The 118,951-nt window shown below is 36.0% G+C and overlaps 2 protein-coding genes and 2 long non-coding RNA genes across 14 annotated transcripts; 2 read left to right on the top strand and 2 right to left on the bottom strand.

The window, feature by feature from the left end:
* The first annotated feature begins 3,186 nt into the window (after nucleotides 1–3,186).
* On the top strand, nucleotides 3,187–13,687 carry LOC112043484 (terpene synthase-like). Its single transcript, XM_024078914.2, has 9 exons — nucleotides 3,187–3,528; nucleotides 4,232–4,386; nucleotides 6,114–6,255; nucleotides 6,891–7,011; nucleotides 7,660–7,799; nucleotides 9,130–9,165; nucleotides 10,254–10,350; nucleotides 10,658–10,785; nucleotides 12,500–13,687. Exons 1-9 carry the CDS (start codon nucleotides 3,493–3,495, stop codon nucleotides 12,593–12,595), a joined length of 951 nt encoding a protein of 316 aa, XP_023934682.2. The 5' UTR covers nucleotides 3,187–3,492; the 3' UTR covers nucleotides 12,596–13,687.
* Nucleotides 13,293–118,132, bottom strand: LOC112043483 (tropomodulin-1). Of its 10 annotated transcripts, none has more exons than XR_002886687.2 (12): nucleotides 71,569–71,836; nucleotides 37,889–38,041; nucleotides 30,521–30,688; nucleotides 28,812–28,935; nucleotides 25,969–26,084; nucleotides 25,058–25,162; nucleotides 24,200–24,451; nucleotides 22,920–23,067; nucleotides 19,460–19,703; nucleotides 17,844–17,900; nucleotides 16,850–16,904; nucleotides 13,293–16,058 (listed from the first exon to the last, which is right to left on the bottom strand). XR_002886687.2 is itself a non-coding variant. In XM_024078908.2 (11 exons), the coding sequence occupies exons 1-10, from the start codon at nucleotides 118,056–118,058 to the stop codon at nucleotides 16,862–16,864; spliced, it is 1,440 nt and encodes a 479-aa protein (XP_023934676.1). In that variant the 5' UTR covers nucleotides 118,059–118,132; the 3' UTR covers nucleotides 13,293–16,058; nucleotides 16,850–16,861. The 10 variants fall into 10 exon arrangements, 5 of the variants coding, with proteins under 5 accessions (XP_023934676.1, XP_023934672.2, XP_023934678.1 ...); XR_008251329.1 differs by lacking the exon at nucleotides 17,844–17,900 and adding an exon at nucleotides 18,740–18,824; XR_002886688.2 differs by having other exon boundaries at nucleotides 19,505–19,703; nucleotides 71,569–71,828.
* LOC128198589 (uncharacterized) lies at nucleotides 39,333–45,186 on the top strand. 2 transcript variants are annotated; one of them, XR_008251332.1, is made up of 2 exons: nucleotides 39,333–39,732; nucleotides 44,983–45,186. It is a non-coding gene; the product is annotated as an uncharacterized LOC128198589 (long non-coding RNA). The 2 variants fall into 2 exon arrangements; XR_008251333.1 differs by lacking the exon at nucleotides 39,333–39,732 and adding an exon at nucleotides 43,143–43,913.
* Nucleotides 57,377–59,050, bottom strand: LOC128198588 (uncharacterized). Its single transcript, XR_008251331.1, has 2 exons — nucleotides 58,598–59,050; nucleotides 57,377–57,795 (listed from the first exon to the last, which is right to left on the bottom strand). It is a non-coding gene; the product is annotated as an uncharacterized LOC128198588 (long non-coding RNA).
* Nucleotides 118,133–118,951: the final 819 nt, after the last annotated feature.

Consider the following 118,951-nt stretch of genomic DNA (forward strand, 5'->3'; position numbering starts at 1 on the left):
TCCTATGCATTTCTCCATTTCAATCCGAAATATTTTCTTGTTTACGCCCCCTGCGCAAAAACATACTAGTTTATAAGAACAACCCTTGAAAATTTTTAATGGGTTATGGATTGTGTTCAATAGAAAAAAAATACGATAGATATCTGCTGAGAGTTTTTGAAGAGTCGGACTTTCTGGCGACTATTCTGGTTGCAGTATAAAATTATGAATTAATTTGTACTTAATATTGCAACGATTACACTAGCTATTAACTATCCAAATACCTTTCATCATTTTGAAAAAAAACTGATGCTCTTACACTACTGGACCGATGTTAACCAAACATAGCTAAAAACCACCGCAAGGAGTTGGTTTTCAACTTTAAAAAAACCTCATCGAAATGGGTCTATCTGTTTAAGAGCTACTATGTCACATACTGACATACATGGACGTCAAACTTATAATCTCTCTTTTTGCATCGAGGGTAAAAGATTATGCAAATATCTGACAGATTAATAAGTTATAAGAGGTTATTGGTTATAGTCTAATAAAAAAAACCAAGTTTTTTAAAAAGATTTTTATCAAGTTTCATTCAATTCATGTAAATAAGTAGATTTATAATCTACTTATTCACATGAATTAATTAAATTGATCTTACTTCGTGGACCTATATTAATTTATGTTTTTATATTATATTTTTGTATAAGTTAATCACCAAATAAGTTGATAGTCGCACTTAAGATCGGCTCGACAAATTTAATTAATCAGGCAAATTGCAAAAATGTGAAAAAAATATTTTTCACATTTTCCTTCAGTCAGAGAGGAGTTTCAAAAAAGAGAGAAAAAACGTTACAATTGCAAGGAAAATTGTGAAACAATACTTTTCCTTTCTCATACAAACTAACAATGAATCTTTATTGCCTTTGGTCACGCTATAACCTGAAAAATACCTTCTTACTTAATAGTCCACCACGCTGGCCCAATGATCGGATTGGTAGACTTCACACGAAAAAAAATAAAAAAATTCTCAGGTAGGTATGTAGGTTTATTTACGATGTTTTTCCTTCACCGTTCGAGACGCGTGATATTTAATTTCTTATTTCTTATTTCTTGGAACCGTGATCACCTATATGACCTCTGTCTTCAATTCGGATGGCTTAGGTTTGAATCCCATCTGGGGCATGCACCTCCATTTTTTTTAAATACATTTAGCTTTGAACGAATACATCAATTTAATATGACTAAAAATATCCTTCACGGTTCGTGTCCCATTTTCTTTGAACGTATTGATGAAATAACATTGACGTCATCACAACTGAGTAGGTACTGTTCACAAAATTAAACTTGTAAAAATATATATTTTAATTAATATTTAGTACCTTTTTCCTGTCTGGTAAAGGCGAGCGCATAAAACATGACAAACCATTCTAATGCGACTTTTATTACTTACAAACTTGTTTTGTTTTGCAAACTATTACAATTACTTTATTCTTCCAAAAAACACTGACCTCAATTCAACAAATACGTCCTGTTTGATGTCTTCGGTCTACTGTCCATGGGGATCGAGTAATACACTGCTTGCTGATGCGGGTTTGCCATTCCTTCACTTTGTAATCCCAACGTCCACAAAGATAGAAGTTAAGTATTAATGTAAATAGCGAAAAGAAGAGGAGATAGGAGATTACCCTGCCATACACCCGCGGTAAATCTTATAATTACATAAATCTAGATATAAAAAAGCTTTGATAGCTGTTATCCAAAACATATCTTAACAATTAAAAACTTAATAACAGAGTTTTTACTTCTCACTTTGAAAACTTAATAATTAATTAAATTAATAATACCTAATTCATCATTATATTATACATATATATATATATATAATTTATGAGGATAATAATAAAGTATTTACAATTTTGTATAAAGGTATTGATTTAACTGTTTTCCTCTTCACAACTTGGAACCGTTGAATCCATAAAAAGGTCACCCACTGTCTGAGTTACCTAAGTTATCTTAAATAACATTGACTAGTTTCTTAAAGTCATTATCATCATTAACAACCCATATTCGGCTAACTGTTGAGCACGAGTCTCCTTTCAGAATGAGGGAAGCCTTAGTCCACCAATCCAGACCGGATTCTAGGTACGAATCCGGTCTGGATTGGTGGACTCGTGAGACACCTTCCGGTTCTCAAATTTACTTACGAATTTTACTTACGAAATAATTTTATTTACGAATGATTAAATATAATCATCAGAGCAGTTATGGCTTCAAATAAAATCATGTTTTAGCAGTGCTGACGCAAATTGGACAAGAACGAGTCTCCTCTCAGAATGAGAGGGGTTAGGCCAATAGTCCACCATGCTGACCCAATGCGGATTGGCAGACTTCACACACGCAGAGAATTAAGAAGTTCTCTGGTTTGCAGGTTTCCTCACGATGTTTTTTTTAGGAACTATACGAACCTATACCTTAGGAATAATACTATATTTTTCAGAAAAATGTTGGCAACCCTACCCGCGTGAAACCCTCTGTCCCTTCTACGAGTAACTTCAAAGAATTCCGACACGCACTATTATCGTCATATTTGAACAAAGTTATTCACCTATAGTGACAAATTATTTACCTCAACCTTCCCCATGAATCACTCTATGTGTTGGTAAAAACCGCATGAAAATCCGTTTAGTAGTTTAGATAGAGACAGACCGACAGAGAACTGTTTTTAATAATACTAGCACACGCTGCTCGGTTTCATCCGCGTAGTTCCCGTTCCCGTGAGAATACGGGGATAAAATATAGCCTAGCAAATAAAATGGCTTTCTCGTGGCAAAAGAATTTTTAAAATCAGTTCAGTAGATCCAGAGATTACCCTTACAATACTACAAACTTAACCTCTTTATTATAGATACTATAAACCTAAAGAGTTTGTTTGTTTGTTTAAACGCGCTAATCTCAGGAACTACCGGTCCGATTTAGAAAATTCTTTCAGTGATAGGTAGCCCATTTATCGAGGAAGGATATATATTATTCCCGTATTCTTACGGGAACGAGAACCACGCGGATGATACCGCGCGACGCCAACTAGTTAGTTTATATGTATAAATTAATTAACGATAAGAGACTTGTCACTGTGACCTACACAGGTTTTCATATTATTTGTAACAACTGACAACCGTTTCAAGGTTTGAATCATCACAGTTAATTTAGTTAATATTTATTAGCCGGGTAGGCAACTCGTCAACAGCTTTTACCCTAATATTTAATTAATTGTTGAATTTAAAACACAAACTATTATTTTTTTTTTAATCTACAAAACAAGTTCAGTACTTTGTTCAATCAAATACATATTAATAATTATTATATTATTTATTTCATTTAATTTAACGGTAAGACGCACTCGAATGTCTCTCTTTCTGGTGAAAAGGTGTATAAAACAGAATTACAACCGCAATATCGTAATAATTGTCTAGACAGTACAGCGTGTGAACGTGAAAATTTTTAGTAAAAAATAAAATGACAGAGGAACACAGTAACTTTTATATGGAAAAAGTAAGTAATACATTTATTTCTTGTTAGGTACAATTTATTGTATTTATATGAATCCCTTGAGCCAGCACTGAAAAACACAATTGAAAAAAAAAAATTGCGAAGCTAAAGTGGCAATGGCCGGGGAACATAGTACGAAGAGCCAATGGCGGTTGGGGTCCCAAGAAGCTGGAATGGCGGCCTCTGGAGGTCAACCCCGACCAGGAGGACTGACGACATCAAGTGAATCGCAACGATTTGCTGGATGCAAGCAATTATATGCTAGTCGCACATCTGATTAAATGTCGGAATAATAAGAATATACAATTGATCCCTGTTGAGAAACTCTGCTGCTCTGCTCACCGACATAGCTCAACGAGTTGCGAAGCTGAAGTGGCAATGGGCGGGGCACATAGTTCGAAAAGCCGATGGACGTTGGGGTTCCAAAGTGCTGAAATGGCGACCCCGCACTAATAAGCGCAGTGTTGGCCGACCCCCAACAGGTGGACTGACGACATCAAGCGAGTCGCAGGAATTCGCTGGAAGCATGTGGCTCAGTATCATGATGTTTGGAACTACAAAAGGCCTATGTCCTGCAGTGGACGTCCATCGGCTGAGATTATGATGACGATGATGATCCAGTAGCCGTATGAATTGAAAAAATAAATTCGTACGGGTTCTGTATGTATAATCCGTCCTATATTTATATGTATTGATTTATCATCAGGAACTCCTGTCTCCATACCACCACATCCAGCAAGTGAAGGGAAAGCAGATGCGCATCAAGATCATCCTCGCCTTCAACCACTGGCTGCAGGTGCCGGAAGACAAGCTTCAATATTCTCTTGAGGTGTTCAATCTGCTTCACAATGGAGGATTGTTGTAAGTATTCTGTTGTGAAATAAGGTTGCTGAATATAGAATGGATTTAGAGAACGTAGATGGGGTGGCGAATAGACGTAGACAACACCCCGCAGTTTCATCCGCGCAGTTCCCATTCCTGAGGGAATATAGGGATAAAATATAGCCTGTGACACTTTTGAATAACGTGGCTATCTAGTGGTAAAAGAATTTTTGAAATCGGTTGAGTAGATCCAGAGATTACCCCCTATTTATTTTGTATATATTTTTATATTCGTTTCTACAAGCTCGATTATCTGTTTAAATCCAAACCGAGTCATCGGATAAATCAACTATACGAATGCTTAGAATTCTGTGCCGTTTTCCCTAAATAAGGGGAACCTTGAATAAACTGGTAACATCCAGCGACATTAACGTTTTTTTGTAACTCTATGAAACTTTTTGCCTTTTTAAAAGGCGTTACAACCATCTCGAGCTTCAAATTAACGAGAGTCGACTGTATTTCTTGTATGATTGTTAAAATAATTTTTTATTACCAAGAAGAGCGAGGATCTTGAAATACATGTTTTAAAACATACATCAGGTTACCCCAGTACAATAATAATGACCTATTTTAATAAAGCGATTAATCGACGCCTCCCGTGACCAGAAGGCTGGCCTATATTTAGGTCAGAGAGTCAGTATTGCCCAATGATATTTTATACTAGAGATGATGGGGCACTAACGCATCAAAACTAAGGCGGACGATAAAATTATCATTGGTATTGCCTTACAGCGTGGTACATATGTTTTCTGTGCACCTAGAACATCGATTCGGACCAATTCTACGACTCTTAAGTCTTTAGATATACATAATTTAAATTTAAGTAGGTATATTTCCTTTTTTTATTTTTATAATATTATATAGTTAATATAATTTCTTTAGATGGTTAATATAGGTACGTCATTTTAATATTATTTTAAAATAAAATTGTTTTAATGTATGTTTGAAAAGGTGAAATAAAAATATTTGAGAAAATGTTAAATGTTAACAATAAATAATGGAAATGATGACAGTTGTTGAAATTGTATATAAATTAATAAAATAAATAAATAAAATAAAAATAAAAAAAAAAAATAAAAATAAAAATAAAAATAAAAAAGCCTTTATTCTAGTATCCATTTACAATTTTAACTTACAATCTAACATTAATAAAAAAGAAATAATACACTAGATACAAGTCGCCTGTACGGCGTAGGCCTCCCCCAAATCTTTCCATATTTTCCTGTTTCGGGCTGTACGCATCCAGGCCGTGCCACTCGTTTGTGAGAAGACGTCTCTCCATCTCCTTTTCTGACGACCTCTTTTTCTTTTTTCGCCCCTTGGTACCCATTCCGTCACCCTTTTGGTCCATCTATCGTTCTGCAGTCTACAAATATGCCCAGCCCATTTCCACTTTAAGGATCGGATCCTTTTTATTATATCCTATATATATATAAATTAAGAGTATGTTAATGGTAAAGCAATTTTGTAAAAGTAACAGGGTATCTGCGATCATTACTTTCAGAGCTACAGGGATTTAAAGGGTCAGATTTGCGGCGCTGCCGCGGATCTCTGAAAAACGCCCCATACGAACGGTACGAATTAATGACGTCGTGATCGTTAGATTTGTATGGGCGTTCAAACAAAATTACTAATATTTTTGTTATTTGTGCGTTTATGTTAATACTACTTACTACTACAGCGACGTCGTTATTTTCATGTTCTAGGATCGACGATATTCAAGACGACTCAGTAGTCCGCCGTGGGATGCCAGCGGCTCACTGTGTATATGGTCTGCCGCTGACAATCAACGCATCTCTTCATGTCTTTCTTTTGGCGATGGACAAACTATATCACATGAACCCGAAGGTAAGAAATTAAATAATTAAAGTCTCTGAACGAAAAGCATGGCCTAAAATAGGACTAAAAGGGTTTTGTAAAACGACGTTGAATGGAAATATTGGTAGGGAAATGCCAAGGCGAACGTTCCTGGACTTATTCCAGGACATTCTTAATAAAGGCTAGGTCCTCCACAAAACTGACGAACTTGTATAAAGGGATTATCTAATTAAAATGTAAGATGACAGCAAGATATTTATGCAAGGTCTAGGTTTGAGTTTGATTAATTATATCTACGGGAATGAGACGTATTATATCTATCTAATTATGTATTAATGTATCTTTTGAACATTATCATCCAAATAATATTGTGAGACATTGAAATTAAACAAACAATCCTTACCATTTTCTTTATGGCACTATTAGTAAAATGGAGAATCTATACTAATAATATAAAACTGTCGAGTTTGTTTATTTGTTTGATTGAACGCGCTAATCTCAGGAACTACTGGTCCGATTTGAAAAATTCTTTCAGTGTTAGATAGCCCATTTATCGAGGAAGGCTATAGGCTATTATCTCCGATTTCCTACGGGAACGGGAACCACGCGGGTGAAACCGCGCAGAGTCAGCTAGTATAATATAATATTATTTTTTTCTCATTTAGGCAGGTAAAATATGTTCAGAGCACTATCTAGACGTGATTCGTGGCCAAGGTCTAGAACTGTATTGGCGGGATAAATTCGTATGCCCGACTGAAGAAGAATATGAAGATATGGTCCATAGAAGTGAGTACTTGATTAACTGCCTTACTTTGGTATTTTCTATCTCTCTCAAATAGATAAAGCAGTCGCATTTTCGAATAACCTAATATGACCTTGAAGTTGAAGGACCCTACATGGTCAGGACTCCTAATATGGCTGCTACCTCCCCATATATGAGCGGTCGGTCTATGGAGCTTCATACCAAATTTTAAGATATTAAAAGATTGAAATTTAACTTTGTTTCTTCGAAAAGAAAAACTTTGTTTCTACTGAAAAGAGACCTTAAGTAGATGTTTCGGTTTCGGACGAAACTGAGGCTGAAACTGAAATTCGGTGTCAGTTTCGGTCAGGCAGTATCAATTTGTAATGTGAAATACTCATTTTAAGTATAGTAAGTTCAAATCCGGTCAGGGACTTTTCAATTATGTGCATTTTAAGAAATTAAGTATCACGTGTCTCAAACGTCGAAGAAAAAATACCGTGAGGAAACCTGCATGCCTGAAAATTATATTAATTCTCTGCGTGTGTGAAGTCTGCCAATCCACATTTGGCCAGCGTGGTGGACTAAGGCCTAACCCCTCTCATTCTGAGAGGAGACTCATGCTCAACAGTGAGCCGAATATATGTTGCCAATATATGCTATTAAAATAATAATTGATATTAATTTTGCAGAGACTGGTGCCGCATTTTTAATGGTGGTTCGAACGCTCCAACTGTTTAGTGAAAACAAAACGGATTATGCGGAGTTTATCAGAATACTTGGAAAGTATTACCAGATTAGAGACGACTATTGCAATCTCACACAACAGGAGGTCAGTTTTGTTAGAGCCAGCAACAGCCAGACCTTCGTAATTTTTTTTGACGGCCTCCGTGGCGCAGTGGCATGCGCGGTGGCTTTACATAACGGATGTCCTGGGTTCGATCCCCGGCTGGGCCGATTGAGGTTTTCTTAAATGGTCCAGGCTAATTACCACCCTACCGGCAAAGACGTACCGCCAATCGATTTAGCGTTTTGGTACGATGTCGTGCAGAAACCGTAAGGGGTGTGGATTTTCATCCTCCTCCTAACAAGTTAGCCCGATTTCATCTTAGATTGCATTATCACTTACCATCAGGTGAGATTATAGTCAAGGGCTAACTTTTAAAGAGAAAAAAAAGAAAGTTATAAAAACTGAAAGTTTGTCAGCTCATGCTCCTACTACAGATGAGTACCAACTAACTATTGAGTTTGAACCGTAGTGGCTTTGGGAGATAGCAGTTTTCAAGGATCCAGACCCCCAACCATCATCATCATTATCAACCCTTATTCGACTCACTGCTGAGCTCGAGTCTTCTCTCAGAATGAGAAGCGTTAGGCCAATAGTCATAGTAGGTAGTATTTGCTTTATCAAGACCGGATGTAGGTAATCTATATACATATATAAGGAAACAAACTTAGAATTAAACGCGTTCAATGTCTGCTAATAGATTAATAAATAACTTACTATTGAGGATAATTACTTCTTTAATTACCTACTTATTTAATTACTTCTTCTTGTTAATTGTTTTATCAATTTTATACAAAGTATAAAGGTAACATCCTAGTTATGCATAGTATTAGGTACCTACATTGATTATGAGTCCGATGTAAGTATGTCGATATTAATTAAATAAAAGTTAAGAGTTCCATATAAAATTTAATAATTTATAATATGTGTGTTTTTTTAAATTTTTTAAAAGTAAAAAAAGCTGTCGTCCAATTCGTGACGTCACAATATGTATAAGTACTCAGAGGCACTATTATCCGCAAACTTTATTATGACCCGACTACCTATACTAAAGTGGGTGGATGTGCCTCTGTTTATATTAAACATCAATGATCAAACTAATTATTAAATCTAATATTTTGTCAAACGCTCTGTTTGTAAGGGATTTGTTATAGTGACGTCATGTAACAGATGTAATGTTTTTTCTTTGGGGTAAAGTGAAGGAACATTGAAATTAACAATGAAAATGCCTGTGTTTTGACTGTTTTATTATGTTCAATTTGATCTAACTAAATACAATAATATTTAAATTACTAGTAACTACCTAACCTAAGCTTATTATAAAAATAGAACTTAAATTAGTCTACCTCCTTAATCATAAATTTTAATTTTTCAGGCATTAGAAGAATGGCCAAACGCTGAAGACACCGATGTAAGTGGTTTGTATTATTTTATTAGCCATTAGCGGACGATTAATTTCATTCTAGTCGCATAGTAAACAACAAAAGTTATTTTAACGGATAATACCTATATTATATTGTCTACAATCCGCATTTGGCCAGCGTGGTAGCTAAGGCCTACTCCCTCTCATTCTGAGAGGAGACTTGTGCTCAACAGTGTGCCGAATATGGGTTGTTAATGATGACGATGATGATGATGATGATTGTCTACATGTCGAGTTCAGGAAGTTTAAAAACCATATACCTATAGGTAGGTACATAAATATATGTAGGTATAATGTAAGTAAGTAAGAGCCGTGATAGCCCAGTGGAAATGACCTCTGCCTCCGATTCCGGAGGGTGTGGCTTCGAATCCGGTCCGGGGCATGCACCTCCTTTCTTTTTCCACAACTTTTCAGTTGTGTGCATTTTAAGAAATTAAATATCACGTGTCTCAATCGGTGAAGGAAAACATCGTGAGGAAAACCTACATACCAGAGAATTATCTTAATTCTCGCGTGTGTGAAGTCTGCCAATCCGCATTGGGCCAGCGTGGTGGACTATTGGCCTAACCCCTCTCATTCTGAGAGGAGACTCGAGCTCAGCAGTGAGCCGAATATGGGTTGATGACGATAATGTAAGTAAACACAAAATTGTGCATGTGTGCGCTCAGTGGATTAGCTAAATTCGTGTCACTTCAAATCACTTATCGAGGTGATTTTGTAGGCAGGTAACGTATCTAATAGTATAAAATCGTTGGACGCTACAAACTATTAACAAAGTTTTTTTTTATTTTTTTATTCTTTACAAGTTAGCCCTTGACTACAATCTCACCTAATGGTAAGTGATGATGCAATCTAAGATGGAGGCGGGCTAACTTGTTAGGAGGAGGATGAAAACACACACCCCTTTCGGTATCTACACGACATCGTACTGGAACGCTAAATCGCTTGGCGATACGTCTTTGTCGGTAGGGTGGTAACTAGCCACGGCCGAAGCCTCCCACCAGCCAAAGTAATCTGTATCACCTGTATTCTGTACCTACCTAATTAGTTAATTACCTACTTAATATTTGTCGAAGGCAAAGGAGGCGTGTTTCTGCGAAGATCTCACAGAAGGCAAGTTCAGCTTACCAATCATCCATTCCCTCAAAACGAAAGAAGGAGGACAAATATTGAGTAAGTAGTACCTAATCATCATTATCACATATTTACTTCCTACTTCCTACTAATATTATAAACGCGAAAGTTTGTATGGCTGTTTGGATGTAGGTATGTTTGGATATTTGTTACTCTTTAAGATTACTACTGAAGCGATTTGGATTTGGAATGGAAATGGATTTTACTCTGGATTAACACATAGGATACTTTTCATCCCATGAAAAATTCATGGTTTCCGCTATATATGTGTAATACCAAGCGGACGAAGTCGCAGGCGTCTGCTAGTAACAAAGTAACAAATAAATGAGTTGTCTGTTTGTTAAAGGTATTCTACGGCAAAGGACTCGCGATGACGAAGTGAAGCGACGCTGCGTATCGCTGCTGGAGAAGGCCGGCAGTTTGGAATACACGCGCCAAGTGCTAAGGGACCTTGACCGCGCGGCAAGGGCAGAGGTAAACTTTGTAATAATGTAGTTTCATAAAACCGGCCAAGTGAGAGCCGGACTAGCATACGAAAGGTTTTGTAGCATTTAAATCTATGCTTATACTAGCGGACCCGCTCAAGGTTCGCTTTGACTTATGATGCACTTCTTCCTTATCCCTACCCTACCCTGCTTCTACCCTACTCCTACCCTACCCCTACATTACCTCTACCGTACCTCAACCCTAGTCATACCCTACTTTTACCCTACCCCTAGGATTCCTCATAGATACCGAAAAAGCACAAAAAATTTCATCAAAATCGGTCAAGCCGTTTCGGAGGAGTATGGCAACAAAAACTGTGACACGAGAATTTTATATATTAGATTATAAAGCTGAAGAGTTTGTTTGTTTGTTTGAACGCGCTAATCTCAGGAGCTACTGGTCCGATTTTCAGTGTTAGATAGCCCATTTATCGAGGAAGGCTATAGGTTATTCCCGTATTCCTACGGGAACGGGAACCGCGCGGATGAAACCTCGTGGCGTCAGTTAGTACCTATATAAAAGGTTTTTATATAGGTAATGCTCTATACATTACACTCGTCAAGAATTAATATCGAATACCATTTGAAATACAAATATGAAGGGCAGGGAGATAGTTTATAGTTAGTAGACGTCCGCTTAGGACGGATTTTGCGAGAGGACTGGATTAAAATGGTCTAAGAATAAGAACGATGAAGTCGTTCACTTTTATTTACAAAAATGGCAAAAAAATCGTTTATTATGTGGAAGTAAATTAATAAACCCCTTTAAATATTTATTTTATTCCTATTTTTCGAGTATTTGTTGTTATAGTTGCAAAAGAAATAAACAATCTGTGAAATTTTAAACTATCGTGTCTGGTGACAAACGGAAAACGGACGGACGGACGGATATAACGGAATCATAAGTCTTAGTAATAGAGACCCTAACCATTTGGGTGCGGAACTCTAAAAAATACGACCTTTTGTCGCTGACGCACATTGTGACCTTATTGAGTCAATTTTTGAATTTATTACTTATTTATTGAAATTCATCGAAAATATTTTATTTCCAATACGCAATGCCCTCAATCCCTCGGACAAGAGAATGACACATTTTCACAATTAAAAATTAACACTTACCAGCACTATCTGCCAACTTGTTTCTAAATCGACAAAAGTTCGTAATTTCTCGCCCCACCATTGAAAAAATTTAGATATGTCATTCATCATTCATCATGGTCACCCGATGGTCGCCCACTGCAAGACATTGGCTTGTAAGGATTTCCAAACATCAGTATCCAATGGCATCCTGCAACCATATTGATATACCTAGTCGGTCCAACAACACTGCGATTTGTGTATTTATCAATGAATCATCATCATCATCATCATCATCATCATCATCATCATCATCATCATCATCATCATCATCATCATCATCATCGTCGTCATAATTAATTATGACTCGACCCTGATGCGCCTGCATCCACCGACTCTCGCGACTCTCTTGTCGTCAGTCCACCTGGTGAGGGGTCGACCAAATCATTGCCAATCAATACCTACCTCATCATCATCATCATCATCATTAGCAGCCAATGGACGTCCACTGTTGGACGTCTCCCTGCAACCCTGATGTCCTTGGTCCACTTGGGGTCGACCAGCACTGCGCTTTCCAGTGCGGTGCTTTTGAATACCTAAGTACTTACACTTTATTGTTTTTACAGTTATCTCGCCTCAACGGAAACCCGCTCATGGAAGCAGTTCTCAACGATCTCTTAAGTTGGCAAGATCAAAAGAAATCTCGCGAATGCAGCGGGTAGACTAAAAATCAGTGACGTCACGGACTGGAATAATATCATGCATGGGCCCAAGGTTCGAACAGTCCAGACAAGACAGTCGAGAGGTCGTGAAACGAGAAGATTTAAGTTTAAAAAAAAACGTGACGATTTTTCTGGGACCCCATCCAATGAATTCGGTATTTCTCTCAGATGTTATAGTTATGTTAATGCTGAAAATTATAAACAATTGTATCAGTTTGCATTTCTTCGAATGTTTTATGTAAGTAGGTTTTAGACGTGTTATTTTCAATTAAGTATGTATTTATGCCTATGTTTTAGTTTAGTCCATATTATTTTTTTAATTAATATTTATTTATTAACATTTTATATTTAAATAGTGGGAATACACCAAAGAACGCCAACAAAGTAGTTTTTATTGAACTAACTATTCTGAAGTATACCTATCTTAATATCTAAGAATTTTCATTTAATAATTTATCATAAAAGCTTTCGCCTTTATAATATTATTTTATTTTTATTCTTTACAAGTTAGCCCTTGACTACAATCTCACCTGATGGTAAGTGATGATGCAGTCTAAGATGGAAGCGGATGTGTTAGGAGGAGGATGAAAATTCACACTCCTATCCTTTAATATTAGTGTGATTCTGATTACCTCGATGAGTAATGCTAAATCGATTATAATGAAACTGCTTCCCGTAACAAAATAAAACAAATAACGAAATTTAAAAGTGCTTTATTCATTTTTTTGTCACAAACTACATAACTGCGACTCTACCAGTAGTCAAGGTTTTCGTTGGACCAAAATGCTCCCATACATAATAAAATTATTTTGACATAAATAAAATCTATTATTACTAAAAAAGAATTATAATTTATATTAATTTTAAATTTCATTACTACAAAGAAAAAATACATTAAAATCTAAAAAAAACATATACAAATAATCTCTCTTAAATTGAAACTATAATAAAAAAAAGACAAGCAATATTTTCATTTTCTTTCAATGGAAAAAACATAATGTTTTATCACAATGTTATGGACTCTAGCACTCCCAGTAGATTTTCTATCAAATATACATAAAGTTACAATTTAAAAGTAAGCAAATTTTTTTTTCAAGAAAGCAAAAGGTTACCTTTATGCTAGAAAAATATACTAGAGGCACAATTATCCACCCACTTTAGTATACTCAAGTCATATTAAAGAAGCCGGATAATTGTGCCTCTGAGTATATTTAGACTCCAATACAAGAACCCCAAGGTGTATTTTTTACCATGTCATGTCATGAATGTCATTTTTTTACATCCAATGTGTATTTAAAAATATTTCACAACGAAAAGGTAAAATTTTTTCGTAACACACATAGATGCAATTTTACAATATTGGGCGAAATTTTATCTTCAATTGGTAATAAAAGCACGAATTTAGCATAATTATAGCATACAGAACTAAACCTAGTGCTTTGTCGAAAATGTTAAACGTAATATCCATTGACACAAAACATGACTTCTCTTCTGTACTGGTAACAAATTGGCAGTATTTTGAGATTATTGCATCTCAATTTTTTTTCAACTATACTTATCTAAGTGAAAATGAGTTTAGTGTTGTCCGAATCATTATTTAATGTCAGTTTTCTTACCGATTCAAATACCGATATCGATATTGTCTGCGATATACATCACTAATCATATATTGTGGACAGCTATAAACAATATAATTTTATGGATAATTTTGAGTGATTAATAATGAATTTTATAGCACCATATAGCACACTATTAGAAATTCATCAAATATTAAACAATAATTATATGACAAAGGCTCTGTTTTTTACAACAGATATAAATTTATTAAAAAGAAAAAAATATATAAAGATACTTAATATCATAGTATAGATATTTAATTATATAATAAATAAATTTAAATATAGAGGAGCCTGTTTTGCATTAATGGAATGTGCAGTCTAAACATAATTATAGGTATTAAAATTTATTTATGATTTAAATTAATACGATTCCATTAGCACACTAAAATTAGAATTAATATTATATAAACGTACGAATCAATCAGATATAAAGCAAGACTTATGATTTTATTCGCGTTATTCAAAAATTTAAAACACCGTCTCTTTAGCAACTAGTGATGGGCCTGCCATCGAGTTGCGATTCGATACCGATTTTTACGATAATTCCGGTAAAATAAAATCATAATTCTTGTTTGCGCACATTATTCGTTCTTCAAGCATACGTAATTTTCCGTCAATATCGTATCTTTGAAAATGTGTAGTCAATAAGAGAAAGGTCATTTAAAATGTCATACTAATGTAGTTAATATCAATTATATATTTATAAATTTCGTTAAAATTTATTTATTTAAACACCCATAAAGCAACGCTTACAACACGAATTTTTTACAATACGCTTATGCAGTTAATAGAACCAGCTGTATACAGAGAAGATATCAAAGATCACTTAAAGTATGAATTTACACCTTTACTGCTTACGCTTAAGTAAAAAAAATGCTGTATACGCAGAAGTAGTCAGCGACAAAATAGTTTTGCATCACACGGTTTTTAGGAGCGTTATCAGACGGACTACATTTGAGCAGTTGATATATTTATAACGTCTAACTAATCCCGTTGTGGTTGATTTCCATCATAAATTCCATGTATTTCGTGTGCGCAAACCTGGGAACTCAGATTTTACCTAGCTCTTGAAATGAGAACACAGAAATCACCGAATGCATTTAAATACAACCATACATAGGAGCGAATCGCTGAGCTATCTGACAACATGCGTACTGCACATCACATTACGACAATTAACTACCGTACATCACTACGAGAGGTTGAGCTTACTGAAATACTGATACACGTTGGATCAACTACAGCATTCACTATTCGGTTGATATCTTGCTTTCGAGCAAATCAACTATATTGAGTCACGACCATACTCTAGTCAGTAAGCTCAGCTGCATAGTTGAGCTTACTGTCTACATGTCTGCAGGTTATAAAGTAGAGTGAGTACACAGTCAAGTTGACCCACTTGGCACGCATGTTGATCGAATACTCCTACATAGTACATAGAAATAATTTGATCGCACATAACCAGATAACAAATACTTAATAAGCTCACCTGTTAAAAGCAGTTGAGCTTAGTGAAATACCGATTCAAACGTGCCGATCATTCCGTTACAGCATTCAGTTTAGCTTCTTTGCACGCGTGCTGTTTTAATCCTCATAAAATCCGTAATATATACAGACAGATATCGCACATAATCAGATAACACAAAAATAGTTGATAACCTCAACTGCACGTATGCAGTCCGTACGATACCGCCCCTGAAGATGCAACTACAAGCAATGGTAAGGCTACACAATAACAAAGAGCGTGACGGGTGACGTGGTGGGGCGTGGAGGCGGTCAGGGGATCCATCCCGCCACGTAGCTGGGGCTGCGCGTGCACACGGTTATGCGCCGGATTCGCCCACCTGAGGATTTCACGCACATCAACTAATCAACTAATATTGAAATTAACTTCAACGTGACTAAATTTCTTCAATAACAAATTTAAAAAAAAAAAAACAGAAATATAATATAAAAATTCTTGTTTGTGCTACAGTTACACCCCAAGAAAAAAATTTTAGTAGTCGAGTACCTAATATTAAAAGATCCTTAATTTTCTCTATTGAAAACTAAAACAATATCAACTACGCCAGAGAGTAAAATGGTGGTGTTTGATGTAAAAATAATTTAAGTACAACCTCGAAGACGTCATACGTCCATATTTTAACCTGGTCAGGTAACTCTCTGTACTTTAATTTTGAATATTAATATTGTCGAAAACCCTTAAGAACCAAGATTGCGAGGAATGTGTCTTTAAATGTGCAGTTATGTTTGTTGTGTAGGTGTTGCAGTAGTTTTATTAGAGTCGTTAAAGTTACGGTATTGGTATGCATACATTGGAATTAACTAAGTACCTACTCGGTATTGGAATTAAAACTAAGGGATCAAACAACAAAATAATTAAGGATAATTTTCAAATTCCGTATGCCACTGTTCGTATTTGCTCAAATGAACGATTTAAAGGTAATATAAAAACCGAAAAACCGAGCTGTTCTTTGTAAGGTAAGGTAAGGTAAGGTTTTATCCTAGCGTGCCCTACAAGGCAGTATTGTATTATGTAATAATTATATCAGATAAACCTGATGTTTCACAGTCATCAACTAATCATAAAAAAACGTCCAATATATCTCTTGGACTATACTTAAGTGATACTCACCGCGTATGTCGTTTAGTGATCTAAGCGCCGCTCTGGCTCCGGCGTTGCTGGCGTACTGTAATGCACACACACGCCGTGTAAATTGCTTATTTACACACATACATGAAATCGTAAACGATATTCGCTTTAATTTAACCCCAAGATACAGATTTTAGCCCCCATTCATTCACTTTCAAAACAAATTGTGTCTAACAATTGGTCCTTCGAGCCAGATAATAATTTTCAATTTAATTACATCAAATACAACTGAATTTTGCGCAAATGCTGAAGAGAATATCGTTTACAATTTTAGGGGTTCACATAGTAGAACTAATTGGAAACACATCATAAAATTAAACACACTGGAACTATTACAATGTTATTATGATACAAAAAAATAGTCAAGTCATAGAGGTTTTTAATATCATGCTCACGCGTATTGCCTTTGTAGACGACATTTCTTTAGTTATTAACAGTAAATAAATTATGAAAATTAATTTTCGAATATATTCACGTTATAGCCAAAGTAAAATAGACCTAAATTACTTTGATTTATAGTCAGAAATCGCGCAATAAGCGATTCTTTTAGAACTTCTTTGCACTCAACTCGGTGGTACAGAAATTACGACTTTAAAATAAAGGTATTTAAGTCTATTTTAATTTAACATGGCATGATACTGGAAAAAACATTTACCTAATTTCGTATATCGAGTACAAAGGCACATTAGTGCATTCATAGACTTCCATTCTTTGCATTCAGTTAGTTCGCACACTCATGCGTGAACGTTAGTGAAATATTCATACACAGAACAATAATTTATTGAAGTACAATTTAAAATGCACAGATGGAACAACTATTAGATAGTACGTCTATCCGTTTGGAACTCCTTCGGCTTATCGAAGGCCTATGAAGCGCTGTGGATTAGGAAAGCCTTATGACAGCTGTAAAAATCGTCACTTAACGAATAACACAGTTCATTTGGCCTCGACATTCGCGCTAACAGAATTGAATTACCGGTTTTTTCAACGATGAATCTATATTTTATCATTTGTTTCTACACTCCCCGTTCTTCTAAAAATCAAATTGTCATCTGTTAGAAAATAGCCTCTAATGGTAGAAAAAAAACAAAGTGTTTTGAGTGTATTAAAGAATTAGGACAGTAAAATTTTGAAAAAATCAATAATGTTAAAGAAATTATTAACTACAAGAGTTTAATCAAAACAAGTGTAATATCTGAGAACGTATCTCTGTTATAGCAGATGCAGTTTTATACAAAGTTCCAATTAAAAATAGGTATACAGAAAATTATGTTTGTAAGATAATAAAAATGCACCTGTATATGCAAGGCGTTGTTATGACAGCAATTTTATCGAAATCCTCATTTACTGAAGATAGACTAAATTGGTCTAAAAAGTCATCATGTGCCTAAGATTAATGAATGTATTTTTAACATTAAAAATATATCTTCAGAGTTATAGTAATTCTTGTTTACTTTATACGGCTAGATTTTTATCATATTTATTTATTAACAAATGTTATTAAATCTAAACATTTATATAAAGTTTAAATATATTATTTATATAAAGTTTATAACTTTCAAAATAGTTGTGATGATTTTTTAGACAAAAGACTCGATCTTTAACTGCATAAGCTGACGCTATTAGTATTTTAGTCGAGTACGAACAATTTTTGTATTTACCGCCCAAAAATTGATCATACTCCACTAAAATACTACGGTAGCCGTACAGGGCTTACAATCGCTATCAAAACAACAACCTATTTAGTACAATATTATATTGTGTAAGTGATGAAACTCAATCGACACTGTAAAAAAAGTAATAAGCTTTATTTGAAGCGAAGTTTTGTTATACGCTGCCGTGCCAACTGGTGGATCCCATCAAGGGCCTGACCTTTATAGTAATTACTGACTACGAGCCCCCTTTCGCAGGTTGTTAAAGAATCTGAACTGAAGTCGCAGCGTTAGGTCTTTCCGTACTGTAAGGAACAAAATACTGTGACCACGGGAACAAGTGCAATGTCACACAACGATCATATCCTGTCAGTGACAAAACGGACAAACGTGAAATTGAACAATCGCTCTGTCGTTTCTCAAATTAAGGAACGGACAGAGACAATCCATTGAATAAGATGGTAATAATTGTAGCATACTTATTTTGCTTGTTTAAAAATTAGTGCAATTTCTAAAAGTAAAATAATAATTGTAATTATTAAATATTGATTTTTTTATTTTATTTTATGAACACTTTAGTAATTTTCGGAAAGTAGACGGGCTATTACTATACTATTATATACACACCTTGATAAATAAATAAAAGGAATATTTTATTTTTTTGTTTCTCCGTTATACAGTAGGGAGGGGACTAACCAATCGGAATTTCGAATCGAATCGAATCGAAAATCGGTATAAGGCAGAATTTATTCAACATATTTTGTTTATGACAATAAAATTAATTCTTAAAACTTCTTTCTAATTTTTCAATAATAAAATAAATAACTATTTACCATAGTGTAATATTGTTGGAATAAATTGTTCAATTTCACGCACACTGTTGTAACACGTAAACTGATAGGGGGGGTCACGCGTGCTCTGTATGTGTGAGAGTACTCACGAGTGCGGCTCAGGATGAATGTCGGGGGGTTGCGCCCGCACGAACCTGTCCGTCCCATTCGGTACGTCCAGTACCGGCTCACATATAGGCTTATCGTTAATCCTCCTCTCACAAGTGGGCGTTGTCGTCTCGGCGCTAGGCGGCGTCAGGTTAAAGAAGCTACTGTCGACCCCCACGGCGGGAGGTCGGCCGCGAGGCAACCTCAAGCTTAGAGACGTGGTAGCCCGCTTTTGCAAACGGCAATCTGACAATATCGATATCGTTTTATCGACAACGTCCCCACCCCTACACACACGAACTATGGATGTATTTTACAATGGAGTGGAACAGAAACACGACCGGACTTTACAGTAGTCGCGTATGATGTGTAACATCTGACATCTCTCTTTGGTAACACAATAAGGTTAGGTTTCACTACCTTCAGATATGTATCGAATAGCTTAATAACAAGTTTTGTCTTTGTAATTAGACAAAGTGACAAAACTTACGTTTAAACCTATCGTTAACACTTGCATTTGCAAACAGGACAATTTTCCTGTGTATTAATAAATAAAAAGTCTACAAACAATTTTAATAACAGATGTTATTCTAACTAATAAAATATGCTGTGATTTATTTCCTTAAATCCATAAAGAAATTCAAATTCAATAATCTTAAATACTCCACCAAATTCCAATATAATTTATTTATTACATTTTTTTGTCTCTTTTCAGCCAATCACTTCCTAATATGCAGGAAAGAGAGGACAGGTGTTACACATCAAAAATATTAGCAATACTTTGCAAAAGCATTTCTAATATCTAATATTCCATTTATACCTAAAGGTACCGCAATAAATGGTCACCGAACTTACGTATTTCGTTCGTCGATGGGTTGACAGGGATATCGATTTTCATGAAGGTGATAAATAATAATCGATTGCAATCGATTTTATAATTAATGCCGGGACGCTCAGAGATTGCGTTTCTGACAGGTCGTGATCGAATATATTTGAACTGGCGTACAAGGTTGTTGAACTGCACTGTTTCAAGATTATGTCAACTGTTTGTCTTTGTAGTAGTGAGACAAAAACGAGGCATATAAGATAGTTGACTCAAATCAAATTTAATATAGACAATCCAAAATATGACGATATTAATTAATAAAAGTTAAGGATTTCTTATAAAACTTAATTTAAAAAACATGTATTTTTTCAATTTTTCCAAACGTCAAAAACCATGTCGTCCATTTTGTTACGTTATGACGTCACAATGTTACTTGATGTACTAAACGTCAAACTAATTGTTAACCAATATTTTTGTCCAACGCTCCGTTTGTAAGGGATATGTTATAGTGACGTCATGAAACAGTTGAAATATAGACCATCATGACCGACAGGCGTTTTGGCAGGTATTGCCAAAAACATATTTGAAAACTAAAATTTTCCAGTAATCATGTCTCAAAAAAATATGATTTTTTTTTCAATCTAGTAGGACGAACTATTTATTAACATTTAAAAAAGTGTCAACTAGCCTATTGTAATTGAATATATTTGTCTCATTCGACCAGTCATAAACGCATTCTCTGAGCGTCCGGACATTAGTGTTAGTAAGCGAGGATGTGTTTGTTGCGTAGCATTATCTACTTGTTTCTATGGTTATTGTCTATGGTACGTCGTATTGAATGAGTTTTACTGTGTGTGAAGTCCTTTGCGCCTCTCTCCTCCCCAATGTATTGACAATGTGGCTGTTGATGGCATATATAACTTTTAATGTTGGTTTTATGGCATGACATGGGCGAAGCATCGTGAATTACATAAATAAATAAGAATAAAATAATAATTGATACACATGGTTGGAAAAATAGTGAGCAGTTATAACTAAAATTAAATAAATAAACACAATTTATTATGTCAATAAACAAATAAACCTGTCTAGTCTGAAGTCATTCTGATCTGTAATTAAACTTCCACAGAAACTAGATTTTGACTTATTATAGTCCAACGAATTGACAATTTAATTGTGATTTTATAGAATAAGAAATCAATAAAATAATTACATAACATTACAAACTACTAATTTAATATACAATAAAAAAATAAACAATCTTAATATCCAAATTGCCGAAATTTTGTGATGTTTAGAGCTTTTAAACACTTTTTAGCAAAACACAGACGAGAAACTTGCACGGCTGTGCAATTATTATTTGGACTATACAATTTGAGAATTTTATACTAATCTTTAATAATCATTTCATAATAATAAGTAAAAACAAAAGGACAAAAAAGGGTATTTTGCCACTAGTACATACTATCCAAACTTTGAACCAGATAATCCAAAGTCTTTAAAGTGATCATTCAATCAACTAATAATAATTGATTTAATAATATTTTATTTAGATAGGTTGAGCAACTAGTTGTATAACTAGGCAACTTCGTTCGTAACACTCCTGATGGTACGCGCGGGCGTGTAGCGGTGAATGAAATACCTACGACTGATGCACCTCACTTCCCGCACGCACGATTTCACACCCGTGCAGTCTTTCCACCCGTCGCCCGCATATCATGGGAGTTTTTTTTATTATTATCTACTCGTATTCGGCTCACTGCTGAGCTCGAGTCTCCTCTCAGAATGAGAGGGGTTAGGCCAATACTCCACCACGCTGGTCCAATGCGGATTGGCGTTTGAGACACGTGACATTTAACTTCTTAAAATGCACACAACTGAATAGTTGGAGGTGCATGCCCAGACCGGATTCGAACCCACACCCTCCGGAATCGGAGGCAGGAGTCATATCCACTGGGCTATCACGGTTCTCTCCAATTAAGTAACCAATAGATATACAAGTTGAAGACTTAAGTAACGTGTCCCACGATTCACACATCGACTGATCGGACGACCAGTCGACGTACAGTCTCTCCAATTAAGTAACCAATAGATATACAAGTTGAAGACGTAAGGTGTCCCAAGATTCGCACATCAACTGATCGTGCGACCAGTCGTCGGACCTAACCTTACGATTAATCAATGCATACAAGTTGAAGACGTAACGTGTCCCACGATTCGCACATCGCCTGTGAGGCGACCAGTCGACAGACTAATCCGTTCGAGTAAGCAATGCATATACAAGTTGAACAGATAAAGTGACCTGCGTATCGCTCATCGACTGATCGGGCGACCTGTCGACGAACAGACGGGTCGATCGAGTAACCAATGCATATACAGGTTAAAGACGTAAAGTGTCCCACGATTCGCACATCAACCGATCGGGCGACCTGTTGACAGTATAATCCATTCGAGTAACCAATGCATATACAAGTTGAAGACGTAAAGTGACCTGCGAATCGCACATCGACTGATCGGACGACCTGTCGACAGACAGTCGTTGCTATCGAGTAACCAATAGATATACAAGTTGAAGACGTAATGTGTCCCACGATCCGCACATCGATTGGTCGCGCGACCAGTCGTGCAATACTCACTTCTGTCGATGTTGCGCTGCAGGTGCGAGGCGACGCGATGGCGCGCGTCGCTGTACTCGAGGTGGAGGCCCAGCCGCAGCAGCGTGGGGTTCTGTTCCACCAGCCGCGTGATCTCCATCTCGGTTTTGTTGCCCAGCACTTGCGACCGCTGTTTTAAAAAAAAAAAGCACATTAAAGATCATTAGAATCAGTGAACAGTGACACTGTTTACTGTATCCACGGCCGTGACTTCGATTCCATTTCCAACAACTGGAAACCATTTTTTAACTGTATTTCGTTTTATTTTATTAGTGATATAATTATTTTTGTTTGACTTATTTTATGTGTTCTGTTCTTCCATCCTAAGGGTCGGACAGAATGTGGGTACTGATGTACTCACAACAAATTTTATCTGAGTCAGGTCCATTTTTTTGGCACAACATATTTTCTATATATATAATATACTAGCGGACGCCCGCGACTTCGTCCGCGTGAAACTCGATGTAAACTTTCAAGTACTCCTACCCTACCCCTACCCTACCCTTACCCTACCCCTACCCCTAACTATCCCCTACCCTACCATTTCCTGAATTTTCTTCTGAATTTGCTATAAACCTCACAGAGCCCGAGACCTATCCAACGAATGCAAAACTGTGGAAATCGGTTCGTGCGTTCTGGAGTTATAGCGTCAGGAAGGAAAACCCGACTTATTTTTATATAATAAATATATATATGTATTAGTTTTAAGTTATTATTACGATGTAAATGTATTAGTTTTACGTTATTATGTAGTTATGTGTTGTGTAAACAAATAAATGTGCGAGGAACACGAATACTTTCTAGTTGTGGCCTTGTTTTCCAGTGGCTGCATGTGTTTATACATAACACATACACCTATAACACAGGCTGGCTATGGCTTACTTTTGTTTACTTCAGAGCTTGGTGAGCAAGGTTTTAACTAATTGTACCATTTCAGTTACGTTGATATAGTTCAAAGTCAAAGTCAAAATTCATTTATTTCAAATAGGCTTAGTTTACAAGCTCTTTCGAAACGAAAATCGAGTTCGAATATACAATAAATGTAGCGTGTCGTTGACTTCTAATTCTAAATAAAGGTATAAATAAATAAGGTATAAATTTGACAAATACAGGCCATCGTTTGACAAATATCATCGAACGTTTGCTTCAAAAGTTAACCCAAGTTTATATTTACCTGGTTGGAAGTGCTGCAACATTTGACAAACATGGGCCAATATTTGACAAATGTTTGCCTTAAAAGCAACCTCAAGTCAAGTTATTACCTGGTTGGAAGCGCGGAACTCCTCAACAGTGTTGGTGGTGAGCAGGGCTTTGACCAGCTGCACCACTCCAGCGGGGCTGATGAAGTTGGTCTCCACGTTGACCACGCGCAGCGTGCTGTTGGCCTCCAACGCGTCGGCCAGCAGCTGCGCGGTGCGGTCGTTGAGACCGACGTTGACGAGGGACAACACTTCCAGGTGAGTGTTGGTTTTCAACCCCTCGAAAAGCTTCTCGATTTTCTCGTCACTTATGTTCTGGAATTGAATGGTTGATGCATACATTTTGCGGCTGAAAATCAGGTCTTTTTACATGGAGTAAAAAGTAACACACTTACACAATGTTTTTTTTTTATATTTATAACAGACAATAATTATAATTATGGCCTGCCTAACTTGGGATACCTGCAACGAGGTATATCGTAAAGAGAAGAGATTTTATCAACCCGGTGTTCACTTTCTTTAGAATGAAAGAGAGAACAATATTTTTGATGCTGCTGCTATTGGTTGACAGTCTTTTCTCTTAAGGAGATTTCTCGTGGCACGCATCCTAGGCCTACTGATGGTTATGACATTATATACCTATGAACAGTGGTTTGCAGGGCACGCAAGGAACAGGTTTACAAAGTACTACTGTCAATTATGCTGAGGCGTAAAGTACTGACTGTAACACAGCAATGCTGCTTGGTGATTGGACTTCCCCAGGCAAGCTGTCACAAAAAGCTGTACTACTGCTAAAATTTTTGTACATTTGATTTTTTTAATGCTATAAAAGCTGAAAATCTTTGTAATATGATAATTTTTTACCAGGAATTCTCCAATGGGTATCCCATGAATTTGAATGATAATAATCATAAAGTTTACCTTAATGTTATTCCAATTGAGATCAAGGAAGGACTGGTCGTTGTCTTTCACCCTGCTGATGGTCTGCTCCGGGTCTGTGTCATTAGGGGGGTCCATGGGGTAGATCTGGAACAAACAAAGATAAAAGCGCTTGGAGGCCATTGGATCAGTTTTCACCTTCACACAGGAAATAAAACTATAAGAAATTGTAATTGTTATCAATTGTAAATTATAATACTGTATGACTTTTCAAAAGAGCAACTGTTGAGTTTCTTGCCGGTATCTTCTCAGCATTATTATTATTATTATTATCATCTTCTCAGCAGAACCTGCCTTCCGAACCGGTGGTAGAATCTTTACAAATAGTCAACTGACGTGTCAAAAGTGCTTGTAAACTGAGCCTACTTGAAATAAATGATTTTTGATTTTGATTTTGATTTTAACAAATTATGGAGTTCTTTAAAAGTTTATCAGTTATCGAAGACGGTTTTCTTTTTTTTTTCAAGCTTTTGAACATCTAAATTGGATTAATAATGCAAATATAGTTTGTCATTTATACTCAAAATGCGCAATCGACCCTAAAAAGCAAGCGAGGGAACCAAATTTTCACTTCATTCGAAAAGCTAGTCATTATCGCGTACAGGGATACTATAGTCTGGAAAGTTCGTTATTTAGTATTTTATATTTTCTTAATTGGCTCAAGTCTGGTTTGGTCAGCATCAGCCGTGGCTAGTTATTATCAGTTCCTTTTTAGCCTTTTTCTCAGAGAACTGCCAACAGGCCAAATTACGTTTTTCGTGAAAACGCACGCGCACACCATTTTGCTTGCTTGTAGGTTCGAGGCACAATATCACTCATGCCGAATCTCTCTCACTGAATCGACCCCTTGAGGTCAGTCAGAGAAATTCACGCAATATATTCCATGGACTTACCTTGGGTTTGGTAGCCTTTGTGATACCGTCCCATCCTAATCCAACAGGCTGTCCCTTGTTTAGCAACGACGCGTGGTACTGGTCCTGGTTCATCATGGAGTGGAAGCCGAGAATTGCTGGAACACAACACAATGGAATTTGAGAAAGAGTTCGGAGGAAATTCTCACGTCATCCCTAAAGACAACACGGTAAAAAACCTAACCAAATGAACTAGCAAAAAATTAAGGATTGTGAATCCGTAATATTTTTGTGATTGTGGATAGTTTATATACTGTAGATGTGGATGCAAGAGGAATACCAACAAAATATATCTTGCCTGCTTTACAAACGCAAACACTTCGAAAACTAACAAAATGCATGGGAATGACAGATCCGATCGACAACTTTATACTTCGAAAACTAACAAAATGCATGGGAATGACAGATCCGATCGACAACTTTATCGATTCTGTATGTCATACCCATATTTTTTTTAATTTTTCGAAGTGTTAGCGTTTGTAGAAAGAGAATCTGCAAACACACATGGCTACAGGCTCTGCTTAAAGACTGTGGCCACACTAACACTGGAGCAAGTTCTATATTAGAATGGGTATCCAGAGCAGTTCCAGTAGGATCTTCCCAAAGACTAGACAGGTAGAACAACACAAAGAGAGAAGGGGAGTGTTGACATGTCAGATACACAATACAAAGATTTGAGACGAATAACTTAGCAATCTGTGGATTCACCATGAGGGTGCCAGGTCCATCGCATAGCAAAGAGGAAAACTCCGAGCAAAGTCCAGGACTTGTAATTAATCGACGTAGGGTTAAGAAATTCCTTGACAATCTATTAACATTCCCCTTCTCCGCTCGTGTTGTTCTCCCTGCCTAGCCATCTTTGGTAAGATCCTATTAGAGCAGCTTTGAATACCCTTTCTAATATAGAACTTGTTGCAGTTTTAAAGAGGCCAAGGTCTTTAAGCAAGTTATAGAGAGATTTTACTGGTAATCCTCTCGCACCTACTTCTAAGGCGTACAATATTATTTATTCACTTTTATATTCCATATTATTTATTCACTTTTATATTCCATATTATTTATTCACTTTTATACTGTGGTCCTTCGGAATGTTAGTCTCCCATGGCACAGTAAACTCTACAAGTACTTTTCGTTTTGTATGGACAAAAGGAAATTTTGGTTATTTTGTTGGACTGTTGTGTAAAATATTAAAATGTTGTTCATTAATTTTGCAGATTCTTTGCCCCTACAAACATGTTTTCAGGAATTGAGTAGAACAATCTCAAAGAAATCATAATAAAATTTATAAAAATATTATTACTGGTATAATAAGCGTTTTTATGACGTTACAAGTGTTATAAAATTCGTTCTTTTGTTAAAAACGTTTCTCAGGAATTCTCGACAATTTGGCGGCAATCCAGTGCTGTGTAATTGATGGTCTAGTCTTGACAATCATTTAAGATATCATCTGTCTTTTGGACTTTTGGCTTATTTATAAGTGTAAAACAGTGAAAATTTGGATTTTATTCCAGTAAAACAGGTTTCCAGTAAAGGTTGTGAAGCACTTGGATTTAGGTTTATTGATTATAAAAATCGGACATCTAGTTTAACTTGAAAATCATTCAGAGGTTAGCTAATAAATGCTACCTAACTTTAGGTCAAGTGCTTTAAAATAATAAGTAATATTTTATGCCTAATTATAGAAATTTTCATGTTAAACAATACAAAATACAAATAAGGAATACAATGCAAATGATATATGCGGAAAAACCGTTTCTTCATCGATGTAGGAAGCAAACTCAGTGAATACAAAAAAACATTACAGATGGAATAAATTACATGGGTGCAATCAATTAGAAAATGAAAGCTGCACACCTACATCCATCGCGAATAATAAATTCATTATTCCTGTAAGGCATCTCACACACAAGGCGACTATTTTGACGACCAGTGACCGCAACGACCATGTTAACTGAACTCAGACTAATTAGATAACGACCTAGACATTACTTTTCTGTCGAAGTATATGATCAACGATCTAATACGTTTATAAAAACTGTATAAAAGTTGTAATCGTGTTCTTCGGTTAAAGAGCTCCGTAAAAATATTTATTTTTGTAGTTGAATGGCGTTAAAAACGGGCAAGAACTTCTAGTTTAGTACAAGAGTTATATCAAATCTAAGCTCGTTTTACTCAGAAAATGACAGACAGAATATTGTTTGTGAATTTAGATGCGATACTAATCCATATGTAATTAATCATTGTTTGAGAATTTGGATGCGATATTAATCCATATGTAATTAGTCTGAGATTTTAACTGAAGAAACCATATGAACATTGCACACTTAGCTGCACGACTAGTCGCTACGACTAAGCTACGCGCGAATATCGTATACGATTTCGTATCTCAGTCGCAATATTGTTAAATGGTAAAAAAAATAAAACCCTGGCTAAGTTTTATGTGGGCTATTCTCGGTCCAAGGCGCGTTTGGAACCTTCGTAACGTTAATTTTAAGTTTTCGAATAATTATCACCATTATCTATATTATAAGATAATGGTAATAACAAACGTTTCAAAAGTACTTGTAAACTATCCTAATTGATATAAATGAATTTCAAGTTCGACTATGTATATTAAAAAATTAACCCTTGTGTAATTTTCCAATTCATGGTACAACTAAATTGAATTGAAGATAGAGATTTTTGTATATCAATATAAAACAAAAACCGTCTAAATTCATCTAACATATACTTCGTTATTTTAGTAGGTCTTGATGTCAGCTATTGCCTTGTCGAGTATGTCGTGCTATTTACGGGACACCCTGTATAGAGTATAATAATCTCACCAGCAAGATCAATGATCTCTTCCTGTGTGGCAGCGGTGAGGGCCGTCTCATATTCGTCGCCGAGGTCGATGGTGATCTGTTCATCCGCCTCTCGGATTTTCTCCGGCGGCGGCGGAGGGATCCACTGGAAAATATTAAGTTTTTTTATTAATTTTATTGAGTGAAAACTAATTTATTTATTTATTTTATTGATATACTAACAATGATAACAAAAAAGATTAATAATAATCGATACATAGGCAAACATAAAAATTTCTAGTGCTAAACGAAGCCATCTTTTAATGATATATACAGCATTGTTGTTTGTTGTCCGGTAAAACTTAAAACACTTAAAAACTAAACTACACTAATGAAAGACGTGATAGCCCAGTGAATATGACCGCTGTCTTCGATGGCCGTAGGTTGGAATCCGCTCCGGGACATGCACCTCCAACTGTTCAGTAATGTGCATTTTAAGAAATTAAATATCACGTGTCTCAAAATAGAGAAGGAAAAACACCGTGAGGAAACCTGCATACTAGAGAATTTCTTAATTCTGTATGTGTGTGAAGTCTGCCAATGCCGAATGTCTGTCAGACTAAAGCCTAACCCTTCTATTTCTGAGATTGACTCGTGCTCAAAGTAAGCCGAATGCCGAGTGCCCAGAAGTTTTCTTCATAAACAATTCATGTTTATGAAGAAAACTTCTGGGCACGTAAATGACACGTTGGACATCTTTGGGATAGACAAAAAAAGCACCGAATTCGCGTCACGTGTTTCGTTCAGCCATGGTTAGTTACCACGTTCCGATAAGATGTCGTCTTTGACGGCCTCCGTGGCGCAGTGGTATGCGCGGTGGATTTAATGACGGAGGTCCTGGGTTCGATCCCCGGCTGGGCCGATTGAGGTTTTCTTAATTGGTGCAGGTCTAGCTGGTGGGAGGCTTCGGCCGTGGCTAGTTACCACCCTACCGACAAAGACGTACCGCCAAGCAATTTAGCGTTTCGGTACGATGTCGTGTAGAAACCGAAAGGAGTGTGGATTTTCATCCTCCTCCTAACAAGTTAGCCCGCTTCCATCTTAGATTACATCATCACTTACCATCAGGTGAGATTGTAGTCAAGGGCTAACTTGTAAAGAATAAAAAAAAAAAAGTGTAGAAACCGAAAGGGGTGTGGATTTTCGGCCTGTTTCTTTCAAGTTAGTTCGCTTCCATCTTACATTGCATCATGAAACCCTCTCCACATTTTCTAAGAATCCAAGAAGACAAAATAAAATTCATTACATAAAACATTCATCAGCGCAATTTAACAAAAATATCTTACAAATGGCTCCTAAAATTTATAACAACTTGCCATAACACCTGGCTGACAGAAGCATCAGCAAACCTACACTTAAAAAAAACTTGAAAAGTGTCTAATACAAAAATGTGACTACTCCAAAGAAGAGTACTTAGCTGATACTTCAAAAAAATAGTTTTAATTATATTTCTTTTAAACTTAATGTCATTTAATTTTAACTTATATAATTTTAATTTTACTAATTAAACATTTGTATACCTATTAATGGTGAAACATTGTTACATAAGAACATCTTTGTATAACTAAATTTATTGTTTCTTGCAAATAAACGATTCTGAATCTGATTCTGATCATCACTTATCATCAGGTGAGATTGTAGTCAAGGGCTAACTTGTAGAGAATAAAAAAAAATATATTTAATGAAGGTACCTTTTTCCCCCGTACTACTCCTGCTACGTAAGGTTTGACCTCTGGCCGGTCTGGTGTTTCTAATGCCTGCTTGTTGATGTGTTCTATGAGTTTCTTCCGGTTCAGAGGTCCAGTGGGGTCCTTTTCGCACGCATAGTTATTCCTTTGTGAGGGAGGGAGAAAGTTGTCCTGTAAGCAGAGAGACATGAATAGGTTAATTATTTGAAGATGATCTTGATACAATAATTAATTTTTGCTTCTTAAATCTTTATGATAACATTTTGTAGCAAAATAAAAACTTTGTAGAGAGAAAATTTTCATGATAATAAAATGGAAGTTCATTGAACATAAGCATTCAATAATAAGATTATAAAAACATTGCTACAACTTCATGTAAATCAATATTTACATAATTCAATATGCACACAATACATTACATAATCTATACTTATAATAAATCTGTACAGAGGTCAATTCTGTACATGAAATATATTTCCAAAATAACTATCAGGGGGTGATTAGTGATCGACACTGATGCCAAAAATGCAATCAGTAAATTTTTTGTCTGTCTGTCTGTCTTTCTTTCTGTCTGTCTGTCTGTATGTTCGTTATAGAAACAAAAACTACTCGACGGATTTTAACGAAACTAGGTACATTTATTCTACATACTCCTGGGCAGGATATAGTTTACTTTTCATCACTCTAAGATCAATAGGAGCTGAGCAGTGAAGGGAAATGTTGGTTAAACGGGAGAAATTACTCCATTTTTACAGCATTTCTACTGAAGGGCTGGATTAAAGAGGTCTAAGGGCGGACGAAGTCGCGGGCGTCCGCTAGTACATAATAATAATACATGGCATGACATAATATCAATATATCACATTTATATGAGGATGCTCTCATTTTGCTTGAATTAGTTAGATTTTCGCGGTATTAATAAAATCATTGATTTGAATCATTGTTCATACTGAACTTCCGCAAAACAACGCCTGTCTCTATTCATTTAACCCATTATAATTGTATAAAAGAAACTTGCTAAACATTTACCTACACAAAAGTAGCTAGGTACAAAGGTATTATGTGTCATTGACCTACTTGAGCGAGATAAAAACTTTAATAGCTTATTGTTGTGCAAATAATGTCTATTGACTATTTTATTTACTACAAATTGCTGTGTGAAGCAAGATATTTTTTTATTACAACATACAGTCAAAGATAAATAAAATAAATAACATTTACTTTCACGCAGAGAAACTACAATATCTCTGGATAATATAATATGATATAGTCACTAGTACATAATATTTATATGTATACTAATATGGTTTTGAGACAATATCAAGTGTGATACAGCAGGGTTTCTCAAAGTTTCAGCTCCACGAACCCCTGTTAAAATTTCCAAGCGACAGCGAACCCCTTGCTAAATAATGGACCCCCGACCTAAAGAAAAAAGTTAATTTGACTGTTGAAGAAAGTAAGGTTTTTATTTGAATAAAAGGTAGCACATAAAGTAATTGTCGCAAATGGATTCAATGTTAGAAGTAATTTTGGACAATTTTAACCTTAATTCTGACTTGGTATCAGTTACTTAAATCTTGTCGCGAACCCCCTGCCGTCGAATGGCGAACCCCTAGGGATTCGCATACCCCACTTTGAGAAACCTTGTGATATAATCAATAAGTAATTAAAATAATTAGGTACACCTAAATAAGAGAGTCAAGTCAAGTGACTGATTAAATAAGTTGCAATTAATACCTACAATTTATATAGTACAATAAGGTTTTATCACACAAGTACTATAAGTATTTAGATTATGAGTATGTTGTCGGACTTACACCTAATTGTTTTAGTTATCAGATATTTATCTAAGAGTATGTTTTGAAATGATAAAATAGTGATATATTTCTGCTACTGGAATGTGTAGTGTTTAAATTTTAGATAATACATACACTCTCTGGTGCATATAGTGAGACTTGCTTAATAACCAAGAAGTCTGAGGTTCAATTCATTAAGATATACTACATATCTTAATGAATTGAACCTCAGACTTCTTAGTTCTGCACATATATCTGTCTATCTATCTATGTTATGAATCGATTAAATACTTGTATTAAAAAAAACCAACAACAACAATTTTTTTTTTTCGAATCAATATTCGATATCTATACTAATACTAGCGGACGCCCGCGACTGCGTCCGCGTGGAACTCCATGTAAACTTTCAACTACTCCTACCCAACTCTACCCCTACCCTACCCTACCCCTACCCCTACCCCTACCCCTACCCTACCCCTACCTTTTCCTGCTATAAACCTCACAGAGCCCGAGACCTTTCCAACGAATGCAAAACAGTGGAAATCGGTTCGTGCTTTTTTATATTATGCGGAGTTATAGCGTCAGGAAGGAAAACCCTACTTATTTTTATATAGTAGAAAATTATAAAGAGGAAAACTTCGTTTGTATGTTTGTTTGTTTGTTTGTAACGAATAGGCTCAAAAACTACTGGACCGATTTTAAAAATTCTTTCATCATTCGAAAGCTACATTATCCACAAGTAACATAGGCTAAATTTTATTTTGCAAAAAAATAGGGTTCCGTAAGATATTTGAATTTTTCGGACACAAGCTAGTGCATAATAAATTCAAGGGCTCATCAAGAGGATTTCAATATGGTATATGGCCATAGTAAAAAATGTACAATTAGAAAAACGTTATTTATTAATCGCTATACAAAATTTTGTTAAGAGCAGGTTATGCAGTTTAGGCAGGTTAGGTAGGGTTTTCTAATTATTTTATTTGAGATGTTTATTACAAGCCTCCACCTCTATAGGCTAGCATATACCTTAGGACATAGCTTATAGATAGCATGCTTTATCACTTAAAATCATGTGAGATGGCAATCATAGTGTTTTTTAGATAGCATGGTGCGGGTGACAATTCGTTTCGCTCTTGAAAGTCGACAAGTTTCGCGCTAATAGTACGCATTATGAACGTAATAAGCCAACTGTCACCGTACCCGTGCTATTTGAAAAACCCTTTAACTTACAGTTTGATCAAATATGTGTTTTTAATTAAGTAAAAAAAAATCTTGCCCAATCAAAGTGCCCCAAATAGTATATCGAGTAAAAAACGTTTGTTACTCTGATTAGCGAGTATAGTGCAGTTTATAGAGCATATCACTTTAAGCTTGTTATGCATAACGGCTCTAAAACTAGCACTACTTCGCAACCAATTGACATAATAGGAAACTTCGACAAATGCTGTTAAATAGGGAAGTTGACTCATATCAAATTTAATATTTAAACAATATTATTTTGTGTGCAGTAGATATAATAAGGGTTCGAAATGTATAGATAACAATTAATAAATGTTAAGAATTTCATAGAAAACTCAATTTAAAATTATGCATTTATTGAATTTTTCCAAACGTCAAAAACGCTGTCGTCCATTTTGTGACGTCACGATGTTACTTGATGTCACTAAAGAAATAAACGCCAAACTATTTTTTTAAAACTAAAAAAAATAACTAATAATTTTGGCAAACAGTCCCTTTGGTTAAGGTTTAGTGTTAACGTGACATCATGAAACAGTTAAAATATAGACCGACAATATAACGGCCAGCAGTTTTGGCTCCTCTTGTCAGAAAAATTTATGTAATATTATTTTTTTCAATTTAGTAGAATCCTAATGAACCATTTATGACCCTTATAAAAAAGTGTCAACTAATCCTATTTGGAAAAGAGACACATTCGGCATCATTGGCATTCGGGAGCGGCCATATTGGATTAGGAATGTCGTCACTTGACAACAATTCCTTTGAACCAAAACAATCACCTAATTTCTTATGTCACATGAATTGAAAGATGAAAACAACTCAACACAAAATAGAATTTTATAACTTTCATCTGTCTGTTAGTCCAGGCTAATCTCTGGAACGCCTTAATGGGACTTTTACTTGAATAAAAGGGTTATTGATCAACATAGACCATTTTTTATTCTGGAAAAATCCATGTTTCATGTGAGATTTGTAAAAACTGAATTGTAGGTAAAGTTACAATTGACTGCTAGTAGTACTATTCGTAAATTACATCTCAATTAATTAGAAAGAAATGTTCTAAAATACTGTTACAAGATTTACCCCATATTAACAGAATGCATGTATCAGTTTGCTGTGACTATTCAAGGTCATTACAATGATCGTGACTTCTTGGCATTAGCAAGGCTAGGTACTAACAACAATTGGTTCACACATTATAATAAATTTAACCTTCAAACTCATAATTAGTAGTCATGCTAAAATTATTTTCTTGTCCAGTGGATAAAATCTTATTTCATTATATTTTATTAAAATTAAAATAGTAGCTTTGTAGATGTTATACAGTCAAACAGTAGTCGTTTCACATTTTATAACAAACAAGTAAATAGGGTTAGGCCCACCCAATAATGCTTGGACCAACCATAATAGCTTGCTTGAATTTAAAAAAAAAATTGAATCTGTAACAGTCCATATCAAATGATAAGAGGCAGGGAGATGTAAACGCAATAACTACCTACAAACCAAAAATTGGCAGTATTTCTTTGAAATAATAAAACCTTTACAGCTACACTCCGGACTCAAACTTACAACCTCTTGACCTAAAACCCCATAGGCTGACAACTGAACTAAAGAAAATAGAGCAGTAGAGTGAATTGGATTTTATGTTAGGGCAAAGAATACATTAAAGTAATGGTTAAAGTATGCACTAAGCATAACAGTACTAAAATAATATGCAATCCTAAAAAATTATACCTTGTTCATAGTCTAATCATGAAAACCTTAGGGGTAGGCAATTTATGCATTAAGGATAGCACACAATTTGACCATCAGAGAAATCAGTACAATTTGTATGTATAGTTCTAGCCCTAGCTAAAAATGTTAAGCATGCAAATACTGACATGGATAGAACCCAAAACTCTATAGCATATGTCATCCTATAACTGAGGATGTTAAATATATGTAGTAGAATCACATAAATAATAAATAAGGAAATACACAATGACAATAATGATAGTAAGGTTTTCCCCTTCATCCTGTTTATTCCATAAATAAATTCTATGTAACTAACAACTTCATTGGTGTAGCTCTGACTATGCACAATAATTGTCCTATTTGTACTTAATTACATGAAACATAGAACAGACAAGCAGATACCCACAAATTAGTTTGCATAGAATTAATGTTTATGAATATCAGTGGCGAAGAATGGAATTTAGAAGAAGGTAAATCCCAAAGAAAAGGATATTGATACAGCATAGTACTAGCTACGGTTTCTCATATATCCAGATACAGTACAACAATGAATGAACAAATAGATTTTTAAAGGTAACCCGGCGAGAATTGGCTTGTATGAACTTTTCGCCGCTGATGAATAAATAAACTGTCCTGTCCTGTCTCATTATATGCTTTTTATAAAGATTGTGTTTATAATGACTTTTAAATATTATGATTTTACAAAGTACAGTCAACTTAAGTTTAAATTACATAGACCAAAGGGAGGTCTTAGTTTCTGTAGCTATTTTTAAGTGTAACTATATTATAGGTGTACTGCCTGAAACTTGCCAGAATAAATCATAGAAAATCACAATCAAAGTGTTTCAGTTGTTCCCGAGATTAGTGTGCACAAAGCCAAATAGACAAAAATTTCAAAAACTATATTTTTAATAAACCAACCAAAAACTAAGGTAAACACAGGTTAGTTACCTACAAGGTGTCAAATTGAGGTTGATGATGATGATGAATGACATTTTAGGCCTACTGGTATAGAATAAGCTACTCCCAGATATGTATTGGCTTTCCAACCAATATGTCACATTTACAACATAATGCAACATACAAATCTATACTAATATTATAAAGCTGAAGAGTTCATTTGTCTGTTTGATTGAACGCGCTAATCTCAGGAACTACTGGTCCGATTTAAAAAATATTATCCCCATATTCCTACGGGAACGGGAACCACGCGGGTGAAACCGCGCGGCGTCAGCTAGTACAACATAATTTACAACATAAAAAGTCAGTTATGTAGATATGCTAAAAAACATTGTTTTTATTTTGTTTATCAGATTTATTCCAAACATTATTTTTTTATGAGAAAATCTAAGACTGTAGACAGCAATTGATATAGTGATGATAACTAATCTTAATTGATTTTAAATAAACTGGATTTTTGAAATTACCTAGAGGGTAAACCTTGGTTGGGCTTGGTAACATAGGTAACTGATTACAATGTCACTCTGCTCAGGAATGTTGTTGCTGTCAAAACCGACCATTCTCTGTCTAATATAAACTATAGATGAACCTAAGCTTTTCTCAAGTTTAACCATTTCAATATTAAATAGTTCAAAGATGAATATTTGGGCATTCCATGGATTCACTGTGCGGGTACCGGGTGCGTGGTAGAGAGAAAAACTCCCAGCAAAGTCCTGAACTTGTGACTACAGGATGTAGGATGTATTCCTTGACAATCGATCAACACTGCCCGTTCTCTGCTTGTGTTATTCTCCCTGCCTAGCCAAATTTGGTAAGATCCTTTTAAAGCAGCTTTGGATACTCGGTCTAATATAGAACTAGCTGCCTTCTAGACTGGCCAAGGTTTAAACAACTCATAAAGAGATTTTTCTGGTAATCCTCTCGTACCTATGGCGTACCGACTAACTACATAGCCATTTTAAGTTATTTCATTTGTTAGGTCAAAATATTTATTCACTTTTATTGTGTGGTCCTTCGGAATATTAGTCTCCCACGGCACATTAAGCTCTACAAGTACTATTTGCTTAGTTTTTAAGTGAGACAAATATCTTAGCAACCATCATGAACCTGACTGGCAACCAAACCCACACAACAATTCTACTTAGCAGCAGAAAACAAGGTTGATCTTCTGTGACGAGGCTGTCACAAGGTCACTTTTTTATGTAAAGAATATCTGCCATAATTATCTGACTAATTTAAATATGACTAATTTACCCATTCCCCTCCAACTAGTCAGGATTGTTTTAGGAGTAAGTACGAAAATCGTCTAGAGGGCGGAGATTGAACCATGACCTCTTGGTGATGAATCCAGCCAATTTACCCTTAAGCTATTCAGGGTTACTACTATTATCTCTCTACTTCTATTCTGTACAAATACTTTCTCTACTGCTACTACTGCACCTACTGTAAAAACTGCACCTTAATTGGTCCACAGAAGGACAGCTCAATGTCCTGGTGGGAAAAATACTAAGTGGAGACCCTTTTAGCATCACATCAAACTAGTTGTACAACATGTTTTAAATAATGTTTATTCTTTCTCTGTGATTTGTATATAGATAAATTTACTCCTTTATTTCTAAAAAAAAGCTTATTGTCTACTTACATCTGGATCCACCTCCTTGGCGAGCATGGTAAGCTCCTCCTGTGATAACTTTGCCAGCAATTCGTCGACGTCGACTTCATCGTAAGCAGACAACTCGCGTCCATACAACTTTGCCGGCGTCGTCATCGTCGTCGTCTTCGTCGTCGACGACGTCTGCAACACACAACACACAACAGTTGGTCACTTGGCAAAATAATACCACGCTATGGCTATGACGATGATCAAGTCTCCGCTTACGGAGGTTATAGATCAATAACCATACAGCCTGGTGATTTGGATGAGATTTCTTTAGTTTGTAACTAAATTAGGATTATGTGGCACTGATATAACTTATAATACTGCTTTATCGCTACGTTTTTTATGGGTGATCAGATAAAACACAAGTTACACCACACCCATGGAAGCTACTTTTATGAATTATGATCGATAACACAGCTACGTTGAACACATAATAGTAAGTAAGATTTGTTATTTAAGTTATTGGCACTAAAACGCAATATCATGTGAAACAATAGTTATTAACACTTTCGTACTTTTTGTGAGATGACAAAATAAAGTAGATTCCAAAAGTATTTGGAATTCAATCCAAACAAGCTTTCACAGCGAATGACAGATACGAACTGATGGAAAAATCAAGTTGCATGAAAGAGAGGCAGAGCGCCTGATAAAAACGTGTGCGAAAAAGAGAAGTATATGGCTAGGGAAGGGCAATCAAATAATGAAAAGAAACATTTACCTACGTCAATACCGGTTTCTTATCAAGTTTCCAATTAAATAAAAGATGAAGTTAAAAGTGACAAACTGTTTTAAAGTAGCTCATAAAAGTACAAAAAAAACTACGATAATTTGCAGTTTCACTGGTTTTACTTAGTAAGTGACTTTTAAGCATTATTTTTTCAGTTAGTAATTTATTTTAAAAATGTGAACAGAGTCGTAAAATATTTTTTTAAGGTACCTACCCCTACATCTAAAATGGGGATAATTTTTATTTTGATCATTTATCTCATAGTGTCGTTGGATAGGTCTTTCAAAGATGCGTGAGGTCTTTTAACACTGTTTTTGTAAAATAGGTTTATGAGCTAATTTGTTAGAGTCAATAGGGATGATGACAGTTTTTTAAATTGTATATAAATTAAGAGTATACTAATAGTAAAGCAATTTTGTAAAAGTAACAGGGTATCTGCGATCATTACTTTCGGAGCTACAGGGATTTAAAGAGTCAGATTTGCGGCGCTGCCGCGGATCCCTGAAAAACGCCCCATACAAAATGGCTCGAAAAAATGACGTCATAGGCATGTAATGGTCGTTAGATTTGTATGCGCGTTCAAACAAAATTACTAATATCTTTGTTGTTTGTGCGTTTATCTTTATAGTTCATATATTAATAAATGTCACATTTAATGTAAGGAAGCTAAAACTGTATGAATTTTCATCTAATTACGATAAAAAAATTTTAGTAGTTTTTGAAATTTTATAATCTCATTTATTTTGCAAATATCCAGACAATCTTTGCTTTTTATATATAAATTAGTTAACATTGACCCTATTTACCCGAATGTATCATAAAAATCAATATATTCAAACCTAGTCATCATCCCCATTGTCCCCCTCCGCCGTCTATCAGCTAAATGATTATCTATATTATCTATGTCAAAATTTACTAGAAGGAAAGGAAAATTATAACATCTATGTACCAATTAATTGTCAGTGAAAGAGTTATCTAGTCGACCAATTTTAAAAACAATACTCAGAGCGTGAAAATTGCATACACATTTCATTGTCAATAAAATAGATAAAGTTGTCAGTAAAGTAACTCAGAGCCTGTTATAACTAGAATGGCATCGGTATGTATATTAACTACGTCTATAAAATGGTAAAAAGTAATTTTTTAAATTAACGTTAGTAGGGTTCCTTCCCTACATGCAAAATGAGGATGATATATTTATCGTCTATCCCATAATGTGGGGTATCGTTATCGTTATTTTTGTTCATTCAACAAAGATTCAAAGTGCTAATTTAATCTACGGAACTCATCACCGCGCGTGGCCTGACACGCACTTGGCCGGTTTTTATTATCTTTGCATCAATACTCTCAATACCTATGACCTATCTCAAAACGTTTTTTATGCAATCTAAACTAAGTTGAGTCTTGCATGGCATAACGTTTGTAGTATGAACTTAAACAACAAAATCCATACTACTATTATAAATGCAATAGTGTGTGTCTATCTGTTTATCTGTTACTTTTCACAGCTAAAAAGCTAAACAGATATTAATGAAACTTTATACAATATAATAAATTCGACCTTGGAGCAGAACATGGGCTACTTTTTATCCTAAAAAAAACAATTGTTGCAAGATTCGTAAAAACGAAATTTCACGCGTTCAGAATCGTCGGTGACCGGTATTTATTAACAATGCTCTTCTGTGTACTCTTCACTCCTTTAATAGGTACCTACTCACATTGAAAAGATGAAGATTACGTAATAACCTCTTTCATGCCTCGCCTTCCTATAGTATGCGCATTATCATCTGAGTCGTCCGGTCATAAAAGTCAAAAAAGATAGGAATGTGCAGCGCGCCTACCTGCGCACCCTAATTATCGATAAACGGCTACCTGCGCACGTGCTAATGATGAGTCAATAATGATTTGGACGATTCTGATTGGTCGGTTTCTAATGTAATTGCATTGCGTATTTTTTTTGCTATAAATGTGTTTACTGCAATTAAATAAATACATTCATGTGTTACTCGTTGCGCACTATGGATACTAATATATAATAAATTTGGCAGAAGACGAAGATTCTGATGATGAAGACTCAGATGAAGATTAATTTTATTTAGTTAATAATTATATAATATGAAATATGTATTATATTAAATCAAATATTGTTAATTTTTTTAATTTTGTGAACAAGATACGATAATAAACTTTACTTATCGATAATATGTCTTTCATTGTTACACCCTTCACTAGACGGCTCCATAAGACCCATAAGTGCAAGCGAGATAGATATAGAGAAATGATTTATGGCCCTAAGACTCAGTTGTTAAATAGGCTGCTGCTATTGAACTTAACAAGTCGCAATTTATTTAGGAAGTTACCCACATTGTTGATATGTACTTTTTTATTGTTGATTGTTTAACTTTGACTTATGTATAAACAGTACCTTAAAGTTACGTATCTAAAATAATAATAATAATCATCATCATCATATCAGCCGATGGATGTCCACTGCATGACATAGGTAGGGACTTCCAAACAGCACGATCCGTATGATAAAAAATAAAAGATTTTCTTTTATATTTAGATTTTCTTTATTAATAGGTCAATGATAATTTTACAGTATAAATATCGTTATAATAGCTATCTATCTTTAATCTTACTAATTATAAACGGAAAAGTACGTATACCGAAAATTTTCTTAGAAGTCTAATCACCAAAACAAACCCGTCTTGTCACTAAAATCACATATTTCACTTACGTTATACGTAATTTCTAAAGAACAAAGTGTCTAAATCCTTTATTATACGCGTACAGTACGAATTACACCAAAAACTACACCGAATTTACGATTTATTCACATTTATTTTCTGAAAAACAAAATCACAACGAGATTAATTTGCACAGCTTAACTACGATTACGGCAATTTGACATTTCGTAACGCTAGATTGTCTATGAAAAGCAAGGATGGGTAAATAACATCGAGCGTTAACTTATCGATAAATGATAATTAATGATTCTTTAATAATTGATATGTTGTTAGTTTAAAGATGGGAAAATGAAATATTTTATAATCATTTTATTTTAAAAAATAGTTTTTTAATAAAAATGTTATACAATACATATGCTCACGTTATTCTATAGCGTAAAAGATATCTTACGAATAGTAGCATTATTCAAACACTGGTATGGATAACATTATCTCAATACGATTTTTAATAAAAATCGTCAAATCAAGATTTTAACAAAAACTAGCAATGTAAATTTAATTTGCAAAATGCGCGCGATCAGCTGTTTTCCAAGAGGTCAAATAGGCAGGTCACGACTAATAGGTATCTATCTATACAAAGTCACAAACAAACTGCGCGACGTTGTATTGCCGACCGCCGCCGGTGCCGAAGAAAATAATTGCTATCTCTCTCTAACCTAAGCCGCGTGGCGTGGTTAATAGGTATTTTCAAAATATTGAAACTTTAGGTCCTTTCGCTAGACGCTACGCTATTTTTTCTTTAGTTCGTGTTCGGCGGTCTGTTGACAAACAAACCAAAATTCAAAAACCTTTGTGTATGTTCTATGTTATGTTAGTAGTGATTTTCTGTAACGAATACTCATACAATTGTGTCGTTTGTATTGTGTGTGTTTGTGTGTGTTGACTGAGAAGTCTTGAAATGCTTAGATCAAATCAATTCAGTACTCATGAATATTGTACCTACTATGACGACAGAACGTCTCGTAAACGAGAAACAACCTGAAGTAAGTTAATTACCTGTACCTAGTTAAAAACTTGTAAAGTATAAAAAATAGGTATTAGATAGGTAAGTGTAGCCAGCCGATTTGCTGTCGATGCGTACGTACCTACTCGTACGTACACAGTAGATTGCGGAGCGTTGTTATCGCATTGTTCGCTGTACATTGCGTGCTCAAAATTTTCAAAATCTGAATTTTCTCATTTCCCACGTAATTGTTATTTAAAATATCGTTGTGGAAACTAAATTTAACCTCTTCACGCAGTTTTCGGTATCATGTCCCTTACACCCAGTATGTACGTGGATACGTGCACACTTTTTTGAAGTATAAGCAAATCTTGGACGTTAGTACGTCCCCAAAAGATTAAAGAAAGAGACGGCCGCGTGGCGCAGTGGGTAGTGACCCTGCTTTTTGCATCCACGGCTGTGGGTTCGATTCCCACAACTGGAAAATATTTGTGTGATGAACATGAGTGTATATAAGTATTTATATGTAGTATATAATTGTATATTAATACTATAATATCAACTATCTTAGCACCCATAACACAAGCTACTCTGTATGCTTACTTTGGGGCTAGATAGTGATGTGTATTGTTTAAGTATATTTATAATAATAATAAAAAAAGATTACCCCATTTCTTAACCACGCGTACCCATAGGCATAAACCGTGCACCGTTCACCGTTTGTGACACGTGATATTTAATTTCTTAAAATGCATACAACCGACAAACGTTACTATACGTTCCCTTTTAAGATAACGTTGTATAGTAACGGATGTTTTAGTTTAGGTATTTCAGTTATAACGATACCTACTTGATATCGTTCCGATGCCCGCCGTTAACTTCTCAACCCTACTGATTGTCTTTGATTCATAGTCGGCCATTATTGTTGTGTAAAAAAGTCATCTAAGTAAATTTCGAGTTTACGTATGGACGTTTGTTACCTTTTCACGTAAAAAGTACAGAACTACTTTTAACTCTGAAAAACGCATGGTTCCTGCGGAAATTGTGGAAAACTAAATATCACGCGGATGTCGTCCTCTAATTCTTTAATAATAAATTATATCATCCCTTAAATAATAAATTATAAAATTACCACATGGATGTGGAACTGTCACAATGTTGAAGTTTATTGAACACACCTTGCTTATCAATAGTAACCTGCATTCATCACTTAAAGCCAAAAATTAAATAAAATGTCTCTCACTCATTCTCTAAGGTTTTTCGCGTTGCCGTGGCCGTACGGGTCTATATATTACTCTCCTATAGGGATCCTTGTGATCTGTGGTATTTAATAGTTTATATTACTTGCTGGTACTGTAGCTTTTCAGTGATGGTTTTCAATTATTTTTTAAATACGGCTTAGACGTAAAACCGTAACAAACAAACAAACTCACATTCTTTTTTATAATAATGGGCAGGATGTATGTATAATTGAATACGAATTTGTGTGTGGGTGTAATATATCTACCTACGTACGTCTACCTATTTAATTGAAGTTTCTCATATTAGCATAACCTGATGCAAAGTGACGTCTAAATTTAGCACTATGTAAGTATTTAGCAAGTTAGCAAGTCAGCTTCATAATAGTGAAAGTTGAAGTGATATCATCGACTCAATTAATGCCTGATTTTTAGTTACCATTTTGTAGGTAGGTAATATTTTTTTTACGTATGTATATGTTATATGCATAATTATTATTAATTATTTGTAAATTTAATACCTGTTAAAATTTGCCTGTTATTTTATACCTGTTAATAATTAAATGCAATGCAACTTGGCAAAAAAAAAATTGTTTATATGGATTTCTATGTCTTTTATGCCTACTGCTTGGTATTACTAGTACTTATCTGATTTTGTACTATTAGGAACCTTATAATTTAGGTGTTATAATCACTTATCTAGAAAATAAATGTACAGCATGCTTGACGTTGTAGGTTGATGTTATATACGTTAAAAGTAAGGTAAGTGTGTCATAATATTTTAAATACTTGTTATGTTATGTTATTTTTTTTTTAATATTTACCTATTATTATTTTTTTTTAATCTAAATTTTATGTTATTGTTTATTTTCTTAGCGTAATTATTTTTACCCTCAACTTTTGTTTTTAAAAGATTTTCTCTCCTATGATTGATTCGATTAGCGATTGTTCTTATTCCTATTGACGGTTGACCACGCTATGCTAGTCAAATCTCTGGCGAACCGCCAGCCTGCTATAATTGGTGGTCGGCACACCAGAGACAACGGTATTCTTAGCTGCACTCTCGGCCACTGGCCTTCCGAACGACATAAATGTGAATCCGGAACACAAAAAAAAACAATGTTTTTATTGTCGCGTGATATTATTATTATGCACTTGACCTTTAAATAAGGGATGTGCCTTGCGTTTTACCGATTCGCATGATAGAGTTCAACGACCTCTTTGTCGATTTTTAAGATATCGATGTCAACAGCTGATTGATGTCAATTATTTTACTCGTGTCAATTATTGTCTTAATTTTAAAATTCTTTGTATTTCGCGCTTTGATTAAAAATTTATAGAAATAATGCTACCTTACGGTCCGCCAGTGCTGGTCTCACCTGTAATTAGAGGCTTAAGATTTTCCCTATTATTTGCAGGAATAATGTATGGACGAATGAAGCAGAAAGCTTATTCCGTTTTAGAAGACTCGTGGAGAGAAGAGGAAGCTGTGAGGAAGATAAAGAGAGATAAGGAGATGACTTTATTGAAACAGAAGATAGCTAAAGAGGAAGCCGAAACAGTCAAATTACTCGAAACTGGGGAACTTTTTAAATAAAGTATTATTGATATTATTGGTGTGATTATTGTTTTAATTACTTACTTAATAGGTAGGTTTTGTTTGCGTCTAATTTCATAGAAATGTTATTTTCTTCAAGCAAGAGTACCTAAATTAGTTTCAAATTAGGTATCTAGGTAGGTATCTATTGTCAGCTTTTGGTTTGTTCAAATTTTACGGTCTTTTAAAATTTTCCGCAATTTGGTAGGTAGGCACATTTATATTGCTTTACTTCGAACACGCGTTAAAGCAAGCGTCTATAGATTCCCTGTAAACTGCATAAGTAATGCTATTCGGTCCACCTAGAGACGGGTCGACCAACACTTTCCGCTGCGAGATCGCCCGCCCAGAGAGTCGTGATAGCCCAGTGCATATGACCTCTGCCACCGATTCCGGACGGTGTGGGTTCGAATCCGGTCCGGGGTATGCACCTCCAACTTTTCAGTTGTGTGCATTTTAAGAAATTAATAATCACGTGTCTCAAACGGTGAAGGAAAACATCGTGAGGAAACCTGCATACCAGAGAATTTTCTTAATTCTCCGGTGAAGTCTGCCAATTCGCATTGGGTCAGCGTGGTGGCCTATGGCCTAACTCCTCTCATTCCCAGAAGAGACTCGAGCTATGCAGTGAGCCGAATATGGGCTGATAACGAACATCACCCCTTAGCCCAAAGTAAGTATATACCTACTCTATGTTATGAGTAGGTACTAATATAGCGGATTTTATCAAGTAGGTAGGTATATTTAAAAACATCATGATAAAGGTAGCCCTTAGCCCAAAGTAAGTATATACCTACTTACCTACCCTGTGATATGAGTAGGTATAGCGGATTTTATCATAGCAAGTATATTTAAAAACAACATAATAAAGGTACCTAGACACTGAAAAAAACACGTAAATCTATGGAAAAAACATTGAAGCTCATCAAACTTTCCAGTTGTGGAAATTTAACCCGCGAAAGGTGCAAGAAAATGGACCACCCACAATATTTCGTGCGTTCACTATCAATGTTGAAGGGTTATTAGCATTATTGTCATGTTTGGAGTTAGAGCGCGTTCACTTTCGAATGGACGCCGCGAAAGCCGCAAAAAGCGTTTTCTCCACACCATAATGTAATGTCGCCAGCACAATTACAATCAGCTGTTTACGATTATAAATTCACATGGTAAACTTTCAAAGTCAACGTCTTTCGTATATGTATATTCAGTGAAAACAATAGAAAGAAAGAAAAATATTTTTATGTGGTTATTAAAACTTAAAACTAAGAAAAAGAAAAGCGCACTGACCAAATAAAGGACTCCCACTCAACGTAATGCTGCAGCTAGCTGCAGCCCTGGTTTTCAGTGGAAGCCTTTTAAAAGGGTGACATCACGGGCGCAAACAACAGTTATTAAAAATAAACAACAACAAAAAACTACTTAAAAGAAAGAATTGACTACAAAAATATAAAATATACCTGAATAAACAATGCCTAAGAATAATAAAATCATTACAAGCCTGAGAAAACCTAAAAGCTATAAAACATAACTACCTACAATACATATAACTACCCCATGCAATAACTACATTTGGTTTATTTTCTTCATTATTATCCTTACACTACATTATTCGTACAACTTATAGTAATACTAGCGGACGTCTGCGACTTCGTTTGCGTGGTATTCACTTTTCACAAATCCCGCGAGAACCATGGATTTTTCCGGGATGAAAAGTAGCTTATGTGTTAATCCAGGCTATTTTCGATGTTCGTTTTAAACTTCAACCAAATCGGTTAAGTAGTTGGGGCGTTAAAGAGTAACAAACAGCCATACAAACTTTTGCGTTTTTATTATTAGTAGGAAGTAGGATACTTACTACTAATACAAAAGTCTGTCTGCTCAAGAATTGCTCAATCTAAAGGCACAGTGTTCATTTTACGTGTCATAATGTATGTATACCAATACTTACTGTGAGGTGGTCTTAATTAGGCAGCTACAGTCAAGTTACAGCGATTACTAAACTCTACATTCCTAAACCAGTAAATAAACCTAATTAAACAAGCCGGCCAAAAATGGCATTTTCTAACTATTCAGGTTTGTACTATTTAATTTCATCAGTGGTTTCACAAGATAACTTTTTGCGCGAAACTCTATTAGGTAGGTAGGACCTAATTGAGCTTCTAAATTTAGTCGAGCTTCGCCTAAAAATGTTTTATATTATTTTTTTTCCCAGTTCCAGAGGTTCAAGTTTGTTGCATCATTAATAACCCCTATTCGGGTCACTGCTGAGCTCGAGTCTCCTCTTAGAATGAGTGGGGTAGCCTAATAGTCCACCACACTGGCGCTATGCGGAGGCAGCATTCACACACGCAGAGAATTGGGAAAATTCTCTGGAATGCAGGTTTCCTCAAGATGTTTTTCCTTCACCGTTTAAGACACGTGATATTTAATTTCTTAAGATGCACATAACTGAAAAGTTGGAGGTGCATGCCCCAGACCAGATTCGAACCCACACCCTCAGGAAACAGAGGCAGAGGTCATATTCACTGAGCTATCACAGCTCTATCATTCGATCTATCACAACGGGAAAAAGTCTATTATTACGAAAAATGGACTCAAGACAATATACTTACCCTATACCCTAGATTCATTAATATAGAACCTGTATGAATAATTTATTTCTTAAATTAATAGTCAGTTTTGTTACGGTTAGGGTCCCTACTCCCTACTCTTTAGTTTTGTACTTCTTATGATTTAACCTATCTATGTTTTTATTTACGAAAGTGCTAAATGGTGCCTAATTTACAAGCACACATTTTACGATTTTTTTTTTTATAAATATACTTACACATCACTATCTAGCCCCAAAATAAGCATACAGAGTAGCTTGTGTTATGGGTGCTAAGATGGTCGATATTATAATATTAATATACAATTATATACTACATATAAATACTTATATAATGTATAAATACACAAAGACACTGGAAAACACTCATGCTCATCACACAAATATTTTCCAGTTGTGGGAATCGTACCCACGGCCGTGGATGCAGAAAGTAGGGTCACTACCCACTACGCCACGCGGCCGTCAACAATGATGATGTACAAATAACAATAAACATTACATTATTATGTACTACATTAGTAAAAACGGTCAGCGTAACCTTTGACCTCGCTCACTCTAGTACAGAGATTCCATTCCTATGACACATATGGTTGCCGGCATGTGATGTGGTCGTAATAATTCTGACACGCCTATTTTAAGGAATATATGTAGGTCATCTAACATCATCAGGCCTTCGTTCTGCTAATCCTCACTCAAGAACATCTCGCTTCATTCATCATCATTATTATTATAAGCCGATGGACGTCCACAGCTGGACACAGGCCTCATTCCAGCATCTTGGGACCGAACGTCCATCGGCTCTTCGAACTATGTAGTCTGTCCATTGCTTCTTCAGCTTCGCGACTCGCTGAGCTATGTCAGTGACTTTGGTTTGTCTGCGGATCTCCTCATTTCTAATTCGATCACGCAGAGATACACCTAACTTAGCTCGTTTCATTCCAGCTGAGTAAGTCTATGTCTTATTATAACACGTTTTTCTGATTAGGTAATTGCCCTAGTCTGCTTACACACAGCTTAGAATCTCAGAAGCATCGCCTTGTAGGGCAGAGATGAGACGCAGAAGAGATGGGTGGAACGACTCTTTAGGGGCGTCTCCTCTGAGACTCGGATATTGGCTCAGAGGGACGTTCGGGAAAGATGTTTCATGAAATATCAATGCTAGATAGAGAGGTTTATGTATTAGATCTGGGCAATTGCATAGAAGGTGCAGAGGTGTTTTACTTCTTGGCAGAGTGCACAGATCTCACAAGACTAAAAGTTAAACATTTGTATATTAAATCCACATTGTCAGAAAAGTGCCCGCACTTAGATGTGAGATTTATTTCTGGTTAGCCCATCACTTACATCTCTTGTGGATTGCGCTATCTATTTAAACGAATCTATACTAATATTATAAAGCTGAAGAGTGTGTTTGTTTGTTTGCTTGAACGCGCTAATCTCAGAAACTACTAGTCCGATTTAAAATTCTTTCAGTGTTAGATAGCCCATTTATCAAGGAAGGCTATAGGCTATAAATTATCCCTTTTTTCCTACAGGAACGGGAACCATGCGGATGAAACCGCGCGGTATCAGCTAGTGTATCTATATTACCCAACTAGCGTATACCGGCACAGTTAGACTGTTGTCAGTCAATTAAATTCGCAAGTATGTATGAATGTTGACCCGGTCACGCTCAGCGAGTGCAACGATCATCGATTACGCAGTTACGGTAACGCGCCGGGCACGTAACGGTCAATGCAATATTTTATTTATTGAAGTAAAACTTCATTACGCACGTTTGAGTAAAGGTAGTCTTCCGATCATGGCGACCGCGACCTGCGACCGCGCGACCCACTGCTTAGTATGAATTTATATGGTGCACTAAACAAAGCCCGAGACCGCGTCGCGCGACCACTTTTGTTTAGCACTCCATATAAATTCATACAGCAGTGGGCCGTGCGACCCTGTCACGGTCGCAGGTCGCGGTCGCCAAAATCGGAATGCTACCATAGGATATAAAAAGTGTAACCAGGCGAGGCAAACGGACGTTGAGAGGGAGTTATAGGTGACAGACGACAAAACGAGAGACAGACACAGGAAATTAGCCCGCATTCGCACGAGAGTTTTTTTAACGGACGTTAAAAATGACGACTGCACCTGCAGTCGACTGCAGTCAATGGTAGTCGACTGCAGTCGTCGGTAGCAGTTGCTGCTCGTGTAAATGAACCCTAGTGTCGAAACAATACAATTCGCCTGAGAGTTATCATACAAAGCATGGTAGGATAATATTCCACTTTTATATAAAACAGTTAAACGTGGACAACGTCTTTTTTTTTATTCTTTTACAAGTTAGCCCTTGACTACAATCTTACCTGTTGGTAAGTGATGATGCCGTCTAAGATGGAAGCGGGCTAACTTGTTAGGAGGAGGATGAAAATCCACACCCCTTTCGGTTTCTACACGGCATCGTACCGGAACGCTAAATCGCTTGGCGTTACGTCTTTGCTGGTAGGGTGGTAACTAGCCACGGCCGAAGCCTCCCACCAGCCAGACCTGGACAAATTAAGAAAATCTCAATCTGCCCAGCCGGGGATCGAACCCAGGACCTCCGTTTTGTAAATCCACCGCGCATACCATTACGCCACGGAGGCCGTCAAAAGTCGCGGGCGTTTGCTTGTTTATAAAAAAATATACATACAGCCGAACGTAGAACCTCCTCCTTTTTGGAAGTCGGTTAAAAATTGAGAACTTGTTACTAAGCGACGCGTCTTCGTGAGAACTTTTTTCTTGACCCAAAGTGTCTCGAGTAACCGGTCCCCACAGAATGAAAGTTTTTATTGCGGCAAAAACTCGCAGTTCACTTCCTTTACCTAATGCGTGGAAAAGAGGGTAATGTCGGCGGCGGCTTGTTGTTTTATTTACATCTTTTACTCGGCCATTTCATGATAAATTGACGGTGAATGACTACACAGTATGCAACAAGGAAGTTAACAGAAATGTCCCAAACATAGTATGCAAGAAGTTAACAGAAAATAGAAATGCCTCAAACATACGGGAAATCATCTTATACCTACCTTTATCATTCCTTAAATTGAATGATACTTGCTAGAACACGTTCCACTTCAAACCGTCTACCTCTTTAGTTAGAACGGAATGAATAAAAAATTCAGGAAAGAATACAGAATAAAGATGATCCAGAATGAGTCTTTACTAGCAGCGTGGTGAAGCTGGTGAAACCCATCAAAAATCAAAACAAGTGTCACGTGTTGCCTATACAAACTCTTTTCATAATTGTATTTCAAAATTTAACATTAACAACATTTACGTTAGTTAATATAATAATCAATAATTACCAATATGAATGTATGTATATTAATATTATAATATCAACTATCTTAGCACCTATAACACAAGCTACTCTGTATGCTTACTTTGGGGCTAGATAGTGATGTGTATTGTTTGAGTATATAAAGTACATATAGTTAAGTATATAAAGTATAAGTAAGTAAGTATAATAAAAAAAATAGTCCATCTTATTTCTTTAGTTTTTGTGATCAGTTTAAAATATTTAAACCATATTTAATAAATTTTTAGTAAGCGTAGCTTGGATCATTTTGGATCGTGTCGCGATGCAAGAACCAGCTAATGACTAAGGGCCCCGTATGCGTTCGAAACTTGTCGGGCATACTCCGACCTAATATCACGCGAGTTTTAGCCGTGTTTCATAATCAATTAATAAGCGTAGCTTGTGTTATGGGTACCTACTAAGATAGCAGATTTTATAATATAAATCTATATACTACATATAAATACTAATATAATACATAAACACACACCAGACACTGGAGGACACCCATGCTCATAACACAAATATTTTCCAGTTGTGGGAATCGAACCCACGGCCTTGGATACAGAAAGCCTCTCATAAAAACTTTCACCTTTCATAAAAAAAAAACTAAATTGAAATCGCTTCATCCGTTCGTGAGCTATGGTGCCACAGAGTGACAGACAGACATACAGACAGATAGACACGTCAAACTTATAACACATCTCAACATCTTGTACTTATTTAGACTAACTAAACTAGTTGTAGAAACCGATAGGGGTGTGGATTTTCATCCTCCTCCTAACAAGTTAGCCCGCTTCCATCTTAGATTGCATCATCACTTACCGTCAGGTGTGTTTGTAATCAAGGGCTAATTTGTAAAGAATAAAAAAAAAGACATGCATTTCTTAGATTTCTTAAGTTTAAGAAAAAAAATGCTTTGAAAAATCTATAAAAGGAGTTTATTACTGCTGCAGTTGGCAGTAACTACTTAAAAAGCCATTAAATTATGCAGAATTGTCGGTTATGTATTGTATTACCTAAATGATTTTTATTGGTTTACATAATCGAAACATAAGGTAATGAGCCATTTCAATAATTTATAAATGTGAAAGTTTTCTTTGCTCAGACTAACTATATAAGGACTTACCTCGCAAGACGGCACTTTTCTGTTAACTATATATATGATCAACGATCTAATGCGATTATAAAAACCGTCTCTATAGAATCTGTTAAAGAGCTCCGTAAAAATACCCTTTTGCATAGTTGAATGGTGTAAAAAACGTAAAAAAACTTCTAGTTTAGTAGTACAAATTTATAGATAAAGTGCATTTTAAGAAATTAAATATCACGTGTCTCAGACAGTGAATGAAGGAAAAACATCGTAATGAAACCGGCATACCGGGTTTTCTTAATTCTCTGCGTATGTGTAATTCTGCCCATCCGCATTGGGCCAGCGTGGTGGACTATTGGCCTAACCCCTCTCATTCTAAGAGGAGAATCATGCTCAGCAGTAAGCCGAATATAGGTTGATATTGATAATGTTAATTAATATGTACAATGCTTTAGCAATGGAAATTATATTCTGATACACGCAACTAATGGAACAAAAACGTATCACGAATAGAATCGAACAAAAAAATGTTTCCCGTTATCCGGAAAAACTAAGCTAATCGATTACGTACCATTTCGCAGTATAATCGATAACAACAGAGCTGACTCGATACATCGGCATCACTAATCGATTTTTTCCATAATTTAATGCTACGCGCAAATTCCATTAATTATATTATAATGAAATTTATTTATATATTTAAATAAATAAAATGCAATCGGAACTCTGGCGTAATAGTTCGCGCAGTTGTCTGAAATCGTGAGATTTTAGAATTTAAACTATCGTGAGTGTTAATCACATGATCATTTAATAAGGATGAATTAATCTTCACATATTTTTAACTTGTTTGTTTGTTTATCTAATAACTATTTTGTACATGTAAAGAAAGAAAATTTACGCGATACAAAGAATATACTAAAAAGGTAGGTAAATAAAATATAGTAATTATATAATGATTTATTTATTTTGCTATCATCCGCGAAAATTCGGCGAACCCATGCGACAACGTCACCCAGGTCCGACAAAATACTCTCTACGTACGTTTCACCCCGAAACCGGAGCATCCTCAGGAGATGTTGACTCTACAACGTGCAATTGCAAAGAAACACTTTGCAAAATAAATAAATCATTATATAATCATGATGAACTTCCGCAAAGTAACGCCTGCTTCTATCCAATATTTAAAATATAGTAACTAAAATAAAAATAAGACTTAAATTTATTTTTCAATCATAGTTTATTTTTTTTATTATTACTATTATTTACACTAACTATATTTACTGCCTAAACTAATTATAAAAATAAAATTATATATACCTAATACCTATATACAAATATGTAATTCTCTTTTTGAAAGTGAACCATTGAATCTTTGGTATTCAAGTCTTGACCGTACATTCACATTTTAAAGGACTTTCACAAAAAAGCAAGATTGATATCCTTTTTAGTAGGTTCAAAATGTTAATTATTTTTTGGAGATTATCATCAAAACTACAAATTGTATCAGATTTTACATTGCAGCCAATGATAATTTTATTCTATAGATCGGTTACGTCCGTACATAATTATCGCAAAAAATGATCCGAATAATACTACGGCTACAACACTGAGCGCACACATGCACAATTATGTCTTTATTCCACTCAGCGTTACCAACTCTCCAAAATATTTATCCCTAAAGTTTGTGTCAAAAACCCCTAAAATCGCCTTAATTATTGAGTTGTCCCCCTAAAAAATATAAATCCATAATAATTTAGAAATAATATGCTGTAATATGTTTCAAAAGTCTATATTTAATACAGACTAAATATTATGTTTTTATCTGAAGATTCAGATTTTTTGAAATCATACAATGTTGACAATGAATAACTTTAAAAATTTTTTTATACGATGATAATTGCCGCCAGTTGCATCAGAGTGGTTGTAGAATAATGTATTATATGTCGTTATAAGTCGCTAGGTCAAGAAAGAAATATTCAAATTATCATCAATTTAAAAATATTGAAGAGTCAAAAAATCCCTGAAAATACCCCTAAAAATTTCAGACCCCTAACAAAATCCCATTTCACTTATTTGCCCACTCTGGGGGGAAAACCCCCAAGTTGGGAACCCTGATTCCACTATATATTTATGAATATATTATAGTTTTTACACTTCCTGAACACAGAACTCAACTTTGTAGACAATATTTAGGTATTATTTGTTTAAATAACGTTCGCTGTTGTCATATACGTTGTGTTTATAAACTAAATTGTATCCCCTTATCCTTACGGGAACGGGAACTACACGGGTAAAACCGCGAGGTGTCGGCTAGTACAAAATAGAGAGGTATGTATAGCTTAATAAACCTCAGGTTATTCATGATAAACAAACTTGCAACTGCGTCATAGAGAGATTTAACCGTACATTACCAGACATTGTTGCAAAGTAAATAGCGATTTCAGATTTATTACCAAAATGTCATTGAGGGTATATTTACATTTCTATTTACAGGGCCCCTAAAACTTTGAGGTAGGACCAGTATTGCGTATTAACAAAGTTGCATTTACCTACTGCGAAATTACTAATCATCAGTCTTTTAAATGGTGCAGTGTCCTCTTTCACTAAAAAAGAGGAGGTTTGGAGTCAAGACCTTTTTATTCTCTTTGCTTTCTTTTAAAAGCGGGCCTTTCAGTACACGAAAACTAACTACCTATTTATTTCTTAAGTCACATGATTTCGTGTTTATTAATTTTATTTATTGGTATCTGATCAAAATTACTAACCATTGTGTTTGTCATTGGATCTCTGGAAATTCGATTAAAATTGATTTGATGTTAATTATATTAGGTGGCTAATAGAACAAATTTAGAGAATAGGCCAGCAAAAATGCAGCAATGCTTGATAGTAGATGGCGTTAGCACTTCCCCGGACTAACTCTATATGCATAAACTGATGCACTGAGTACCATATTCATTATGAACCTGTGTATTAGAGGAGGAATTTTCTGTTTTGTACAATTTTTATCTATAGAGCCTAGCCTAGCTAAAAACCTTGTGCACACCATTGATCACAAATAACTAAACTATAATATAATACCGCAAAAACTACTAGGTGGCTAGTTACCGACAAAGTCGTACCGTCAAGCGATTTAGTGTTTTGGTACGATGTCGTGTAGAAACTGAAAGGGGTGTGGATTTTCATCCTCCTCCTAACAAGTTAGGTAATTAAATTGCATCATCACTTACCATCATGTGAGTTCAAGTAATCATGTAAGTATTCAAGGACTAACTTGTAAAAAAAGTAGGTAAACAGAATTTGTTTTTTTTAAAGAAAGAAAGAAAGAAAGAAAGAAAAAACATTTATTTAAAAAATTGTGCCATACACCACAATGCCTAACTAAGCACTATTGTTGTGTCTGATGCTTCAACCACCTGATCAATTGAAAATCAAAACTAAAGTAGTTGAAGCATCAAAATCCACTTCGTCATGTTTGGCACAACCTTGAAAAAAGGTAACAGCTCAGCATTGTGCCGCATAAACCAAGCAAAGTACTTGGCCAAGCGGCGCTGATTTTCAGCTGCTACCTCGATCCAGGTGACACCACGGAAATACATAGCCACAGTGACAATATGTTATATTATTACCTTTTAATTAAAAACAAACAACCTTGAATTAATATGCTAAATAATAGGACTACGCTAAACAAATAAAAGTTTTAAAGTTTTTAGTTTTTTGTAACAATGACTGTAGCTTTTGTAAGTTTATACAACCCAAACAAATAGCATCGAGCAGTTTAAGTTGTCAGAGGCAATAACGTTTGGGACAAATGTATTTTTAAGCATTTTCTTGTGGAAGTCTCCTTGACAATGCGAGCGGAAGTCCATTGTCATTCACACGTTTGTACTGTTGACGTAACACTGGCGACTTTGATAATATGTAGATTGTTTTAACCTGGCGCCTACACATATTCACATTCTTCGCTTGTATAGTGTCTAGAAGTGACGTCACACTGGGAATTACCCTGGAATTCATAGTCGTGAAGTGAACAATCCCCCACAAACCAATATTCAGTATTCACCCAGGGGCTGACTATTGAATTATCCTTCATTGCATTTCATAAACAAACTACTGGAGAGCCCCTAGGTGACTGGAGTTTCAAGCAAATGTTGTCTATGATTTTACATTAGATCTTTGAAAATTCTGTGACACAACCACAGAGAGACGTATTTTGTTAATTCTTTGACATTTTACAAAATAATTGAGTTTCTAATATTTTCATTTACTTTTTGTTTTTATTTATCGTAGTAAAATTTAATATGTTCAAGTGTACAATAGATCAGTTTTATCAAAAAGTTTCTTTCTCACAAGAAGGAGTTGTTAGAAAAATATTGAAGTTATGTGGACGAACATGATCATATACAAAATTATCAGCCGATGGACGTCCACTGCAAAGATTACAATGTATTTGGTCCACTGCTGGACATAGCCGTCTTGCATGGACTTTCAAACACAACGGTCTCGAGGGGCCAGCGTCCAGCGGCTCCCTGCAACCCGCTTGATGCCCTCGGTCCACCTAGTGGGGGTTCGACCAACACTGCGATTTCATCGGCTCTTCGAACTATGTGGCCTGCCCATTGCCACTTCAGCTTCACGACTCGCTGTGCTACCTATGTCAGTGACTTTGGTTTGTCTGCGGATCTCCTCATTTGTGAAACGATCACGCAGAGAAATCCCAAGCATACTATTTACTATATAAGTAGTTTGATATTTCATGATTTTGTAATGTGGAATCCTACTTGAAATAAAAAAAAATATTGTAAGAGGAAATTTGTTTATTTTACTCAAAACCACCTATAATTACCTGAAATAATTACAAGTAGGTACTATTATGCTGTATTTTTTTACAATTTATAGTAAGTGCAGTAAATAAATATAAGTGTAGCTTATCCTTAGGAATAGTGGTAAAATTGCATTTCACAAAGCTTTAGATCACATAATATTATATATTTAGGAGGTAGGCTTGGCCCGGTAATGGGCTGATAATAATGAACCACACAGTACTTATTGCAATTCTAAAATCAAACCTATATCCTTTTAATACAAAGTTTAATTAATAACAACAATAAATACATAATTTATCATACATATAACTTATTGTTATTATTGTATATTTTTATAGGGCCAGACTTAAATGAAAAATGCAGAAGTAAACATTTAATAATTATCTTTATTAAAGATGTGAATCAATAAATTTCATTCAATTAAGATTTGTATACATTTTCTATTGTTATGGACTTCAGAGTGAGTGACCACCTTACAACATACTGCACTCACTCCTACTACCTCTATATTAAATGCTGCTGACTTTTCAAGGTATGTGGGTCTTCCAATTACTGTGATCTGAAAACTCGGATTTTCAAGGACCAAAGTATTCTCAGTATTCTTGGTAAAACAGTATTCTCAGAGCTCATCACAGCTATTCCCTGCCATGATAGCCGGTTTCTTTAAATCTGTGCATAGGGTCCTCCGGGGTTGTTTATATGTATACCTATGCGTGCCATCAATACAGCTTGACTTGTGGCATTTCTGTTATTTCATAGAATGCTTGATGGAATGCACATACAGTCTGAAAATAAACATTATGTTAGTTACATTTATGTAGGTTATAGGTATATTTCCTAAATCAAAACTAGATAGGTGTACCTAACATTTATATAGGTTAGATTACAAACAAACTAATTAAATTCTTCATCATGAGTATGTTAAGCATGAGTCTCCTCTCAGAATGAGAGGGATAAGGTCCACCACTCTGGCCCAATGTGAATTGGCAGACTTCACACATGTAGAGACAATGTTTTTCCTTCACCGTATGAGACATGTGATATACATTTAAATTCATAAAATGCACATAACTGAAATGATTTGGAGGTGCATGTTTCAGACAGCATTTGAACCTACACCCTCCGAATAGAAGGCAGAGGTCATATCAACTGGGCTATATGGATTTTGACCTACTCCTAATTTATCTATACTAATATTATAAACAGGAAAAATTTGTTTGTTTGTTTTGAATAGGATCTGTAACTACTGAACTGATTTGAAAGATTCTATCACTGTTGGGAACCTACACCATCATAATCAAAGGCAGGGGTCATACCCACTGGGCTAATTGGTTTTATATCTACTCCTAATTTATCTTTACTAATAATAGAAACAGGAAAGATTTGTTTGTTTGTATGTTTTGAATAGGCTCTGGAACTACTGAACCAATTTAAAAAATTCTTTCACTGTTGGGAAGCTACACTATTCCCGAGCTCTATAGGCTATATTTTATCCCCATATTCTTACGGAAATGGGAACCACACAGGGTGAAACCGCGCGGCGTCTTCATGAACAAAAAATTATTGATAATGAACAAAGGTACGTACCTGATAACATCCCGTTTCATAGAATCGAAGTGCTGCTAGAATGTATAATACTAGCGGTATTGGTATTCCTCTCTTGGTCTTCTGTGTTCATTCTTCATCAAACAAAGGCATATTATGCCTAATATGAGAATCTTTCGTACATTTCATATCGCCATAGTATTATACTGGGTTTACGCAATTGCGAATATATATCTTGGGCACTGATATAACTCGCTGTTTATAACTTCACTTATAACGATCCGAACGTCCACTTTCTAATAAATAAATCACGAATAACAACAAAAAAAATGCCAGGGGATGGTTTGGCTGACAAATATCGGTAATTCAGCAGTCAGCCGCCAGCTCCTGTCAAATGAGGGGTTTCTTTTGTCTATGAAACGCGTAGGGGTTGAATTCGACACATAGCGGCTGAATAATCCCCTTAGGGGCCCCCTACTACGACTATGAATTCCACCGTTACATCTTGCGTGTATCTATACATACACATGTTCATACGCACAATATAGTAGAAAATCCGAATTAAAAACGACCTTCACCCATGTGTTTATAGGATGAAAAGTTTTTGGAGTTTACAACTTAAGAAACGATTTTTCGCCGCACGCATGTGGCGCACGCCGCGGCCTGCTGCTCCTCGGTTGCGCACCTTTATTGACACGTACATAGTGTATGCTGCGGGGCAACATACACCCTATTCAGACAGTTTATCTGAAAGAATAAACTCCATTCGTGCGTCGGAGCTGACACACACTTTTTTATATCTCTAGAGTAGAACCAAGAACCAAATGAACAACGAATTCGAGTCCGGTCTCAAAAAAGATCGAATCATAAGAGGTCGAAGAGGATTAACCCTACGTGTATAAATGTAGGGAAGTTAACTGAAGCGTAGTTTCTTATCATCAGGTTAAACTTAAAGTTACAGTTAAGCGCATACTTATAATTGAATTCGGAACCCTAAAACTAAATACTGATGAAAATAGAATTTGGACAAATTGCATGTCAATTGACAATCAGATCAAGGTTTAAATAATAGGCAAAGTAGTAAAAATGGAGATAAACGAAACATTATAATTGATCACGCATAATAACAACAGGGCAGAGTAAAGATGTAAAGCTGAAGAAAGACAAATCGTATTTACAAAAGAGTCTCAATGTATTATAATTCACAAGCTTTCGACACGGCTCACTCTAAAATTTAAAAATACATTGTCCGTAAACTTAAAACGATATTGTTTAAATTTTTCCCAAAGCGCAAACGCATGTTACAAAATCATCGAAGAAATGTTGGCTGATACAAGCATGTTTGGAGGAAAACAGCTAGATAATGAAAAGTCGAGACTAGTCAGGTAGTAAATTACAAGACAAAGAAAATTTCAGTTTCGCAATAAAAAGCTAAGAAACTTGTTTGATTTTGTTATAAAGTTTCATATAAATCCATCACAATGGTGATACAGAATTAACTAATAAAAAGTGGACATTCCGAACCGACCGCGGTCGCTTCCAAGGCCGAGTCCACCCACTGGACACAATAATAAATATTTTGACTCATTTCCTAGCCGAATGTAGGTCTAGGCATAGGTAGATAATTCATAACTTCAACATCAAAGAAAGTAAAGACAGTTTTGGCGAAATACGAGCTACTGTCAGATTAGACAAAGTACTGTTGATTGCTGGCAGTAAATTTTCTCGAGTTTCCACGGATGATGTAAAGTTAGAAATTGGTGATATTTATCTTACGTAATCAGCATACGAAAATGCTTTATTGGCTCGCATTAGGTATGTAAGAGAAAATTATTTACGATTTGCTCGCTTTTTTTTTGACATGACTAAAGTGTTTCATTTGTGTTTGGTTTGAAAGCTGATGTGATCGACATGGTTCTTACAAATAGGTATCTAATATAATATTTACATGATGAAGATCCGATGTGGTGGCTCAGTTTTGTGATGTTTGGAAGTCCCTACAAAAGGCCTATGTCCTGCAGTGGACGTCCATCGGCTGATATGATGATGATGATTGTAATGTATGCTAGGTTAACATTTGTAGGTAGTCACATAAATTATGTCATCTTTCGGTGTGTGATTAAATGGTGAAGATCCGATAAACCAAACCGAAGATATAAGCTATGTTCTGTTAGTTATGATGAATGAACTGAATGATCGTCTACTGTTATTCTAAAATATCTAGATTTCAAAATGTTGAATTTTAACTCATAAACGAGATCTATCAAAATTATAGATTTTTTCCAAGTTATTAAGAAAATAATTATTTATTTATTTATTTATTTATACACATGAAATATGCCCAGAGAAACATTACAGTTTCCCAATTCGTTTCTCGAGCAAACAGAAATAATAGTTACAACAATAAATCTAAAATTACAAAATGAATATTAAACAATCAAAATAATTTAAAAATAATAAATTCAATTCAAATTAAAAATTAAGAATAAATTAACATTAACCAAGTCAAATAAATTAAAATAAACAAATCAAATAAATTAATAACAATAATCAAGAATTAGAATACACAAAAGTCAAAAAACAAAATTAAAAATATCCTAAACATAAAATCTATTCTAGTAACAATTTAATTTTATTTACAAGCTGATAAACAGGTGTGTGAAAAATGTCTAATTCTAAATTTCTACTAGTGAGATCATTGAGCAGGCGCAGCGCTTGAGCCAGCGGCGCATGCTGGCTCACTTTAGTTCTGCCACACGGCACCGCAAACAACTGGCGACGTCGGCAACTTACATACTTGTCGGGAACATGTAAATCTATTGACCCTAATATAACAGAGTTACTTTTTTCACCTCTCATTAAATTTATTATGTACTGTAGCAGTGCTACTTTACGTCTTATCTCAAGTTTATTGTACCCTGTCATACCCAGAAGAAAGACGCTTGGATAAATAGTAGGATAACCCACTGAGTACCCATATTGTTTCCTATAAAGCCAACGGACGAACTTTTTTTGAATCTTCTCTATCATATCTATGTATTTGTACTCAAACGGACTCCAAATGATGGCATTACATTCGAGTTTACTTCGCACATACGCATTATACAGCGTCTTTATTATAGCAATTGAGTTAAAATGCTGTGATTGTCGGAGTACAAACCCAAGAGTTTTATAGGCTTTACCACAAATATCCTGTATGTGACTGCGAAATGATAAGTCTTCAGACATACTTGTCCCTAGATCCCTAATTGCAGTCACACGCAAAATATTTGTGTCACCTAACTTGTAATTTCCAACAATCGGTGCTACCTTTCGACTAAACGTAATTACTGCGCATTTATCAATATTAAAATATAATTTATTTTGATTACACCATTGCAACACATTGTCTATGTCGTCCTGGAGAAATTGAACATCTGAAGCGCGTTCCACCTTAAGAAAGACTTTTAAATCATCTGCAAACAGTAGACACCTAGCGCGGGTTATAACATTCGGCAGATCGTTGATCAAAATTAAAAATTCCAACGGGCCTAGGTTACTTCCTTGACTCACACCAGAATGAGTGAAATATGGTTCCGAACAATGTCCCTCATACTGTACGTACTGTCTCCGATTTCTCAAGTAGCTGGAAAAGAACTTAAGTAATGACGGTGTAAATCCAACCGATGCAAACTTACTAAGAAGCACGTCATTATCAACTGCATCAAACGCTTTTTGGAAATCAAAGTAAGTTGCATCAACCTGCGAACTACCATCCACTGCTCCAGTCACATAAGTCCAGAAAGACAATAAATTAGTACAAGTTGAGCGACCTGCACGGAACCCATGTTGTGCATCAGCAAGTTGATACTCAAACTGCCTCCTAATTCGACTCTCCAATATCGATTCAAATAACTTTCCGAATACTGACAGTACTGCAACAGGTCTAAAGTTATTGACTTCGACACTGTTGGTTTTTTTGGGAACAGGCACTACTCTAGATGTTTTCCAAACGTCTGGATAGAAAGAATTTCCAAAACAGACATCGAAAATGTAATGCAATGGGAACAACAATACACTTCTACAATCCCTTACTAGATATGGCGGAATGGCATCCGGGCCAGCAGAAAATTTCGGCTTTAATTTATTTAACGCCAATCTTACATCACTAATACTAATAAAATCTATGTGTATACGTTCACTACCCCCACCACTTGCCTTTACTGCCTCTTCTACGCACAGGCGTGGAGGTGTCTGCGCATATACAGATTTAAAATATTTCGCAAACAGTTCTGCACACTATTATGTTCCTTAGCCACGTCATTAACTATTCTGGTTTGTATTAATGTAGTATTTTATTATGTCTTTTGTTTTAAACTATTATTATACACTTTTGGTAATAATTATAATGAAATCCTAATAAATATGACCAAAAATAATCTGAAAAACTGTTTTCTTTGCTTTTTTGCTTCCAAAAAAAGTTCTAGTATTTTGTTATTGTAGATCCATAACTAACTCGTATCTAATAATCTTTGTTGTTGAATCTACTTTGGGCTACGGAGCGTTAGATCTCAAACATTACTTCCTTGTTTTCATGTACATTTTGCAAGAAGGAAGTTTATTGAAAGTGCTACCTTATAATTAGGCCAAAAAGCGTCAACAAACTAAAAACTACTACGTAGTAAGGTACTGTTTGCAAACTTTACGATCGCTCTCAGACTTCCGTTGTTAATACCGTTTATTATCTTCATAAAATTAGGAATTAATTATTACGATTTTGGCAGTCGTGAGCAAAATTTATAAAGAGAATCATAATTCTAAAAATATTCTTTTCCCTTATCAAGAAAAGAGGTGGGATAACATTATGATAGGCTGTCATAGTGAGGCTCTGGGTTCTATCACTATTTTCAATTTCAACTACTTCCAACTTTGGGTTCTAAACACAGTCACAGGGGCTTAGACTGATTATACGGATAGAGTCTTGCCCACTACAGCTATTAAAAGGTTAATAATGACGCTGTACTACTATAGTAATACATATTTTATCATTATCCTTATTTTTGCAAGCTTAAACATTGTAGTAAATATAAGAACAAATTCCATTCTCATATTTTTCATGTTTTCTTAATTCGTATCTTTGTTTTTACGACAAAAACGAAAGTTTTATTCCCGTCATACTCATAAACAAATTACTTACTGTGGGTTTAGGATGTACTCGGCGGATTATTGAGTGTTGAGACGAGTGACTCATATAGTTTGACGCACTGAGGCGTCATGATCATCGTTTAACAAAGATATCGTGTTTTTCAGACTTTTCTTGTCTTTTGTGTTGACGCATCATGTTAGCTTCTTTAACTAACTCTCTTTTAATCTTGAATGCATTAATGGCATAATTTCATTTTCACCTTCATTACTGAAGTCATTGTTGTTACTTTTATTGCGTTGTTCATAATTTCCCTCAATCATGAAATCAGACCTCAAAACTAATTCTTGTAAGAGGGAGGTATTTGAGGGACTTCACCTGGTTCGAGTGATTAATTGATTTTCCGCGACGTATTTTGCTATCATCTTGTCTATAAATGTTTTTTTTAAATTATTGTTAAAGTGTATCATTTAATTGATATTCCTGTTGAAATCCACGGTAAAGGATAATTTGAAGGTACAATCAATTGGTTTTAGAATAGAAACAAGCAAAGTAGATTTTTGTAGTCTATCAACAAAATAGATTGTAATTATGTTTATTGCATTTTGTAACAAAACTAGAAACTTGCATAAAATTAGATTAGATAACAGTCGTAAAATGTTATGAGTTGTAATTCAGCCTATTAAAAAGCATCAAGCTTGATTTTTAAAACGTTTTTTTCGTTAGAAACATTGAAATATACCTCAATGGTAACACGCTCATTACAAGCTTCGATGATGTCATTCACTCGACCACTCTCTTTTATTACTATGATGATAAACAAAACGTAAAGATGACCTTTTCGAAAATGAATCATTTCGTAGACACAATCCGCGCCTTTTCTATTTTCGCACAACCTTGTTTTATTTGGTGCTATTTATAACCGTGGCTTTTATTTGATTTCCAAAAATGTACGTATCCCGCGGGGCGGAGCGGGACGATCTATTTTAGATGCGAATGCGGTAGGTTCAACAAAGTCGCAACTGAAATTAAATCTGCCAACCGATTCTCGACTTTAATCATTCACCTTTAGGATTCCTTTTCACTTTGTTTACATCTAATTATATTGGTGATGCAGCCATTGTTTTTCTCGTAGTAACTGTTAATGCTATTGAACTGTTGTCGATGAGATGTTGTCTAGGCAATTTGTTTATTACCTTAGAGCAATAAATCCAAGCGCTATATTTTTGGCCGATGTCGACATTCTTGCTTTTTTGCCAGTCAGGTTTTTTCATTCAGTCTCGACAAAAGTGTAACAGTTAAAACTTTTCTGTTTGCCGAATATTTTAGTTTCATTAATTTAATAGTTTTATCACAATAATTAGTAACTATAAGAACTGTTTCATCATCATTGACGTCGATTTAACGTTAATTATATAAGTAGGTACGTAAATACGCGCCTTCATATCTCATTCATTTAAATACTCAATCAATCATTCAACGGAAACATACTACTTGCCCATCATGTCGGAACTCTTCCATTCTAAGGTTTCGATCTTTAAAACACGATTATGAATTGACGTTCTTCAGAACGCAAAGACACACATAAATCATAAAATTCAATATTTTGGCTCAAACATTAAACATTGAGTTTGGTTTGGTTGTCGCGAGCAATTAGCACATTCGTCACCTGTCATCGAGAGCTATGGTAACATTCGTGGAAAATACAATTTCATTCACACAACAGTAAGCCGTAACCTATGGGCACAGACGTCAGAATTGCATGAAGAATATAAGCCAAGATTGCTGTGTTAAAGATCGTAAACAGGGAACTACGAAGTATACTGATATGTTACAAAGACAGTTATAGTCCTTAGTGGAGAGTTAGTGAAAGATATTTGGCGTAAAGAGGTAGAGGATAACCGTTTGTTTTGTAAGATCAGTTACTGAGACGGTAATTACTATGATTATTGTATTGTGGTGATTGTTACGACTTTCAGTAAGATTAAGATTTCAGTAAGATGCTTGGAAGAAATCTGCCCAGCTACATTATGGCTCTATTCTCTAATGTTACAGCGCTGTGACATCATTCGTTTCCATGGCATGGCAACTCCATTGTTAGTTACCATGGCAACCCGCCATCCGTACTACCGCCGATACGAGTTGAACAAACAGTCAAAGTTGACATTTTAAAGTTCTTGTAAAATAAGATGCACCTCCAACTATTTTTCAGGTATGTGCATTTTGAGAACTTAAATGTGCCTAAAAAAACCTGCATTCCTGAGATTTTTCTTATTTCTTTACGTGTGTGAAGTCTGGCAATCCGCATTGGGCCAGCGTAAGGACTATTAGTCAAACTCCTCTCATTCTGAGAGGAGTTTAGTTCTCAATAGTGAGCCGTGTTAATAATGAATCATAAATAAACGTATTTCTAATTAAAATAAACATCCAAAACGTTTATCTATTTTCCCTAGAAGCGGAGACTGATTGTGTTTCCACTGAAACATTGATCTATCAATCGGCCTTTTCTGTTGAATTATTTGTAATGTAATCTAACATTGATTTCTTCACCACCATCATCATCATGATCATGATCATCACCATCATAATCATCATCATCATCATTATCATCATCATCATCATCATCTACATCATCAACAACCTGTATTTCTTCACTACTATTTAGAAAGCCATACCCTCTTATTTTCTTATCTAGCAAGTTTCCACTAACTGCATAATAGTGTGATACCGGTTGAACGAACCATTGGATCTCTTTGAATGTAGTAAATTAGTCTACCTGATTGATTGCAGGCACCTTTGAACTTGCGGAACACAGACGTTTGTCAGACAATCGTGCAAGTGGGCTAGCGTTTGCTAATGGCAGAATGTCCGGGGTATTTCTAGCGTTTCCACAAATATAAACACTGGCGTTTGAGGGCGCCGGTGCGTCGACCCCAATGGATATTGGGGAGTGCAAGCTTTCACTGCTTTTTGTTACAATATGTATATGTAGGACATGAAGTTACAAATTTTTCTTTGCATCTATTTTTGCGACTGGTGTTAGAAGCAAGACAGCTTCAGTATTTACTAGGTACAGAGGTCTTTCGGTTGAATCCCAAATAAAATTTTTTGTCACAGTTGTTTTGGAAATGATTTCGCTTGTCATTTTGCACTATATCCTTTGATTCCACAGAATTATTTTTTAGCAAAACTATTGAAAACTTGGTCCATAGTTCATCACCATCATCATTATTTCAGCCGATGGACGTCCACTGCAGACAATGCAGGACTTTCAAACATCACGATCCTGAGCCGCCTGCATCCAGCGAATCTTTCCGACTCGCGTGATGTCATCAGTCCACCTGGTCGGCCTCTCAGAGTCGGCGTCTAGAGGGTCGCTTTCAAGTGCGGTAGTTAATAGTTCATATACTGTTCCAATAGTATGATATTTTGCAAAAATATACAAATGAAGGTTTGTGATATCTTATTGATACCAATTACTACTTACTACTCATATCAAAAAACTTCTTTATCACAAAGCAATGATATAATGTTGATGATGTTTTTAGCTTCAATAAGTACTTAATAAGTTTTGTACAGTAAGACAATATTATGGCTGCGGCCTATGCGTCTAAGAAGAAGCCTACAAAAAACTCGGATCGAATTTCTGATACCGAAGCCAACTTGATTCTAATCGATAACAAAATTGTATTTCTAAATAGTTGATCTACTGGTAGTTGCCACATTGTTCAAGGAAATGTTATGTAAAGTGGAACAACGAATCTAATAAATCATAACATTGTGTTTACAACGCACCACATCAAAATGTTTTAGAACAGCAGCTACAGCTTTCTATATTCGTTGATGTGTTATGGGATTAATCGAATGTTGAATACAGAGATCAACAAGTACACAATAAACTAAAAGTACTTGTACATATAGCTGAACATAGAACCTCCTCCTTTTTGGAAGTCGGTTAAAAAACAAAAGCTCGCCTCTATTATCCTACAAAGAGAGGCTTTGTTTAAAAGCGAAGGTTGGTCCGTCTACCTATGCCTATATTATTGAGCCGGATCTAATGACGAATCGATTGAAAAGAACTGCTAGTGTCTCAAATTAATTTATTTAAATTCATTTTACTGTCTTAAACTCGTATTAACTTATATTATTTACATATAATTACCGGCACATGAGCTTAACACCAACTCTCAAGTTGGTGGATACAATATGGTGGCACTTCGTATGGCGTTCCTTGCATGCCCTGCGAAGTTTTTTCTTTGTATAAATGATAGCACACCGCGCGGCTTCACCCGCGTGGTTCCCGTTCCTTACCGGTGATAAAATATAAAGCCTATAGCACTTGGGGAGAGTAGCTTCCCAACAGCGAAATAATTTTTCAAATCGATTCAGTTGTTTCAGGGCCTATTTAATGTAAACAAATCTTTCCTACTTGTCAATCAATTATTTTCTCTAACACTATTATTCTAACATCATTATTAAACTAACCAACAAGCTAATAATCTTGTGTTTATACCAGAATCAAAGGGCTAAACTCTATTATCCTTGATTCAGATGTTTTGTAGTTTATTCGAAGAACTGCTGCAGTGTTGGTAACATTTCATAACATCCTTTGTAAATTTTACCCGTTTATATCGGTGGATTTGTTTAGTAAATAATTTTGATTTTAGAAGGCATAATAGTTATTACTGATCTAGCAACCATTGCTTTAGGAATGAAGTGTTTTAAAATTATTACCACTTATATAAGTTCTCAGAGGAGAATCAGTTTCGCGGCTTTTGACTATAGCTTGGCAACTTCGTTCATAACTCCTCCGATGGTCCGCGCGGGCCAGGGGGTGTAGCGATGAATGAAAAATCTACGACTGATGCATCTCACATCCCCGCACACCCGCGCAGTCTTTTCCCCCGTCGCCCGCATATCATGGGAGTGTCATTAACGAACTTGTCAGACTTAAAATATGCAGCCAATTTGAAAACTAGACCAGGTGCTGTAAGGTATTGAGTGTGCATAATTCGAGAACCGCATTGTGTTTACAGTTTTGAACCACAAGAGCATGATTATGATTCTGTATGTTACCAAGAGGTTGGTTGGTCCATTTTGACTAACACTACAAATTACTAAATAATAATATTATGTTTAGTAGTCTTTGCACACTGAACTTGTTTTATTTCTTGACTTCTTAAAACTTGAATGCATTTTGGTGTCTTATTTGTTTGGTTGTCTTTTATTTTATTAAATGAGAAGTTAGCACTTGACTGCAATCTCTCTTATGGTGTGATTTCGTTGTAATATGCGCCTATAACAAGTTTTATTAGAATTTAAACTTATTTCTATGGGATGCCAAAAATAAAATGTCACTAACAACGCAGTTGCCATGGAAATGAGCGATGTCACATCTCTGTAATTTTACAGAATGCAGAGGCAGATGTAAAGTTGTTTGTAACGTTTTCAAACCTAAACCATAAACCAATTTAACAATTTCACTAACCGATGGAAAGCTACACTATCAATTAGTAAAGCAGGCTGTATTTTATTCCCATCTATAGCAACAGGAACTGGGCAGATCAAACCCGTAACATCCGCTAGTAATAATAATTCGTATTAAATTCAAGGTAGGTATACAATAATAATCGAAAAGATTATGTCTATAAAGACTTGTGAGAAACATCATGAATGTTTAAGTAAGAACACAAGGCGTTGAAAACAAAGATTGAATGCACAATAAAGTTTTTCTGCAAGTTTGCCTTCTAGCAATTCCCCAAGCTCAAGGCGCAAGCATTGTTTGCGTTAACAAAAGACCATTTAGGTATATCCAAGCAAATTACTTTTGCATAAATGTGTGCTCATCGCTGATATCGCTTGCGGAATTCTGCTATATTTCCAAGGATTACCTGCCTGCTTGGCCTATTCACTAACTTTTAGTAACTTTTGGAGGATATTTTTAGGAATTCTTAAATAACGTGATTTCGTATTCACTCCTAACTTCATTGATGATTCATTTACTCCTAACTGATCAAAGTTTGTGTGTTTGACATTGTGACTTTCATTAACAATGGCCTTTACGGAATACGAAAAATGCTGTTGTTATTGATTTCATTAATATCAGGTGGCTAATAGAACAAAGTTAGTGAATATGCCAGGTCACCTATCTAATAGTAACTAACTATGTAAAATTCATTTTGTTTTTTTAATTTAGTTCGCCTTCATGTGATAAGAGTATGGAAACAGAGAACTACCTTGACAAATAAAATACCTCTTACCTTATGTAATTTAAAACTCTATACCAAAAGACCAGACAACCAAAACTGTTATGTGAAATAACTAAATAACAAAGAACATTAAAATTTTGATACAAAAGTAGCGGCTAATAAATAATATGCAGCTAATTTGAAAACAATGAAATTGAACAACTTCATATTATACGACAAAGCCAATATTGCTGTTCCAATCAATCATAATCAAGTCACGATTTTAAAATCTCACGATGTGCACTCATCACGTTTCATTGTAAAGGTAAACGACAGTCAAGTGCATGACTATGAATTTACCGACTTGTACAAAAAGTGACAATCGAAGATGGAAAGCTTTTTGAAGAGGTATGGATAGATTAAACAAAAAGAGAAATCGTAAACACCTGACAATTATCTGCATCGTAATAATAGCACAATTACGTGTGTATTTGTTTGTGTTTACTTTTCTCACAGATTAGCTAATCTCTGAAGCGCAAAACTGTTATGTTTAAATAAAATCCAACTGTTTTAATTATCGTCTCACGGTACATTTACATTTGCATGTGGCGTTAAGTGAAATTATTAAAATTTTGCCAAAATTCATATATGTACGAATAACAAGTTCTATAGTTAGGTAGTTCCTCATCTTATTCAAGAAGTTTGGCGTGCAGCAGGAGACATTATGTTATTCTTTTTCACAGGTGATATTGTTGTTTATTTCCAGAAATGTCAATTGAGTTTAGTTTTGTGTACATTTGTATTAGCAACAGTGTCTTTTCTAAATGCAATTTTCGAATAAATTGAAAGTACTTTGTTGCTTTTGATCTAAAATTTACTCTAACATAAAGAACGTCAAACGAGCAATTTGTATACCGCAGAGAACTTTTCCGCTTTTGAAGAAAAGGTCACTTGACGTCATTTACTCATCTGTTTCGAACACCTCAGCAGTTAAAATAAAATGATAGATATTACTACCGACACTAAAATGTTTGAACAAGCACATTAAATCTACGGAATAAGATTGCATTTGTATTGACGACCAACGAGCCAGCGTGACTAACTTTCAAAGGCAAGATTTTGTGTCATTTAAAAGTTAAAATCATTCTACACTTGTCACTGTCACAACAAGAAAATACAACATTTTAAGAGCTCTGCAAAACAATTAATAGCAAAGTGCTGATATTACATTAGTAAAATAAGACGAATTTCGTGAAACAGTTGGAAACCACCCATGAATTAGAAAATATTGTATACGAGCAGACTCAGCATTTTAAATTAGAAATATGGTATTTTTAGAGTTGCCGAGCCGGTGCGTCAGTTGATTTATAAAAGAGTTGCCGTTGACATCCACGTATTGCCTTCACCTTGACAGGGCACTGGTTTGTATCACTTGCATTGGCGTTGCCCGTGACATCCAACCGGTCGGCTAGTCCAAAATAAACACCATAACAATGATTCCGGCACCTAAATTAGTATGTTCGATGTTAACGCTTGGAAGCGATACAGGATTCTCAAAGATCAAAGCCAGGTAGAGTGAAAATTATCGCCGGAATTCAGAGCGCAGTGCTAAATAAACGTTGGTGGCAAAAATATACCTGAACTAGTCACGATCAAGGGCGCATAACCTGGATACGTTCATGAATCTAAGAGCTCAAACTTACAGGTTCAGTAGGCACATTTTTTCTGGTTTTCCTTGTGGTCGTTGTGGTGACTGTTTCCACAGTTTCGACCGTCTCTTCGATGTCTTCGTCGTCATCATTGTTGCCACTCCAGCCTTCGAAAAACTCCGTCATCTTTAGATGATCCTCAGACCACTTATATCACTAAAATAAGCCAGGATTGCCACACACTCACAGCACACAGAGTACACTAATGACACTTGAGTTCATTTTTCAAATTGCGTTTTCGTTATGTTCATTTAGGGGGTCGAGCTTTGCATCCATGTCCGGTAGAATCCGGTAAATATTCGCCAATGATCGATCAGGTTCGCACTTAACACGATAGCACTAAGGAGACGGCCACAGTGGATCTTGTTCAGAAACCTACTGGAAAACTGAAATAACCGCGGCGAACAAAAAGCACCAGCCAAAACATTTCACATGCACGATTATTATTAGTTGGACGATCTAGCCGAAAGAGCGAAGTGTCGCTGTGGCCTCTATGATACAATCAGATTGTTACTTTATTACTGTCCTACTCTGAAATGCCTTTGTATCTCTTCCCCTGTCGCAAAATATTATAGAAAAGTAATAAACGAGGATTCGCCAGAAAATCCTGGTTTATTACTTCTTTACAATATTATGCGACATAAATTACTTTTTATTGATGTCACTTTAATGTTGTCACTATAAACTGCTTTTTATTGTCGTCACTTTGATGTTATTGAAATTTTCCTTGCTGGGATATATTACATAACATCATCATCTCAGTCAATGGCTTCTCCACTGTTGAAATTAGGTGTTTCGGAAAGTACACGGTCATTTTTCGCTTTCTTAATTGTATCGGTTTATCTAAATGAGGAAACAATGTCAAACTGTTTATGGACAACTAGGTTATTAGATGAACGAGTTATGTAATATTGTTTGAAAAAATTCTGTCACATCTTACATACAAGTTTATTAATGAGAATATTTAGCATGAATAGCTTATTTTTTTAGGTATACTACTGATTTCTCAGTTACGTGACCATCTAAGCAGTTACTAGCTAGACTATTTATACAGTGTGAGGGAGAGCTTTCATTTATTGCTGTATGTATAGGAAAAATACACAATACTTTTGTGAATTTACTTACACTATAACCTATTGATGAACTTTACAAGAGAACAACAATTCTTATGTATTTTTGATAAAATAATAAAGGATTTTGTTGTCTATGTAATGTACCTTTGATAACATCTTCAGCTATGTTAGTTTTGATCAACTTTACAAGAAGTCTAAAATCAACCCTTACTTTTTCTCATTTTTTTTTGATTTCTGATGGTTTTTCTATTGGATATGAAGAGAACAATAATGATCTCTATCTTTTAGCTGATATTACTTATCTCCACTTAAATTAGTATCAATCAACTTTACAAGAGGCTAAAAATCATCTATTACGACATTTTTATTTTATTTTTGATGGCTTTTATAATGAATATAAAGAGAATTTATAATGTTCTCTATCTTTTCGCTTATATTATTTCCTTCTATCCTAAGTTGTTTATCTGTTTGTTTATGGACGTCCTTGTTTTTTGGTTTCTTGAAAACGCCTCTGGTCCTATGTTGTATGCGACCGTCCAAAAGTAGCGTCGGCGTAGGAGTCGACAGCTTCCCCACTTAATATAAATACGCGGCTCTTCTAATACTCCGCGATAAATCTGTACCACATTCGCCCATGGGGTTATGCGATTAACAAATTTACTGGCTCATCGATAAAGTCCTTTATCGAATGCAGCCGGCTATTTAAATTACAAGATTTCCTAGTAACGGTTCAGCGAATCACGAAATTGCATCTTGTTAACTTTGTGGTAGAGCGGAAAATATTACTGGTACGCTCTATGTGGGTCATATCTGCCATATTTTGGCATTTTTAATAACGATTAAACAGTGATCCGTTTAAAATCCTATTTTATGTATTACTAGCGACCTGCCCTGGCTTCGCACGGGTGCTTTATTGTACATACTAACAGTATGGTTAGTCTATTCTACAGGAAGATATCCTTTAGTACATAGATACCCCGCCAAAGGAATCCGGGACAGAACGTATGGCTCGGCAGCAACTATGCCTCTGGTTTTTCAATCTCTTAAATAAATTTTCTGTACTATATAATATGTATGTACTTTTTATATTTATAGACCTTTCTCTTGAATTACTCTATCTATTGCTAAAACTGCTTATAATCCATTGAATATTTTAAAAGATCTAAGCGAACATTCAGAAACAAAAGCTACTTCATTTTAAACTATTACTATGTGTTGACCCGGCAAACATTTGCTTTCATAGGAAAACATTAAAATTGCGATTAAAAATTTTCTATCATAACAATAACACTAAAATTGCGATTAAAAAATAGGGGGTGGTAATTGAAAGTTTTCTTTTTTTACAATTTTCTTTACAAAAGAATACTGAATGCCACGAGGGGTAATTAAGAAAACCTCAACGGTAATTCATTTTGTGTAGGTACATCAGGCTGTATAGGTATTACATCGTTATAGAAATTTCTAAATATTTTTTTCAAGTCTAAACCCAAGGTCTTCAGTAAAAAAATCAACCCACACCAAATTAATGCAAACTCACGCGTCATTTCAGAAGTGTCATCCAGTTTCCAAGCTGACGTCATCCAAGGTGACTTACCTGTAATCATAATTAAGATTATAGCGGATGGAGAATATAGTGAAGTGTCGTGGGCAGAAGACATAACGGTTACATTTCCTTTACATCGCAAGGTTTTAGCAGTGTTATCACATCACATCACACTAATATATAAATGCGAAAGTTTGTGTGTGTGTAAGTGTGTATGTTTATTCCTTTGTGGAGAGACTACTGAAGCGATTTGGCTGAGATTTGGATGGAAATAGATTTTACTCTGGCTACTTATAATTCCGGAAAAATCCACGGTTCCCGAGGGATTTGTCAAAAATTTAATTCCACGTGGACTAAGTCGCGGAAATCCGCTAGTGTGATATGAATACGAGCAGTGATAGCTCAGTCGATACGACCTCTGCCTCCGATTCCGGGTGTGGGTTCAAATTCGGTCCAGGGCATGCACCCTCAACTTTTCACTTGTGTGCATTTTAAGGAATTAAATATCACGTGTCTCAAACGGCGAAGGAAAAACATCGTGAGAAAACCTGCATACCTGGGAATTTTCTTAATACTCTACGTGTGTGAAGTCTGCCAATCTGCATTTGGCCAGTGGTAACGCCTAACCCCCCTCATTTTGAGGAGACTCGTGCTTAACAGTGAGCCAAATATGGGGTGTTAATGATGATGAAAAATTTAAATAATCAATCAGTAGGTACCAGTGTCGAAGGATGAAATTTTGACGTAGGTAATATAAGAAAATTCGTACCGTTTGATAGAAACTCACACACACAAAGACATCTATACATATATATTCATTACAATACTAAATGAATTTGTTTTATAAAAGTTAACCCGACAGGAATCGGCCTGTATGAACTCTTCGCCGCTGGTACCTAGTTCTTACTGGGTTCTGTGTATAGATACTATAATGATTGTATTGTAGAAACAGATAGAAAATCAGCAGTATACTGGGTCACATCAATATTAACAAGATGTGCTCCATTGAAAGTCGTACACATTTCTATTGATTTCCCAACATTATTTGCATTCACAGCGTTTTTTAATGTTTTATTTATGCGACACACTTATAGATTTTAATAAATTAATATTTAATACGTATTGTGATCATTGTTACATCACAGATAGTTTTGAAGCGTCCAAAATGGCCGGACTCACACCAAGAGGTCGTATACCTGCCCCTGTAGCTAAGATGCACGTCGATTCTCTTTCTACGATTACAAACGCTTCGAAAACTAGATAAATGTATGAATATGCGAATTTTTGTATCCTTTTTTATTGTGCTGATAAGTCGAAGAACCAATCATTTCACAATTATTTTCAAAAACTGATAATTTGATAAATGCAACGCGAGTTATTATTTTGAGATTTTTTTATTCTTTACAAGTTAGCCCTTGACTACAATCTCACCTGATCGTAAGTGATGATACAATCTAAGTTGGAAGCGGGCTAACTTGTTAGGAGGAGGATGAAAATCCACACCCCTTTTACCTAGGTTTCTACACGACATCGTATCGGAACGCTAAATAGCTTGGCGGTACGTCTTTGTCGGTAGGGTGGTAACTAGCCACGGCCGAAGCCTCCCACCAGCCAGACCTGGACCAAATTAAGAAAATCTCAATCGGCCCAACCGGGGATCGAATCTGTAATGTATTGTAGGTAGTTCAATAATAAATGTATGCAAGCAACTCAATAAAGTCAGTCTGAGTTCAACCGCCATTGTGTTTTACTTGATAATTACAAGTGGCGCAGTCTATTGGAAATATCGTCGAAAATACTGATTATGTCGTGTGTTAAATTAAATAAAAGTGATTTTTATGATGTAGTGGAGTCGGATTCACATGTACGACTTGTGGAACAATGTATTTGTTTAAAAGTTGGTGCGTTGCGAGCAGCCACGTTGGCGGGACAAGTCGATGGCATGACATACTTATGTGGTTGCGACTCGAGTTTATCAAAGCATTTTGAATGCATTACATACTACAAACACAAAGTCTCTCGGCAGTACAGATTTCGACAGCGGCGACGAGTAAAGATTTATAAAGACTTAAGTTCAGGCCCTGTCGCGGAATCTACGCAAAACAACAAGATGGCGGTGGAGCTGGCGTGTGTTAGTACCTGTGAAACGCCGGGCTCATCTGACTCAAGACTCAGGCAAGTGGAATGCTGTCTCCATCGCGGGGCAGCTGCAGTTGTATCTGCGGGCAACGCGCGAGTGCGGAAGTCCACTTGCAGGACATGTTACATAGGACTCGGGCAGGGCGAAGACGGACTGAACCGTGCGGCAGGCACCACGGGCAGCGTGCGATTGCAGTTGTCTGCTTGCCTGAGGTGTAACAAAAGACTCCGGCAGGGCGAAGAAGGACTGCATCGCGGCGCAGCTGTGGTGGTTACCACGGGCAAGTGTACGAGTGCAGTGCTCTGTCGAAGGTGTAATAAAGGACTCCGGCGGGGCGAAGAAGGACTGCATCGCAGTGCAGCTGTGGTAGTCACCACGGGCAAGCACGCGAGGTCAGCAGTCTGCTGGTCGGAAGTGTAACCATGAACTACGGCAGGGCGAAGACAGACTGCATCGCAGCGCAGCTGTGGTGGTCACCACGGGCAAGCGCGCGAGGGCAGTTGTCTGCTTGTCGGAGAAGTGATGGTGTAGATAGTATTGCAAATGTATAAAGCGAAAAGAGTCGCTAGTGTTAAAAAGCGAAAAGAGTCGTTAATGTAAAAAGCAAAAAGTGTTGCAAAGGTGAAAAGCGAAAAGTATTTCAAATGTAAAAAGTGAAAAATGTTTCAAATATAAAAAGCGAAAAGTGTTTCAAATGTAAAAAGCGAAAAGTGTTTCAAATGTAAAAAGCGAAAAATGATTCAAATGTAAAAAGCGAAAAGTGTTTTAAATGTAAAAAGCGAAAAATGTAGTGAAAATAGAAAAAGTGTACCTACTATTGAGCTAATTGAAATTGAATTTAATAATGTTTTTGTGTATTACAAGACAAGTTAACTATGTAAGGAGATAATTATGTTGTTAAAATGATGTACCCGAAGCACCACATTTAAAGCAAGGTAAATAAGGAAGATCCTTACATTTAAGGTACAGTGTTAGTAATAATTTATTTGTTTACTTGCTAATTCTAAAAATGACTGTAAGTATAAGTCTATAATACGTAATAGGGTTATACAACATAATATAAGGAATGCTCATTGCCTACCTGAGGAATTATGTCAATCGAAATTAAAAATTAAATTAAATAATCATAGATAATTTAGAAATTGTGTTTAGAATTAGCAACAAGGATGACTTAATTATGAATAATTATATATTAAACTGGCATGGCTGTGAGAGTATACTAAGCTTAATTTATTGTGATTCTGTATCTACAAGTATGATACTTATTATTGGAAAAACGATGAGAAAGTACATATAGATAATATTATTAATGATTGGTTGCTTGGAACCGTTATCCACAGCATGAGATGACTATCCTGTGAAGTTATTATGTTGGTTATTAAAATACTAACAAAAATAATTGGTATATGTATGTTCCTATGTGTATAGCCTCTTAGCCATGTGTATAGTTCATAATTTATATCAAAGGATAATGATATTCCAAGTAGATAGATATTATAAGGCCACAGTAATTATGTGGTTTTACACAAATACTGACCTAAGTACCATATGAATCTAATATCCTTCCTTCCCTGGCTAATAGCTGTGTAAACCTAAGATCCCAAACAGATAAGATACCAGATCAGATAAGTACCTGCTCCTATATTGTTTAGAAATTGATTGATTTGGGCTGTGTGGGATATCTATAGGGGTGAGGTACCCATAGTCGTGAAGATTGTTAGATACTTAGGTTGGTACGTTAAAAATGGGAACAAAATAGGCTACTTGGTAGGTACACGAATAGTTTTATGATGGTCTAATGATGTAAAAATGAATAGCTATTTTATGGCTTTATCAACGATATGATATGTATGATATATCAACGTAGATATATAGGTACAAAATGATTGCAATTATTCTTATAGAAAACTCAAACTTACATGACATGTGATCTCAAATGTTAAAATATGGGGTGATATGTACATGTTACTAAGTATGTATTCTGCACTAATTAACTATATGTGCATAGCAAAATTTTATAAGTTGAAGATATACTTTTAATCACTAGGTATCAACATACATAGGATATTGGGATTACGGAGAATCTTACTGGTTGTAATACTAACTATTTAAATTACTGTAAAGCAGAAAACTGGGTAGGTATATGTATGTAACTGTTTAAGTGAACAGTAGGGATATATACGAGTACATATGCATAGGTTGATATGTGTAGAACCTGGGGATTGTTTGTAATAAAGGATAGGTAATAAATGTAAAAGCAAAAAAAAATAGTGAGTTTTGTAAAAGATTATGTACTTACCTACCTACCAGCGAGTATGGTATATAAACAAACGTAATGTATGTATATTTATAAAGGAAGGTGTAATGGCTATGTATAAATTGGTTGAGTCGCATGTCAAAGGATGTCAAAGATAAAGTCTAAAACGTTAGAGAAATTAAAGTTTGTATTTAAAACTGAAATTATCAAAATAGTATAAAAGTACCTACATAATATAGGTGTTTGAAAAATTTAAAAGTAATTCTTAATAAGTATTTTTTAAATAACTTTATTACTGTCTTCAGTGTAAGTTTACAGTTAAGTTAGAAACATATGTGTAGGTACTGAATCGATTTTAATGTTATTTATCAGTTTACTTTATCAGTAAGTAGGTTTAGATTTGGATAGGCAGTGTTTTTAATATCTTGTGCAGATACAAGTCTAGTGTCAAGTGTAGAAATTGTACTTTTTTGTTTTTTGTGTGTACATTCAGAGGTAACTGACCATTGACTAAACAAATAATAATAATAAAAAAAAAACAATATACCTTTAAATAGGTATTCCAAACGTGTAGATATTGAAATGTAGTCAGTGGCAAGTATCAAGTAATGTGGGTACTAAATTGCTTTGGCTTTCCATTTCTGAATAATTGTGTAAACAATTAACTGGTACCAATAATAATAATTAGTTATATGATAAGGTATAGATTCCATTATATGGGTATTTATTTGGTGCTTAGTTATATTTGGATTATGAAATTATTCAAGTAATGGTAAAATGCCATTTACTAAGTAGTTAGTAGGTACACACATCAGTTCAGTAGTAAGATACTTTATACTTAAATTGATAACAAATGAATACCCGTACTTAAAATAATATTATATCCAATTGGTTAAAATTTCTGTTCTGGCTATATTTTACGTACCTATATGTCAATATATTCTAATTATAAGTTGTATACCGATTTAAGTACCTACTAATAACTTACCTACCTTTTTTTTTTCTTAGAGGGGAAGTGTAATGTATTGTAGGTAGTTCAATAATAAATGTATGCAAGCAACTCAATAAAGTCAGTCTGAGTTCAACCGCCATTGTGTTTTACTTGATAATTACAGAATCCAGGACCTCCGATTTGTAAATCCACCGCGCATACCTCTGCGCCACGGAGGCCGCCAAATTGGTAAAAATGTAGCTGCTGCTGGAACCAGCATGATTTCAAAAGTGGGCTATGAGAAAAATGTTTGGGAACCTCTGATTATAGTGATACTGTGATGTTGAAACTGTTGATTACCACTTACAGACAGATAAATATTATACTAAGTACTGTCATTGATCAAATCAAATTATATTTAATGCGAATTCATATTACAACCAGATTGATGTAGATGGACAATGATAACTTTTCGTTGTAGATGGTACTGTCGGATATGCTAGTGAAATATAAACAAAACACAATAATTATCATCATCATCATCATTATCAACCCATATTCGGCTCACTGCTGAGCTCGCGTCTCCTCTCAGGATGAGAGGGGTTAGGCCAATAGTCCACCACGCTGGCCCAATGCGGATTGGCAGACTTCACACACGCAGAGAATTAAGAAAATTCCCTGGTATACAGGTTTCCTCACGATGTTTTCCTTCACCGTTTGAGACACGTGATATTAAATTTTATATTTACATATTTTGTTGAATTTTGAGAATTGGTAAAATTTTAGCTGCTGCTGGAACCAGTTGATTATGAGAAAAATGTTTGGAAACCTCTGATTATAGTGATACTGTGATGTTGAAACTGTTGTTTACCACTTACAGACAGATAAATATTATACTAAGTACTGTCTTGATCAATGATCAAATTATATTTAATGCAAATTCATATTACAATCAGATTGATGTAGATGAATAACGATAATTTTTCGTTGTAGATGGTGCTGTCGGATATGCTAGTGAAATATAAACAAAACACAATAATATTTCTTTCAAATTACCTGTTCTACAAATGTAGCACCACATTAAAATCATATTCAATTGAGGAAACATAGTTATAGGGCTGCGCCAGTAATATACCAAATGACATTGGGTGCCTAAAATAACACATTCCGCTTTATATTATATAGCTGGCTGGCATTAGTACGGTTGCCGTTTCTTTTCTGTAAATAAATAGTGAAAACCGGACAAGTGTCAGGCGGATTCGCCCACAGAGGGTCCCGTACAAATCATTCTTCGTCATAATTCGAAAACTAATCATCATAAAAACAATTAAAATTTAATCAAGCTTGTACCAATGAAGCATTTTCAAACGACACTGTTAGTGACTCAATTCAAAATTTAGACTTGATTTACGTAATTAAATGTATTAGCTTCTGTATTCCTTAAACTTGAAGTATAAAATGGTATTTGGTATTCACTAAATTTCATAGTTCTAGTTTATTCGTAAGGTATTCGTAATAAAGTTTGATTTTTTTACAGCTTCTACTACCAATATAGTTTTAATTCCAACTCGATCTACGGATTCCCGGGATAAAGACTATTGACTCTTGATAAACAGATACACAGACAACGACGTGATCCTTTAATCAGTGTTTGGTTTGTTTTTTTTTAAGATTATTGATCATAATTTGAGACACGGGACCCTAAAACAAAGTTCGTCACTGTCATTTCCTTCGGCTGTAAGGGACGTAATTATTTGGAAAGGCTTTTAAAAACAAAACATCTGAATGTTATTATTTTTAATTAAAAGTTTTTGAAGTTAGGCCAATTTTTTCGAGATTGCTATGCGTTGATAAAGGCCTGCGCACACGCAGCGAATGCGTGCGTAAGTATTGACGTATATCGCAAAACAACATCAATGTCGGTACGGTTTTTTTTTTAATTCTTTTAGGTCTAGTACTAGTGATTTAAACAAAAAGCCGATTAAATTCAGCTGTTTGTAGCTTAAAAAAGTTAAAAAAAAATCGTTGTTCTAATTATGTACCTGTGTTCAAACAGGAAAAGCTTTTGTTCAAAAAACAGGAAATAGACGGCGTGTTCGCAGCTCGCTAATTAAGAAATTTAGTTTTAGTGTGGAAGGAACTATGCTCCTTTATTTATAATCAATGGTTAGTAGCTGTAATTCAGATTTTTACTTGGTTAAATAATCGTAACTGAAATACTTTTTGGAACAATACGATTTACTAAAGTATCAAGTCAAATCGCAGCTACAGTACATCCACACAATAATTAATTTGCTTATTTTGTTTTCTTTTTTAGTCTTAATATTAATAACAAAAAATAAAACAGCATGCACGCAGTTGACCAACAAACTACGTTCTATCTAATTAAGAAAATTAATTTTACTTTGAGAGTGACTATCGTTGTTTATTTATACTCAGTATTTATTGTTATTCAGAATGTTACTGTTATTTCTCTAATATTTATATGGATGAAAATGAAACACTGTATACGTGATTAGTCTATAATCCGGACTGCCACATGACGGCGCGGGCGCAGCCGCGTCAAGCCGATTAAAATACTACCCACATAATAACATCCCTCCACCAATAGTTTACAATTACACAAATTAAAAAATAATTATCAGAAATATTTTCTGTAGTCTAAATGTATAGGCTTGCGAGCCCGCTTGGATCTGGGGGTTCTAGCATCCGGTGAATGGACGGCTGTATGAGTCGGAGATGTCGAAGTGCTTGGGTCTGGGTTTGTTTCTTGATTTGGTCTCATATGCGGTATCTCTGGACTCTGGTTAGTAATCTCACTACCACAGGTTGCCGGTTCTACTACTGCCGTCCGAGTCTGAGAACCTGTACCCACATAATAACAGTTACATAGTTAAATAATGCTCGTTGAGCATACGTATGCTTGTAAAACACGGGGACAGCGCCATTTAAAAAGCAAAAGCTTTTGTCCAAGAAACAGGAAATAGACGGCATGTTTGCAGTTCGCCAAGAAACTACGTTCTATCTAATTAAGAAGAAAATTAATTTTAGTGTCACGGGACCGTTTATCAAAATGTATCACGCCTCGACTATTTGCGACAAATAGGAAGTAAATCAAATATATTATATGGGTGCAGTGTGTTATGGTTTAGCAATAGTACAGTACGGACATCTTGAAAATCGCTTTCATTTAGCGTCAAGCGCAATAAATAGTCGAAATTATTGTAAATAAAAACTTTAAAATTATAATTTACAAGTTTTTTAATGTATAAAGTATAAATATTAGTTAGTTAGTATAATATTACTTTTAATATTCATACACCTGTCAAGGTAGAAAGTATGTATGTCTATAGCTTGTTCTGTAAACCTTCTGTACTTTCTCATGAATAAATGAATTATTATTACTGGTACTGGTAGGGTACTGTTTAAGTAAATAAATAAATAAATAAATAAATAAATAAATAAATAAATTATTATTATTAAAAAATATTCTTTGCTAAACTCCGCCTTCTAAAATGCACTTAACTACAGACACAAAATATACAAAATTTGCGCCGAGTTCAAATAGATCCACAGAAAGATAGCCGTGAGAAATCTACTTCAATAACTGTTATATTCGTTTTACGCCTTTCAAGGACGAGGTACGAATATGTAAGGCTGCCAGTTGCATGCTAGTAAGTGTTACTTGGTTTATAGGCGATGGATTCTCACTTACACAAGACCAGGCCCTATTTTTGGTGCATCAATCCATATTAAAGGCGAAATTAAATTTGTTTGTTTATTACGTTTTTGTGGCTAAACTACTAAACGGAGTTTAAAAATTCTTTCCCAACTGAAAACTATATTATCAGCGAGTGACATAGGTTATAATTTATTCCTTTTATTTTCTTGGGAACTCGAACTACGCGGACAATACTGCGGCTCGTCCGTTAGAGATTCCTATTAAAAATATTGTTCTGTTGTTTAAAGGCGTGACCGATCTGTATGATTGCTAAATTGTTGTAGCTCATACGTAGCAAGCGTTTCGTTCTCCCGGAGGACGGTAGGCGAGTGCGGGCTGCGGACAGCGGAGTGCTGGCTCGTGACTCACAAAACTTGCTAGTTGTTTTCCTTATTGTGAATCTAAAAATACCTAATTTTATAAACATCTGCGGTTCCCAACATCAGTTATGATCATCGGACTTTGCACGTCTGGTGGTACACATGACTTCTCTCAAGCTTCAGTCCCCTTTATACCCTTCATTATCATCATCAGCCTATTTTTTGGGACCTTCTTGTAGGTTCGAGGAGATTTTGACTTGGACTTATCACGCTGCTCCAATGCCGGCTTGATAACGATTAATGTTAGAAGTTAATGAAAATTAACGGTCCCTGTTCCCTGGTCCACTTGGCTAAGTGGCACGTCGATTCTCTTTCTACGATCGCAAACGCTTCGAAAACTAAGAATTGAAAACTATGTATGGGAATGACATTCGCTATCGACAGGTCACGTGATCGAGATCTATCATGGCGTTGTCAATGTCTGTACACGGGTTCGTTGGCGTTTACGTTATTTTTGGGGTTGTAACAACTAATAAGTATCATTAACTTCCCAATTTCGAACTATTTTCTGTTTTTGTTTTAATACTTTCATAGCCTGACCTAGTGATTGATAATCAAACTTCTATTGATCCTTGTTTATTTTTTGAAGTGATAATTTTTTGTGGAAACGCCACTATGTCTGCTTTCCCTTACTCTCACGCCTACGGCAGCAGGTTTAAGTTTTTTAACTTACAAGAATTACTTTTAAAACAAAGTTTGTTTAAAGTCAAGATCAAATTGTGTACCTATCAATTTAGCATATTTTTAAATTTAAAATGGCATAAACTCCAAATAAACAAATCTTTGTTTACTCTCACGTGGCATGGCCGTGAGAAACAGCGTTGCAACTGCGTTTAACTTTTACTTCGGCAGTTTGGCAGCCAACGTTGTGTTATGATCGATATGAGTTGGCTGATCCGTTGTCGGCGCGACGTTTATGATCACAGATTAATTGACATAAGGGAGTAATAAACCGGAGCTATCATTGCTTTGTTACCGGTGATGTATTGTGTTTTCATCTCGTGAAATTTCTTTCGCGTTTGACCTAGTTGCAACATAATTAAAAGATGCTTCATCGATGCATGATTGTAATAATTAGCGATTAGAACGAAACTGTGTAATGGCCAGATCATCATTTCATAAAAGCTGTAAGTTTGTCAGCCCATGATAATACTAAAGGTAAATAGGGTATGTCACTTTGTAGTTTGGATCATGATAGGTTTAGGCAATAGCGGATCAAAAATTAACGTCCAGATCCAGACCCTCAATCTTCCAAATATAAATTGGGATCATAATGAAGTAATAAAGTCCCCAGTAGCCAGACCATTGCTTGGCAATTGCGTAAACTCCAAATAAACACATCTTTGTTTATTCTCACGTGGCCGTACCTAAATAGGGTATGCAACTTTGGAGTTTAGATCATAGTAGGATTAGGAAATAGCGGAACAAAAATTAACGTTCAGACCTTCAAGTCTCAATCTTACAAAAGAAATTGGGATCATAAATAAGTAATTATGTCCCCTGTAACCAAACCATTGCTTGGCAATTGCGTAAACTCCAAATAAACAAATCTTTGTTTACTCTCACGTGGCATGGCCGTGAGAAACATCGTTGCAACTGCGTTCAACTTTTACTTCGGCAGTTTGGCAGCCAACGTTGTGTTATGATCGATATGAGTTGGCTGATCCGTTGTCGGCGCGACGTTTATGATCACAGCGATTAATTGACATAAGGGAGTAATAAACCGGAGCTATCATTGCTTTGTTACCGGTGATGTATTGTGTTTTCATCTCGTAAAATTTCTTTCGCGTTTGACCTAGTTGCAACATAATTAAAAGAAGCTTGATCGATGCATGATGGTACTGATCAGCGATTAGAACGAAACTGTGTAATAACCAGATCATCATTTCATAAAAGCTGTAAGTTTGACAGCCCATGATAAATAGGGTATTAATTTAGGGGCTAAAGGTAAATAGGATGTGTAACTTTGTAGTTTGGATCATGATAGGTTTAGGCAATAGCGGATCAAAAATTAACGTCCAGATCCAGACCCTCAATCTTCCAAATATAAATTGGGATCGTAATGAAGTAATAAAGTCCCCAGTAGGCAGACCATTGCTTGGCAATTGCGTAAACTCCAAATAAACACATCTTTGTTTACTCTCACGTGGCCGTAGCTAAATAGGGTATGCAACTTTGTTTAGATCATAGTAGGATTAGGAAATAGCGGAACAAAAATTAACGTTCAGACCTTCAAGTCTCAATCTTACAAAAGAAATTGGGATCATAAATAAGTAATTATGTCCCCTGTAACCAAACCATTGCTTGGCAATTGCGTAAACTCCAAATAAACAAATCTTTGTTTACTCTCACGTGGCATGGCCGTGAGAGTAAATGATCGATATGAGTTGGCTGATCAGTTGTCGGCGCGACGTTTATGATCACAGAGATTAATTGACATAAGGGAGTAATAAACCGGAGCTATCATTGCTTTGTTACAGGTGATGAATTGTGTTTTCATCTCGTAAAATATCTTTCGCGTTTGACCTAGTTGGGACATAATTGAAAGATACGTGATCGATGCATTAGATTCAGTGTGTTAACCTTTAGAATTCTCCCAGGTACTATCTGATGTTTCGAATCCGGTCCGGGGCATGTAACTACCTCGAGCTTAGCCGAATATAGGTTGATAATTACCACTCGTTATTAATAGTGAAGATTATTACGAAAGTCTGTTATGGTTAATAATTGTCAGCTGCTGATAGGTACCATAGAGTGACTATAATGTAGCTAAGGAGAGTGTGTGGTAGGTTTAGTAAATAGCGTGTCACATTAAGGTCAGACCCACAATCTTCCAAATATGATTACTTTGATGATGACGATGATGATATTATCATGTCCCCAGCTGCCATTTCTGGTTAAACTTTAATTTCTTACGATCTTTTTTCGAAGGGTTACCTATTGTATCTTTGGACGAGTGAGGGTCTAGACTCTGGAACTCTAAAACCCGCCGCCACAGTCCTCACTCCATAGTCGCTTGGGTAGGTACTCCAAGCGATTAACAAATTAGTTTTATAGAGACATGATATTTATTAACGTTAGGTATATAACACCAATAAATTTTCACTTATAACCCAGTCACCTAAATGACCATGAAATTATGAACCAAGTTACCTTTTACGAAAACTGAGACAACATTGACAAATTATTTGCATAAATATATGGCGGGAGATGTTCTGCTTTTTGTATACAAATTAACAAAAAAATGTATTAAATCCGCAAAGGCGAATAAATCTTCGAAATGACCTCTACAACCATACTAGCAGATTTGCCAGAAACTCTATTTGTCTTCAACTAGCAGACCCGGAGCTTCGCTTTGTCTTGGACTTACTTCTTCCCTACCCCTACTCTACCCGTACCCTACTCTAACCTACCCTTACACTACAACTAAAAAGTAATGTACCGTCACATGTTATCGTGTCAGCAATTCAAATTAAGTAATAAAGATTATTATTGGCACTTTGAATTTATTAAATTAATGTAAATTTTAAACAGTGCGTGTTGCTAATGATGCCAAAGGTTCGGAGACTTGGTCGCTAACTATGGGCCTCATAAAAAGGCTCAGAGTCACACAGCGGGCGACGGAATGAGCTATGGAGTATCCCTGCGTGATCGAATCAGAAATGAGGAGATCTGCAGAAAAAATATAGTCACCGACATAGCTCAACGATTCCCGAAGCTGAAAGCACATAGTTCGAAGAACCGATGGACGTTGGGGTCCCAAGGTGCTGGAATGACCGCCCCCCCCCCACACAGGTGGACTGACGATATCAAGCGAGTCGCAGGGATTCGCTGGATGCATACGGCTCAAGATCGTGATGTTTGGAAGTCTCTACAAATGACCTATGTCCTGCAACTCCTGCAGTGGACTTTCAGTGACTGAAATATGATGATGATGATGATGATGATGATGAATAATTTCTTGCTTAATTTTTTAATATTGTCCCTGTGGCAACTAAAATGACAATAATGCGAACCTATATGCAAACTACCGTTACCAATTGAGCTTTAGTCTGACTAACCGTGTAAAAACAACAACTTTTTGCAATTTCAAAGTGTAGGTGTACAAAGAACATCGTCATGGCGTTTGGCGGTAAATAGTATCGCGACAGCTGTGCGAGTGACGTAGGCAGCACGTGCGAACAAACTGGGTTAATACGGGTGGCGCCATCTATCCGACGGGCAATGAACTAGCACCTGCGGGTTCATATCGAAGTTTTATGTTGTTCTAATTTTAGCGATTAGTTAATATACTGCGACATCTACAATGGTATTTATTGTAACTTTTGCAAGTATTTTGCAACTAAAAGACGCTAATTAAATATTATTGATATATTTATTTATAAAGTTGTTTGTTTTTTTTTATAAAGTGTAACAACAACAAAAATGTTTGAAATTATTGCAATAAAACGGTGTGTAAACTGTAGGTATAGTGTATAGTTTTGTGTGTTCGAGTTTTTGATTGTTATTTTTAAAATGTAATACAAATCATTTTTATATTACCTACTAATCCTTATTCATAATCATTATAGCACAGGTACAGAGTGAATATTTGTTATGTTTAAAAGATAATATGCCCAATATTTTTTTAGTAAAATAAAACAAAAAAAAAAACATTCAACGCATTTTTATATTGCCTAATGCCACACCCACTTATAATTTTAGGCTATTCGATAGAGATATTGTTCATGATTTTAGCCTACTTAAAATTACATATTGGTCACATAATAATATACAAATTGATCGTGATTAACTAATATGCTTCTTGGAAATTAATTAAAATAAATAATACGATGCAATTCACGTTGTATAGTCAACATCTCCTGAGGATGCTCCGGTTTCGGGGTGAAACGTACGTAGAGAGTATTTTGTCGGACCTGGGTGACGTTGTCGAATGGGTTAGTCGACATTTCGCGGATAATAGCAAAATAAATAATTTATTATATATTTAAATACGATGCACTTTTTAATAAATACTGGTATGATATACTGACTGGGTATAGAAAGAGGACTTTTTAGAGTTGGGCCACTTTCGCTGGCGGCATCGCGACTGATGTGTCGCAAACCCTTATAAATCAACGTGCCATCCCGTGCCAATAACCTTTCGCATCCCATCAATTACATCACTGACACGCCCAAAATCGTATTGACTATCTTAATGTCGTAACTCGCATAATTAAAATTCACACGTGACTATGAACAGAGAATAATTAATTTATTGCACGACTCTGCGAAAGAAGTGTAGCATACATAGCTTGGCAACTTCGTTCATAACACTCCCGAACTCGCGCGGATCGTGAGGGGGGTAGTGATGAATGAAAAAACGACGACTGATGCACACACTTCCCCGCACGCAGAATTTCACACCCGCGCAGTCTTTCTCTCATTATTTGAATGGTAGATACACCAGGATACATGATAACCCTGCAGATGGAATCTCAGACCAATTACCTTGTATTGCACTCAATTTCTATAACAAAATTGTCTGTCGTCTTTTGCAGGGGATGAGGTAAACTCACACATTCAAAATATTCAACACCACTAAATATATCCTGACTCCTTACACTACTACACAACTGTTCGAACAACTGTTGCCTTCAGGCACCGAGCCTGAAGACAAAATAATTGTTTGAACAGTGCGTGTTGCCAGTGATGACCTATGGTTCCGAGACTTGGTAAACGCTAACTATGGGCGTCCTAAGAAAGCTCAGAGTCACACAGCGTGGGATGGAAGCTATGCTCATGGTATCTCTGCGTGATCGAATAAAAATGAGGAGATGCGTAGAAGAACCAAAGTCACCGACATAGCTCAACGTATCGCGAAGCTGAAGTGGTTGTGGCTTGCGGTCCCAAGGTGCTGGAATGGCGACTCCACACTAGAAAGCGCAGTGTTTCGACCCCCCACCGAGGGACTGACGACTTCAAGCGAGTCGCAGGGATTCGCTAGATGCAGGCGGTTCAGGATCGTGATGTTTGAAAGTCTTTACAAAAGACCTTTGTCCTGGAGTGGACGTCCATAGGCTGATATGATGATTATGATGACACACAATTAAAATTCAATTGTAAGTGTAATGTTAACATAATGATACATCGACTCTATAGATGCAGTTTATTTAGAGACGTTAGATCGTGATCATATACTCGTACTTTTGATAGAGGGGTAACGACAAGCGAGGCAGGTCTTATGGTAATTAGTCTGAGGATGGAATTCACGTGCTTTCCCAGCACGGAGATGATCCACCTATGTCAAATGGATATTTCAACAGACATTTCAAAATAGTTTCGATTCGCGTTTGTTTATTTGACGTAAACAGATTTTAACAGATTTCTAGAGCGATTTACGTACTTTTTTGGGATTAAAAAGTATAGCAATCCGTCGCACGAATCGGGGTTGACAATCCTTTACAGGCTTAACGAGTTTCGAGGCTCGGCCAATTCTGGTCGGCAACAAGTTCGCAATTTTTACGAGCTCACTCGCGATGGCGGGTTCTTTTTAGAGATTTATCGCCATCTTTACTGCCAGTGCAGTAAAAACGAATTTACGCAGAATTCGTCGTGATGCCTCAATGTTCTGGTTTCGATTCGCGACTAACAAAATAATAATAATAATAATTAATCGATTTGGTGAACGCCATGCTTATTGTTAAACAGTTGGAAATACTTTTAGAACTGTTATAGTAATTAATCTATACTAATATTATAAAGCTGAAGAGTTTGTTTGTTTGTTTGATTGAACGCGCTATTCTCTGGAACTACTGGTCCGATTTGAAAAATTTTTTCAGTGTTAGATAGCCCATTTATCGAGGAAGGCTATAAATTATCCCTGTATTCCTATGAGAACGGGCTCCACGCGGGTGAAACCGCGCGGAGTCAGCTATTTTCTTTATAAATGTATGACTAAATTCAATTGAAAATTTGCATTTAATATTGCATTACAAGACCTTCTTCATGTAAGATTAACTTGCATTTGTCCTGTTGTATGTTGTTATATAATACAATCTCTACTCTGTATTGCATAAATGCAATTAAGTTGACTAGTCTATAGTCAACCTGGTGTCTGTACTTAGAACCAGGGGCGTAGCTATCAATGATACGGGGCCCTCGGTCTACAGGGGGCTCTTAGATCTCAAAGCAAAAATTAGTAATTCTTTACCCTTAATTACTACCCCAACTAGCTTTGATACCTTCAAGGCACGCTGCACCATTGCTTAGAACTTAGAAATGTAATATGGTATCAGAGTTCATTAAGCTTTTTTGAATTAAATTTTTTGACGGCCTCCGTGGCAAAACGGAGGTCCTGGGTTTGAACCCTGGCTGGGCCGATAGAAGTTCTCTTAGTCAAAGTCAAAGTCAAAATTAATTTATTTCAAATAGGCTTAGTTTACAAGCTCTTTCGAAACGCCAGGATAATATTAAACTTAAGATAATGGTGATAATAATTATTCGAAAACTTAAAATTAAAGTTACGAGGGTTCCAAACGCGCCTTGGTCCGAGAAGAGCCCACAAAAAACTCAGCCAGGTTTATCCTTTTTTAGTTTAATTAGTCGTGGTCTGGCTGGTGGGACGTTTCAGTCGTGACTAGTTACCACCCTAAAGGGAAAGACGTACCGCCAAGCGATTTAGCGTTCCGGTAAGATGTTGTGTGGAAACCGAAAGCAGTGTGGAGTGATTCTAGCCCGCTTCCATCTTATATTAAAACATCACTTACCATCAGGTGAAATTGTTATCAAGGGCTAACTTGTAAAGAATAAAAAAAAACTCTTGCCTGTGTTTCAGCTTGAACATTGTCATAATCCATTACGTAAATAGTAAAACTTTTACAAACATTCAGAAAAGTATGGAAATCGTTGCTGGGCAGCTGGAGTAATAATAAATAAAAGCTTCAGGAAAATTGCGTGCTTTAGTTAAATTATGAGCCAGTTTGCCCACTTTCTGCTCAATAACTTGTGTTTATCCCTTTTTATTGTTATTGCGTTTTATTTTTATTCTTTTTGGAGTGTTTTACATTATCCTTATGGTTTTATGGAACTTAAAGTAACTTTTAACTATCGGAAACTGGTCTCTTTAACGTAGATTTCATTATTATCATTCCATATTCAGCTCACTGCTGAGCTCGGATCTCCTCTCAAGAGTTAGACCAATAGTCCAATGCGGATTGGCAGACTTAACACATGAAGAGTATTAAGAAAATTCTGTGGTATGCAAGTATCCTCATGGTGTTTTGTGAATAAGTGCACTTGGGTTTACAATTAAAAAATTACAAGAGGAGGTACCTATTACTATTTCACTTGATATATTTTAGGGGAGACCGGGGATGAAAGTCACATTTATTTTCTTTTGCATTTTTGGTACTGTTTGTTTCAATGATTTTAAAAATAAGCTTTTTTTGAAGATAAAAATGTTTTATAGAAACACAAATTCTTAATATCCGATAATAATTTTCTTAATAAAATAATAAACTTCTAATCATCTCAAAATTCTGGTAACAAAAATATAATTATAGTTAGTCATTAATCTTTTTAGACGAATTACTTTAAAATTAAAATTACTTAATGAGAGAAAATGATTAATAATAATTACTTACTTACTTACTTAACAAATAAGGACAACCCTTTAACAACTTCCCATCCTTCTAAAGACTCTATTAAAAATTATTATGGAATAAAATGTTTGCACAGTGTCTTGCTAACAGGCGTCCACTGATCTGCATCGTACGCATTGGACGCATCGCATCAAACGGATTTTAGTATTGTTTGTATAGAATGTCATACAAGTGCGTCCACTGACCCGCATCGTATGTATCGCATCGAACGGATTTCGTTTGATGCGATGCGTCCGATACGACGATGCGGATCAGTGGACGCCTACCATAAGTCGTTACTGAAGATATGATTTAGGTGTGAAACGTACGTAGAGGATTTTCTGTCGGATCTGGGTGATGTCCCATGCGCATGCAATCGTCATTTTCAGTGATGGATAGCAAATTAGATCAATTAATGACTAAATCAATTTTTTTTTATTCTTTACAAGTTAGTTATAAGTGATAGTAAGTGATGATGCAATCTAAGATAGAAGCGGGTTAACTTGTTAAGAGGAGGTTGAAAGCCACACCCCTTTCGGTTTCTACACGACATCGTACCGGAACGCTAAATCAGTTGGCGGTACATCTTTGTCGGTAGGGTGGTAACTAGCCCTGGCCTAAGCCCAGTCAGTCTGAACCAATTAAGAAACTCCTCAATCGGCCCAGCCGGGAATCGAACCCAGGACCTCAGTCTTGTAAATCCACCGCGCATCCGCTGTGCCACGGAGGCCGTCAAAAAATAAATTTGATTTAGTTTACAACAAATAAAGTCTGTCAGATATAAATAGGTTAAAACATTGTATATGTCGAAACATTGTAGATCTAGATTTCTAATTAATTTTGTAATCCGCGATGTAGTTACGCTTAACTAGTCGTAAATAATATAATTAGTATGCCCTGTCGCATTATGCAATGACCACAGAAATAGATGGACCGATTTTATAAATAGGTCTTGATAGTTATAAGTTTCGTCATTGGAGCATTTCATCAGCTCGATTTATGGGTCATTAAGTCATTTATGTCTGACGTGTGAATGACAAATGAAAGATTTTTAATGTTGGGTCTGTCAATCTCTTTGAATCATGAAATTCGTGCGTAAATCCACAAATAAGAGAACTAGAGAATTAAATTATAGGTGCATAGACAGAAAATAAATAAAATTGATCTTTATCTCCATGGTGTCGTCATAAATTCATCATATTTTTTTTAAATGTTGTATAATACTTAATTGTTAAGTTTCCTTATCCTTCTTGTGACGTCCTTTATTTTTAACCGATTTCCAAAAAGGAGGAGGTTCTACGTTCGGCTGTATGTATGTTTTTTTTTTTCGCACGTGTTCATATAATTATTTTGTTTATACTGTCTGATCTTCATAATATATTTAGCACGCTCCTCTTCATTGCTGTCTGTAAGGAAACTTATGTGGAAATGGACAGGCCATTAAGAGGAACTGAGAAATGGAATAAAAAATATTGTATATTGGTATCCAAGAAACGGCAAAAGGAATCGAGGCAGACAGTTCCGAAAATGGGAGGACGAGATAAAGGTTAGCAGGGGAGGCGTAGGCAAGGAAGGCGTTGAACCCACCCGAATGGAAAAAATGAAGGAGGCCTTTGTCAAAATTGGGCTAAATAAAGTAGCTAAATGAAAGAAGAAGAAAGAAATGAAATTATTATTATTAATACTTTATTCGTATTTAAAGAAAAATCTATACTAATATATAAAGCGGAATAGTTTGTTTGTTTGATTGAACACGCTAAACGCGACAGGAACTACTGGTCCGATTTGAAAAATTATTTCAGTGTTATATAGCGCATTTATCGAGGTAGGCTATAAGGTATATATTATCCCCGTTTTCTTACGGGAACGGGAACCACGCGGATAAAACCGCGCGGCGTCAGCTAGTAATTAATAAAAAAGATGATAGGTAGGGGAGACCGGGGCTGGATGTTACAGGGGTAGGTTGTTACAGTGGCAATTGCCGCGAAACAGAGAGCACAATAGTGACGTTAGAAAGAGACAAATACTCTCGCCGCCGTCGGCTAGCGTGCCGCGAGAGCCAGGAACGCCAGCATTTTTGTGAGAAGAGCACGCGCATGCCTCCATTAAAATTGCAGGTTAGTAAAATTTTACACTTTTAGTAAAATCGGTTTACAAGCTATGTTCGATAGTGTAAGAGATACCCTTGTTGTGAATTTTACTCCCTAATACTTATGTTTTGCAATGAACCTGCGTTTTTACAGCTATATTTATTGATGTTTTCACTGCGTAACCTTAAATGGTCAGTTGGGGCTAAAAGTTACATTTGCTCGGGGCAGGTTGTGACATGCCCCGTAGTTCTTGTTGCCAACTAACATAAATTGTGTTATGCTTTTTTATAGGATGAGGACGTATGTACGAAATACTGAGCAGGGAAAAATATCTACAGACATTTCCGAACAAGCGGCAGCTTTGGATTATTATTATTCGTATCTGTTAAAACTGCGGATTTGTAAGGTTTGCATATGAATTAAAAACTCGCAAATCAGCAGTTTTAACAGATACGCCAGAGGAAAATGCTTTGGCACTGGAATAGAGTAAAAGAAGTAAATCCAAGAAAGGAAAGTCAGTCAAGGGGGGAAATCTACAGGAAAGAAGATGGGACAGGAAAATCATCGTTTCATTTGAGATTATTATGTTTTCTTTGATAGACTGCTTTCTAGATGTATGTTATGTTATTTCAATTAAGAAAAGTAACTAACTATGATGATTGTTCCTAATAAAAACTCATATAAAACGTTTGTTTTTTATTGTAACAACTTGCCCCATGTAATGTAACAACCAGCCCCAAGCACGGGGTTGAATGTTACACGGTTTTTTTTCCACAAATCACACATTTATGTCATTACTATTAGTCTACAATATAACTTTTATTTTAAATAATGATCCTGGATAGTTATTTTATCAAACAAGCCTATACTCGGCTAAAACAATCAAACCAATTAAAAAATATGACAGTTTGTAAAAAAAATGTCACAACCAGCCCCGGTCTCCCCTAGTCTAGAAAACTGACGATGAAAGTTGTTAGATTTCGATTATTCTATGGATGTTTATTACTCAATCATGGCTCAACGGCTGAACGAATCTGGATGAAATTTGGCACAAATATAGATTATAATCTGGTGAAACACATAGGCTACTTTTTACCCCAAAGAAGACGGATCTACGCGGGTAAAACCACGGTCACAACTAGTGTCTACTTCTACAACAAAGATCTTTGTCATTATTCGCAGTCACCAGTACCGGGAAACTGTGACGTCATAAACACGTATAGCAATTTTACACCCGACCTACATGCGTGCCCGGGGAAGTGACTCACGCCGGTCACTGTACCTTCAAGTCACACTCATATAGATGAGGGATTGCTTCCGAAATTCATATGTATCTAAAAACAAAGCTTTTTGTGTGCATCTATGCTTGTAAGCACTATTTTCAAATGAATAATCATCAGCATTATCAAACCATATTCGATCGAGCTCGAGTCTCCTCTTAGAATGAGAGGGGTTAGGCCAATAGTCCACCACGCTGGCCCAATGCGGATTGGCAGACTTTACACACGCAGACAATTAAGAAAAATCACTGGTAGGCAGGTTTCCTCACGATGTTTTCCTTCACCGTTTGAGACACGTGATATTTAACTTCTTAAAATGCACACAACTGAAAAGTTGGAGGTGCATGCCCAGGACGAGCTATGTTAGGAGTTTCTCTAATCGAATCGGAAATGAGAAGATTCGCAGAAGAACCAAAATCACCGACATAGCTCAACGAGTTGGGAAGCTGAAGTTGCAATGTTATAGGCAACGAGGCACATATTTCGAAGAGCCGATGGACGTAGGGGTACCTAGGTGCTGGAATGGCGACCCCGCACTACAAAGCGCAGTGTTGGTAGACCCCCCACCAGGTGGACTGGCGACATCAAGCGAGTCGCAGGGATTCGCTGGATGCAGGCGGCTTAGTATCGCCCTACAAAAGGCCTATGTCCTGCAGTGGACGTCGATGATGATGATGATGATGATGAACACACACAATGTCATGCGTATGAGAATGGCGCAAAATAGCGAACAAGGTCAAGGACAACAAAGGAATGAAAACTCATCCGCTGTCTTGCAGTACGATGGTAGAAATGGGGTTTACTGACGATTTCTCGGAAGAAAGAATATCTTATATCACAATATTTCATGGCTCAACTCAAACCCAGGAACTTGTGATCCGTAGCAACCTAACCACTGGACACCGAGGTAATTTTATTCGATAGATAGGTACTATAAACATATTCCAGTAACCTCTACAGGTCGTTGACCTAGTTTTATTTCGCTATAGCTAATAATACGCGATGATTTAAAGCGATGTCTACGTTTTAATTGAGAGATTTAAAATGTAGAAAGCTTTTATTATCGTCACTGGGCGTAAAAACATGGCATGCGTAATTTAGCAAATTTCAAGACGGAGATATGCTTTTTTCATGATGATGTATGTCTGTCTGTAAGGCTTCGGATACACTCAGTACCGTCTTCAGCTAGGCATCGTGCACACGCACATTTTTTGGGCCAATGATTTTATACTATTAGATGTGTTACTAACGAGTCGAAACTGAGGCGAATAAAGGTGGCTAATGGTCTTAATTTAATTTATTAGTATAATAAACAACGAAAGCTATTTAAACAAATAATATCTAAATATTGAGTTGTGTGTTCAGGAAGTGTATAAAGTATATATTATGTATACCTAAATATATAATGTAAACAGAAAGTAAACGCAAAATCGTGCATGTGTGAAATCTGTGGAGTAAATTCGGATCACTTTTAAGCTTTTTGCGGTGAATTTGTAGGCACGTATTACAACATTACAAAATCGATGGTTAAATACGTTTGTTTTGTACATTAATTTTCAACATCTCCACGGTTAAGGGCCGGATTAAACACCTTAAGGTTCGAATATCTAAAACTTAGGGATTTCTGCGATGTCTAGCGGTCCTATGTTCCAACAAGATTCAAGGGTGAAGGAGGAGCTAATTCAAAGAGTTCCTGATCATATTTTCTATTAGAAGCAAATAGTATTTATAGTTTGATCGCGTTAAAGGAAGTGTGATCTTCGTCACCTGTGTCATTGACCTCCGAGTCAGTCGACTGTCAAATTAGTGTTATTTTGAAACCTGCGACACTTGTGATTTCAGCTTGGGCTTACCGTGTTTTCTTTAGGGAAATTAAGGGCAACTAAAATAGATGACTAGCTGACGCGGCGCGGTTTTACCCGCGTGGTTCCCGTTTCCGTAGGAATACGGGGATAATATATAGCCTATAGCCTTCCTCGGTAAATGGGCTATCTAACACTGAAAGAACTTTGCAAATCGGACCAGTACTTACTGAGATTAGCGCAAATGAAACAAACAAACTCTTCAGCTTTATAATATTTTCAGCTCTATACTAATAGGTTAATGGTAAAATAATAAATGTAGACCATTAATATTATAATCCAGGATCCGTAAAAAAAAAATTTAAACGGATTACTATCAAGTTAATTTTACGTGAGTCGTTTCATCTTTTAAAACTTTAAAAAGACGTAGGTACGTACGATTCACTTGATTAGCAGTATCAATAAATAAATTAATTAAACAAATAAAAAAACCCGACTGCATAAAGTATAAAAAAACTGAGAAGAAAAAAACAAGCTCAGTCCAGAAGTGTAGAAAGCAATTAGAAAACAGTCGGGACCTATTAAATAATGTAGAAGAAAATCATTCTATCCAATATTTAAGGTCCCGACTGTTTTCTAATTGCTTTCTACACTTCTGGACTGCGCTTGTTTTTTTCTTCTCAGTTTTTTTTATACTATATGCAGTCGGGTTTTTTTATTTGTTTAATTAATTTATTTATTTCACACTTTTTAGTTACGATAGATGGTTAATTTCGTCTCACAGTCGTATTGTTATTTTTTTTAGTTTCACCTATCTAAGAACACTTGGGTTATTGAAACAAATCTAACGATATCCTAATTACGTAAATCCGTTCAGTGGTTTGGAAGATATGAGGTAATAAAGAATATTACACACATGCATACATACATATACATACATACATACATACATACATATACATACATACATACATACATACATATATACATACATACATACATACATACAAGATACGCCCGAAAAACATAACCCTTCTTGCAGTCGGGTAAAAATAATACAAGAAACTTGAATTCAACTTCTTTTGATTGTTGTTGGTTCAATATTTATGAAAATCCTTTTTTAAGGATCAGCCTGGCTGTCCAACGCGTAAATGCAGTTAGTATTTTTGCCACCATTCCTTTAATTTGTTAAGTTAAGCCGGAGATACCTCAACAGTACTTTTAACTCACCACTTAAATAGACTTTTACACCATAGCTTATATTTAGATTGAATGATCATTTAATTTTAGTTTTTTTTTTTAATATAAAACATAGTTATTGTTTCTTTTATGTGTACTTATTATAAAGTATATACAGATCACACTTTATGTTTGTATATTTGAAACCTATAAACCTAATAACAAAGTAGTATTATTACTTTAAGAAGCCCATGAAAATCTATTATCCTGTCCTAAACTAATTAATACATGAATATCTGTTTCACTACAGCTTCTACACGTTGGTAATAGTACCTGTAGTGGATATTTTGCCAAGAGGATTAACCGTAGATTAAATCTACTTTGATCTGATTAGTTAATTATCTTAATTACTGGTTGACGGGACGTTAAGTGGTTTCTCTTGCCTCGGCTGTTTGGTTTCAATGTTAGGTATATTTAACATTATTTGCAATACATAGTTATTTGATAGTATTTTTTATCAACAGTAAAAAAATCATCTGGTTAGTAACAACTTTTGATAATAAACTACCCTCCTCCCAACTTGTATCAATAACGAGGTTATTAAAAGTTGTTACTAACCAGCTGTTTTTTTACTGTTACTTAATTAATAGATATACAACAACCACAATGTCCTACAAATTGCGTGGTTATCTCGATCCGATGCTCAGAAATTTTTATTTCCTGGCAACTCAGCTACCAGAATCAAGAATATTCGTAAATAAAAAAAATTATCGTCTCATCGAAATGAAACTCATGAAAAGCTACCTAGATAGTAATTAGTTTAAAAAATTTTTTACGGATCCTGGATTATAATATTAATGGTCTACATTTATTATTTTACCATTAATCTATACTAATATTATAAAGCTGAAGCAATTATGCAATGCCTAAATAAAAAATATTACCGTGCAATGATGCAAGTGTAACAAAGACATTGTGACGTCACAGTCTCATACAAAAATGAAAAATGATCACGCGAGCAGAAATAGCTCGCTGCGACACCGCGCCAATGTCGAGGTGATTGTGGAGTGCTTTGTCTGCGGAGCTTTGGAAGCTTCTCATTCGGGATTCATCATTACCAGCTTCGTGGCGCAATGGTATACGCAGTGGATTTACAAGACGGGTGTCCTGGGTTCGAACTCCGACTGGGAATGAGGGTTTCTTAATTTTCTTTTTTTTAAGTATATGAGCATCATCATTATCAACCCATATTCCGTTCACTGCGGAGCTTGAGTCTTCTCCCAGAATGAGAGAGGTTAGGCCAATAGTCCACCATGCTGGCCCCATGCGGATTGGCAGACTTCACACACGCAGAGAATTAAGAAAATTCTCTGGTATGCAGGTTTCCTCACGATGTTTTTCCTTCACCGTTTGAGACACGTGATATGTAACTGAAAAGTTGGAGGTGCAGGACCCGATTCAAACCCACACCCTTCGAAATCGGAGGCAGAGGTCATATCTGGGCTATCACAGCTCACACACAAATCATTATGAGTACTAAATTATGTCACACACAAATTATTGTGACGTAAAAATGACGTGACATCTCGCTATCATACCGACATTGAATGACATTGAAGAAAAAAAATATATCGAGTCAAAGAACCTATTAACAATTTAGAATGTGGTGATGACATAAATCTCGCGGGTATTTAGCATTTATGCGTGGATTACGACGCGTACTGTATCCGCCTGTACCCTGAACAAAAAAGGGCTCCCTTTTTTTCATTTCTCGTCAAATAATATAAATTTATCTATTTAAAAGTATACACAAACACGAGTCATACACGAGCACGAGTCTCCTCTCCGAATGAGAGGAAACTCGCGCTCAACAGTAAGCCGAATATGGGTTGTTAATGATGATGATTAAACAGTAAAAGAACACAAGAAAACGAAACAACGTAAATGTAATGAAGTAATGAAAGAAATTTAATTTATTCAAATCTAAAAGTTACAGACAGCATGCCTTAGAAAAATGCCTAACGTAACCAAACCTTTAGAAAAATGGAACGGTGAAAGGAAATTTTCAAGATAAGGTCTCGTTGTAAAAACGCTTTTCCGTAGAAACATGTAGAGCTACAGACAACCGGTAACTCGCGACTTTTTCCGAGTAAGATTCAGTTTTTCACAAATCACGCGGGCATCATTGATTTTTTCATGATTTTTCAAGAGACTGGTTTGACTTTCAAAGAAATATCGTCAGTGGACATGAACGATGATTGCCCACTAGCTAAGGCCGGTCGTCAAGAACTTGGTAGAACGGATCAAAAGGATAGATTACCAGAATACCAGCGCTGCAGCAAACACTATAGCATTATGCTGAGGCAGCAACCTTTTTAGCTGATGTAATATTGTAATAAGTATATATAAGTTAGATTAATAACAATTAGAAGAGACCGCACACCAGGGAACCAAGCTTTGCAAAGTCACCATTCAAGGTGTGTGGTCTCTTTCTAAAAATTTTTGTTTAATTTTAATCTAGTCTTATGTTTTTGTGTTTTTTTTCCCTTTTTTATATTAAGGTAAATTGTTTGTGTACTCAGTTAAATAAATCATTTATTATTATTATTAGATAAATTTCGCTGATTGTAGATCTAGACGCCCAAAAAACATCCTGCACGATCCTGACGATGACATAACGATCAACAATGCTTCCCAGGCAACACAAATACAAGCTACACAGCGTCTTCGCCGGCGAAGACGAGGTCCCGAAACCCGGACTGATACTCTCAGGCCAAAACACCCTTCCCGTACGGCCATCTAAGTCGAGGTCCGAGTCTCGGAGGAGACGCCCTTAGAGAGTCGTTCCGCCCATCTACTCTGCTTCGACCTTCGGGCCCCATCAGACGATGCTTCTGCACTCTCCCAAACCCCTCGGTGACGCCGCTGAGGTTCCATTAACGAGCCTTCGGCACTTACACAGTCAAGATAGAATTTTCGGAACAGGTAGGTCATGTAAATAAAGGGACGTCTTGCAACTTTGTCCACGTCTAGATTAGTCCACGTTACGCATTAGACAGAACACAGACTAGACCTCTGGCTAGCCTTACATGGAGCCATTAAAATGGCTTGTCAAACTGATGAAGGCATAATACCTAGAGTAAGTACCTAAGTAAAACCTCAATAGCTCAGTAGTAAATGGATCAGACTCCTCACTCACCGAGAGGTGGTGGTTCTGTCCCCACTCGCTGAACTATTGTCCTACTCACTCCTAACCGTATCTATTTCGACTAGTTGGAGGAGAACAGGAATATTGGTAATAATTAAAAGATATAGCCAAAATTTTATAGTCTCCCTCCATATGGACCCTCCTCAATACCGGCAAAGACGTACCGCCAAGCGATTTAGCGTTTCGGTACGATGCCGTGTAGAAACCGAAAGGGGTGTGGATTTTAATCCTCCTCCTAACAAGTTAGCCTGCTTCCATCTTAGACTGCATCATCACTTACCATCAGGTGAGATTGTAGCCAAGGGCTAACTTGTAAAGAATAAAAAAAAAGTCTTTTTTTTATACAGTACACCGGTTAATCAAACCACATTTGCGTTTTTTTTTTGCTTCAGAAGAGGTCAGTGGTCATACTAAAATATACACTAAACCATAATGTTATTAGGGGCATCGTAGGCGATGTGTGGAATTTTTGTATGACGGAAGTCGAGATTTATTTCTAGAGTAATGTATGTAATTAACCTTACATCTGTGGTTCTCGGAGTTCGGCTGAGATAAATAATAATAAAAAGCAGATATGATTTGCTATTTGTAAAGATAGAACATGACGGATGCTAGTAGAACTAGCAGATGACGATCTCTCTGAAGCAGTTGGTAATGATGTGGTTGTCGATCAGCTGCGTGCACAAGGTTTTTAGCTAGGGTATACATTAAACGTACAAATTGTACAGAATGGAAAATCCCTTCTACAATACATGGTCATATTGATTACTCAGGGTAGGCAGGTCATTATAGCATCTATAAAGTTAAAAAAAAAAGTTAAAATTTATTTATTTCAATTAGGCTTAGTTTACAAGCACTTTTGAACGGTCAGGAATATGTCATAATTTATTTTAATCTAATGGTGGTAATAATAGTCGAAAACTTAAAATTGAAATTACGAGGGTTCTAAACGCGCCTTAATCCATCGTTCATCCAGTACACGTCACTGTTGTCAATAAAAATATCTTGGGTTCTATTCTTTTTAATAAAGGATTTCTAGTTACCAGCCTACATCCTCGTGTCTTCGACCGCGTGAAATTCAGTGTTGCATTTCCCCCACAAAATGCAAATAGCCGAAAAACATTAAACGCATCATGAAATGCAAGCCTGTAATAATAAAACTTTCATGTCCTACCTTTAAAGAACAAAGTCTCACATTTCAATGCCCTGTTTTATTAGGTAAAACCAAGTAAAACCGCATTATAAAAATGCTCCTCCAACTTTTCAGTTATGTGCATTTTAAGAAATTAAATATCACGTGTCTCAAACGGTGAAGGAAAAACATCGTGAGGAAACCTGCATACCAGAGAATTTTCTTAATTTTCTGCGTGTGTGAAGTCTGCCAATCGTGGTGGACTAATGGCCTAACCCCTCTCATTCTGACAGGAGATTTGAAGTCAGCAGTGAGCCGAAAATGGGTTGATGATGATGATGATGATTATAAAAGCTTAATTCTACAGTGTTCTAAATTTAGTTGATTTGTGAGTTCACATAATATTATCATTAACAGCCGATGGACTGCTGGACTGGTTAGCATACCCACTCTTAATTTTTAAACAATTTAAACATCATCCCTATTACGTCAAAATAAACTTCAAGCCAGTAGTTTAGTTGCTAAACTTAAAATTTGGCAACTAAGGAGATGAATCTTTATGTTATTTCTAAGAAAATACAAAAAATACGCTTTATACTTTAACGACTTAGGGTCATATCCTTTATTACTTGCTACCTCCCAAAGCAATCATCCAAATTCCATAGTTCTAGAAAACACCGTTAAAGATCAATCTCTCTCTAGCGAGTCTCTAACGAAGGGCTGCCACAAGTCTGACCACGTGTCTGAAGATTGGGGACATGTATATTGTATGTTACCTTTCCCATAGAAAACATAAACTAATTACGGTTTACAATTTAGACAAGTGAAGATTTAACCCTTGAAACCTTTCAAAGTCACCGCGATCCAAAGTTCCTTGTTAAAGTACAATACCTATGGTACGAGCATATAGACTTGATAACAGCCTTCCTAAAATAACTATCTCTTATTCTATAAAGTTAATGACAAACACACCTCTAACTTTTCCGTTGTGTGCATTTTAAGAAAAAAATATCACGTGTCTCAAACTTTAAAGGAAAACATCGTGAGGAAATCTACGTACCAGAGAATAATCTTAATTCTCTGCGTGTGTGAAGTCTGCCAATCCGCATTGGGCCAGCGTGGTGGACTATTGGCCTAACCCCTGCCATTCTGAGAGGAGATTCAAGCTCAGCAGTGAGCCGAATATGGGTTGATAACAATCGTCCCAGGATACGAGTTAGGACCATATAAGGCCATGCGCGCCGCAGTCTCGCCGCGAATCAGCGGGTAGCTGCAGAACAAGTGTCCGGGAAGGATGCCAAATGTGCGATTTCGGCTAATTGACGAGCGGTTACATCCCGTTTGATCGCACTCCAGCCGGCTATTCACTCGCGAATAAAACACTCGCCAGATTTATCTCATTCGCTATAACTACATTGTTGCCAGACAATGCTACGGATACAAAACATTTAACATTACAAACAAATTATACTAATGCCAGCGGACGCCCGCGACTTCGTCCGCCTTTAGACCTCTATAATTCAGCCCTATCAAAATCCGTTTTTAATGGATACCTACTAACTATAAACTACCTCCCTGCCAAATTTCAGCTTTGTACTTAAAGCGGTTTTCGAGATTTCGAGAGATTCGTGATATAATAAAATTCTCTATCGCTATCGCTTTCGATATCGTTATCTCTATCGCTATCGCTATCGCATCCCATCCCATCCCATATCTACTATATTCTATTCTATTCCATTATCGCTATCGCTATCACACTTTCCATTCAAACTTTCAACCCCTATTTCACCCCCTTCTCATTTTTATTTAGGGATAAAAAGTAGCCTATGTTCTGCGCCAAGGTATCATTTATAAAAATTCCAAATTTTATTATAATCGGTTCAGCCGTTTAAGTTAAACGGCTGAACCGATCGTAATGAAATTTGGTATTATGATAAATGGGACCTTGAAGCAGAACGTAGGCAACTTATCCCTAAAATAAAAAGAGAAGGTGGTGAAATAGTGGTTTAACGTTTGTATAGAAAGTCGATAGCGACAGCGATAATAGAATAGAAAACCAAAACCCCGTTTTAAGTTTAGATTTTAAAATTTCTTAAATCACATTATATTTCTTAATTTTTTTTTTCAGGATTTTTTTTTAATATATAAATGCGAAAGGTCATCACGAAAAACCGCTTGGTGTACAAAGCTGAATATACTATACAATAAACAGGCAATAACGGAATTTGCAAAGAAGATCCCTCTATATATTTCTCGGTTGATTTTAGAAGGCAAAATGCACCTGGGAGATAGAGAAGGAAAAGGATGGACGATGTCACTGGCACCATCATGCCCAAAAGAATGTCTCAACAATGCTACTCATAAAAATGTGTATGTTTAAACAATTAAGATTTGTATTTGTAAAAGTGTATTTCACATGACCGGAAGGGTTTTCTCCATCTGACCGCTAAACTAAAATTTTAACCTGATGGTTAAAGGATAATAGAAATGATAGATTATGTAGATGTTGTTTCCTCAAATTGTTGGTCTTACAAATGCTTTTAACAAAATCCTTTAAAGCAGTTGTAAAAACTATATTGACAACATTTGAAAATTAATCAGCAGATTTTTGCTGTTATTAAATGGTATTTATGAAGTTCCTTCACCAAAGTTTTAGTGGTGCATTCGTAAATTACTTTAAAATGAGTGAAATAAACTAAATCGGCCTATTTTCGTATAATAAACTGAATTTTAAAGGATAATGTTTGTTTCAAAAATTTGAATCAGTTGCAAAACGTCATAATTGCCTGTACCTATATGCATTTTTAACCGACTTCAAAAAGGAGGAGGTTCTCAATTCGGTCGGTATTTTTTTTTTTTTTTTTTATGTATGTACATCGATTACTCAAAGACGCCTGGACCGATTTCAAAAATTCTTTTTTTGTTTGAAACGGTATAGTCCCCATTTGGTCCCATTGCCATCATGTCAAGATCTGATGATGGAATCCTGGAGTAATTGAAGGGAACTTTCGAAAATTGTATGGGTGTCTAGTGTGTTCGTATACTTTTCCATTTAGTACTTTTAAGCACTACAATTTCATGAAGGTTTAAAATCGATCTGATGATGGAGCCACAAAACAGACGAGGGAACTCCTCGGCGATTTACAGCAGTTACCTTGTGTTTGGGCTTGATTAATTTGTATTAATGAGAACTTTCCACATAGATAGGTTGTGACTGTCATTTAGGGGTTTGGTGATGAAGACCAAGAACAATTAAGGGAACTCCTTAACAGTTTACAGTAACTACCTTGTGTTTGGCCTTGATTAATTCATATTGCTGAAAACTTTCTACCTAGATGAGTTGTGTCTGTTATTAGGGGTCTGATGATGAAGACCAAGGTCAATTAAGGGAACTCCTTAACGGTTTACGGTAGCTACCTTGTGCTTGGGCTTGATTAATTTGTATTGCTGAGAATTTTGTACCAAGATGGGTTATGACTGTCATTAGGGGTCTCATGTATTCGTTTGAGATGAAATTTCACACTAAAAATGGAAAAATAATAAAAATTTTAATAAAAAAAATACAACCGACTTCAAAACCTAAAAACGTACCCACTAAACTAAAAAGTGAAAAATAACATCATAATATGTTCTACCTGCTGATCAGTATGAAGGCGGTGCTTAGCCGGTGTTGTCTTAATTTAAGCCATTTCTGACAGGACCACATGAAACAACACTGTCTGCAAAATTTAAATCTATAAGATATTGGCATACACATGGCTTGAATTAATACATCACCGGCTTAGCACCGCCTTCATACTGATCAGCAGGTAGAACATATTATGATGTTATTTTTCACTTTTTAGTTTAGTGGGTACGTTTTTAGGTTTTGAAGTCGGTTGTATTTTTTTTATTAAAATTTTTAGTTTAAAAAATATGTGTTAAGTTTATCTAATTTTACAACATAGCTTTCTACTAATGAAATTACTCACCGAAAGAGATGGTTGGTTTTGAAATTATATTATTTAATAGTCATAAATTTAGTTTGACCCGATTGTAACTGTGACATTACGAAACGGTTAGTCCGATTTCAAACAATCTCGAACACAAAACATCCAGTAAATCTGGCCAAGATTTACCCCCATAGGAACGAAAACATGACTGTTCCGCCATTTTCTTTGACACAATTTGAATTTATGAGTTAATTTATTAGTTTATGTGATAGCGTAAAAGTATCCTCGCAACTTAAGGTGGACGATGACGTTAATGTAAGACAAAATATTAGGTAAAACACATAAACATAAAGATCTCATACATCAACAAAATGCTGCAAAAACTGAAAGAAGTAAAGTGGGGTGTACTCTTTTATACCAAGATCCCTAAAACACTTTTAGAGGTACCAAAATATAACATAATTTTAAGCTTTATATAAAAAACAATTACGCGACGAGGTTAGGTTACCAATTGTATACAATTTGTGAATTCCTTAATAACAAAGATGCTTGGAAATCATTGGCTTCACCTTCACACTGGCAGTAAGAGAAATTGTTAGTATGATAATGTATTCTTTTTAAAACCAGTGAATGTAGCTGTAGAGTTCACCAGCAGATCCTGTCTAAATTTTCTTAATTCTCTACGTGTGTGAATTCTGCCAATCAGCATTTGGCCAGCGTGGTAGATTTAGGCCTAGCCCATCTCATTCTGAGAGGAGAATCATGCTCAACAGTGAGCCGAATATGAGTTTTGATGATTAACAAAATCTACCATTACACTTTTTATTTGTTTGCTTGTTTTCCCCTGTATTTAATAAACGTTGTAACTTCACCGGAATTACAAAAACATGCAATGCTTTAGAGAGAAAGTCCTCCTCAGAGGAAATGAAGATTATATACAGCCACGAGACAGGAGAAGCTAAATAAAAGCTATTGACACGCACAGACAGCCGGCTAGGACTACAAAGATCGATAGTTACGAACGCACTACGTTTAATAATAGATAGCGTTGCTTTCAGAAAATATGTATTCATACTTATTCGAGTTGTGTGATATTAAATGATACCAGTCTTCTAGATCAAGGATTTTACTTAATAATAAAAGTTACTCCTTCCCTTCTAAGAGTTCCCTTTCATTCTTTTTTTCTGAGAAATCTTCCTAAGAAAGCTCAGAGTGATCACGTAATTTTATTGGAGTGAAAATATCAGAAATGAGATCCGTAAAAATTTAAAGTTACTGACGTAGCTCATCGAGTTGTAAAGCTGTAATGGTAACTACGATGGAACTCGTAAGTGGTAATGTGCTAAAATGTCGACCCCGTATCGGAAAGCGCAATGTTGGTTGGTTCGAGAGCGACCTCGTATCGGAAAGCGCAATGTTGTTTGGTCCGAGAGCGACTCCGTATCGGAAAGCGCAATGTTGGTTGGTCCGAGAGCGACTCCGTATCGGAAAGCGCAGTGTTGGTTGGTCCGAGAGCGACCCCGTATCGGTAAGTGCAATGTCGGTAGGTCCGAAAGCGACTCCGTATCGGAAAGCGCAATGTTGGTTGGTCCGAGAGCGACCCCGTATCGTAAAGCGCAATGTTGGTTGGTCCAAGAGCGACCCCGTATCGGAAAGCGCAATGTCGGTTAGTCGGTAGTTAATATTGGTTGGTCCGAGATGAATGATTGAAGTTGTGGACGTCCATTGGCTGATGATGAATAAAAGTTCACATTATGCTAACCATTGAAGCAACAGCATTCTAATATTGCTTCCAAGATTTGACCCACACATACTAACTGGACTATATTGTAATTAGGAGTATAGACAGATTAATTTCGTGTATTAAAAAACATCCTTGATCTGAATTACTGAACTCAATGCATATTTCCGAACGCGATGCAATTTAGTAAAAGGCAAATTGGCGTGCGTTGGACGTTGGTAATGGACCAACAGCCTGCGGTGGCCAGACCTACCTCCTTTTATGAAGGAAAATATGTCAGCATATTATGCTCCTACCACAGGTAAGTGTGCTTGGGAAGATTGCAGGTTTCAAATGTCCTTAAAGCCCTTATTATCATCATCATCATTATCAGCCGATGGACGTCCACTGCTGGACATAGGCCTCTTGCACGGACTTCCAAACAAAACGGTCTCGAGCCGCCAGCATTCAGCGACTCCCTGCAACGTGCTAGATGTCCTCGGTCCACCTAGTGGGGGGTCGACCAACGCTACGCTTTCCGGTGTGGGTTCGTCATTTCAGCACCTTGGGACCCCCAACGTCTATCGACTCTACGAACTATGTGGCCTGCCCGTTGCCACTTCAGCTTCGTGACTCGCTGAAATATATCAATGATTTTGATTCTTCTGCGGATCTCCTCATTTCTTATTCGATCACGCAGAGAAACCCCATACCATGAATCGCCCAAGTATATCTACATAATAATTCAAACTTGGGCATTTTCATTGTTTATTCCAATGTTCCCATATTGGAATAAACAATGAAAATGCCTAAGTTTCTAATTTTCGAATTTGATAAATGCTTTTTTCATTTCTGAAGTGAAAAGTTAGTGAAAGTTCTACAGTCTGTTTTTCATGGTTTTTTTCAGGAAGCACCAGATTAAGTGAGATTGTGGATTATTTATTTTTGCTTTCACACGTAAGGGGCCCCTGTAGCCCGGGGGCTGGTACGGCGGTAGCTACGCCCCTGGTAAGAGCTTAAGTTGACAAGCTTTAAGCTTTTCTAAAACGAGGTAGATGTGGTCATTGCAGTCTCTTGGTCCACGAGGGGCCCCGTATCATAGATACGCCACTGGTAGGAGTTTAAGTTGACAAGCTTTTCTAAAAGAGGTAGATGTGGTCATCGCAGTCTCTTGGTCCATAATCCAAATTGTCGATCACGTCAAGTGTAGACGATCGGTTCGCGCCGCGTCAGATCGCGGAAGCGAAACGTTTCGCCCCAACACGAAAAGGGAGCACAGCGGATATAATTAAATGTGGTCGGACTAATCGTTGGCGAGCGGTAACGCGCGAATTCGGTCAGCTATGGTGATATTGATGTTTTTTTAAACTTGTTATTATCAACACTAATATTATAAAGAGGTAAAGTTTGTCGTGTTGTAAGGGGTTATCTCTGAATCTAGAACTGATTTTAAAAATACTTTTTTTTTATTCTTTACAAGTAAGCCCTTGACTACAATCTCACCTGATGGTAAGTGATGATGCAGTGTGATGGAAGCGGGCTAACTTGTTAGGAGGAGGATGAAAATCCACACTCCTTTCGGTTTCTACACGACATCGTACCGGAACGCTAAATCGCTTGGTACGTCTTTGTCGGTCGGGTAACTAGCCACAGCCGAAGCCTCCCACCAGCCAGACCTGGACCAATTAAGAAAACTTCAATCGGCCCAGCCGGGGATCGAACCCAGGACCTCCGTCTTGTAAATAACCACCACCACCAAACTTTTTATCAACGTAAACGTGGCTTTTTACTACTAAAAAACACGTTATTTGTGAGTATTCTCACGGAAACATGAACTACGTGGATCCGCGGATCCACGTAGTTCATGTTCACTGTGGATCATTCGCTAGTGTTATTATGATACCAATGCCAACGACAAAAATCTATAATAGCTAATGTTATAAGCGGACAGACTCGTTAAAGGTTAATCTATGTAGTATGGCATCATGAGCTCCTGGGTCCGAATATCGGGCTTTGAGATATTGAGCAATTCTTTTGCCAAGAAATGTTTAAGTTATCTTTTCAGCCCTCGGAGAGAGTTGAACTGTCGTGTATCTAATAGGGATCGTCACAAAATCAAACGTTAACCCTAATTCGCAGGACATGCAATGCTACAAAAAGCTCCACTACTACTAAAATAAATTTCTCCCAAATAAGTGAAAATTTTCAGGAAGTTAGTGTTACAACAGAGCGTTTATTCGTTACAAATACAAGTATTACAGAAATCCAAACCATCTTTCTATCAACTGACCTATTCACTATTTCGGTCTTTATTATCAACCTATTAAAATAAACATCAAATCATTTGACAAAATGTCATCTACGTACTGTAAGATATCCACCAGTAAGCACCGGATGACGTTTGTTACATAGAATCTCAATTTCGTGTCAACTAGCATACGTCAAAGATAGTGAATTAGCTTGCTGGACTATGGAAATGCTTCACTAATTAGAAGATTGTCTTTCCGTCTTTGTGTGCAATTTTATTTATAAGCCTAACCAAATTAGCTCAACTCCATTCTATTTTAGGCACAATGTAGGCATGCCCTTCTAATAATAGTGTCCAATAATAATAGAATCACGTCCACACATCGATTGTGTCCTAGAATGGTTTCCCATTTATTATAAATGGGGCACAGACGAATTCCAAACAGCTCGAAACCCGGTTTTCAGTTTTTGGCATACCTTTTTAAAGTACGCTACAGTTCAAATTCTTTGTAGTGAGTACGAGTAAATATTCTTTGCGTCTTTATTTCAGGTGTACGTATTTCTTTTTTAACAACAATTTTTTTTTCTCTCTCTCTACTCTCTGTCTTAGTGTCTCTACTATAACTATATTTTATTCTCTTGATAAACTACAGTCGATTTGTTTTATCTTCCATTTTGAAACTGTTTTACTTTTCTTACCTTTTATGTAGAATCATGATAGGAATGTTTTAAATTCCCATTCACTACTTGAAATTTATTACTACTAATTTATTACTTACTACTTGAAATTACTTATATTTGTATAACAACATAATATGTATGTAAGATTCTTAATATGAAAAGAGCTCGACCACGAGTCCATCAAAAAAAAAAAAAACAAAGTTTGACATTTAGTCTATGAAATCACTACGCACTTTTTTTGATTCACTTCCGCGTCACCTACACAAGTTCAACAACCTCTATCAGATTAATCCGCAAATTGTCCTTTTTTTCACTTGGAACTCCATATCCGCTGATCGCCTAAACCTATCTTACAAATTTACAATATACAAACCGCAAAGGAAGAAGTTTATCTACCAACTCGCGAAGAAGCCGGCCGGCGCAAGAAAAAACGTGACATGAAGCATGTGATAATAATTAGTATTTAACTGAAGGTGAAACCCAGCGATCCGCCAAACTGTAAGTTTTCCTACAATGTATATAATGTATTGCACCTTCCCGCTCTTTCTTCGCAAGTCCTCTTGACAGGGGTTGCCTAGTAGAGTTTGCTTATAGTAATAAGGCCGCCTATGCATCCTAAGTTTAGATTATTAATTGTTTTGATGTTTTTATTTATTACTGTATTTTTGTGTGCAATAAAGTGTTTCTTTTTCTTCTTCTTTCTTCTTGAAATGAATGATTTCCAATTGTTGGGAACAATAAAGAAATCCTGAAACTCCTATTTGCAATATGGATTTCCAATGTGTGTAATAGTTTAGACGACTTCCGAATCCGAGACAAATCGCTTACTCTGAGATTTACAAGTAGGCCTTGGGTTACTGAGCGAGCGATAGGTACTCGGAGTACCATTGATGATCGAATCAGAATTAGATTCGTAATAGAACCAACGGAAATAGCTCACTGAGTTTCAAACCTGAAATGGAAGTGTCAAAGTTGAAATGGAAAACCCAATTTGGAAAGCGCAGTGTGTCTTCCTCGCACTATGTGAATTGACTTCATAAAAGTGAAGTGAAGTGAAGTGTAAATACTGTGTTACTACGTTATGAAAAATGAGGCGCTCAAAAGAGGAAAGTTCCACATATCAATGTTAGTTGTGGTCAACAACGAACGTTATTTAAACAAATAATTCCTAAATATAGACTACAATGTCGAGTTGTGTGTTCAGGAAGCGTAAAAACTATATATACATAAAAATATAATGGAATTAAAGACAAAATTGTGCATGTGTGCGCTCAGTTTTTACCCGACTAGGTGCAGGTTTGCGAAGTGAAGTTATAAAATAGACTAAATTAAAGGATTATTTTAATTTTGTAGTTGTAGTTATATTTCCTTATATTTTATTTTTATAATAAGTTTAGCTAAATTAAATATATTGATTATAAAAATCGGCTAAGTGCGAGTCGGATTCGCCCACCGAGCGTTCCGTAGAATTGTTTGGATTGAGCTTGTCTTTTTTTTCTTTTCAGTTTTTTTATACTTTATGCAGTCGGGTTTTTTTATTTGTTTAATTAATTTATGTATTATTCGGATCACTTTTTGCATATTTTGTAGAGACGTAACCGATCTATACTATAAAATAATCATTGCATAAAAGTGATTACAGACAGTTGTGATACAGAAGGCCCAATACCAGCAATGGATATCTATTGGGTAAAAGTGATGTTTAAAGATAATAGTTATGAGATTACTATCAAGTAACTTTTACCTGAGAGTGTTGCTCAAAATAGAGTCAATTTATTTAAGTATACTTTAAGGGCATACTTTGTAGGTAGCTCGTAATATATACTTGTTAGTATAATGGTAAGATACGAGTATGGGAACATAGCCAACAATATAGCAAACTGAATGGAAATCTGTTGAATTCATTTGCCACAACGTAAAATGTGCAGTGCGTCATATCGTCATTATTAATACAATTCGAATAGGAAGAAATTAGTTAGAAATATATTGATGATTGACAAATGTGATTTTGTCTCTACACGACTTCCTACGTCATTCATGTCTTGTTTATTTGTTTATTCATTGAAGGCATCGCTGTGATTTCTACATGGTTTACAGTACAATAGAACCCGTCTAATACGATTTCGCAGGGACCCAACTAAAAACGCGTCTTAGATGGGAAAGCGTATTATACGGTATATGGGCGGGGGATAGTGAAAGATATAACGACTAATGTACACATAAATAGTTATAAAAATTAGTGGACTTGGTGTAAAGACTACCTAATTATGCTACTAAAAGTAATCACAATCATGGTGCATTGGCAATTACAAAATTTTCAATTAAATTTTACTTTTGCAGTGCGTCTTGTAAATTTTCAGTTTAGAATCGCATTATGTCTAGGGTCGTTTAGGGTCGTTTGCTGTCAGTTTTCAGTTCTTTAGGATATCATGTATTGTTGTCCTGCAACGTTGTATTAAGACCTTTATGACGTCCTAATCTATCTGTTGTAATTTATTTGTCGCATTTGGAATTACACGCGTGTGACATGTAGGCGTAATTAACGGGATGACGAATAGTATTAAGCGTTAGGAAATGTATGAAAACATGTCTTAAGTTGTAGGGACTGGCGTAAAATGACGTAATAAGCGAGAAATCGTTATAAGCCCTATTCAAAAAGAGTGTTGTCGCCACTAAAAGGACGGTGGGAGGTCGCAATTGAAGCGATTGGGACCTCTGATATTTTAGTCATTCTGAGAGGAGACTCGAGCTCAGCAGTGAGCCGAATATGGGTTGATGACGACGATGTTATTATGGTTAAATGTTTAATGTATAACTCTGATACTAACGTCTTATTTTAGAGCAGATAATAAGAGGAAGCGTAAGACAAAATTAGAATCAATATGTCCTTGATTACAAATTGGTTGCGAACAAAATAAACAAATTAAATATATACACATTGAAACATTTAAATTGCTTTTCCATTAAAATTTAAAATGTGTTATTGCACTATTAAATACATACGGCAAGGTAATCTTTTTTTATTGGTTTTGTTAGTAGGTTTCGGTTATCACTAAATATTCTATAACCAAATCAAATCAAAATCCGTTTAATTCAAGTCATCACTATCAACCCATATTCGGAGAGCAGTGCTCGAGTCTCCTCTCAGAATGAGGGAGGTTAGATCAATAGTCCACCACGCTGGCCCAATAGCAGACTTCACACACGCAGAGAATTAAGAAAATTCTATCGCTACCCCTCTCCCGGCCAGCGCGGACCATCGGGAGTGTTATGAACGAATTTGCCAAGCTATAGCTTAAGCTTTGAGGACAAAATTCTGACCACAGTCCTTATTTACGGGTATGGTAGAGAGCAAGTTTTGCTGTCAAAATTAAATTCAATGCAAAGTTATTAGAATAATTTTTTATTGTCACCAAACCGAAGTTTAATGGAATTGCCGAAATCTAGTTTTCAAGACTATCCTTCTGCCCCTTAAATACTCGTAAATTTTAGGGATTGGAAAGCTGTAGCTCCAACAAATGATGCGTTTCCGACATTAAATGAAAAATATGATTTCGTGTATGAATATAATTATTATATTATTACACCAAACGAACGAGTCAATACGTAAACCATACTATATTTAGAATCCATAAACCATTTTATCGGTTATCATTCGGTTCGTTTTATTCTGGTTTTATTAGAGTTACAGAAACACGGCCGATGAGGATGTAGCGGCCTTGCGTACAGTTCAAATTGTGGGTCACGATTTATAACGTACTAGCTGACGCGCGGTTTCACCCGCGTGGTTCCCGTTCCCGTAATAATACGGAGATAATATATAACTTATAGCCTTCCTCGATAAATGGGCTATCTAACACTGAAAGAATTTTTCAAATCGAACCAGTAGTTCCTGAGATTAGCGCGTTCAAACAAACTTTTCAGCTTTATAATATTATTATACAAGTAGATTAATGACCTCACATTGATGTCTGGAAAAACAAAATAATGCCGTTGAACATTAATGGTGTGTTCAAAAAACTGCTTCATTGGTCCCGTGGTTAACTGGTTCAGCTACGAACAATGAGGTCCAGGGTTCGAATCGCAGGTCAGGGCGAAAAATACGATATTGTGATTTTTCTTGCCCTTAAGCAGATAAATATTTTCTGGCCTATATTTAAACTGAGCCTACTTGAAATAAATGAATTTTGATTTTGATATTTTACAATTAATGTACCTACATGTATTTTTCACTATCAAAACAGGCGTTCACTGACAACTTTTATTATAAAAGCTAGTGTATAAATGTGTGTTTATGTTTGATAACAAATATCCAATCATATCAAATGTAAATACTGAACCAATTTCACTGTAATTTGGAATGAAGATAGATTTTACCCTTGATTAACAAATAGATTACATTTATACTATTTTATTCTAAAACAGGTTACATTTAACCCCGAAATTCTATGGTTCCTGCCGATTTGTAGAAAAACTGAATTACACGCAAATGGCCAGTTTAAAATAATTTGTCGGTAGTTGCACCCATATTCGGCTCACTGCTGAGCTCGAGTCTCCTCTCAGAATGAGAGGGGTTAGGCCAATAGTCCACCACGCTGGCCCAACGCGGATTGGCAGACTTCACACACGCAGATAATTAAGATAATTCTCTGGTATGCAGGCTTCTTCACGACGTTTTCCTTCGCCGTCTGAGACATGTGATATTTAATTTCTTAAAATGCACACAACTGAAAAGTTGGAGGTGCATGCCCTGGGCCGGATTTGAACCCATACCCTCCGGAGTCGGAGGCAGAGGTTATATCCACTGGGCTATCACGGCTCGGCAGTTGCACACTTAATTATAATGGGTTTTTGAGATTTACAGATATGCCGCGTAACGCATGCTGGCGTATGCATGTGTTTGCCAAGTAAACAAACTAATGATTTGGCACCTCACTAAGCTTTTTCAACTTCAACATAATACGTAGATAATTATTCGTGTACTCGTATTTGTTAAGCCTCATTTACACGGTGATAAGTAGTAAGCTGTTGTCTTAAGCACAGAAAATAAGATCTAGTCATAGTTTTAGTGTGTCCAACAAGTAAGTAAGTTTAATTACCGATTGGATTCTAGATATGGTCAGGCTATTGAGGCAATATTGGTTAATTTTTTAAGCCTTAATACCAGCCACAGTTGGGAATTTGGTGGAGTAAACACCCTGTGCCGCTCATTCAGGCCACTCGCGAACATTCATGGTTATCAGAAACAAAGTAATTTTCACATTAACGAGTATAATATTAGTCATAAGTATGTTACTTCACCACCGTCATAAAATAATTTTATAGAATACTAACACAATTTTCAAAATATTTTTATAAATACTTATAGACGAAATTGTTTCCTACTTCAATTATCTGAACCACGTGCTAAAGGCCAAACAATAGATTGGTCGTGCCGGAAGTACTCGCAAGTCTGTCGTGAGTAAGCTTTACATTGTATTTGTATGAATGTACATTTCAATTACCTGTGTCAATGAACTGTCGTCATGTAAATGAGGCTTAATTGAGTGTTTATAAAGTTATTTATACACACAAGTATTTTATGTTTCAGAGACGATAAAGTCTCGCCATGCAAAAAGGGATTATGAGTTCCATATGGAAAGTGCCAACACTCTAGAAACAAAACACTGGAACGCATTAAGCGATTGCCGAAGTAATCGAACGTTCGCCTTGAATACTGTTTGACTCTCGTCAATATATTTGCTTCGGTAGCTTTGATTCGCAGAGACCCAAACACAAGTGCTCCGGACGCACACATTAATGCTCGCATTCGTATTGTGAATAAACATCGTAATGTAGCAGATAAACTAGGATGGGAGCCAAGACGAAAATATGCTACGGCGCGTTTTTCCATTGGATTTTGCGCTTTGGAAACGGGCAGTAGTCCCCACCGGCGACCATTGTTAATTCACCGATGGTATGCGATAACGCGAAAAATAAACGTATCCCACTGAAATCCTTACACGTGTGGACGCAACATTATCTATTACTGATGTCATCCCAGAAATATCTGCAGTTTTTTATGACAGAGACGGCTGTAAAGAAATGGTTGCATAACTGAAAACGGAAGCGTTTCGTTCTGATGAGCTTTTGTGTTGTGATCTCTGCTTATCAATGTGTGTTTGTGTCTTCCAAGGTCGCACGTGTCCACACAGGTGAACACACGCGAGAAGGTGCTTACGGAAATTCTCATTCACCGCAAGTTCTATTTGCATCCACCCATTACATGCATTTCCTCGATCGACGAATCCGTGGCGCGCAGTTTACGAGCTACTCTCCAGTTATAGAGAACAGAGATGTGAGATGTTGGCAGATTGTCGAGTGTAGAGTTGAGGGTGAAGCGGTGTTTACGTTGTATTCACTGTCAAGTGTCAAGTGAGCGGCTGGCTGTTTGTGTGGGTTACATAAATGATGCCCTCACCTCCTCTATCTTGAGGCTCTTGCGGACCACCTTCCGGGTGACCGCGGTCTCGTATGTTTCCTCGATTGTCTCCGCCATGGTTGCCATACGCGTTAGCGCGAGCGTCGCGCGCGGGTTATACGGCGGTACTGACGGATGGGCGGTTATTTTTAGTTTTCGGCGGCCGGTCGACGTGGAGCGGTCGGATCGCCCGAATACACTGTTCTCGGGATTTGAGGTTGATGGAACTCGGGATGACGACTCTGCTGTGTTCACACTGGGCGTTTCAAACGCGGCTGGCAAACGCTCGGTGTACATCTCACTTTATTGCATATCGAAAACTTCATGAATCATGAGCTCATATGGAGATATTGTACTCTGGTGTATTTGTGTTGTTTTATTAAAAGTTTGAGCTGGTGATTTGGAGACGTATCACGTATGATACTCTGATGGAATGGGAATGAAAGTAATCAGAATAAGTAGTTACCTACTAGGTAATTACTTATTCCGATTACCGTGGAGTAGATTCAGTGGCGAGGGCTTTAAACAAGCCGATTTCCATCGGGCTACTTTTTAAAATCCGAAATCCTGGTACATATTACATACATACATATTATTGTAAAGTTCTTTATACATATTAACATGACAACAAGTTAAAATTTTTTTTTTTTATTTTTGTTATCGCCCTTAAGAGCCGTTGCAGTTAGGGATCTTCATCTAAATTAACAAAAAACGTTACAGACAACCGCTGCATGTGACAGTACAGAACAGTCGAGTGTAAAAGTCCTTACAATAGACATACTGGTATTATTGTAGTGTATTTATCCTATTAACCACTCTGAATAAGAATATTTTGAGGAGTGCCGACAAAATAGAGTTCATTCAACTCAGGATTACCAGATTTAGGGTTGCCTTGGTTTTACTTTATGTCTTAAATATTTGTGCAAATGCAGTCACGGAAAATGCGCACTAGTCGTATTTTTGTGATACGCGATCTTCAC

This window comes from Bicyclus anynana, chromosome 12 (assembly GCF_947172395.1).
Source record: "Bicyclus anynana chromosome 12, ilBicAnyn1.1, whole genome shotgun sequence".
In the NCBI taxonomy this organism is placed as follows: domain Eukaryota; kingdom Metazoa; phylum Arthropoda; class Insecta; order Lepidoptera; family Nymphalidae; genus Bicyclus; species Bicyclus anynana.

What these genes read in the sequence shown, in the direction of transcription:
- LOC112043483 (XM_024078904.2), bottom strand. Translation starts at nt 71,700, where the DNA reads ATGACGGAGTTTTTCGAAGGCTGGAGTGGCAACAATGATGACGACGAA. An exon ending in AAAATGTGCCTACTGAACCT is followed by an intron (nt 38,042 to 71,568) that starts GTAAGTTTGAGC and finishes TGTGTGTTGCAG; the next exon opens with ACGTCGTCGACGACGAAGAC. An exon ending in AGTTCCGCGCTTCCAACCAG is followed by an intron (nt 23,068 to 24,199) that starts GTAATAACTTGA and finishes TTTTTAAAACAG; the next exon opens with CGGTCGCAAGTGCTGGGCAA.
- LOC112043484 (XM_024078914.2), top strand. Translation starts at nt 3,493, where the DNA reads ATGACAGAGGAACACAGTAACTTTTATATGGAAAAA. An exon ending in TGAAGATATGGTCCATAGAA is followed by an intron (nt 7,012 to 7,659) that starts GTGAGTACTTGA and finishes TTAATTTTGCAG; the next exon opens with AGACTGGTGCCGCATTTTTA. An exon ending in ACCGCGCGGCAAGGGCAGAG is followed by an intron (nt 10,786 to 12,499) that starts GTAAACTTTGTA and finishes TTGTTTTTACAG; the next exon opens with TTATCTCGCCTCAACGGAAA.